General features: G+C 42.2%; 1 protein-coding gene across 1 annotated transcript; it reads left to right on the plus strand.

The window, feature by feature from the left end:
- The first annotated feature begins 3,755 nt into the window (after positions 1-3,755).
- On the plus strand, positions 3,756-102,355 carry MYL10 (myosin light chain 10). Its single transcript, XM_073618033.1, has 7 exons — positions 3,756-3,824; positions 49,308-49,394; positions 53,101-53,176; positions 62,432-62,536; positions 98,766-98,844; positions 100,405-100,453; positions 102,120-102,355. Exons 1-7 carry the CDS (start codon positions 3,822-3,824, stop codon positions 102,222-102,224), a joined length of 504 nt encoding a protein of 167 aa, XP_073474134.1. The 5' UTR covers positions 3,756-3,821; the 3' UTR covers positions 102,225-102,355.
- Positions 102,356-144,179: the final 41,824 nt, after the last annotated feature.

Below are 144,179 nucleotides of genomic sequence, written 5' to 3' on the forward strand. Positions count from 1 at the left end.
GGGGTTAATGTGTGTCCTAGGGAGGTGATTCTAACATTGGGGGAGGGGACTGACTGGGGGAGGTGACCGATCGGTGTCCCTTGTACATTGTACACACCATCGGTCTTCTCTCCTCTCTGACAGGACGTGGATCTGTGTTTACATACACAGATCCATGGTCCTGCTCTGTTACCCGGCAATCGCGGGTGACCGGCGGACATCGCGGCCGCCAAGCACGTGCACCGGGTCCCGGGTGACGCAGCGGGCATGCGCACGCGCCCCCGGCGGCCCCCCCCTAGTGACTCGGGAGAGCGATTATGTCATATGACGTCCGCCCAGAACAAGAGCTGCCTCGTCCCGCCGTCATATGACGGTGGGCGGTAGCTTAGTGGTTAAAACGATCAGCTTTTATTTATGCAAAACCCATGTTCCGAAAGGAAAAAAACAGGTTTCAGTAACTGATTATAAAATGTAAGTTGGAGATAGGTTTCAATTTGTTATTGTATCTAAATCTGCCACAGTTACCATTCTCCCCCTCTAAACTGACAATGCTGCTGTGCCTCCTATTCTCATTCCTCCAGAGCTGTGTCTCACTAATACAGGAGATGTGTTACTGGCCAGATTGTTAGGTGAAAACAGAGGCAAAAAAAGCCAAAGAAAACAAATCTAATGATTGGTAAGCTGCAATATAATATATTTATGTTTTTTTAATACTGTTTTAAAGTACTTGCAGATCAATGCACTGTACACACGATAGGATTTTCTGATGGAAAATGTGTGATAGGACCTTGTTGTCGGAAATTCCGACCGTGTGTAGGCTCCATCACATATTTTCCATAGGAATTTCCGACACACAAAGTTTGAGAGCAGGCTATAAAATCTTCCAACAACAAAATCCGTTGTCGCAAATTCCGATGATCGTGTGTACACAAATCCGACGCACAAAGTGCCACGCATGCTCAGAATAAATTAACAGACGAAAGCTATTGGCTACTGCCCCGTTTATAGTCCCGACGTACATGTTTTACGTCACCGCGTTCAGAACGATCAGATTTTCCGACAACTTTCTGTGACCGCGTGTATGCAAGACAAGTTTGAGCCAACATCCGTCAGAAAAAATCCATGGATTTTGTTGTCGGAATGTCTGATCAATGTCCGACCGTGTGTACAGGGTAATACAGTGGGGACGGAAAAAATTCAGACCCCCTTTTTTTCACTCTGTTATATATATATATGCAGCAATAACTCTCGGTGGAGCTGCTGGTTTAAGCGGGCTTGCTACCTTCACTCTCGACACCCCTGCTTCACCGGCACCGGGTCTAGGGTTCCGTTGAGTTTACCTCTGGACGATAAAAGTACCAACACTTGAATACGTTTTCAGTGCTTTATTGAACCAAGTAACGAAGAAGTAGCAGGAAAGAGGCAGGAGAGAAGCTACAGGGAAGCTCAGATACCTTTCTTTAGGATTCTTGAGAATGTCCTTTAAAGTTGAATATTGTAATCGGATGCAATCCCCTTGTCAATCTTTGCTCCCCTGGATAGGCCTCTCTCACTTGCCTAGCAGCCAGTACGTAGCACAAACAAAAGTCACTGCCACAGACTTGCTTGAAATAAATCCATACGATCCTCTGCCACAGGATGTATTAAACTTTGTGGTGAATGTCAGACACAGTACTTGGACCTCTAAGCCAACCCGGCAGTACTATGCTGTAGAACTACTTTAGGATACGTCCTCCAACCGAGTCACCAGGCCCCTCTCCAGACCAGCACTCTGCGTGATCCTTCCATGACGGGTCCTCCCCTGAGATCTTCTCTGTTGTCCAGCTTCTTCACTCTGGATAGGCAGCTCAGGATCATTCCTCGACTGCTGTGGTAGGCCCCAGACATGCTTCTGGGCCCACCCATACGCCGCAGCGGCATGGGCCTCTGGAACGGAGGACCACGAGGTAGCACTCTAACGCTTACCTGTCGGCCAGAAGGGCCAGCAGGTGGCTGAAAACGAACCCCAAAACATGGCGTCTGTCCCATAAATATGCTGTCCCAGTATGCAACTCGGAGGACTACCTCCACCGAGTTGTCTCCGGGACAGAGGAGCACCCATATGCTTCGACACGTTGCCTTTCCAACACTAGCCAATGGTAACAGCGACACCCACCGGCTCAGTGTGGAACCACACGCAACGTCAGCCAAGCTGGAACAGAGGCAAATCTAACTCCCCTAACGAGCAATTTACTAAATTTACCTATCAGTTGGTAGATCATAAATCTACCAGTGCTACATATATATATATATATATATATATATATATATATATATATATATACATAATATAAGTACCTGAAATAATATAATGAAATGTGTTTTGTTAGTAGCATTGTATGCAGTATTTTCGTTAGTTAGTTTTGTTAGTATCACAATGAATTATGTTGCGTCAGCAATATTACTAATTATTACTTTTTTTTGTGTTTTATTGGGTGGACAACCCTGTTACTAAAGGAAAGCTTAAGCTATGGAGCTCTGTATGATGGTTATGAATATAGCATACATTTTTGGCATGCTTGCACATTATAAAGTTTTGTTCTTATTTAGTTGGTGTATTATATATATGAGATACTAAATATATCATGGTTTAAGCAGTAAAGCATGTACTCATTCATAATTGTGAAATTTTAGACAAAGACAATCTGTTCTCTGCAATGTAAAGACATGCCAGTGCCACCTAGGGAAAAAAAAGTGTTTGCAGGACATCTTTCTTTCTGGAACACACTTTACATAAATATACTCTCCTCATACGATTTTCCACTATCATAAATTGTTGCCCTGTATTGGCACAATTGTCAATTTGTTGTCCAGATATAGTCATGACTGCCAGTGTTAACAAGTATTGCCATGGTTAACAGCATGTTGCCCACTTTTGTTGTACATATATTGTCACAATTGCCAGTGTGTTGCCTGTGTATTTTGGCATATGTTTATTACCATAGTTTATTTCTTTGGTGCCGCCATGTGCGTAGTTGACCAAGTTAACATACCTTGTAATGGAAACTATATTACCACCTTTCCAGGCATCAAAAGACTTGTCACTATAAAACCATACCCCTAAAAACACCTAGCATATTTTTAAAGCAGTGAATGTGAGAATTACCAAATTGGTGGTAACTATTCCCTACATATAACAAATACATTCACCCTCTAATTCTTTTAAGCATGCACCACAGTGCTTTGTCACCCCCTGGCCATTGCTCAGGTTCCTAAGTTTCAAGATGTCCTATTTATATAAATTTTTATTAGCATGCACCAGCCATGATAGTGGGATAGAAAGAGAATCCTCTGCCAGTAAACATGAATTACCTTCTCATTCTTCATTACCTGTTATTCTGTTCTCTATTTCCCCCAATCTAAAGGGGTATTTCCCCTCTAAACACAGTAGTTTTGTCCGGTGGACCCTGCATGCCTTAATATGGCCCTGGATAGGCCAGTGATAGAATCACTTTCCTCTTTTATAGCTTTTCTTCAAGAGCTTTTTGGCTATGAAATCCTTAGAAACTTTGATTCTCAGACTGCATTTTGTGAACATGTTTGCAGATCCATGAACATTTCCAGTACATTTTTAAAGGGCTTTTTGCAACCAACTAATATTCCTGTACAAAAACACAATGGCTTTGAGGGACAGATGCCTGAGATAATTCTGAGATCCGATTACAGGACATTTCCAACCTTACATCTATTGTCTAAACTTGGAACAAACAGAGTTAATCCAGAGTGACACTATAAAAAGATGATTACTATGGCTTCAGCTGGCCTGATAGTTGGCACTCTGGGCACGAGTGAGCAGCAAGACTATGGTAATGTGATTCCTATCTTTATCATGATATTGTGTAGTTTACAACTACATTTTAACTATTATAAATATTTGTAATAGTGTTTAACATATCACATATTTACATTTTGTACATTTTATATATTTTTCAATTTTAATAGTAACAAATGAACAATATTACTGCAGATCTTGATGGAAGAAGGGTAAATTTGGACCACAATGGGTTGTATGAGTGACAGCTAGCACATATTTTCTATAGCATTATTTAACTTTTGATAAATTTGATATGGAGGATGCTGGCTTTACAGAAAAAAAATCTTCTCTGTTTGTTCTGATATGCTTGTTCAGGGCCGTAAAGTGTCAGTTTGGAGGAGTGGGGGAAGTGTACACTCTATGACTGCAATAGAGACAATTATTTAGAAATATAGGCAACTGTAGAATGGTGTCTAACTATGGCAGAAATGTACCCATTTCCAGCTGGATACAACAAATTTAATGAACTAGATATAAAACACTGATCTCAAAAATGTATTTTTGTTGTTCTGCTTTTCATAAATTTTTTTTTCAAGTGGTTTAGAATAGGAGATTAGAGATTTAAGAGCATAAAGTATAATAGGGTATTATAAAAACTACAGAAATGGAAAGCGGAAGCATTGCTCATAGGCGCTAATCTGATTCCAGCTGGTATTTGTTTCAGTGCAGGTTTGAAAATAAAAGCTATGAGCTGATTGTTTAATGGGCAAAATGTCAGTTTTTAATCATTTGTTATATTTCTATTAGAACAGGGCAATTGTCAGTAAGGGGTTCGGTGGACAATCATGGCTGTGCTGCCAATGATACCCTATCAGTTGGCAGCAATTATATAAATGTCATCATAGATATTTTTGGAAATACTTTTTCTCTCATGTAACACTGTAGCAAAATCATTGAAATAATTTATGTGCCAGCAGCATCAAGTAAATTGCTATGGTACTTATGTGTTTGTGTTTTATAAACTATTAGTGAAAGAGGCCTTGTCAATCTCCCACTGGGAAAATCAAAAGCGAGAGGTCATAGCTATTAGGATGGTCATATGCAGGGATATTGTTCAACTTCTAAAATACACATTTTCTTTCTTTCATTTTTAAGCACACACAAGCTCCAGTAATCATTACACAAAATGTGTAAGCATTCATGTACAAAGTAGTCCATGGACACAAAGTCAGAGGCAGATCCTAAAATTCCAAACCATGAGGAGTCCCAAAAAATATATAAATGTGTCTGCGCTAAATTACAAACAATCAAAACTGACAATTAGTGCTTTACACAAATAAACTACAAAAAGTGCAACGTGCAAAAATATTTCAAAATCAAAGTGTTTAAAACAGAAAATGAAAATGCAATCGCTCCTCAAATAAAGTGAAAAAAGAAGTCCTTAAAGTTCATAAAGATTTAAATATAAAGTGCATAAAAAGAAGTGTCCATAATCAGTGATGTCCACCCATCCTGCTCATCCAAAAGGTGTATAACCATATAGCATGCCTTAGTGTTCTCCAGTGACCCCCAAAAGCATATGCACTCACCTTGAAGTGTGTGACACAGTAATTAAACTCTGTCAAAACACGCTTTGGAGCCACTCCTGGGCTCTATGGGATATAACGGTGTAGGTCTCCAATGTTCTCAAATAACGTCATAAATCATATGCAAAAGAAAAGAGACTCCATAGTGCAACATTGCAACATAGCAAATGTTTTTTATGTTATAAATAAACACTCCCCACGTAGGGGTACTCACATGGTGTGGGTGCGTGAGTGCACCATCCTATTCAGGTATTAGCATAAAAAAGCCGATCGATTGGTATGGCGTGTGGTGTACTCATCCAACTCTTTCCCCTTGCTGACAGCTCCGTCCTGGCCCCTCCCCTATGCGTGTTCGGCACAGGGATCACGTGCCTTCATCAGGGGGATCTGATTGGACAGACGCTCTATGCTCAAGATATAGTAACGACGGCCATTTTCCCTTAGACCACAGACAAATCTAGCAAAAGGCTACAGCCATACTTATCCCTTATTAGTAATCTAACCCCTATGATCAACAGTCCGCTTCATATCTGACCATCAAGGGAACAAAAACACCCAGCTAAAAAGCTGAATAAATAGCATACTCAAAATCTATGGGAGGACATACCATATATACTATAATATACCCCGGAGCGGAGCTGCCAATTCCAGAGAACACCGCAACGCACCTCATACATGAATATAGCAACAAATACCAATGATCCAACATAATTGCTTACTACATATGTTGAGACAAACAACTAAAAAAATATACATGTATATATACATTAATCTTTCATAATTAAAACTAAGATAATCAATCCTGCCTTATAATTAAATATGTTATCCCGTTAGGGAACCTACTCTATATATTTAAATAATTATAGCAAGTTCACGTTTATTTAATATTATTAGTTTAATTAAGCTCACACATAGTGGCCAGATTCTATAAAACCATAATATGTGCCTAAAAATCTGAATAAAAAATATTTAAAAAAATATAAAAATAAAAAATATGTAAAAAATATATAAAAAAATATGTAAGAAATCCCAAACCTACTAATAAAATATATTACATCTAAAATTACTGTGGGGGAGTAACAACAGTAAAATGGATAAAAACGAGAAGACGTCATACTGCAACAGAAAAATATATGGGGACATATATTTTATATTAATGAGGCACCTATATAATGCATATCCACCTAATACTAGTCTGAAAACATATAGCCAAATACATCCCAAAGTAGAAACAGACCCTGCCAAAATCAATAAGAGTAAAAGAGCGTGAGTGGGACTCCATGGCGAATTAAAAATATTAAAAATTACTAAGAAAGCATTTTAGATCAGATTCTCTATTTAGTCCACCAGGCAACAGAGAGCCAAGCTGGTGTATCCACCAGGATTCTCGTTCACTAATTTCTCTAACGAAATTAGAGCCTCTCCAATGGCGTTTGGGTGCTTCTATTCCCCAAAATTTCATACCAGCTGTGCTTTGGTTATGCATTTTTTTAAAATGTACATATAGATGGTGTTTATCTGACCCCTTACGTATGTTTCTCACATGTTCTTCTTAACGGTCTTTCAGAGCCCTAGTAGTACGCCCTACATAAATCAAATTGCATGGGCATTTCAACGCATAGACAACCCCAATTGTATCGCAGGATATAAAGTCTCTAATAATATAAGATTGATTAGTTCTTGGATCAGAAAAATCTTTTACCCTTTTATTATTGTCCGGAACCCTAATACAGCTGTAGCATCTACCACAGCCATAGAAACCTTTAAGATCCCAAAACATTTTTGGTTTTGGGAGGGGTGGTTCAACTACGTTGTGTACTAGCTTATCTCGTAAATTAGGTGCTCTTTTGAAAACAATTTTAGGTTTTTCTGGAAGTATATCCTTAAGATGAATATCTTGCTTGAGTATGTTCCAATATCTGCATATAATCCTTCTTACTTCGTTGCTCTGTAAGGAGTAATCCAGAACAACACTCATGCCATCATTCCCATCACTTCCCATGGTCCTGGTCTTATCCCTTAATAAATCATCCCTGTTTAGACATCCAACTTCAATCTTTTCTCTCACCAAAAATTCCTTATGGTACCCCTTATCCAAAAACATATTACTTAACCTGCCGGATTGAAGCTCATAATCCTCAGTCCTCGTGCAATTTCTCTGCATCCTTGTGAATTGTCCTCTAGGTATGTTGTTCAGCTAAGGTTTGTAATGACAACTAGTGGTCGGAATATAAGAATTGCGGTCTGTGGTCTTAAAAAAGGATTTGGTAATAATGCCCTCATTTTATATTAAAAATTTCCAGATCCAAAAAGTGTATGCATTTTCTACTAACTTCCCAGGTAAGAGAGATGTTGCGATCATTAACATTCATGGAGTCCAATAACTCCATCAATGTTTCAATATTGCCTTTCCAATTCCAAACCATGAGGAGTCCCACCCATCAGGCTGCCAACCCTATATCCTCCGCAGACAAAGATAGAAAATCCTTGTCACATGAGGAAACCGAGTTCATGTGAACTGTGGACAACCAGCAGTTCCACACCTTATTATACTTTGTTGGTCAGGTCCAATCTTCATAGGTAGACTTATAAAATTGCAGAGAAGAATTGTTAGTTCTTTCCAGAATGCAACATTAGGAGCATCCAGTTCTTTCCAGTTCAGGTTTAAAACCCTTGTAGGGGTAATGTAATTTTCTCCACCAATCCTAGCAGGCAGAGATTGACATAGTAATGTTTAATATGTTAATCTCATTCATAACCTGGGTGACTATTGTCATGAAATTGTCTATCATTTAACAATTTTAAAAAATAATGATGGCATTTGCAGGGGAGTGTGAGCATTGCCAACATTCACATGAAACTGATGGAGAGATATCCACACATTTTGGTAGAGGTATGGTACAATCTATGAAAAAGTTTGCTATGTATGAGACTAAAAGGAAAGCCCCACTGCAAGTCTGGGACATCGCTACGCCACTTCTCTCTACACTTCACCATTGTAGGAGATGGAGCAGGATAAAGTTTTTTGCAGATTCTGGACAGGGTTTCTCCAGGAAGGCATCTCCAAGCAGCAATTCAAGTTGAGAGGACTGAGTCTCCAGACTAAGCAGACCAAAATGAGTTACAAAGGCATGAATGAGCTGCAAACATTTAAATAGGTAAGAATTTGGAAATTTGAAGCCCCCCCGTGATTTATCAAAGGTCAATAAATTGTTAGTCTGCACTATGCCCCCCAGAGTTTTTATTCTTCTAGTAGCCCAAATTGTCCTATATGGGATGTTGAAGTATTCTGAATGGGGTTTGAGCCATGGATAAGTGTAAAGTAAGGGGAATGTGTAACCCATGATAGACATGCATGAAATGCGCCACTCATGGAGTTTCCCCTATAGAGCAGGAAATGCAGGGCCTCATACAACCCCAGATGTGCTCCCTCCAGTACCATAGCTACATAGCCATCCTCCTGCTAAGCTAAAAAAACATCTGGCCTGCTAAATATTATTTATGAGGGTCTGGACAGACCAAACACCCCCCCCCCTGCAACCAGTAGGGTGCACAAATGTATTCTTTGGTGGAAGGAGCAAAGAGCTAAGCAACTGTTAAATTTTTTAGGAATTACTTCAGTATTCTCCCAGGGCCATTCCTAGGAAAGTAGAAAAACCCTGGCAGGACTTGAGGAGATTTTTCTTGACAATCAAGGGTAGCGGCAAGTGTTTCCAAACTGTAATTTTTTGCTTAAGCAGAGTGAGAAGTGATTGAGAAGGGTAAAATCAGAAACATTACCTGAAATTGTGATACTGGACTTGTGTGATAGACTCTGGAGGGAGATCAGGGTCCATTATGTTATCCCTGGATCTAAAGAAAGATTATGTAATTTGCCCAACTTTACTTTCAAGCTCAAGGTTGTATACTCATTTATTATCTGAAGGATTGCTTGCTGGGAGGGACCTGGATATAAAAGAAGAGCGCTAGGGATTTGTAATTGTAAGGGCAGCCCTAAGTGTTCTGTAAAAGCATGGGCCAGACCCCAACTGTGCAAGGACTCTCCCCATATACCTTCAGTCAACTGAGTCAAAAGCTTTTTCTATATACAATGATACAATTTTTCGGCTTGAGATGGGTATTCTGGAAGTGAGAGAAAAGCCTGTATAGATTGGTATCAGCAGATTCCTGTGGTTTAAACAACCACAAGAGAGGATAGACAGCATCATAGCTAAGACGTTAATCTGGATATTTAGGTCTATATATTTAGGAGGGCTATGGGTCTATATGAGGAGTAATGCTGAAGGTTTTTGCCAGTTTTGGGAAGTAATACAACTTGCGTCTCAAACATAAAGTCTGGTAAACTGTACCTGCACTGCAATTTTGAGCGCAGCAGATCAGAATATAATTTGTACTATTGTGCTATTACCCATCTGGCAAAATTAATTTTTATTTGGGAAAGAGTGAATGGCATGTTCAATTTCCTGGATTTTGAGGTTCCCCTCCATAGAGGCCCGATCTGCTGCACACAAGCTGGGTATAGGGAGGATCAGAAGTGGGTCAATGTCGCCTCATCATGTGGAGGGGATTGGGGCATATAAATTACAATAAAATTCTCAGAAGGTACTCAATATTACATCTGGGTTTGTATATTCATCCCAAGTCCTGATATTGGATTGAACTCTGCGACTAACAAAGCTAAGAGCTTCCTATTCTCATAAGGTGCAGGCTGCCAGTGGCCCCTTTGAGCTGCTCAACAGAATCTTACTCTAAGGCTGTACAGAACATTCCTCACTTTCTGTATGATATTGACAAGGTAAATTGAGGTAGACTGGACTAAAAATCATGATTGGCTGCCATTGCAGCCGCCAAAGAGGAATGCCTACACCTAGCAACAGGGCAGGGATGAAACTGGATTGGCAAGCTGGGCCAGAGGGACTGGCCATTTCTTGGCCAACTGGGTTAAGCCAGCCCACCTCACACAAAGACTAGGTGGGATTTCTCATCACCCCCCGGCAGACCAATGACCCAAATACTAAAGGGTTACCAGTTTTCTGCATTGCCTGACTTAGTGGCAAGCAGCTTTACTGTGAGCAGATCTGAGTGTGGGGCAGAGGTAATCTACAATTCTGAACTGGGGTATTCCACACTGAGGAGTTGGCCAGGTGGTCTATCTTTACCAACAATGTAGCGTTTCAGGCCTCAATAGCCTCTAGTATGGGCTTAGTGTAAGTTGCAGGACCCAGGGCAGCTGCATGGCCCTGTATAGTTGCTAGCTCCAGAAATAAGGAATTGCCTAGACCTGTCTGCATCATGGCATTTGACATTGTGGTGGTGTGCCCACTGGTAACTTGATTAGGTGTAGGCAAGATGGTGGAAATAGAGATCAGGACCCATTCCTTTAGAGGCCACTGAGGTTTTTGAATCTTCTCCGCAGACTTTCCTCCCCGAAGATGACAGATGTTATGCAGGCGAGCTATTGAGAAAAGATAATAGATCAATGAACAATTAAACAGGGTAGCAGGAGCTCTCAGAAGGCACATTCATACTAGTTTACTTCCAACTGTAGCCATACCCCCAAAATACATTTTTAAAAAAATAGATTCTTGCTTAAACATACAGTATATGCTAAGTGTCAGTGAGGGGTAGAGATGAAGCAGTCAGACACCCACATTGCCAACTTAATCACTTAAAAGGGCACCCATACCTGCTTCAATGGCATTGCTCCCAAGTTGGTCAACTTGCTGCAAAATCTAGCTTGTTAGCAGGGAGCAACAACAACACTTCACTGGCTTGGCCAGCGAGGGAGTGATTGCATTGGGGCACTCTGATAGCAATCACTAGTGTACCTGTCGTTTCCCAAAGAATGATTGGCCTTGGATGTTTTCAGCATTTTTAGTAGTCTTCTGCTAATGAAAGACACAATAATGGTTACCTGATCTGCCTGAAATCATTTGGGTCAGGTGACCCTCATCTCATATCTAGGGTGACCTTTAATTTAATGCTATTGATTGATTGATTGATTAAAATATCCCACATGTAACAAATCCCACAAAGCCCTTAATCTGCATGAATAAATTAATTAAGGCAAGTGGCACAGAGAGGTTTATCGAGGCATATAAATGTGAAGTATGCTAGTAATCAATTAGAATTGTCTGAAAAAAATTACTCTATTATGTTTTTGTATGACTGCGTGCCTCTATATAGGAAAACAACTGTATTAAACAATAGCATTTAGGTTTCATGCCAAGGTGCTTCAAGCTCACCGAGCCTGACTCCTGTCCAGGTCTGTCTGTATACCAGACATTAGTGAGTTTAGGATTTCTTCTGTTAAACTCTATCATAATCAGTGGGCAAAAGAATGTAAATGCCTGTAGTTTGTATACACTGATTATAACACAGACTTGCACTGTATACAGTATAGGAAAATAAACCCCATTTCCTATAAAGGTGAATGAACTGGGGATGAGCAAATCTGCCTGGGTTTGATTCGCAGGGGATTTTGTGGAATCCTGCCTAAATATGCAAAATTTAAATGTAGCAGCAAATTGCATTGGAGTCTATAGGGGGCAAATCTTAAATTGTGATAATTTTTAAAGTTAGTGGACACACTATTGTAAAAAAGCACTGGAAGTTGAGCACTGATACTGGGGACATTTACCAAAACATAAAATAATATTTTTTAAAATATTGTACAGCAGGGAGAGGGTCCATTTAATGCATTCTTAAGGGCAAAATAGAATGTCTTTAAATTATATGCTTGAAAAGCTGCCTTTTAAATTAGTTGCAAACCTCACACATGAAAAATGAACAATGCATATCCCACTATAGTTTGTACTAGCCTGAATCCAAAGCACCTTGTGTGGCTCCTTTCTGATCTCTCCTCTCTCTGCTAGCTGGATGAGTCACTTCCAAAACTTATTCCTAATACAACAGCCTAGAGAGCAGGGTTTCCAACTCCCCAAAGTGAAATTTACTGACACAGCACAAAAAAATTACTGACAGAGCCAATTTTTTTTTACTGTCAGGACACACAAAATGAACTGACACAATCATTTTTTTTTTACTGACAGAAAGCCAAAATGACAATTTTCAGGGCAAATATCAATATTTAATATTTTAATATTTATATGAAGGTCAGGTTAATATAACTCAGCACAGAGTTCCCCCTTACATCAGAGTCTACAGGGTTCCCATTTACAGTGTAAGGGGGAACTCTACGGACCCTGATGTTAAAGGGAACACTGTGCTGAGTTATATTCTGAGGAATCTGAGGACACTGAGGAAAGGGGGAATGATGTAGGGGGAAAGATGTAAGGGGAATGCTGCAGACTCTGGTGTAAAGGTAAACTCTGATGTAAAGGGTAATGCTACATACCATGGTCTAAAAGGGGGAATGCTGTGGACTCTGGTGTAAAGGGGAACTCTGATGTAAGGTGGTCTCTAGTCACCAGAGCCCCCTCTTACAGTCCACAGTGTTCCTCTTTACATTAAAGTCTGCAGGATTCCCCCTTACAGCGCAAGGGGGGACTCTGTGGACCCTGATGTAAAGGGGAACTCTGATGTAAAGGGGAATTCTCCATGATGTAAGGAGGAATGCTTTAAACTCTGGTGTAAAGGGAAACTCTGATGTAAGGTGGTCTTTAGTCACCAGAACCTCCCCCGAATATCAGAGTCCATAGTGTTCCCCTTTACATCAGAGTTCTCACTCGCATCAGGGTCCACAGAGTTCCCCCTTTCCCTTGCGCTGTAATTGGGAATCCTTTAGACTACTATGTACAGGGGAATGCTGAGGATGCTTATTTAGGGGGGAACGTGCAGAGGGAAGTCTGATGTGGGGGGGGGGGAGGGGACACTGGTGACCACAGATTGCCTTCCGCAGAGTGAATACACTAAGGTAAGGGGCGGTTACTGATTTTGTGTTTTCACTCTGACTAAGTGCCCCATTAAATCAGTAACCACCCCTCACCGCGATTGTGTGGACTGGCTGGAGCTGTCACTGAACTGCCTCCTGTGTAAGACTGCTCAGGTGCAGGGCAGTTGGGGCACTGAGGGCAGGCTCAGTCAGGCCACAGTCCTCCTCTGCTTCTTGATCCTCCATCTGAACTCTTCCCCACAGATTTGAGCTGCACATGAGGAGAGGAAGCTTTGCAGCACAGCAGCGGGCAGGAGGGGAAACTGCTAGCAGAAAGTTCTTTACCCCAATGCAGAGAATTCATTAAGTTAAAAAACCTACAGCCTTTGAAACCACGTTCAGTAGTATAGTTTTTGAGCTTCCTTTTCACAGTACCACACTGTACTGTCTTAATAGTTTAACAAAATGTCAAAACAGAGTGCACAAAAAAACTACTACTCCAAATTCCTTGAACCCCCTCCCATCCTTGTATCTCCAAGTCCGTTGGTTTGAGCCCTGCTTTGCCCAAGCTTTTTGAGCTGCAACCCCTCCCCTATATAATCTAGTGGAAATTTCCTGGGTTGCCCCAGTGTAGAAGATTCCCAGATGCAATTTCTTTTTTTACTTATGTTATTTTTAATGTTATCAGTGTTCACATTTTTTTAAATTTCATTTTTGTCTGTATAATTTGGTAGTTGTGCTGCACACAGCAGTGGCCAGGCACATCTGCAATTCTACTTTGCAAGCATAGTCTCTTTTCTCCCAGCCTCTCAGCAACCAGCTATATTTGTTTGTAAAGAGGCGAGCCTTTGTAATGTGACCTCTTTCTCCTCCTCCCTCTCATTTACTACCTCCTTCCCTTCCTCCTTGACCTCTTCCTCTTTCTCTCCCTCTTCTTCCTTCTACTCCTCCACACCTTTCTTCTTCACCTCTTCCTCCTCCAATGTGATTATGGTAAGGGCAGAGGCTCAGATAAGCTGTTATTTTTCCCATCCCACAAGCAGCTCATCATGCAGGAAGTAGTGATGTGACTCACAAAGCTTTTCCCTTCCTACTGCTCCTAGGCACACAGCAGCCAGTTCTCTGCAAGCATTACCAATGTGCTATTTTCTCCTCCTACTTCACTAATCCAATCATAGCCAAAAACTAGCTTTTAAATTGACATTAAACCTTCAGTTTTTTTTTCCTTTAAAATAACAAACATGTTATACTTACCTACTCTGTGTAATGGTATTGCATGTAGTAGCCCTGATCCTCCTCTTATGTTGTCCCTGGCGGCACTCCTGGCTCCTCCTCTTTGGCCAGTGCCCCTATGGAAAGCCACTTCCCATGGGGGCACTCGTGCAGGCTCGCTTTTGTGCTGCCTTGTCTGCGTTCATTGACACAGGCAGGGAGGCTCGGCCCTACCCCCGCTCACTCATCACAGAAATTGATTGATATGAGCGGGTGCCAATGGCGTCTGCTGTTATCAATCTGTGCAGTGAGGCGGGACAGAGCCAGGACGTGCACATTGCTGGATCAGGATCGGGCTCAGGTAAGCATAAGGGGGGGGGAGCCTAGGGAAACACATGCCGCAGAGAAGGTTTTTTATCTTAATACATATAATGCATTAAGGTAAAAGACCCTAAGCCTTTACAACCACTTTAAGTGCTGGCGACAGGTGACTGTAATTCCCAGGGCTGGTCCATAGAGCTCTGCAGTGTGGGCCTTTTTGGCCTGCTCAAGCAAAATCAATAAATGTCCTGACATGCCCATCTTACTCCCAGTTCAGGCAAACTGCTGGGTTTGCAGCAGGTTCTGTTTGAGCTTGTGGAATCACCCTTTGTGATTCCACCCTTGTGGCAGTGGTGAGTCACTGTGCCTCACCATTGCCTCCTGGGATAGCTGGGTGTTTTAAATCCTGCAAAAAGCATTGCAGTCCTTTGCACGGTATTATCTTGCAGGTTTTTGTGCACTCAACTATGTCAGGAGGCAGCGATGAAGCACAGTCATGTCTTCCATGACTCTCTGAAGTATTTGAAGGCCGGGAAATATTTTTTCCTTTTATTTAGCAAAAGCTTTATTTTTAAATCACTTTTGCAGTTGATTTGACTTTAAGGGGTGGGTGCTTTCAACAGAGAGGACCCTCCATTTTCATTAGACAGTCCAATAAAAAAAAAAAACCTGAAAAAAAAAAAACTCTTGCAGTCTACAATGATTAGGAAATATGCCCTGTGAAAAAGACACATGCAGCTTGTTGTTTCTGTAGTGTATGTGGCAAATGAGGCACGGTGATGTCTTCCATGCCTCCCTGAAGTATTGAAAGCCAGAGATGTATGTTTTTCTTTATTTAGCAAAAGCTTTACTTTTAAATCATCTTTGCAGGTGATTTGACTTTAAGGGGTGGCTTTCAATAAAGAGGACCTTCCATTTTCATTAGAAGGTCCGAAAAAAAAAAAAACGGAGAAAAAAACAATTGCAGTCAACAATGATTAGGAAACATGCCCTGTGAATAAACACATGCAGTGTGTTATTACTATAGTGCATGTGCTCAGTGACAGGCTGTAAAGAGGCTGCAGGACATTAGCACCATTAACGTAATACTATAGTCTAAACATTTTTTTACCTCAATGCATTCTCTGCATTAAGGAAAAAAAGTCTCAATATCTGTCTTACCCATCCACCCTGTCTCTAAACACTTGCCTGGCTCCATGTCGCCACTGCTGTTTCCAGAATCACTCCCCTGACCTCCAGCTTTTACAGGGGAAAATGAGAGCAGTGAAGCCATAGGCTCCTGCTACTGTCAGCCAAACTCCTGTGAGCCAGTGAGGACGTGTCTTTTTGGTGCTGTGTGTGTCTATGAACACACAGCTCAACACAGGACCCGACAGTAGTGCTCATGCACATGTGTACTCTTAGCACCTGACTTGCTACAGGGGGTACCCAAAGGTGGGGAGGATCCTAAAGGGCCAGCAAGGACACCCGGGACATAACTGAAATTTCTGTACAATATCATTGGACAGAGCAGGTAAATCTCTTTTTTAATTAGAAAATAAATAAATAATGTTAACGTTACTTTAAAATGTAACAAAGGATGAAACAAGGTAAAAAGCCCCCCCCCTCCTCCCACAAATTCTCCAAGATACACACTACTTACATGACATTAAGTAAGGATTTACATTCATTTTAAAAGACCTGCCAGTGCCTACGAGCCCTACCCCTATCTCTCCCTCTGGACTGCATTTGCAACATTCCCCAAGCTTTTCCTGTTAAAGCAAATTCTCAATATGGCTTCTGGGAACTCTAACTTGTGTAGTGAGGAGGCTGACTTATCCAAAACTCCATTATTGTCCTTCTAATCTAGCTGACTTAAGTTCAAAGACTAGGCAGTGTAGTATAGTTACTATGGCAAATTTCCTTGATTTGCTGGGTCAATGAACCACAAACATGCAGGCTGCATATCCAAGCCATGGTAACTGCATACCCAAACCTCATCCCCATTTAACACCTGCTAGGGGGTTAACAAGGCTTTTTATTATTTTCTGAGAAAAAAATGAAAATGTTGCTCTGTTCTTATAAAAATTTTTGGGCTGGCTTTGGAAACATTGATATTTTGGTTCAATTTGGTTTATTATTACCTAGTTTGTTTTAATGCTTAGGAGGAAAGTTATAAACTACGTCAATGTGTATAATTAACTTTTTTTTACTAATGAAATATGCACATTTTAATTTGATCACTGCCCTAAAACTGTTTCCTAAATTTATGAGTAATCACTTAATCAAGCTATCTTTTGCTGAGATGAAGTCTGGTGGTTAGTGGGATTTATTATGGATCACAAATATAAAAAATTACATACATTGTGCTTGGTACAGTTCTGTGTCAACAGGTTTTATTGAGCCCTAAGGGAAATAACCTTGACATGCTGAGCATATGCTTTTATACTGCCCCAAAACGCAATTGGTGATATGCTTTTTTCAATTAAAACTCCTTATTGCTTAGAACGAACTGATCTCGTATTTTGATCATCAGCAACTATCAATTAGATGCCTAATAATATGATTTGCTGATTTTATCTACCACATCACATAGACCCCTGCTTTTTACTGGATTTATTCACATTGTGTTGGATGTAGAATACACTTCCAGACTGGAACAGAACAACTGTACTATAATGTGCATGAACACGCACTTAGAAAGTACCCATGGTTCAGTGTCACTCAAACAGGAACTGACTTATGACTTTATGTACATTTTGTTGCAACTGCCCTTGAAAATACTATTATTGGTTGCCTCTGTGCTTGGTGTATAGCTGAAAAATTATGTTCTGCCATTAACCATTGTTAAAAATTGTCTTTCAAACTGGCTTGCTTTTATTCTTGGAGTTACTTAAAATCAATGGCTTTAATCAATAAATAATTGTAATTCTTAAATTATATCTAAAACCTAAACTTTTTTTCACATTTTTGGATAGATAAGGGGATGGATAAAACCCCAGTTTTTTGGGGGGGACATTTTCCTTCATTTACTGATCTGTAGACATAGCAGGAAGTTAAGGTAATTTCTCCAAAGTGAGGGAAATGCCCTTTTAGGCAATAAAAAAAAAAAGTGTGCTCATTGGAAGATATCCCCCTAGACGAACTAAGAGGGTTAACCTCCCCAAAAGAAACAAAAACACTGATTAAAAAACTGACAAGGCCTCCAAACCTTGCCTTACTCAACTTAAAAATGACTGGATTTCAATATACTTTAGGTGGTAAAATAGTAATACCTGTAACTAATTTCAATCAGAATTCACCCTGCTGAAGTCAAACCAGTGTAAGATAGATTATGATTAGTTTCTACGGGTTATTGAAATGAGGAGGTCTTAATCACTTTTAATATTACCTAAAATCACCTAAAAAGGGAAGTTTCAGTTTGCCTCCTCCTCCTTCTCCTCAACCCCCTCTACCACCATTTGCAAAAATTGTTTTTTTCAGGAAGCGAATATCTAGTTTTGACAGGTATTTGCTCCAACAGCCGCTCAGATCACCTAGGTGATCAGCCCTCTTCCTTGCTCGCAACCTCATGGGACACGTCATAGGTCCCAGGAGGCTGTAGGGCAAATTGCCTTGTGTCATGATGTCAGTTCACACCACTGGGTTTTGTTGTGCACTGAACTGTACTACATGCAATACTTTTTTCAGCTCAGCAGACTGCAGCAGAAACCATCCCAACACCGCTATGTGACTAGAACGTAATGAAATGTCACTTGTTGGGAATGAGTGATAGTCTGGAGACAGAGGGCTCATCTGCGCAGTGTCTGAGTACATTCCCCACGCACACTCACAATGTACCTGGGCTTTCACTCTGTAAGGATGGAACCTGCTGAGAAACTGGATCTGGAACTACCGGAGAAATCAAGACCTTGAAAATATATAGTGTAGAAGTGTTTCTCCCAATCAGGCCTTCTCACCGAGGGACTTCTATTATTATTATTATTATTATACAGGATTTATATAGCGGCAACAGTTTGCGCAGGGCTTTATAACATGAGGGCAGACAGTACACTTACAATACAAATCAATACAGGAAGGATCAGAGAGCCCTGCTCGTTAAAGCTTACAATCTAGAAGGGAGGATCAAGTGGAAACAAAAGGTAATAACTGTGGGGGGATGAGCTGATGGAGAAAATGAAAATACAGTTGTTAGGTGTTAGGTAGGGTAGGCTTCTCTGAAGAGGAGGGTTTTCAGGGATCGTCTAAAAGCTAACAGAGTAGTAACAGAGCGGGCAGATTGGGGTAGGGCGTTCCATAGGATTGGAGAGGCTTTGGAAAAGTCCTGGAGGCGAGCATGGGAGGAGGTGACGAGGGAGCTAGAGAGCAGGAGGTCTTGAGAGGAACAAAGAGAACGAGTAGGTTGGTATTTAGAGACTAGGCTAGTGATGTAGCTTGGGGCGAAATTGTGGATGGCTTTGTACATAGTTGTTAGTATTTTGAATTCAATTCTTTGGCCAAGCGGTAGCCAGTGAAGGGATTGACAGAGAGGAGTAGCAGACACAGAGCGATTGGTAAGGTGGATGAGTCTGGCAGCAGCATTCATGATGGATTGAAGAGGTGATAGACTATGTAGAGGTAAGCCAATGAGAAGGGAGTTGCAGTAGTCGAGGCGAGAGATGACCAGCGAGTGAATTAAGAGCTTTGTTGTGTCATTGGTTAGAAAGGGGCGTATTTAGGAGATGTTGCGGAGGTTGAGGCGGTGGGATTTGGACAGTGATTGGACATGTTGCTTAAAGGAGAGTTCAGAGTCCAGGACTACACCTAGAACCTTGGCATGTGGGGATGGGCTTATAGTTGTGCCATCGATTTTGACAGAGAGATCAGGGGAAGGGGCATATGGGGGAGGAAAAATTATAAGTTCGGTTTTGGATAGATTGATTTTGAGGAAGTGGTGTGACATCCAGACTGATATATCTGATATTAAATTAGTGATACATGAGGAGACAGCGGGAGTGAGCTGAGGGGTAGAGAAATAGATTTGGGTGTCGTCAGCATAGAGGTGGTATTGGAAGCCACGGGAGGCTATCAGTTGACCCAGGGAGGAGGTGTAGATTGAAAATAGGAGAGCTCCAAGAACAAAACCTTGGGGGACCCCAACAGAGAAAGGAAGAGGAGAGGAGGAAGTAGAGTTGTAAGAAATGCTAAAGTTGCGGTTGAATAAGTAGGAAGAGAACCAGCGAAGAGTACAGTCATGGAGACCAAAGGCGTGGAGTTTTTTGAGGAGGAGGGGGTGGTCAACCGTATCAAAGGCAGCACGAGGTCCAGGAGTAGGAGTACAGAATAGTGTCGATTGGTTTTGGCCATTAGTAGATCGGATTTAGAACCTGTTCTAATAGAACAGGTTCTAGTAGATCTAGAACCTGTTCACTTGTGTAGAGTTGGTGGGGTTTGGACTATAGCTCTCCATCCCTGTAAAGTTTCTGGTGGCCTGTCCTTCAGTGAGACCTTATTTTTCTCTGCTGCAATTAAGTAACACTTACAGGTGTTGTCCCTCCCCTATACTTTGACTGGACAGTAAAAGGAGAAGCAGCAGACTGATCGGTTCATTTCTCTGTAACTCTGCTCACATTTCCTATCAGTATCCTAGTTAGCACATAAGCACTGAAGCACTACTGACTTACTCCTTGCGCTGCTTCTGAATTTCATAATCTGAGCTCTGCTGTACAGGAACTCCAAGAGACAGATACCAAGTCAATTTCAGGTACTTACATTTTTTGTATTTAAAAAAAAAAAAATCACATGATTTGTTACTGATTTAAAAAAAAAACAATATTAATTTGTGTTTTTTTTTATCTTTATAGAGTTCATATTTAAAGAGAATTTGTCATGTAAGAATAATGGAGGTTGCCATTATTAAACTCACCCTATGAGAATACAAGTTCCCTGTGCTTTATGCTGATGCTTTGGCTTCAAAGCTTTCTAATTCGCAGTCCCAGAAAAGGTATAGAAAAAATGAATTCGGACACTTTTCTGACACTTTTTAACAGCATACTTGTTCTGGGTCTGTGACTTAAAAATACTTGTCAAACATAGCAAAACAATTAGCATTTTCTTCAGAAGGCCAGCAATGGCAGCCTCTGTAATGCCCCTGCAACAGTGTCAAGTTAAGTATGTAAAGAAAACTTAGCCTTGACCTGGACTGGCTTCTTTGATTGCTGCAAATGCTAGCTATATTTTCTTTCTTAGGTCAAAATTAATAAAGTGATTTTTGTTACTTCTTTTTTATATTTCCAGTCTGAGCCCAGATGGATGGAAATGGCTAAAACCTGAAGTATGAAATAAGTGTATTTGTATTAGCATTAGAAGGATGTGGAAAAAAAGCTGATAATTGTTTTTTAATCCTCTAGAAATGTTCAAGTAGTAATTATGTCAAATGATCTCTGCTGGGAATTTGTTCTTTCTGATGTCTGAAGGCATTCTTCAATATTACTGAAATGTTGAAGGCATCATAATATTTCAAATGCTTGGTAAATCTACTTTCAAAGGATTAGTCCACACAAAGGCAGCAGAGTGAAAATAATTACACGTTTAGCTTGAGCTGTTGGATACTGACAAACAGTAATGACGTGCGCAATGATAGACCACACAAATTTACTGAGCAGAGGCTGTGTTATTTTAACTAGAACACTGGAATGTAACTGAGGGTGACATAAAAGTATTCCTCTATTTTTATATTCCAGTGAGTCCGGGGAGGGTTTATTGGGCTTGGCGACACTCTGTAGTGAGCTGTGTATGCAGGAGAATTTTGGGGGCAGTGATTCATGTGTCTGAAAATAGATGAGCTTCTGATAAACTGTCTGGAATGTACCACCTGAACCGAGAAATCAACATGTCCCTGTAAAAATACTTCATAAGACTTAGCAGAAATTTTTGAAGAACTACTTGATTGTTTCATCTGGGTTACAGGCAGTCAGCAACGTCTTTTGGCTTTAGAAAATTTGCAGACAGGTTGTCAGGAGGGCAAGGAGCTTTTGGTTTAACAAAATGTGTATATCTACAGTTTCTCACTGACACTTGCTCCATCACAACGATGCCATGTTAACATAAAAGATCCCAGAACAAATACAAAATGATTTTTTAGCTTCCAGAACAAATGCCACTAATATTTGTGATCCCAGAACCATAATACACTGGCTATGGAAAGTTACACTACCCTAACAAACATAGAACAATCATTATATAAAACAGTGCAGCATTACTCCCTATATTATCCAACCACAAAAAGTGTTAATAACTTATCAAAATGTCAAAAAGGTATAACTTACAAAATGGTTAACAGAGTTCTAAAAGTTAAAAAACAGTCCCAAAAAGAACCAACATAAAAGTATTCAAAGTGCTAGTGCAATGTGCTTGTTTCTCAATTTAATCAACAGCAAACGAAAAATATAAAAAAAGAGTCTAGCAAAAAACAAATATTCTAGAAGTCTTGCAGTACACTACAAGTCTTCTGGCCGTGACCCAGTGTGTAAAACCGATTTCAATCCACCAGTGGAAAAGTATAGGAGAAATCAGCAGCTTACCAGATGGCTTTGACCATCACTGTTACAGCGAAGGGTCAAACAGCGGTTTTAGGGTTCATCTGGTCAACCCCCAGCCAATAGATCATCTGAGCTCTGGATATAACAGCCATGATGTCTCTTAGAGATAAAAGGCAAGAAACCATCCCATAGCGTAAAACCGTATAGAAGAGTTTATTGAGCATAAAAGATGTACTCTTACACCATCTGCAGGCTGAACTGGCTACACAGCGCATAAATGACAAACATATAGCGTTCCTATGGGCTGCCCTAGGTCCATTCTGTTCATCCAATTACTCGCGGTGCGTGATTATGTCACTCTTGCAGGCCCACCTTACAGATGACATCATCAGGGGATGATCCACCTGAACACAGAACTATGACAAACTGAACTAAGAATCATAGAACAATCAGAAGTTGGCCTTGTAAACTCAGAACGATATCACACTAACTTCAAAATCACAAAAGAATGTTACATTGAGCTACGAATCACACCAAAATGATACATTAACGTTGTGATAATGGGACAATGGCGTGTTGACCTGGAACTGCAGAACAATATCACACTGACCTTCAAATCACAAAACAACATTGCACTGACCTTGGAATCACACACCAATGGCACAATGACCTTGGAATTATACACCAATGTCACACTGAGCTTGGAATCACAGAAGAATGCCATGCTAATCTTGGAATCACAGAAACATGTCACAATGACCTTGGAATGATACACCAATGTCACACTAATCTTGGAATCACAGAACAATGGCACAATGACCTTGGAATCACACAACTGATGTCACACTCACCTTGGAATCACACACCAATGTCACTGACCTTGGAATCACAGAACAATGCCACACTAATGTTGGACTCACAGAACAATGTCAAAATGACTTTGGAATCACAAAGCAATGCCAGTTTGACTTTGAAATCACAGAACAATGTCACAATGACTTTGGAATCACAGGACAATGCCACACTGACCTTGGAATTACACATCGATGCCACACTGACCTTGGAATCACACATCAATGTCACAATGATCTTGCAATTACACACCAATATCACACTGACATTGGAATCACAGAACAATGTCACACTGATCTTGGAATCACACACCAATGTCACACTGAATCACAGAACAATGTCACACTAATCTTTAAATTACAAAAGAATGTCACATTGACCTTGGAATCACAAAAATCACAGAACAATGGCACACTGATCTTGAAAGCTTAAAACAATTTCCTGCTGATCTTGAAATCACAGAGCAATGGCTCGATGAGCTTGGATATACGCAGAATAGGACAGCATTGCTTCATATTTGCAAATGTTTGGTGAATTTTAGATTTTTTTAGGGATTTCCCTGCCCATGTAGTCGTGCTGTGCTGATTCTAAATTGATCTGAGTGGTTGGCATTTTTCCTTTGATAGTTACCTACTTGGCCTTTATATACTTCAAAGAACCTGAGATATGGAAGCCCAAAAAAATTCTCTTTTTTTGTAAAGTAACCAATGTCTTGCCGCAGAATACAGATTTTTATTTTTCCTATTAGCTTCATCATTTTATCGTATTTGCTTCCAGTCACTGACAAACGCTCATCATGGTGTAACTTTTGTGCATCGTTAATTGATAATTTAGGAAAGAATAATGTAAAAAAAGAAAAAACAATTATGTTTTAATGTGATTGCTATTAGGCGGGACTGTGGTAGCACATTACTATTTTCAGCAAAAGGCACAACTATTCTAATCTTAAAGCAGGGCTCAAAATTTCAAGTCCTGAGCTACTAGCCAGGCCTTAAGAGTTACTCGCCACCAGCTGCCCCCCCCCAACCCCTACCCTGGCAGCCCCACCCCTAATTTCACCCCTAAACACGCCCTTGTAAATTATTGAATGAAATGACACAGTACAGAGGGGTTAAAGGACAAAATACAGGTCAGGCAGGAGGGCACAGCACAGGGCAGGCCGGAGAACACAGTTAAAGGGTAGCAAGGAGAGTACAGTGGGGCAGGAGGGCACAGTACAGGGGGGCAGGAGGGCACAGTACAGGGTGGGCAGGGGGGCACAATATAGGGAGGCAGGAAGGCACAGTACAGGGTAGGCAGAAGGGCACAGCACAGGGAGCAGGAGGGCACAGCACAGGGTGGGAAGGATCGCACAGTATAGGGGGGCAGGAAGGCACAGTACAGGGTGGGCAGAAGGGCACAGTACAGGGTGGGCAGATGAGCACAGTACAGGCTGGGAAGGAGGGCACAGTAAAGGGTAGAAAGGAGGGCACAGTACAAGGTGGACAGGAGGGCACAGTACATGGTGGAAAGGAAGGCACAGTATATGGTGGATCAGAAGGGCACAGTACAGAATGGGAAGGAGGGCAGAGTATAGGGGTGACTAGGAGGGCACAGTACAGAGGGGTTAAAGGACAAAGTACAGGGTGGGCAGGAGGGTGCAGCACAGGGTGGACAGGACGGCACAGTACAGGGTGGCAGTGGTGGGGAACAGTGCATGGTGGGCAGGAGGGCACAGCACAGGGGGCAGGAGGGCACAGTACAGGATGAGAAGGAGGGCACAGTAATGGGGGGGTCAGGAGGGCACAGTACAGAGTGGGAAGGAGGGCACAGTATAGGGGGATCCGTGGGGCACAGTACAGAGGGGTTAATGGAAAAAGTACAGAGTGGGCAGAAGGGCAAAGCACAGGGCAGGCAGGATAGTACAGTACAGGGGGCAGGAGGGCATAGTACATCGTGGGAAGGAGAGCACAGTGTAGGGGGTCAAGAGGGCACAGTACAGGGTGGGAAGCAGGGCATAGTACAGAGGGGTTAAAGGATGAACTACAGGGTGGGCAAGAGGGCACAGCACAGGGCGAGCAGGACAATACAGTACAGGGGGCAGGAGGGCACAGTACAGTGTGGGAAGGAGGGCACAGTACGGGGGGCCAGGAGGGCACGGTACAGAGGGGTAAAGGACAAAGAAAACGACGAGAAGGAAGGCACAGTACAGGGTGGGAAGGAGGGTGCAGTACAGGGTGAGAAGGAGGGCACAGTATAGGGGGGGTCAGGAGGGCACAGTACAGAGGGGTTACAGGACAAAGTAGAGGGAGGGCAGGAGGGCACAGTAGAGGGGTCACTGCTCACAGTGCACTAGGCAGAGCCCTGTCCATCCTGAACACAGGCACTAAGATCTCCATCTCCCCACACAGCACACACTGGAGCTGAAATCCGATTCCCTTACACAGACAGGATGCACACATTGTATATCTGGCTACTGTGTTACATTTCTGACCTGTGAAATTCTATAGTCGGACTCGGAACAGCAGCTCAATTTGCAGTATCCTGCTCTACACTGTGAATATCCAAACTATGAATGAGTCATAAGGAAAAATGTGTTGACCACCCTCATCCACCTCTGCGCCACAGAAATATAAATCAGGTGAGAAGTATGTGCAAAATTAAACAGTGATTAGTAATGTGGGGGTTTGAGACCCTCATAGGTAATAGCTGCTACTTTCAAATTACAAACATATACATACAAATCACCTAACCCAAAAATATAATTCATATATAGGTGAACAGCGGCGCTCTATGAACATTAATAAGCATAGTGTAAATAATGAATTAACAGTGTTAACTAAAATATTGCCTAAATATTGGTTATAATATACTATATAACAGCGCTCAAAATTTCCACTCATCTGCTCGCATTAGGCGAGTGGAAATAAGCTGAGGGCAAGTGTGGGAACCCCCCAAGGCGTAGCATCTCGCTGCTGCTGTTTGTGTGGATGGGATCTGTGTACTGCTCCGATTTATGGGATGAATAGGAGCGTGGGGCCAGCGGGGATCGGAGCAAAACGCATACCTGCCCACACAAGCAGCAGTGGTAAGATCATGATCAGATCTAGGGGGCTGCTGGGGAGGCTGGACCCCCCCAGATGTCAGTTGCACCTCCCAAAGCTCTCCACCACCAGTGACACTGCGCTGACAGTCCCCCATCCCTGCATGGTTCACAGCTGAGCTTAAGCACAGGCACTGAGAGCTCCTCCTCCCCATCCGACAGCTACGATATTCACTGTGTACATACAAATCACCTAAACCAAAAATATAATTCAAATATAAATGAACAGTGGAGCTCTATGAACATTAATAAGCATAGTGTGAATAATGAATTAACAGTGTTAACTGTAATGTAGAACATACGTAAATACACAGTGATAACCAAAAACACTAGTGATACTGATTGAAATAACGCAAGTGAAAAAAGAAAAAAGGAAAAAACAAATGATTTAAAAAAAGAGTCCATATATAAATGAATGTGCTATAATACATAGATAGAGTCCTTCATAGAAGTAGAGATCTTCACACCACACCTTTAGTGCTCCATATAACTCTCCCCATAAGAATTAAACTCACCAGAGCTAAATGCCTCACATTCTTGTGTTTGACAGATAAACAGTATGGCCCAACAGGGTGGTGAAATCCAACAAAGCGATCCCAGCCTCTGCAGTGGCGAATTAATGGACTCATATATGGGGAGAAAGATGGAAAATTCCACTAGTAAAATATGTCTCGAAAAATCGTGCAAAATTTCTTAAAACCTCAATCGTTGTGCTTACATCAGATAATAAAAAACAAACATGTGATAAAATTTCCAACGAACGACCAGCGATGGGTCAAGCATCAGTAGGTAACGTCTCACCGCACTGTAGACCTCGCCAGAACGTAACTTCCGGTATTCCAAACACGTCACTTCCAGTTGCCATACAGCCATGTCCCACGGCTTGTTTTTTATTATCTGATGTAAGCGCAATGATTGAGGTTTTAATAAATTTTGCATGATTTTTCGGGAGATACTTCACTAGTGGAGTTTTTCTTCTTTCTCCCCATATATGAGTTCATTAATTCGCCACTGCAGAGGCTGGGATCACTTTGTTGGATTTCACGACCCTGTTGGGCAATACTGCTTGTCTGCCAAAGATGAGAGTGTGAGGCATTTAGCTCTCGTGAGTTTAATTCTTATGGGGACAGGTATATGGAGCACTAACGGTGTGGTGTGAAGATCTATACTTCTATGAGGGACTCAGTTGTTTTTCTTTTTTCACTTGGGTGATTTCAATGATTATCACTAGTGTTTTTGGTTGTCACTGTGTATTTACTTATGTTCTACATTACAGTTAACTAGGGATGAGCTTTCTGTTCGGGTTGAACATGAGTTCAACGCGAACATTGGCTGTTCGCCCGTTCGTTGAAAACCAAACATTATGAGCCGTTCGGGCCAAATTCGAGCAGTGCGTAATGGCCCATAATGCACTGCGGGAGCGCAGTGCATTGCTGTATGATGATTGGCCAGAGCATGCACCATGACCTGCATGCTTTGGCCAATCACAGCGCCCTCAGCTAAAAGAGCCATAATTGGCCAAAGGCAGGGTGCCTTTGGCCAATCATGGCTCAGGGGGACTAAGTCCACGCTCCACACTATATAAGGCCGACTCCTCGTGTATTGTATCGTTGGCGTGGACGGAGAGAGAGTGTCATTTAGATTGAGCAGGCAGGCAGATTATTCAGTTAGCTGCAGTGTATTTAATATATATATATATACAATCAGTCTCATATATATATATATATATATATACATATATATATATCCACTGTATCCAGCTTAGCTAGATCTGACTGCAGTCTGTTCCTGGTGTAATGTTTCTAATATACCTCAGGCAGGCAGGTGATAAAGTTAGCTGCAGTGTATTAAATATATATAAATATATATATATATATATATATATATATATATATATATATATACACACATACAGATAGTCTCGTATATATATATATATATATATATATATATATATATATATATTTTTTTTTAAATATATATATATATATATATATATAAAACCACTGCATACAGTTTAGCTATATCTCACTGCAGGCCATTCCTGGTGTACTGTTTCTAATATACTTCAGGCGGTGTACACAGTATACAGTGCTGTGCACCCATGGTGCAGTTGCTCATACTTTCCTGGTGGTGTACACAATACATACAGTGCACCCATAGTTGTTATTAAACTTCTGTTGGTGTATACAGCGCTGTGCACCCATAGTGCAGTTGCTCATACTTTCCTGGTGGTGTACACAATACATACAGTGTACCCATAGTTGTTATTATACTTCTGTTGGTATACACAGTACCGTGCACCTATAGTGCAGTTGCTACTACTTTCCTGGTGGTGTACACAATACATACAGTGCACCCATAGTTGTTATTAAACTTCTGTTGGTGTACACAGTACTGTGCACCCCTAGTGCAGTTGCTACTACTTTCCTGGTGGTGTACACAATACATACAGTGCACCCATAGTTGTTATTACACTTCTGTTGGTGTACACAGTACCGTGCACCCCTAGTGCAGTTGCTACTAGTTTCCTGGTGGTGTACACAATACATACAGTGCACCCATAGTTGTTATTAAACTTGTCATAAACCGGATGTGACCAGAACTGTGTGACTGCGACAGAGTAAACAAAACATTAGTAGGTGAAAGTAAGTGATTTTATTAAGATAAATGCATATAATGTGAATACACCGCCAATACCAAACAGAGTGAGAAAAACAAATATATAACAAAGGGGATACCAGAATCATCGTCAAGCCAGGACAGGGTCATAAACAGGAGGTCAGCAGATAGGGGGAACAAGGAGAAAGGGATCAGGTTGCAGGACGAGGTTCCAGGGATGCAGGAATAGACAGGATCAGGTACAACAGGTTCAGGATCAGGATAACAGGTGACAGGATGCAGGTCAGGGCTCAAGGACAAAACCAAGGCAAACATGTGAGTGCTTGCCGGGTATTTATAGGCCTGTGATTGGCCTCAAGTGACACCTGATTGCAGGAGGTGCTGTCTGCTCCACACTGCCAGGATCCATCAGCTGGTGGACACCAGTGCTGCGGCCCAAAGATGACATAACATTAGCAGGGAAAAGCTCTCCTGACAGTTTCAAACTGCCAGGAGACACCTGCTGGTGGACCTCAGTACTGCATGCCAAAAGACAGATATTACCAGCGGATGGAACATTTCCTGAAAGTACCCCCCCTCAAAGGAGCGGCCCCCGGACGCTCCAACTGGTTGTAATTGTCCATAGTCTATGGCATCAAGCAGAACAACGGATAGGGGTACATCAGGCTGGGCAACAGGCACTTCAGGCTGGGCATCAGGCACTTCAAGCTGGGCATCAGGCACTTCAGGGCAGACAGCGGGCTCCGGGTCATGGAGCTGGGTAGCAGGCCCTGGGTCATCCAGCTGAGTGGCAGGCTCCTTGAACTGGGCAACAGGCACATCAGGCTGGGCAGCCGGCACAGGCACATGAAGCGTGGCGGCAGGCACTTCAAGCTGGGCAGCAGGCACGGGCACTTCAAGCTGGGCAGCAGGCACAGGCACATCAAGCAGGGCAGCAGGCGCATCAAACAGGGCAGTAGGTACATCAAGCTGGGCAGCAGGCACTTCAAGCTGAGCAGTGGGCATGGGCACTTCAAGCTGGGCAGCAGGCACGAGCACTTTAAGCTGGGCAGCGGATAGAGGCTCATCAGGCTGGGCAGCAGACAGAGGCACATCAGGCTGGGCAGTGGACAGAGGCACATCAGGCTGGGCAGCAGACAGTGGCACATCAGGAAGGGCAGCAGACAGGAACACATCATGTAGGGCAGCAGATAGGAACACATCAGGCTGGGCAGCGGACAGTGGCACATCAGGCTGGGCAGCGGACAGAGGCACATCAGGCTGGGCAGCGGACAGGAACACATCATGTAGGGCAGCAGATAGGAACACATCAGGCTGGGCAGCGGACAGTGGCACATCAGGCTTGGCAGCGGACAGAGGCACATCAGGCTGGGCAGCGGACAGTGGCACATCAGGCTTAGCAGCGGACAGAGGCACATCAGGCTGGGCAGCGGACAGAGGCACATCAGGCTGGGCAGCGGACAGAGGCACATCATGCAGGGCAGTGGACAGGAACACATCAGGCTGGGCAGCAGACAGTGGCACATCAGGCTGGGCAGCAGACAGTGACACATCAGGCTGAGCAGCGGACAGAGGCACATCAGGCTAGGCAGTGGACAGTGGCACATCAGGCTGGGCAGCAGACAGGAACACATCAGGCTGGGCAGCAGACAGTGGCACCTCAGGCTGGGCAGCAGGCAGAGGCTCAGCAGGCTGGGCAGCAGGCAGAGGCTCAGCAGGCTGGGCAGCAGGCAGAGGCTCATCAGGCTGGGCAGCAGGCTCCAGCTCATCGAGCTGGGCAGCAGACAGCGAAACATCAGACCGGAAAGTGGGCACATCAGACTGGAAAGCGAGCACATCAGACTGGAAAGTAGGCACTGGCTCTTCAGGCTGGAATGCTGGCTCTGGCTCTTCCGGCTGGAACACTGGCACCTCAGGCTGGGACTCTGGCACCTCAGGCTGGGACTCTGGCACCTCAGGTTGGGACAGATTGGTGGGTGTGGAGGCAGGTTGGGTTAATGGCAGGATCGTTTTGGTTGGGAAAAACATTCGTTTTTTTCTTTGGCTTAGTCACTGAAGCTCTGTAGGTGGGGGGTGCAGCAGACTGGAAAGAAGGATTGGGATATGGCAGAGAGGAGGTAACAGCAGCTGGGGGAAGTTCTTGTGGATTAGGAGGCAGCTGAGAAGAGGCAGGTGGGTTGAATGCATGATAGGTACAGGGAGCAGAGACCGGATATGAGTAATTGGTTGGGAGCAACGTATATTGGGCTGCAGCTGAGTTTGGCATGGGTGATTGGGAAACAGACTTTTGGGCAGGCAGGTGTCTGATGGCAGAGGTGGTTTGTTGTGGGTTGGTTAGGGCTGGTTGTAACATATCAGACCATGCTGAGAGTATTGGTTGGACAAAGAAGAGATCACATGCTGCCTGCCTAACAAGGGTCTGTACTGAGTGAATACATTCCATAAGCTTCTGCTGAGGACAAACGGAATAGTGCTCAAAAAAGCATGCGGAATTATCCTCTAACAGCCACACCAGAGACTCCACCTGATCAGCATTGAAAGGGGGGAGAAAAATCATCACCGGTCTTTGGAACACAGGACAGGGCTAGCTCAGCACATATTTGGATCAAAGGCTGCACATCCCCAAACAACATACAGCCCTGGTCAACCAGGGAGTGGGCCAAACAGATGATCTCAAGCAACTGGTCATTGGTCCACTCTTTCAGTGTCTGGCGGAGATACTCTCCACTCTCTGACGCCAGCAGAGCATAATAAGAAATCACATTAGGATTCATTCCAGCAAAGCCAACAGAACCGAGATGGTTCCTCTGTGCAGCCACTTCCAGTCAGGGATGGCCTTGGTTTCTGTCATAAACCGGATGTGACCAGAATTGTGACTGTGATAGAGTAAACAAAACATTAGTAGGTGAAAGTAAGTGATTTTATTAAGATAAATGCATATAATGTGAATACACCGCCAATACCAAACAGAGCGAAAAAAAACAAATAACAGTGACAACAAACCAACCAGTATATATAACAAAGGGGATACCAGAATCATAGTCAAGTCAGGCCAGGGTCATAAACAGGAGGTCAGCAGATAGGGGGAACAAGAAGAAAGGGATCAGGTTACAGGACAAGGTTCCAGGGATACAGGAATAGACAGGATCAGGTACAGCAAGTTCAGGATCAGTATAACAGGTGACAGGATGCAGATCAGGGCTCAAGGACAAAACCAAGGCAAACATATGAGTGCTTGCCAGGTATTTATAGGCCTGTGACTGGCCTCAAGTGACACCTGATTGCAGGAGGTGCTGTCTGCTCCACACTGCCAGAATCCATCCCCTGGTGGACGCCAGTACTGCGGCCCAAAGATGACATAACATCAGCAGGGAAAAGCTCTCCTGACAGTTCCAAACTGCCAGGAGACACCTGCTGGTGGACCTCTTGTACTGCATGCCAAAAGACAGATATTACCAGGGGTTGGAAGATTTCCTGACAAAACTTCTGTTGCTGTACACAGTACCGTGCACACCTAGTGCAGTTGCAACTACTTTCCTGGTGGTGTACACAATAAATACAGTGCGCCCATAGTTGTTATTATACTTCTGCTGGTGTACACAGTACCGTGCACCCCTAGTGCAGTTGCTACTACTTTCCTGGTAGTGTACACAATACATACAGTGCACCCATAGTTGTTATTAAACTTCTGTTGGTGTACACAGTACCGTGCACACCTAGTGCAGTTGCTACTACTTTCCTGGTGGTGTACACAATAAATACAGTGCACCCATAGTTGTTATTATACTTCTGCTGGTGTACACAGTACCGTGCACCCCTATTGCAGTTGCTACTACTTTCCTGGTAGTGTACACAATACATACAGTGTACCCATAGTTGTTATTAAACTTCTGTTGGTGTACACAGTACCGTGCACCCCTAGTGCAGTTGCTACTACTTTCTTGGTGGTGTACACAATACACACAGTGCACCCATAGTTGTTCTTACACTTATATTGGTGTATAAAGTACCGTGCACCCCTAGTGCAGTTGCTACTACTTTCCTGGTGGTGTACACAATACATACAGTACACCCATAGTTGTTATTACACTTCTGTTGGTGTAGACAGTACCATGCACCCCTAGTGCAGTTGCTACTACTTTCCTGGTGGTGTACACAATACAGTGTAGTTTTTTTTGCTAAACAAAATTTACAGCATGTCTGGAAGGCCACCAAGGAGAGGCAGACGCTCACAGGCCACTAAAAGAGGGCAAGCAGGCTCTGTGTCTACAGTCGACAGTGCTGGTCATGGACATGGTGCATCCTCAGCACATGGCAGTGGGGTGCACTTGTAATTTTTTCCTGCAGTTGGCCGTGTTTTTGAGCCAAAACATGCAGAAGAGTTGGTGAATGGATAACAAAGCTGTCCTCATCCTCCTCATCCTCTGTCACCCAGGCTCAGAGTAGTTTGCCTGCCAATGCAGCTGCCAAAGTGACCTATTCCATCGGCTCCATGTCAACAGTGACTCCTTCCTTAGCCCCACCATCATGCACGGAGGAGTCCCCGAACTATTCAACCACAGTGTCGGGTACATGCTGCAGAAGGATGCGCAGCGATTTGAAGGCTCCGATGATGGTACCCAGGTTGAGGAAGGGAGTAACGACAGCCTAAAGAGAGGGGGTGCCCAAGAACGTCAAAAAGCTGGCAGTCATGTCCCCCAGCTGCAGCATACTGCCAAGTTTGCTCCAGTGAAGAGAAGTAAGGGGATGATGAGGTCACTGACCTAATGTGCCTGATAGAAGAGAGGAGGAGGAGAAAGAGGAGGCACATCTCCAACGAGGTAGGATGCCCTCCAGGGGGCAGCTTAAGGGCAGCCACCCTATTGCATCACACCGCAGAGCTAAGCAGGTGCAGGGCGCTGCTGACTCCCCGTATATTTTGAAAAGTTCTTTGGTGTGGGCCTTTTTTGACACGTGTGCGGCAGATCGCACCGTTGCTGTTTGCAACAAATGTCTGAAGCGTATCAAGCGTGGCCAAAACAGCAGCTGCTTGGGCTCCACATGCTTGACCTGACATATGACGACCTCCCATGCAGTCCATTGGCAACAGCACTTAAAAGACCCACATCAAAGAACAAGGCGGACCTCTCCTTGCTCCTTATCAGCTGGGATCTCCAACCCCACTATACCTCCAGTCCTCTCAGAAACCTGCACTGAGAGGAATGAAGGTATAGAAATAGGTGTCCCAAGTACTTGCTGCCAATCTGCTAGCGGTACACCAACATCGGATTTTGGCAGGCAAATTTTTCTACCCCAGTTACTAAACCATCAAAAGAAATTCGGTCCCAGCCATCCACATGCTTAGCGTCTGAATGCTAACTTGGCCAAATTGCTAGCACTGCAACTGCTGCCTTTTCAGTTGGTAGACTCTGCCCCCTTTCGTAAATTTGTGGAATGTGCTGTACCTCAGTGGCAGGTTCCAAAATGCCATTTCTTTTCATGGAAGGCCAGTCCGGCTTTACCAGCATGTGGAAGGCAATGTCTTTGCCTCGTTGGACAGGGCGATCAGCAGTAAGGTGCATATTGCTGCTGACTCATTGTCCAGCAGGCATGGACAGGGACGTTACTTTTCTTTCATGGCGCACTGGGTAACTCTGCTGGCAGTTGGAAGGATGCAGGACAGGGTTCAGTATTGTTGGAGTTTGTTCCGCCACCATGCCTCCAAAATGCTAGTGGTGATTCTGCCACAGCTCTGTCCTCCACCCCCTCCTCTTCTTCTTCCTCTATGGCCTCTTCCTCTCCAGATTTCTCCTCTGAACCAGCAGTGCTCTGTAGATGTTCAAGGGGCTATGCAAGCACTCAGGCAAAAAGATGCCACGCGGTACTTGAGTTGGTCTGCTTAGGGGACAGGAGCCACACTGGGGCAGAGATTCTGTCAGCTCTGCAGGGGCAGGCTCAGAGGTGGTTGACGCCATGCCAGCTTCAGCCAGGAATGGTTGTATGTGACAATGGCACCAACCTCTTCTCCGCCCTCCGACAGGAACTCTTGACCCATGTTCCCTGTTTGGCTCACATCCTGAATTTGGTGGTGCAGCGGTTCTTGAGCAGGTACCTGGGCTTACAGGATCTCCTGAGGCAGGCCAGGAAAGTCTGTGGTCATTTCCGCCGGTCATATAATGCCAGTGCTCAGCTGGCAGACATTCAAAGAGAATGCAACCTGTCCAAGAACTGCCTCATTTGTGACATGTCCACCAGGTGGAACTCAACGTTGACAATGCTGCAGCAGCTGCACATGCAGCAGAGGGCCATCTATGAGTACCTGTGTGAGTATGGCACCAGGACAGAGTCAGGGGAGCTTGGATTTTTTTGCTATGCCAGTGGCTACTGATCAAGGATGCATGCACTGTCCTTTCACCATTTGTGGAGGCCACGAGGATAGTGAGCAGTGACAGTGCATGCATAAGTGATACTGTCCCTCTTGTCTTCCTGTTGGAGCACAAGCTTCATGGAATAATGGACAGGGCACTTGAGGCAGAACAGCGGGAGGAAGAGGAGGACTTCCTTACCCCTCAAGGCCCCCTTCACCTAGATACTAGTATTCCTGCAGGCCCGCCGATCACACAGGAAGAAGAAGAGGAGGAGGAGGATTGTGTCAGCATGGAGGTGGAGGATAACACTCAGCATCAGCAGCAGTCTTCAAGGGATCGTTTGCAGTCCCCAGAAACCCATGGAGTTGTAGGAGCTGGGAGGAGGTGGTCAAGGATCATGTTATCCTTAGTGACTCAGGATCGAATGCCTCTGAAAACCTACGCTGCATGGCCTCCCTGATCCTGCAAAGCCTGCGAAAGGATCCTAGGATTCGTGGTATCAAGGAGAGGGAACATTACTGACTGGCAACCCTTCTTGATCCATGTTACAAGGGTAAGGTTGCAGAACTTATCCAGCCTTCGCAGAGGGAGCAGAGGATGAAACATCTTCGGGAGGCCTTGCAGAAAGGTTTGTGCAATGCGTTTCCAGAGCCTGGGAGGTTACAATTTCCTGGTGCTGGACAACGTGTTGCTTAGACTTCGAACAGTCACAGAAAGAGCGGTGGAGAAGGTGGCCAGCTGACTGATGCCTTCAGGCAATTCTTCAGTCCTCAGTGCCCAGGTCTGATCGGTTCCAGCAACCATCGCCAGCGTCTGAATTACATGCAAGAATATCTAGGGGCAATATCAGACTTGGAGACTTTTCCACCAGAACATCCACTGGGTTACTGGGTCTTGAGGATGGACCACTGGCCAGAGCTTGCTCAGTATGCAATTGAGCTAATGGCCTGTCCTGCATCCAGTGTTCTTTCTGAATGCACATTCAGTGCTGCTGGAGGCTTTGTAACCGATCACAGAGTGTGCCTGTCCACAGACTCTGTTGATCGGCTCACATTCATAAAAATGAATCAGTCTTGGATCACCAGCTACCAAGCACCTGATGCTGATGTAACCAAATGATTTTTCTATGGATGTGGGATCTCTTGAAGACTGCATATGCTGAGTGACTATCCTATTATGCTGAGTGACTATCCTATTCCTCCTCAATTTTCATAATGATAGTTTCTAAGAATATTTTCTGTTCAGGGCACCACCACCACTACTTAAGGCCCAATTTTTCTGCCCCTGTTTAACAGGGGTGCGTAATTACAATTTTTGATCTAATATTTAACAGCAGGGCTCGTTCCTGCGCTCATCAAGAGTATCTGTGAGGGGCTGCAGTGTTGTGGCACCACCACCACTGCCTAAGGCCTAATTTTTCTGCCCCTGTTTAACGGGGCGCATAATTACAATTTTTGATCCAATATTTCACAGCAGGGCCTGTTCCTGCGCGCAACAAAAGTATCTGTGAGGCTTTACAGTGTTGTGCCACCACCACCACCGCCTAAGGCCCAATTTTTCTGCCCCTGTTGAACAGGGGCACGTAATTACAATTTTTGATCTAATATTTAACAGCAGGGCTCATTCCTGCACTCAACAAGAGTATCTGTGAGGGGCTGCAGTGTTGTGGCACCACCACCACTGCCTAAGGCCAAATTTTTCTGCCCCTGTTCAACAGGGACATGTAATTAGAATTCTTGATCTAATATTTCACAGCAGGGCCTGTTCCTGCGCTCAACAAAAGTATCTGTGAAGCTTTACAGTGTTGTGCCACCACCACCACCACTACCGCCTAAGGCCCAATTTTTATGCCCCTGTTTAACAGGGGCATGTAATTACAATTTTTGATCTAATATTTCACAGCAGGGCCTGTTCCTGCGCTCAACAAAAGTATCTGTGAGGCTTTACAGTGTTGTGCCACCACCATCACCACTACCACCGCCTAAGGCCCAATTTTTCTGATCCTGTTTAACAGGGGCATGTAGTTACAATTTTTGATCTAATATTTCATAGCAGGGCTTGTTCCTGTGCTCAACAAAAGTATCTGTGAGACTTTACAGTGTTGTGCCACCACCACCACCTCCTAAGGCCCAATTTTTATGCCCCTGTTTAACAGGGGCGCGTATTTACAATTTTTGATCTAATATTTCACAGCAGGGCCTGTTCCTGGGCCTGTTCCTACGCTCAGCAAAAGTATCTGTGAGGCTTTACAGTGTTGTGCCACCACCATCACCACCACCACCGCCTAAGACCCAATTTTTCTGCTCCTGTTTAACAGGGGCGCGTAATTACAATTTTTGATCTAATATTTCATAGCAGGGCTTGTTCCTGCGCACAACAAAAGTATCTGTGAGACTTTACAGTGTTGTGCCACCACCACCACCACCGCCTAAGGCCCAATTTTTATGCCCCTGTTTAACAGGGGCGCGTAATTACAATTTTTGATCTAATATTTCACAGCAGGGCCTGTTCCTGGGCATGTTCCTACGCTCAGCAAAAGTATCTGTGAGGCTTTACAGTATTGTACCACCACCATCACCACCACCACCGCCTAAGGCCCAATTTTTCTGCTCCTGTTTAACAGGGGCGCGTAATTACAATTTTTGATCTAATATTTCACAGCAGGGCCTGTTCCTGCACTCAACAAAAGTATCTGTGAGGCTTTACAGTGCTGTGCCACCACCACCAGCATCTGCCTAAGGCCCAATTTTTATGCCCCTGTTTAACAGGGGCACGTAATTACAATTTTTGATCTACTATTTCACAGCAGGGCCTGTTCCTGCGCTCAACAAAAGTATCTGTGAGGCTTTACAGTGTTGTGCCACCACCACCGAACAAACCTATGGTCCCTATCTTGTTTGTAACCTGGGGACTGCCTGTATACTGCTGCTGTTCAGAGAATATAGGGCCTGGGGGCCCCACACCTTTTTTTTTTTAATTTGGGTGCGGGGTTCAACTTAATATCCATACCAGACCCAAAGGGGGGGCAACATTACATTACAGCCGCAAGCAATTTTAAATGACTTTTTTCATTTAGAAATGTCATTTTGTGCAGGGACTGTTCTAAACATGGGAAAATGCGCCACTTTACAGGCATACTATAGACACCCCCCAGGCACAATATTTAAAGTAATATTACTGCGCCTGAAAAAAACTTTTTTTTGCATTGATACATGTCCTCTGGGGCAGGACCCGGGTCCCAAAACACTTTTTATGACAATAACTTGCATATTAGCCTGTAGCCTCCCTGGCGGTATTCCCGAGTGTGGCTCGGGGTTAAAATTCAGTACCATTAGCGGTAACCCCGAGCCACACTCGGGATCGCATTGCAGGATCCTGGGGCGGCTTTACTTACCTTGTCCCCGGGATCCTGCGATGTCCCCCGCAGTGTCCGAGGGCTCCGTCCTCCTTGGAAGCCTCTCCGTGCCAGGCTCCGTTCCCTGCGAGCGGCGCAACGCACGGGGGCGGAGCCTGGCGGCAAATTCAAAAAAATGTCAAAATCATAATACATACAGTACTGTAATCTTACAGATTACAGTACTGTATGACATTATTTCACATCCCTTTTGTCCCCAGTGCTCGGCCCATGCCCTGCATGCAGTTTTACATGATATACACTGTTCTTTCTGCCTGGAAACTGGAGATTGTCCATAGCAACCAAAAAGTGTCCCTTTACGTCAAAAGTGGCTTTAGATCAGCTAGAAAACAGCGATAGTAAATTAGAACACTTGCAGAATTGAGCGATAGTGAATTGTGGGGAAATTTATTTTATTACTATTTTTTTTTATTTTTTTTAATTATTTATTTTTATTTATTATATTATAATTTATGTTTTTGTGTTTCAAATTTTATCATACCCGGGATATCTACTAGACTCTGGTTTGGACAGATTTAAGTGTGTTATTGTTAAGATTTACAGACCTACAATATAAAACGCCAAATTTCCATGCAAAATAATTGTACCGCTTTCAGCACCTAAAATCCGAAAGAATCATACCGCCAGGGAGGTTAAAATTAGCACTTTAGATTTTTCACGTTCGAGTCCCATAGACTTTAATGGTGTTTGCGTGTTCGCACAAATTTTTGGTCTGTTTGCATGTTTTGCCGCGAACCAAACCGGGGGTGTTCGGCTCATCCCTACAGTTAACACTGTTAATTCATTATTTACACTATGCTTATTAATGTTCATAGAGCTCCGCTGTTCATCTATATTTGAATTAGATTTATGGTTTAGGTGATTTGTAGTGAATATTGTAGCGGAGCTCTATGAACCTTAATAAGCATAGTGTAAATAATGAATTAACAGTGTTAACTGTAATGTAGAACATAAGTAAATACACAGTGATAACCAAAAACAGTGATCCTACCGCTGCTGCTTGTGTGGGCGGGTACGCGTTTTGCTCCAATCCCCTCTCGCCCCACGCTCCTATTCATCCCATAAATCGGAGCAGTACACAGATCCCATCCGCACAAACAGCAGTAGTGACATGCTACACCTTGGGGGGTTCCCACACTCGCCCTCAGCTTATTTCCACTCCCCTAATGCGAGCAGATGAGTGGAAATTTTGAGGGCTGTTATATAGTATATTCTAACCAAAATTTAGGCAGCACAGAACAAAATATTTTTCCTGTAGTTTCTTAAATTTAAATTCAAAGCAAACTTCTCTGCTAACAGGTTTGGAAATAATATAAAGAAATAACAGCCCTACTATCTTACTGCTTCTAAGACAGAAATAACAGCCTAGTTTTTGTTCAATACTGTGTCTGGCAACAGTATTTCAAACACATTCACATAAATTCAAACACAGTTCACACTTCTGCACTGTCAGTAAAAGAAAGCAAAAGAATAAAGCAAAAACATTTACTGAAGTGTTGTTATTGGCAATGCCCATGGTGTTTTGAGCAATGGTGTACATAGCACATTTGACACCCAGAGTGGATTATTTCTCACATCCCCCAATGCTCATCTTTATGTAAAAATATTTATAGTAACAAAATGAGTATTAATAATTGGTATACACAATTAGAGGCAGTAAAGCTATTCTTTATGTGAACTCTGTATATACAGTAATCATATTGGTAAAAAAATAAAATTCTTACTTTTATTAGTGGTGCACATAGGGGTTGATTTACTAAAACTGGAGCGTGCAAAATCTGGTGCAGCTCTGAATAGAAACCAATTAGCTTCCAGGTTTTTGTTTGTCAACGTTTAATTGAACAAGCTGAAATTAGAAGCTGATTGGCTACCATGCACAGCTGCACCATATTGTGCACTCTCCAGTTTTAGTAAAACAACCCCATAGTGCTCTATGGCATTGACATGGGCTACAGATAGGAAGTCATGCACAATACACAAAAGGCAATCATGACAATATGATTTGTAGGTAACACATGGGCAATTGAGGAAAGTATGTGGAAAACAAATGGGCAAACTAATAATGACATTTAATGGGTCTTCAAAACAAAAATCCCCCTCTCTCTCAAAATGAGCTACAAATGCAATTGTGGCAATATGCAGGTAACAAACAGGCAATCATGGCAATATGTGGGCAGACAAAAAATGGGCAATCCAGTTTGTGATGAATTCCCCTTTTTGCAGCAAACCTCCCCACCAGCAGATACCCCTCTCTCCTACTAAGCCCTCTTCCTAGTAAAAAATCTCCCCCACTTCCACTCAAATACCCACCAGATCCTACATAGAGCAGTGCCAGGAACAGAATGAGGGGAAGTATTCCCAGGCCTCCCCTCGACTGTGTCATATGACACTTTAGTGCAGAATAACTAGGACTAGAAATTCCTAGAAGAACTTCTCCCAGCTCATTTAGCATAGTTCTATCTGAGGTCTTGCTGACAGCATGTCAAAAACCTCTATGCAAGCATTCTTGCAAAGCTGTGGGCCAAGCAGACAACCCCCCAAGGTACTCCTCTGTTTGTGAGTTATGCTGGCCATACACTATACGAAAAATCGGCAAAAACATTTTCGAAAAACAAACATTCGGCCGTGAGCGCAAACGATAGTGCCATCATGTAATGACCGATAAAACATTCAGTGGACATAAATGAATGCATTTTTTGTTCATTTTTTTAAATATACCTAGTGCAAACAGTTTGGATGGGAAACACATTAACATTTTAATTTATCGTTCTTTCAGCAGAAAATTTCCAAACTTGTCATTCGTTTTTTTGGCTCAAAACTGTTCCAACGATTATCGATGTTGTGCCCATGAACTGGCCGAAAAACGAACAAACTGTCTAAATGACCGAATTTCAGCCGATTTTTCGTATAGTATATGGCCAGCATAACAGTGTTTGCTAACTAATTAAAGACTCTTATTCCAACACATGGTGCTCCACACTAACATTTTTCACATACATTTGATACACAAAATGATGTTCTATTCCACTGCATATATAATGGAGTGTCTTAATTAAATATGCAAATTAAAATGTATTGTAATTTGTGACTTTTGGGAAGAAAAATATCCAGTGCTACCTCATCGTAAAATACACATGAAAAACAAATGTATCTCCTGTAGCAGCAAACAGATAGACAGCAAGAAGATACCACAATTCCTAGACTTGACACAACAAATTTTTGGCAGGCTGATTCATGCCAGCTAAGCAGCTGACATCAACTGGATGATTTATTTGTCTTTGCAGTCACAGTAGGATGGTGATTCTAAAATTGTGATTTTCTGTCAGGTTAGTACTCAATCCTTCTTATTCCTTTCAAACATTCTTTCTTGAAGTACAAGTTTATCCTGTCCTCAGCCTCGAGGACTACTCTGGTTCATGCTGCTTCAGTTGTAAGGAAAGGCAGCACTGGTGTTGGTTGCAGGAGGCTGTATTCCAGATCTAAGGAGCTATTCATGTTTCTCTAGCCTTGGGTTTTAGAGTGCCATATCTATAACAAGCTACAGCTAAAGTTGGGGAGCAGTGGTCATATTTCAAAGATCTTTCCTATGTGGAATTTTTTTCCACATCACTGAATGCTATATCTACAGTCACATGTAGAGAAGGGCTATGTTGTGGTCGTGCAAAATCATATTTGGCAATTTCAATTCTCATATAGCATATGAAACACAACATCACATATATGCAGATGTAAGACTTGATTCTAAAACCTTCCTCCTCGTCCTTCCCCTTCCACTTTTGTCGAACTAGATGGTTCTTGCAGGGCCACCTATGGCTCCTTAAATTTTAGTCTTAGACTATGGACCACCAAAGTTTGATTTAAAAATTGACTGGCGGAAAATGATCAGCCGAACAATGACTGCATCCTGTATTCAGGAAACCCACGGATACCACGTCTGCTGAATACAATATTTTACAAACCCCAAGGAAAGTGTGGATGTGGGCTCAACCCTGCTCCTAATGTTACTCTTTCAAGAATCACATGAAAATCTAAACAAGGCATCTCCTGAATACTGCTGAATACAATAGTGGAGCCTGAAAATTGAGATGTGCACTCTAAATGCTGCTTCTGCTGTAGTATCAGACCTTTTTGAAACAAGAGTCCCCTGTCATCTGATTCAGTGATGACAATGGACGACCACTTAAAAGAAGTTTGAAAGTTTAAAAGAAATCTGGTATACCTCAGTTCATTTGCTATGTATGGTCAGGCCGATGCTTACCAAGCATTGCTAGTTATGTGGCATGTCCAAGTAGATGCTACTACACATGAAGCAACAGCTATGGCAAGGAGCAGTTCTTTTTTAAATAAAATTTATTTAACTAGATCAATTTATCAAATTAAAAATAAGAAAAAAACACCACAGCAATGATGGTAGGAACCAGTACAAGTGGTTACAATGGATGTGCAGTGTAAGTTCACAGAGTAGATTATTTTCTGTCTCTTCCAAGTCATCCTGAAGGAATATCTGCCATGTTCAGCAGAAACATTACATACAACAGCTTCTCTGTCCCTTTTCTCTCATGTGTTCCAAATAAGCCTGGGAGAGAAAAGCAACATATCGAGAGAGTTACTGACTTTCAAAAAGAGCGTGATTAAAAATTCTAAAAGTATTTTTTAAACTCTGCGATTATTTAACCTTTCTGGGTTTAACATATCCCTAAAGCTCACCAGTCTTATGGAGTCTGGATCATCTTGTCCCCATGACTATGAAGACTCTGAGCAGCAAGGGCAGATCTTTCTATTACCAGATCAGTCTGAAAATGAAGCAAGTTTAAAACAACTCTTCTTGGCTTGCCAGTACATGGTACCCTACAGTAAAGGCAATGGGAGACAGGAGGACATACAATGCGCAATGAAGAAGCAAACAGAACACCACTAGAAGACAGAAATGATGCAAGGATTGTTGCTGCAAGTATCCACCTTGAGGAAATTGCCTGAATCTGGTCATCTCTGCTTGGTATCTCATAAGTCTCTGACACAAGCACTCGTAGGCTCACAAAACAATGACAAGCTGATAGTCAGGATCCTTGAAGCATGGCATACTGACACTTGAAGCAAAAGGTTAGAGAGACACAGGCACCTAAGCTCCTAGAAGAAAGGCACACTGAAACATAAGCATGAATACGAGGTGTGCCAGATATGCCTGGGCACACCCTAATCACCGTATGCACATAACGTTCAGTGTGCCAGCGGCCGGGCACTTCCCTAACTGTAACTACCTCCGGGGCTGGCCCTGTGCTTGCTGCACTCTACTGTTATTTGTAAACATAGAAGCAAGGAATTTTGTGTCAACAGGTGACAGCTCTTCTCTCGCGACTTCCTGCACTGAACTCTCCCTGCCCCGGTACATGCCAGTGAGAGCAGAGGAGGGAGCAGGGGATGTGCACAGCCATGCTAGTTCAGCACCAGCACCTCCTGAAGTCTGTGCTCTCCCTGCAGCCTGCACTCTCCACTCTCCTATGGAGGCAAGCTGTAGCTGCTCTTCTATCAGTTACAGCCAAGGAGGGGGATTTGGGATGGGAGAAGAACTCGGTACAGGGGGGAGGGGGTTATTTTTATTGGGGAAAACGATATCATTTTGGTTTAAAGTGGACCAGTCCCATGCAGTCTTGAACTCTGCACTCTGTGTGCAAGCTCCACGTGAACTCTGCATTCTATACACAGTGCACACCTGAACTTTGCACTCTATACACAGTGCACACCTGAACTTTGCACTCTATGCACAGTGCACACCTGAACTATGTACTCTATATGCAGTGCACACCTGAACTCTGCACTTGTATGTGTGTTTGAGCTTTGGGGTGCACACCCTAATGCAATAGGCTGCCAACACATATGTGCTGAGATATGTGCTCTCAAAGCTGTGGCACGTACTAAGTTCCTTGGACAATAATGAGGTGATACCTTGGCTACAAGCACATGATATAATCAGATTTGATCCCCATACTGAAAAATGTGCCATTGTGATAATCAGGGTACCAGAAAAATGTACACTATTAAACAGGGTCTAACAACAATTAAATACTGACATTTGGGCTTCCAGAACAAATGGGGCAGTGTTATTTTTTTCCCTGGACAATGACACTGCCATCTGGCACCTAGAACAATGGTGCACTAACACTGAAGCCCAGCACTGGTCTGGGCTCAACAAACCATTAAAAAAAGACAAGAAAAGGTTTTTGAACTGTTAATACCAGAGTATGCCCCATTGAAATTTTAAGGTATATTTTTTCAGTGAACATTTATTTCTAGTATGAGGAGTGGAAACGATAACAGACCTCCCTCATACTGAATCTTTTATAATGATTTTACTCATAAACAGATTTCAGGCCAAAACTCCTCCTGCACATGTTGAGCAATTATAAGACAGTAGACTTTGGAAGAACAATATCCAATAAACTGAAACCACCCTCAATGATTCTCCTCGTTTAGAGATTAGGAGTATCATGGGGAGACTTTGAGGCTCTTGGATTCATGAGAATGTAAAGACACACCCTGATCTATTGCTCTTTTTATGTGTTATCTTAATTTATGTTGTTTAATAAGCATATATAATTTATCAGACGTATCCTGTGAATGCAATTACACATGGTGCTTGCCCTGCATTAGTGATGAAAGATATCAATATTTAAGTATATATTATAAATATATTTAATTTAGAATTCTTTAAAATTAAGGAGTGCATCCAGAGTTAGTAGTAGTTGAACTTCGCACTGCTGTGTAAGTGGTTCATTATTAAAAGAAAAGTTGTTGATACAAAGTCTTCACAAAGACAGCTGAAATCACAGAGCGTGTGTGTTCTACCCATAATTTGGGATATGGGCTGGTGTCATTATCTGAGCATATATAGCGGATAAAGTACAGGGGTGTGACAAAGGTTGCTTTAGGAATTTTAATAGTACCGCTGTGATCTTAAAAATATACAATCGCTCTTCCCAACAATTTAATACTGTCAATCATATTTTCCTTTCTGGATAAAGTCTTACTTATTGATAAGTAAGGATGAGCTCCGGCGTGTTCGCACAGCCCACGTGCAGAACCCGCCAGGAGGTCAGCACTCCACTGCGCTAATCACAGGCAGTGAGACATTGTCCCAATGCGTGTCTGCAGATATCGGGAAATGTCTCACTCCCTGTGATTAGCGCAGCACAGTGCCGACTTCCTGGCGGGCTCTGCACGTGGGCTGTGCGAACACGCCGGAGCTCATCCTTATTGATAAGTAGTCAGAATATAAACAGGGAACATCGGCAGGTCTTGGTAACAATGAGATTTGCCTATCCCCATACTAATCACCAATTACTGCTATGAGCCACAACCTTCCTGATGACTTTTTGTATCAGACACAGATAGATGGTCTAAAGCATGGGTGCTCAACCCATGGCCCTCCTGTTGTTGCAGAACTGCAAATCCCATCATTCCTCTGCCTTTGGGAGTCATGTTTGTAACTTCCAATGCCTCATGGAACTTGTAGTTCTGCAACAGCTAGAGGGCCACAGGTTAAGCACCCATGGTCTAAAGCCTAGTACACACTAGTAGTTTTTGTTCGTTCAACAGAGCAGGGCTGAATGAAAAAAACAAAACTGAACGCTCAGGTGGAGTCACTGTACTACTTATTCAACTTTAGTACAGCGATCTGTCCTGCTGTTCTATTGTGTTCTGACAGGAAAAACCCCCCTCCACCAAAACACTCTGGTCAGCGCTCTCAGCCACTGCTTAAAGCCCAATTTTTCTGCCCCTGTTTAACAAGGGTGCGTAATTACAATTTGTGATCTAATATTTTACAGCAGGGCCTGTTCCTGCGCTCAACAAAAGTATCTGTGAGCCTTTACAGTGCTGTGCCACCACCACCACCACCGCCTAAGGCCCAATTTTTATGCCCCTGTTTAACAGGGGTGCATAATTACAATTTTTGATCTAATATTTCACAGCAGGGCCTGTTTCTGGGCTCAACAAAAGTATCTGTGAGGCTTTACAGTGTTGTGCCACCACCACCACCGCCTATGGCCCAATTTTTATGCCCTTGTTTAACAGGGGCACATAATTACAATTCTTGATATAATATTTCACAGCAGGGCCTGTCCCAGCGCCCACCAAGGGTAACTGTGAGGGCTTATAGTGTTCTGGTACCACCAACACCTAAGGCCCAATTTTCTGCAGAGTGTATAGGGTAGGTCGTACAGTATATACAGGCGGTCCCCTATATTGAAACATCCGACTTACAAACGACTCCTACTTAGAAGTGGAGGGAGACAACAGGGAGTGAGAGGAAATCTACCCCTAGGCAGGGAAATTCTCTCTTGTAAGAGTTAATATGGGAAGAAGGTGTCTCCACTGATGCTTTATCACCAATCCTTGTTTCCCTAATAACCCACCCAAAATTTTCTAAATCCAATTGTCATTGGGACAGAAAGTGAAGTGAAATCTTCTGTACAGGGGCACAGGCAGCAAAACAAATGTTACAGGGGTGATGATAACCCTTCCCTATGTTATCCAAAAAGCTTAAAAATAGATTTTTTTGGCTGGAGCTACACTTACAAAATGTACCTGTTCCAAATTACAAACAGATTCAACTTAAGAACAAACCTACAGTCCCTATCTTGTTTGTAACCCCGGGACCGCCTGTATATTGCTGCTGTTCAGAGTATATAGGGCCTGGGGGCCCCTCGCCTTTTTTTTTTTTAATTTGGTTGCAGGGTTCCCCTTAATATCCATACCAGACCCAAAGGGCCTGGTAATGGGCTGGGGGGGGGGGCAACATTACATTACAGCCGCAAGCAGTTTTAAATGACTTTTTTTCCTTTAGAAATGTCATTTTGTGAAGGGACTGTTCTAAACACGGGAAAAATGCACCACTTTACAGGCATACTATAGTCACACCCCCCAGGCACAATATTTAAAGGAATATTTCACTTTTATTGTTTCACTTTAAGCATTATTAAAATCACTGCTCCCGAAAAAACGGCCATTTTTAAAACTTTTTTTGCATTGATACATGGGGCAGGATCCGGGCTCCCAAACTCTTTTTATGACAATAACTTGCATATCAGCCTTTAAAATTAGCACTTTTGATTTTTCACGTTTGAGTCCCATAGACTTTAACGGTGTTCGAGTGTTCGCACAAATTTTTTGCCTGCCACGAACCGAACCGGGGAGTGTTCGGCTCATCCCTAATGTCTTCCATAAGACTATACAGTATGTGCATTGATTGTGTCTTAGGTATGTTATTATCTGTAAAAGCCTCCCTTGTGTATGTAGCGCACCCCCTAAGGAGCCGCAAGTAGAAAGTTTTTATGTTTTATTGAGGGGAATAAACTTAGATAGGGATTAGGGTATTATGGGATGACCACTTGACTTTCAGCAAAGAACTCTTCAGGGACACAACTATTTACAGTCCATGTGTACACTTCTCATCTTCCTCCTGCACAAATTTTGATTGCAGAACTACAACTCCCAGGACCAGCTGGCACTGTTGGATGATCTGACAAAAAGACTCAGATTGGTAGCAGAAGCCCATTACAGGCAGGGACCAATGGCCCGCTGTTTGTGTAGCAAAGTCCTAGTGCCCACTTGTCCTTCTATGGCTACTGATCCCAGCAGCACCTCATCAGGCACTCCCAGGCCACCTGGCTGTAGCTGCCCTTTTGTCCAGCCCTCTTGTCTAAACTTCCACAGTTCTCCCAGACTGACTCTGCATCCATCTCAGACTGCTCTCTTCCAGTCCTCTCAAGCATGTCTCTCAGTGCTCTCCCATTTGTAACATTCCCCAGCCCACCCGGCTGTCTTCCTCCATGGAGATTTGCCGAGCAGTGTCCTCCTGCTGTCCTTCTCCTGCTTCTGGTCAGGACACCCCCTGTGTCATGAACGAGGGTCCCTTCCGTACCTGAGCCCAGGCCTGAGGTCACCCCCCAAGACTATGGGGCTATCCTCAAGGGCCCCCGACAGCCTAACAATCCATCTCCATCTTCCACCCGAACTCCACTGCCCCAGCTGGGCTGACCCAAAGTAGGCCTGCCCCCTGCCATCCCATGTGTTGGGGATTGGTCAGAACCCTCAGAATACTCCAGACAGCTCATCCTCACCTCCATGCCCATTCTTCTGGAATTTTACAGCAAGTTCCATAAGGAAGGGGAGATCACAGAGATGCTGCCTGTGAGTCATCCAACCCTCCCTGAGTCACTCACTTGACCCAGATAAAAAATACAGGCTTGGCTCCCAGCCAAGCCTAACAATTTACCTACACTACTGAAAAATCTATTCTAACACACTAGAGGGTGCTACATGTAAACCTCCAAATGTCCTAAAATTGCCACTGCATGTGATGTCAGCAGCCCCAGCAGAATCAGAGTTGTGACTCAAGTGACACTCTGTAGTATTCCCCTTTGCTCCTTCTCCAGCAACTACATAAAATATTTTGCAGGGAGTTGAGGGGAGGTCTAGAGATGCTGAGTCATCACAGAGATTAGTTAGACACTTCCAGAAGAGGAGAGGGCTTTGATGTGCAAGGAGGGAGGGGCTGTACTACAAATTTGACTCTTCCGGGACAAGTCAAATAGCAGGCTTATATTGTATATGAATACAAAGTGTTTATGGAAAGAAAAACACTGTACACAAACCTTTTTTTTAAGTTTGTCTTTTATAGGTTCCTTCTTACAACAAGAATTCTGAATCATTGCACACTACTGAAGTACAGATATTAATTCTACACTTTTTTTTTAATCTTTTCTAGTCTCCCAAGAAAGCAAAAAAGAAGGCAGATGGAGGTTCAAATGTTTTCTCCATGTTCGATCAAAGCCAAATACAGGAGTTTAAGGAGGTAGAGTATTTGCCCATTTGGCATAACATGTGGTCTGCTTTCTACAGTATATAAAACCTTTAGGGTTCGTTTACACCATAATGCATTTTTAAATGCAGTACAAATGTATATGCAAGAAAAATGAATGTATTTCAATAAGCCTAGTATACACATATGTTTAAACATATGTTTAAAAAATGAGCATGTTGCATGTAAATGCAACTGAACAAACTAAAAAAAGTAAAAAAAAAATGCACTGCATACAAGTAAATGTGGTGGCAAATTGCACACTGAACATAGGAATTGTGGAGTAAATGAGCCCTTAAAACATTCCAGACAAACATAAATTGTAAACTTTGAAATGCATGAGTTTACTCTACTCTTTCTATCCTGAAAAAACATCTACTTGGGTGAACATACACTGCAGATTACTTGCTGCCTCTAGCAGTCTAGCAGTGATTGGGTATGCAGGAGGCAGAGATTCAGTTGGTTACATACAACAGACCCCAGAAGGCACAGTCTGAATATCCTCCTCCTGACTCCTTTTAGAGCAATATGTACTAATGTCTTTTAAGTAATTTTTTCTGGTTTTTGGACAACTGAAGCACTTGCTCAATATCATTAGCTGCTCCATGATTGGTTGTTGCCTGGAATTGCTCTTTAATTTCACATTTGTTTGCTGAACTGAATCTACAGTCTGATTTTCCTCCCAATAACAAAACTACAGGGGGTCCCCGACTTACGAACATCCGACTTACGAACGACCCCTACTTACGAACGGGGCCCGAATGACGTCACTGCTGGCCGAATCTTCCTCTCCTGAGCCTTTCCTCCGTTCCTGTCTTGGCTGCGGGTCCCCTTCGTCCTCCTGCCTGCCCATCCACAGGCCTGGTATGGTCCGGTGGCCTGCCAGGCCGCTGAAACTGCCCGTCGTGGCCGAGGCCTTGTGCGGCCTACGAAGCCTCCACGATCCCCGGTCTTTCCTACGCCGCTGCCCCGCGATGGTGCACCGCGGCCGGCCGCCCGGCCTGCCTGGCCTCTGATGGCTGCTTTCACCATCCATCTCCCTGCTGTGCCATACAGTGTACCTCTCTGCAGTCTCCTGTTGCTGCTGCCATGAAAATAGTGAGAGGGGAGAGCTGTGCTCAGCTGCGATCCTGGACTCCTGTTTTGGAAGTGACAGGGTCAATAAAGAGAACCTGTCACCTCCAATTGCTATCACACAGGGAATTGTTTCCTCCTGTGTGATAGCAATAAAGTTAAGTGAAAAAAAAATTGATAAAAAAAATAAAAATAAGAAATACAGTAATAATTAAATTAATAAAATAAAAAAAAAATTAAAAAATGTAAAGAATAAGAAAAATAATATTAAAAATAAGAAAATTATACAAAAATAAAAAAAAGTAAACGACAAGCTACAAATAAATACAAATAAAAAAAAGTGATTAAAAAGTAAAAAAATAAAAGAAACAAAACATATTTGAACTAACCATGCCACCCCAGCCATCCGGTTGCCTTTCTCTGTTGATTTGGGTTTACATCCTGTCTCTGAGACTAGATTTGCACTTAAAAAAGGTACTGTTCCGACTTACAAACAAATTCGACTTAAGAACAAACCTACAGTCCCTATCCTGTTCGTAACCCGGGGACCCCCTGTACTAGAGTAAAAGGCACACTGTTACCCTTGTTGTGATTAACAAATTGTTAAAAAAAAATTAAATCACAAAAACAGCAATATTGGTAAAACTACTGTTCACTGCATTATATAATATATTTAGCTTATTAATATTATTATTTACATTAAATAACAGGATTTATATAGTGTCAACAGTTTCCACAGCACTTTATAATGTAAAGGGAGACAATACAGTTAGTATACAATTCAATACACGGGGAATAGTATTAGAAATAGGATGGTTTAAAATGTATTTCTACTTTTACAGCCCAATTTGAGAAACTCTTTCTATATGTTTGTTATCTGTTCACATTCACAAAGCATACACAGCTCGTGTGTGTGTGTGACGATGACAATCTCCAATCCCACCACTGTCATCAATATGTTATGATAGCAGCTACATTTTCCTGCTTTAGTCACCAATATGTGATGACGCCACTTTCAGCCCTGCACAGAGATTTTCCAGCTCATAGGACAACAATTTAACTGCCAGTAGACTGAGAGGGATCATCACTGTGAAAAATGTCTTTGACACCCAATGACACTCCAGCCATGGATGAAGTAGAGTTCAGTTCAGTGTACAGTAGCTTCTTCAAGAGACAAAAGATCTGGTTTAGAGCATTTAGAGTTGAAGCTTAATGATTTTTAGCTATTATGAAATGAAAAGACAAGGAAAGCCACGCAAGAAACAAATCTACAAAAAAGATATTACAAAAGCAGACAATAGCAACAGCAAAATAAATGTAATTAAATTAAAGTACTTCACAAGGTTTGTCTGGTCTTTGGTCCAGGCAGATTCCAATTCAGTGCAGAGTACATCTGATCTGATGTATCAAATTTACTGGCCTTAGATAGTAATCTTAGCATTTATGCAAAGTTGAGAGCCCCAGCTGCCAATTCCAGCAGTTTTTTATGAACACTCAGGGGGGTTTTAGTGAGCCCACACCATCCAAACAAAAGGGTTGAGGGATGTGAGGTAGGAGAATAGATTTCCCTACTGAATTCTCCCATGAGATCAGGTTGAAGTCCAGGATTTTTTTTACATATGGCTACTGCCATTGGCTATAGCCTTTAGCAGTAGCCATTATATTCTGTCGGCCCACAATGTTCCCTGCACCCCTGCTGGCAGAATACAATGGTGCAGTGGGAGGCATTCCCCCACCAACACTGACTGTGTTAATGGGGGAATCAAGTGATTTTCTTTCCTGCCACCCGTGGTGGAAGAGAAGAAAATCTTATCATCTATAGCCAGCCTTAGTCATCTTTTACTGCAACCATCACCTATGATCAGGGATGTTTGTGTCAACATGATTTTTACACATCAAAAAAAGAAATGTGTATTTTTCATGTTATGAATGATATGTCATCTTTCAGCCCCCCAAATTTCTCCCTCCTAGGCAGAGCAGAGTGTGACTTTACCTCAATATCAAGGTGTGGGATCTTCTAAAAGCTTTATATAACCACATTAGGTTACCAGTTCTGTAGTTACAACTCAGTCACAAAGTCACAGACTATGATACTCAATGCAGCCATCTCTGGTGTAAATGCTGGATTGATTTTTTAAAGAGAGAAACCATTCATTCCTTTCAGATCAGGCCTCATGTTATACATTCACATAAGACTCTACATTTTGTTGATCTGATGCAGCTTACGGCCAAGAACATTTGTACAATCTCTTTTCTCATATTCTGCAAAAATGAGACAACTTTTCCTTTACAATCTCATATTTATAGTATTGTATTTTTGTCTTTTTTTCCCAAACTCTCATATAGAGTTAACATTGGCTGTATCTAATCATGTATTGGAAGCCATCCAGCATCATATTGTGCCTAGTATTAATTTAGTTCACAGAACTAGGGGTGGGTTAATTGTATTTTAATTAAACCCCTTGTCAGGATTCATTAGCATACTAAACGTGTGTAATTCACAGAGGCTTTGTTTGTTGCTTATTTTTAACTGAAAGTGAAATGTGTCACAGGCTGTAAGCGAAGATCAGAGAGGATGGGAGATCCTGCGGATCTAACTAATGCTGTGCTGTTTCCTTGTCACCAGGCCTTCACCATTATGGACCAGAACAGAGATGGCTTCATTGATAAAGGAGACCTGAGAGACACATTCGCTGCTCTGGGTAAAGAAAAAGAAACGTGATATCTAAATCAAATTCACATGCTCAAGTATGTAGGAAATGATTATACTTAAACCGAAGCTGCGTGAGTCAAAGGAGATATGTCAAGTGCAGCGAGCCAAAAGGGAAGTCTGCCAAACTGATTTAATGTGATCCTCTTGTTTATGGGTTTGGAACCATTAGGAATTTAGTGAAGAGCAATCGCTTTGAATATATATGATTGCATGTGTTCAGGAATGGTAACCTTTGTAAACACACGCTCACCTTTCTCTCTATACTGTGTATATATATAAAACATGTATTTAAATATATACAGTATGTGCTGCACATTGACCTGGAATAGGTATGGAGTCCAATAGGTCTGACTTCACTTTATGTTTATTTATCAGGATTTTAAAATTCAGTGAAAGTCATCTTGACAGCCAGGCAGTTAGCATTGTTCTTTCGGGAGGTCAACAACTGCAACCCACATAATTTTCTCAATATCGGTGTCATATCAAATACTGCTAAGTGCTGAAAAAACATTTTGTCTGGTTGCCTATCGATTTGCAGTGACAGCAATAGGCATACACGCACAGATTTCTCTTATTCAACTCACCAGTAGATTCATCCATCCACACTGCAAGCTATTAAATTCAAACAGTTGTGACAACTGCAGTTGTTTGTCAGAACGTGAACGCATTTGCTTTTTTGATTTTCCATTCAAAAATTTTCAAGCCAGGTGGTGCTAACGGGGTCAGCCACAGCTTGAACTTCAACTGTTTTAGCAGGAAACTGTTGAAATTTGAGCCATGTATGATGGCCAGCTTTAATTTTGAATTATTATTATACAGGATTTATATAGCGCCAACAGAATAAATCAAATATAAAGTTTTTGCACCTATCCAGTGGTGAAGCTAGACTTTCTTTCACCCGGGAGAAAAGACTGGCATCCCCACTTGAGAGAGAAGTTTTCTTCCACACACCCCCCCAGCTCCTGCCCAGAGAGAAAAGTTCAAGTATTATTAATTATTTCAAAGTTCTGGTAATAGTGACTCGCTGCACATGTAGCGTGGAGGCCTACCCAATCACTGCGTAGGTGAGGTTTGAATGAGGCGATTTTAACCCTCACTTCCATAGTGGATTAGGAGGGGAGGCATCGGGAAGAAGCGGGCTAAGAAGCGGCTCTTTAATAAGGCCTGCTTCTGTGGACTCCTCTTCCTTCCTGGCGGTGCCCCTCCCTATCCAGCATGGATATAGCTTGAAATTACCTCATTCTACAGTTATGGCTGGCTTATTAAAGGCCCGCCACACTGGGCTGATTTTTTTTGTTGTTGCAGCAGCACCCCTTCTAATTTACTACAGAGGTGAAGATTGAAAAAAGCTATTTCAAGCCTTACCTCCGATGCGGATTAGGAGGGGCTCCACTAGGTGAGAGGAAGTGAATTATTAAGGTACCACTTCAAGTCTTTCATCTTTTGTAGCAGCGGTGCCTCTCCTAATCTGCCACAGAAGTGGATCAAAATCAACGTATAAAGTGCTGCTGCTTTGTTCTGGTGCAGCAGCTAGGACTGCCACCTTTTCGTCAAGCCAAACCCGACCAGTTTACACAATACAGCTATTTTTTTGTAGTATACACTAAAGGACTGTAAAATACCTTTGGGTGCCCCAAGAAAGTAGTAATGCAGTGTTGTAAACTTGCCATAGTGAACAATGGGTGTGGACAAATTGGTTTAACAGTTGCAGGGGCTTAAAAGAGCGTTAAATGAAACAAAAGCATTCTTGTACACAAAAGATATGCTTAGATTAATAAAACAAATGTCACTGTAAAATTATGAACTTGGCCTACCTTAAAAGTAGACAGTGTCAGTCAGTAGAGCAGTGGACAGTGTCAGTAGGGCAGTGGATGGTGTCAGTAGGGCGGAGGATGGTATCAGTAGGGCAGTGGTTGGTGTCAGTAGGGCAGAGGATGGTATCAGTAGAGCAGTGGACAGTGTCAGTGGATCAGTGGACGGTGTCAATAGAGCAGTTGATGGTGTCAGTAGGGCAATGAATGGTGTCAGTGACCAGTGGATGTGTCAATAGGGCAGAGGTTGGTGCCAGTAGGGCAGTAGATGGTGTCAGTCAGTAGAGCAGTGCTCAGTGTCAGTAGGGCAATAGACTTTGTCAGCAGGGCAGAGGACGGTGTCAATACAGCAGACGTTAATGTCATCAGGGCAGGGCTTGGTGTCAGTAAGTTAGTGGACAGTGTAAGTAGTTTTTTATTTTTAATATTTTATTAATTTTTACAATTTAATTTTTTTAAAAGTATTTTTTCATTTTATTTTTTTAATTTTTTTTAGAAGCCCCATTGGGAGGTTTGGTGAAATATCAGGGTTCTAAACTGACCCCTGATTTCTCACTTTTGTGACATAGAAAGGAACCGAGGACAGAGATTCCACAGTCCCTTTCTCTGCAGCCTCAGCTGCTCTGGACAGTGAATGAATGGGAAGTGCTCTGTGCTGAGTGGCTTCCTGTTCACTCACAAACAGAAGCATAGTAAACACAGTTTACTATGCTTCAGTTATGAATGAACACAGTGAGTGATCGGTAACAATCACTCACTGTGTTCATTCAAAATAGGCAGGGCCCAGTAAATTATATATTTACTGGTCCCTTCACCTGCTCTCCATGATCCCCCACAGCAGCCAGCGAAAGAGGAGAGGAGGGAAGCTGGGAGCGCTGCAGGGGGGGGCAGCCCAAGCAGCAGAAAGAAGTGGAGCCTGGACAGGAGGGGAAGCATTTACTAGAACTGATCCGCTGTATTTTCCTCCTGCAGCCGCTGAATGCCTGTGGGCGGGTCAGGAGGAGAAGCTGGCTTTCATCTGCTGCAGGCGAAAGATACAGCCATGGTACCATGTCCATTCTAGTTATGTCCCCTGTTCTAATACAAGTCAGTTTTAGTAGTATCCATTGACAATACTGTATAAGGTCTCTTCAGCTGGATTAAGGTTTAATGGAGCTGTATTGTCCATGTCAACCAAAACATTTAGGGTCTTAAAGGAGACAGTTAGCACCTTCAAAAATTTGGGTAACTGGAGAGAAGGGAATCCTAAAGATTCAACTAAGACTAATTGTATAAAACTAGCTAAAATATTGTTGGAACAAAAAAATAATACAAAACTATCAGTTAAATTACTGTCTAAAAAAAATGCACAAAAACTATTTTTATTGAAATCCAAATTAATGGTAGTGATTAAATTTGCCAGCAACAGTGGGAAATACCTGATCACGTAAGCCATAGACAAAGTGAATTTCGGCCAGTTCCAGATGAACCAAATGAAATTCGAGCTGTGGGTGAGGTAAGTCTCTCAAGGGGCCTGAGCTGATTTTGCTGCAGTACTCATTGTCATTTTTAGCTATGGCCCTGATCTAATACATGTCATTTTTTTTCAGTCAGGTAGTACCCAGACTACCTTTGAAAACATAAAGGTTCCTCAGCTGGATTAGGCTTTAATGGGGCTGAATTATCCATGTCAACCAAACATCAGAGGTCTTAAAGAAGACAACCAATAATTAAGTGGGTAACCATCAAAAGTCAGCACCTGACCGGATTATAAAACTGCGGCACCGTAAGGCTACAGACACAATTACAGCTTTGTTGGGGTTGCGCGGGCACTGCCAAGGGGGCCATCACGGAGAATCCTGACTCTTCACCCTCTCTCCAGGACCATCAGCTGCCGCAATTAATTGCGCCAGCTGATCGGAGAGAGAGGGGTATTTAACGGCTATCAGCACGCCCTGTATCCTGGATGTCAGGACGTGCGGTCATTTGTTTTTCAACACTCTGGTAGAAGGTATTACGTTTGTTTAGGCTCTATTCCTTTTGAATCTTACTGCAATCCTACAATCTTGGAAGTCAATAGAGCAGCATACTATAGTCGCAATCTGCTTTTTTTCTTTCAAAATAAATTTTGGCTGTTTCATATAACCATTACTTAATTATGGGTTAAGGATATGTAACACCCATTACCTATAATCAATCCATGCAACTAGTTATAGTTACTTGTAGCTGTATTATAGTATACCAATGTTTGGAACATAGTAATTTAGTGAAATATGAGCTACTCTGGATATTACAATAAATTATAAAATATTAAATGCATTATCCTGTATTTATATGACACTTCTCAATTTTTTCACTGCTGTAAAAAAAACTGTACTCCAAAACGCGTTGGGTGCAAGAAGACTTTATATATGTCTTGTCAAAATATGGTGACAATGTTATGAACTGTTTATGCATTCTATATTTTCAATTTTCTATAAACTCAGTGTGCCTTTAAACTCCACCTCAGGGGATTTTCTCTTTTCGTTTGATATTGGATGTGGCACCACATTGGCATAATAGTACTGTTCTATCTTCTTTTTTTTTTTTAAGCACGTGATTAGAGCCAGAGGGTCTAATAGGCTTCAAAAAAGTGGGGGCTCAGGGCACAGAGCACTTCTCTCCGAGCCCACCCAGTTGTGTGACAATAGCGAAATAATATCTCACCCAACCAACAGCGGGGGGGTGGTTGTTTGCCGCCCGCCCAAATGTGGAAAAAAAACACCAGCCTCCATTGGTACTTGGTGATAAGTACTGTCAGTTTTTATTGTGGGACTGTGATATTTCAGTGCCTGCTGCTTTGGATAGCAGAGGATAAGTTACGATTACTGTAGATGAGGTTACCATTATCGATTAGTTTATGGATTAGTGCTAGAGTTAAGGGTTTAGGTGTTTAGTTTAACATGAGAAAAAGGGATATGGTTTAGAGGGTTAACTTTTAGGTTAAGTGAAATGCCGTGTACACACGAGCGGAATGTCCGACAGAAAAAGTCAGACGGGAGCTTTTCATCATATATTTCGATCGTGTGTATGCCCCATCGGACTTTTTACGTCGAAAATTCTGACGGACCTAGAAAGAGAACATGTTCTTAATTTTTCCGACGAAACCAATTTCTATCGGGAAAATCGCTCGTCTGTATGCTGTTCCGACATACCAAAAACGACGCGAGCTCTGAAGCAAGTACGAGACGGAAGGTATTGGCTACTGGCTATTGAACTTTTGTTTTCTAGTCCCGTTGTACGTGTTGTACGTCACCACGTTCTGGACGGTCGGAATTTGGTGTGACCGTGTGCATGCAAGACAGCTTGAGCGGAATTCCGTCGGAACTCCGTCGGAAAAACCTTCAGAGTTTATTCCGACGGGAAAACTGGTTGTGTGTACAGGGCATTAGAAGAATTTATGTGTTAAAGCCTGATTTAGGAAATTAGATTAAGTGTTAGGGATAGGATGGGGTTTAGATGTTAGGTTTAAGTTAAAGTGGTTGTAAACCCACTAAGTAAAATTTACACCATCCTCTCTGTTTATTCATGTAATATGCCCCTGTGTCTGTGTCTTAAAAATGCAGCTATATACCTGTTTTCAGAGTGCAAATCGGTGTTTATGGGACCTGCCACCTCTGTCGGCCTGACAGCTGCAGCGGGCTGGGCCGAGGATCCCCCGCTGACATCAGTCAGGAGTGGAGGAGGAGAGAGGCAGCGGGTCACGTGAGCTGCAATCCGCACACTGAAAACAAGTATATACCTGCACACAGGAGCAGATTACATGAATAAACAGAGAGGATACTGTAAACATGTAACAGTAATTTCAGCAGCAGGAGGGGAGGGGGGTGGGCACAGAGACGGAGCTGACAGGCAGGGAGGGGAGGGAGGAGGAGAGCACAGAGGAGGACAGAGGAGAGAGTGAATGACGGAGGCAGGTAAACTGACCAAGGAGTCAGGGCTCAGCAGCCATAATTAAACATGGTTAGTTTACAAAGGGGTGGGCAGAACCAGGCAGGATCAGCCAGGTATTTCAGATGTTACAGGGGACCAAATGACACAGCACAAGCACTGTGCTGTATAATATGCTTCAAAGAAACACAGTCTTTTTTTTTTTTTTTTTTTTAGGTTAACAAACACTTTAAGTGTTAGGTTTAGTGAAGGTTAAATATTAAGTATCATGGAAGTATCATTAAGAGTAAAGTACTAATGTAATAGCTTAAAATGGACCTTTCACTCTATGCAAAGTCCACTAATTTAGTGTAGCCCCTTCCCCCATCTTAAACCGCTGCAAAAAAAGAAGAAAATACGTGGTGGAAAAACATGTTAGCTAATACACTTGCCTTTCTTCTGGCTTCTGAACTGCAGGGGGTAACTTCTCTATACTTCCACTGAGAGCCTGGGCATGCCAAGTAACCCAGATCATGCAAGATGATGCTATAGCAAAGTGAGATTTGGGCTGCTCGGCATTCCCTGGAGAAGAACCTAACCTAATCATGGGAATCAAGAGTGTAATGGAATCCTCATCGCATTCCACTTGAGTGCTTCCGTCAGTACACTGCTTTCTCCCATCTAGACCTTCAGATATTAGATTTTACAGCTGAATATTGTAACCAAGAACCAGACGAGACTAGCTCAGTTACAAAGCTGGAACATGAACTGTTTATTGAAACACAGGTACATAGAGATACACTCAGGGGAGAAGCCCCCCCTCCTTTGCATAATGAAGCAGGGCGGGGTAGACTTTACCTCCACCAGTAGCATGACACAGGTGGATTTAAACCTCTCATCAGTAGACTGTCTTTGGGAGGGGATGCTGGAGAAATCCCCCCCCCTCACAGCTAATCCACAGAGACATATACATCCCATAATAGGTTTCTCCCAAGGCAGACACAAACAATAGAACAATGGAATACATACAGGCACTTAACAAACATATAACAAACCCCACCCCACCTCAAACTATCTAGCATTGGTCTGTGAAATACTCTTACAAGAGTCTAGCAGTCTTAAAGGTGAAGGATATTGCTCACAAACATTAATGTCCCAAGTGAAAAGAGCCCCTTCACTTCTTCAGCACAAACCACATACACAGAATCCAGGACAACAGTGTCAAAAGGAAATGCTGAGTCCGGTGTGAGTACGGTGAATTGGGTTAGGCAAACCCAATTGGAGTTCTCAGTCACCCTGTGCCCCTAATAGACACAGGGTAACTTACACATAGGAGCGTCCAGTGAAGCTGGACAAGGAGTCTCCAGTGCTCTCCAAGGTACGCTGGGTTCCACAAGCCCCTGCCCAAAGTGACTTCCATCACAAAGAGTAATGTTGGGTACACACTATAAGAAAATCGGGCAAACAATCATCTGATTTTCCTCGTTGTTTCACAGCAAATGGGAACCGATGAGCGAAAATTCGAAAGGAAATTCTCATATGACAAAGGCTTTTTTTTTGTTGTTTATTGTTTCTGATCATGCACCATCTTTTTTTTCTGACTTTTCTCGTATGAAAACGGTACACATTAAATGAAAATCGTTCGTTCTATTCCTGTTTGACAAAAATTTTGGAGTTTGTCTCTTCGGAAATTTTCATACGAAGAGTCAGAATGCACTGTCGAAAGTTGTGTACACACTATACAAAAATGTACGAAAATGTTCACCTGATTTTCTTATCGTGTGATATTCAGACGACAGATCGTCCAACTTTTTTCGCTTACTAGTCGCAAGTAGAAATTGAATAGATTACTAAAGTCACGAAAAAATTCTCGTACAACAGAAAAAAAATTCAGAAGTGATGTCATGTGTTGTGGTGTATTTGTATTGTATTTTCGGACACAAACTGACTAAACGAAAATCGTACAATCTGGTATTGTATGAGGAAAATTTTCACACTTGTCCGATCGGATAATATCAGATGAACTATCGTGATTGGCTATCGAAAGCTCTGTACTAACCATCAGATTATCATACGATCGCTTTGAAAGCGGTATTTTTCATACGATTTTCGGATCGTGTGTACAGGCCATTAGGTACGTTTATTGATTTGTTTTTTCTCCCCCACAGGTGTTTTTTTACTTTTTGTTTTTAGCAGTGTTTCAAATTGAACAAAGACACTATATAAGTGGACCTTGTATTTTTAGTGCAAGGTATGCAGCACAATAACCTTATACAGTATACCACATAGTTTCTCACACAAAGTTATGTGTACCTTCAAAGGTATTTATGCTTTCCACTTGAACCTGCATGTACACAACCTTTGGTGCCCAAAGCAACAGAAACACCTTTTTCAAAAAAACAAACATATTTTTAAACATAGGCTGGAGTTCTTACCATGAAGACATAACAGTACTTAGGACTCAAATCTAAAATTAGGAGCACTGTCTCTGGGGTTCAAAATTGTACTTATCCTAGAAAATGGTTTAAATTGGTGAGCACTGTTTTAGGCTAAAAGAAAATTATTGGCCTGTGTGGCCCAAAGCTAAGGCAAAATAGACGTTAAAGCCATATGTAGCACTGTTCTGAATGGTCTGCAGTAAATACTGATCTTCAGCTAACAAATAGCTTTATTGCAAATGTTTACTTGGTAATAAGGTCTTAGGCACATTTGTCTCAGGGAGTGATTCTCATCTTAGGATGGAAGAAAGATGGATGCCATTCACTTCAGAATTGAACTTGACCAGGTTTAGTGCACTAGTATATAGAATATAGGAAGGAGGGTGGAGGGAGCACAGGATACCCGAAGGTTTCTACATGGAACAAAATCTCCGTCCTTTTGCACATCTTTCTAAAATTTCTAGGTCCCCCTCTCACATGGCTTTGCTGACTGGACACCTAAATGTAGAATGTAGCAATTGAGATTCAAGAGGTAGCTCCACCTTTCTGTTCCAATGCAGGATAGGAAAGGTTCCTGTATTTACTTTCCACTCAGCCAGTCACTAATATCAGTTTGCTTGCACTAGACCAAAAACCTCTAGACCTGGCAGCCAGCATCTTCAAGGGCTCATACTCGGAGGGGAGATTCTTACAGCACACCAATCCCTAGGCCCTAAGTCCTGGGAGAAAGATAGTTGTTACAGTAGTGACCTCACCAAGCTAAAGTCCAGGAAAATAGACCACATGCCAAGAAGTGTCTCAAATATTAAATGTCTTCCCAGCCAGCAAACCAGGCCTCCCCAAGTCTTTCTGATTGGTCATCAAATATCCATAACACAGAATGTCAATTCTAGCACTCCCTTCTGGATCCAGCTCAAATAGCAAGTGACCGTGATACTATACTCCATGCTGAGAGAACACTAACAGACACATACAGTCAGGCTGAGCAAAGCTGTTAGCTTCCTACAACATGGGAAAAAGGGAATTTAGAAACATACTGCATCCATACATAAATAACATATAGTTTGGTTGGTTAATGTATACATGTCCTATGTCTTTCTGTCACAGGGAGGATCAATGTGAAATCTGAAGAGCTTGATGACATGGTTAAGGAAGCACCAGGGCCTATCAACTTCACTATCTTTCTTACAATGTTTGGAGAAAAACTGAAAGGTATGGACTGATGTACTTTCATATAGTCCACCTAACTAAAGGACAAGGTTAATACTAAAAATGAAAGACTTTTGGTGATTATATTGATAGATGCTATGGGTCTGTTTACTATATCCACCTGTCTGTTCCACAGATGTACTGACTATTATATATTTATTGCAAGGATCTAAAAATATGTCAGCAACCAATACTTTGGTAGCTCCTACCCTCATTTCAACTATTTTGTTATCTTCAATGTATGTTATAAATAATAGAAATCTGCCATTTACTGTGATTAGATAAGACTGGTCACTTAAAGTGGTTGTAAACCTAAGTCATGGAATTTGAACTAAGTACATATATATTTAGTGTTTTCTTATCTCTGGTGCTTTGTTCCTCTGTTACAGCATGAGTCACTTCATGAGAAGTTTTCCTGACACACGAGATCAATTTGTGTCGGTAGGCAGGGGGAGGAAGAGCTCAGAATGGTGCTTTTCTATTTAGAACACAGTTCTTCTTCTGTGTGGAGGGGGTGTGTGCCTGTCCTCCAATCAGCTCTCACACAAAGAAACTGAAGTCTCTCCACCCTCTCCTCTGTGCTAATGACAGATGAAGAAAAATTTTCAACATGATCTTCACTTTTGAAAGGGTGTAGAGAATAGAAGACTGCAGATACTTTATATCCATGTATCATCTGAGGCTGTTCACTTCACTGGGTATATGAGAGAGTTTACAACCACTTTAAGTACAAAGGGAAATGGCTGAATCATGACATAAATCAAGAATGTACCAAAGTATACAGTATATTGATGTATTTTTTCTTTTTTAAAACATATACAGCACCCTCTTAAATAGGTGTTTGGTTTAGTTAGTTACATTTAGTATGTTTTTTTGGTCAAATTATTTGCCACCTTGTAGCCAGTGTGTCTGTGATTGTTTGTTAGGTAACAGCATAGTTTGCTCACTTTATTCAATGCAGCTGCATTCTGCTAGTCAGGTTTGGTTAGTGTGTTCACCTGCTGCCAGTCTAATAACTCCCTCTGCATCCAGAGAACTTGAAAGTTTCTAGAAGATAGGTGTGGAGCTATGCAGATGGCAGCCTGAATATTGATACAGCCCTGGCCTATCCCAGAAAGGCAAGCTCTGAAGGCATGCTGGGAGACTATATACAGTATATTATGTATGCACACTTACCTTGGGGTCTTTTCCTGTAGAGCACATGTGTCAAACACAAGTGGCCCTCGCACCTCTCCCACACCACCTCCACTTGTCTCAGCAGTCGGCAGCAGAGAGGAGGACAGAACTCCTCCTACAGATACTGCACCTCTCTGTGCAGCCGCAGCACCCCCCTCATCTCCACCTCCCCTGGTCTCAGCAAAGTGTCGCAACTGACTCCAGCCCTTCGCTGGTCCTCCTCCAGACCCTGCACTTTCTGCTTCCCAGCTCCATCCCCAGCTTCTTCCCAGCAGCATTACACAGTAAAGGGGTGCAATGTGATGTAAGGGAGGGTGGGGGACTCTTGACATCTAATGTAAGGGGGGAGGTGTTCTGGACATTTGTTTATAACTATGAGAATAATAACATTCAATGCCAGTTGAAAAGGAGGGCCACACACCGCTGGTATTATCCAAAATAAACTTTAATGGAGACTGCACAGACAGAACACCATGGCAGATACAACTGGCCCTTTGAGGGAAAGCATAATGCTGATGTGGCCCACGATGAAATTGAATTTGACACCCCTGAGAAATAGTCTGGCCCAGAGGACACACTGCCCTTCCAGGCTACGCTGCTATGTCTGTTGTCATAAGGCCCCAGGTGGGTGACCTGAGGGCCTGGATGCTGAGACCCTGGAATTAAAGAGAGCTGACTGAGGAGGACTGTCCGCTGAAGATTTGGTGTGGTATCACTGGAGTAAGGTATCGCCTGGAAGTTGGAAGGAGGCAACCAGCTGGCCTTGAGCCTTGTGTGAGTACAGATGCTTCTAAGAAATCTTGGGGACCTTTGTGCTGTTTCTACCTCTCTGGTGCTAGAGAGTCAGCTGTAGGTTTAGTTAAAGGGGACATAGGCTGGTGTCCTGAAGAGCTTTGTCCATCTAATCTTCTACTTAAAGTGACTCTGCTCTTATGGCTCTAAGAAAGGGAGTTCCAGTTAACTACTATTACTACTAATTTCTTAAAGCTGAAGATTACTGTGTGCTACAAGCAGAGACTTGTTTTTGGAGTATCCTACCTAATTCCCTCAACCCTATCCAAGTTCTCAAAAAATAGAAACAACAAAAACAACACCCCTAGACTGGTCATTGAAGAAACATGTGAATGACCTGTGTGCCTGGCTGCAGGGTAACATTTATGGAGAAGATCTGGACAGTATTCCTGCCGCTTCTACGGGAGAAACGCTACACATATACGTTTAAGTTAATGGAGGTTAAAAGAAACAAGTGACAGAGAAATTGAGAGTGTTTTAGTTAAAATGATATTTGGCCAGGACACTATCTGCATGGAATTTGTATGTTCTCTCTGTGGTGGTGTGGGTTTTCTCTGGGTACCCTGACTTCCTCCCACACTCCAAAGACATGCATAATTAGCTCCTGTCCAAATTGGCTCTAGTACAGTATGTGTGTGCATGTATGTATGCATATGAAAAAGATTTTAAACTCTTTGAGGGCAGGAACGTATTTAAATGTACTGTATGTAAAGCACTGTGTAAATTGTTGACTACATTTGAAGCAGGTCGTACTTGCTATTAATGCTAATAATGGAATTGGGTGCTATCAGAGTTGAGCAAACTATAGCACTACAGTACTCACATGATATACAGTACACAGGAAAGTCTTTCACTAAGCATGTCAGGTTCTGAGAGACCTGCCCTTTTTATTTTGATTGGAGTAGTTCCAGATCCCATAGTTACATTTTCCCTTACCATACTGGTGCAGCACGTGCACTGCAATTGGAGAAACCTCTTTTTCTATGACTAAAGAGAAACAGCAGCGACTTAAGAACATGACAGCAGATCACTAAATGCAATACTTTCAGTGATCACTATGTTCATATAGCTTGAAAATATTGAGATTTGTATGGTAATGGGACCAGATTTTCAATAAAATCATTGTTATTGGTTTTCAGAAGAGAATTACAACAAATATACCCACGCAGGGGTTAAAATATCTGTTAAAAGTAACAGACAGTGAGGGTACATATTCAAATTTAAGCAACATTAAACTTTCAGGACCTAAGGTAATACATAACATAAGGGCCTAAGATTGCAGGTCAGTGGTTTAGACCATTATTTGGTCCCATAGGAGGTGACCAGATTTTCAAAATGAAATCCGGAGACACCTTACCGACCACCCCGCCTTTTAAATACACCCACAAAATCAAGCTCCACTTTATCAATATTTAATAAATAAACAATATGTAAACCTTAACAAAACCCATAAGGGTAATCTGGGCAATCTGCCTAGCTTTAAGTTATAAAGTAGAAAAAATGTGACAACAAGTGAGAACCACTAAAAATAGGGTACACCTGGGGCATCCTGGGATTGATTCCAGAAACTAGTTCTGTGGTGCACTAAGTGCACTGTGATAAATGGTGGGTATGACAGGATTGTATCTGATGGTGGGAGTGACCTAAAGGGGGATGATAAAATAGAACCTGTGCCTGTTTGTTGTATACACTGCACCCATATGCCACAGTCCTTGCACTCACAAAATACTGATAACAGTGGGGAAGGAAGAAATGCCACTGTGGGATCCAGATTCGCAGCCACTATGCCTGGATTGAGAGGTGCCCAAACCTTAAAGAGGTTGCCTGCCAAAGCTACAACAGGGGACACACATGGAACCACAATATCCTCCTTAAAATCAGGGACAGTCCCCAGAAACCAGGAATGTCAGGTCACCTTACTGTATGGCTGGAATTACTTAATTTATATTTATATATCCACACTTGGATGATGCTTGTAAAATCATTTTTTATTTACATTTATTAATTAACAGGATACTGGGACTGACTCCTATCCTGATGATTATATAAAACCCCTACCTGTGTCGCTCATGGGTACATTTGTGTTGCTCATTGACTATGGTGTGAAATGAGGACTATCTGGGAGCATCACGGCAAAACAAAACTACAGATTAATATGCAGTCTGGCATCACCTGTCCTGTTATGCAGTCCTGTCTTGGCCTTGCACCATAGACTTTTGTCTCAACGTAAGGTTTCAGACTGAGGCCTAGACTGTCCCACAGAGTGACTATCATCAGGGCAAGACCAGTTGCCGATACTGGATGTCTGGGACCACTTTTTCTTAGTGATATGCCTCTATTATGTGCATAAGATAAATGGATCGTGAAGGAACTTTGCTTCTATTTAAACAAATAAGTTACATTTACCAGTATGGGAGTGACTCCAAGACAGGTGTTTTTGGTTTGATCCAGCTTTGTTTTGTCATTTCTGCATCTAATGTAAGAAGCTTGTTATGTAATCTTCTTACATGATTTAACACAGATCATTAACTTCCCACAGATTTGGCAGAGATCTTTTTAAAGCAGAGAGAAGATGATATAATGCATAAATGATCATAATTCTTATTTATTTAATTTCATATAGCTAGATTTGTGTGTCTGTGTATATATATATATATATATATATATATATATATATATACACAGTACTGTGCAAAAGTCTTAGGCAGGTGTGAAAAAATGTTGTGAATTAACAATGCTTTCAGAAATAGACATGCTAATTGTTTATTTCTATCAATTAAGTGGAAAGTAAATGAACAGAAGCGAAATCCAAATAAATGCAATATTTAGTGTAAAATATATGTAGCGCTACCCCCAAAGGGGGTAGCGCTACATATAATGATTGTTTGATTCTGCACCCTGCGTCTCAACCCCAAGAACGGCCTCAACCCCTCTGGCACACCTGAAAATATTAGTATGGGACCCGGCAATAGAGAGAAACAGTAATGATAAACCATAAAGTATATCTACCATAGCCCTGGATCCCGTCACTTCACCAGCTGTAGTAGTAAATAGATACTCACACAGAATATCAATTAAACACTCAGAAAGTTTACTAAAGTGGATATTAAACACAATGAACAATGTGATAAATCAGAAACAATAAATGACAGTAGATAACAGTCAGTGTATATATATGTGAAATGGTGGGTTCAAAAATCACAGTAGGGAGTATATGCAGATGGGTGTGCAATGAGACAGGCGTTCAGTATGCTCCAAAACCAATCTTAAACACCTTCCCACTGAAGCCCCAATACACACACACCAAACCGTCATAATATAATGTTACTTACATTCAACAGTACAATGCAATATTTAACCTGTACTCAAAGGCTCCCCCTAGGTTGTAAATTCAGTGTTCAAACTTCAAAGATAGAACCGTGATGCTTTGCAGAAAATGATAAGAGTTCCTTGTCTCCCGATATCTTCAGCTAGCCTGGAGTTTAACTGCAGTATTTGTAATCCAACAGGTTAAAGAGAGAAAGCAAACTGTAGAATAAATGGTATGTGGATAACTGTGTAACTGAAGAAATATGGCACTTGTGGCTTTCAGCCTCATGTATGAGTGTAATACAGTACTGACTTTACAGCATGGGGAATAACAGTCCCCAGGGTTCAGCTGTATGCGGCCTGTAAATAGATAGAATCACTTCTGTGGGACTACAAGTCTCACCAGCAGTTTGTGAATAACTCACTCAGCAAATAGTGCACTTTACTGAAATGGGCAGGTGCCCTCTCACCACAATAGACCCAGAGGCTGTGAGGCTCCGTCCAGTCTCCCCTCTTGATGTCTCAGTCTGATGAAAGATGGCGCCGCCGTGCTGTACTGCTCCTCCGGATGGCTGGGATGCAGGAAAACTTCCAGATGTCCTGGCACTACACAGCGATCCGCTTGCTAAGCTGATAGGACTGTATTCTGAAGTCCTTCAGAGGCTGGCGATCCCGCTCCGCACCGTGTAGGCCACAGTCTTTTGGTCACACACACAGACCTCCCTGCTGGTTGTTGAATGGCGGCCCGAGAGGCCTAAAGATGGCCACGCTGTTTCTTTTATCTGTTTACCCAGCAGGCTGTTCTGTGACTTGGCATTGTGGGTCTGTGACTTGGCATTGTGGGTCCAGTAGTTTCCAGAATGAGTTAACAACATGAGTCACTTCCTCATCAAACCACATATCTCACAATGCATAACTGTTTGCCTCTTAAATGAAAGAAAGATCCTGATAAAGTTTCAGCTGTCACTAGAGGGAGCCAAACCCTTACTTAAGAAACAATACATTACTTAAAGTGGATGTAAACCCAATGTCATCCTTTCTAAACTACTGCCATAGGGGTTATCTATAAGGATATACATGCCTCCTGCATGTATCTTTACCTGTCAAATGTCTCCCCTCTGTTATGAGAACCGAAAAACTGGATATTCTGTGGGTGGGTCTGTTGTCTGGAGCTCGGTGGGTGGAGTCGTGATGTCAGTAGACTCCCCGCCCACCCCTACACTCCTCTTGTCAATAAGCATTTTCTCCTGTGTATTTCTTACACTGAACTTCTGCAATGATCTCTAATATCCAGTGAAAAGACAGGAAGGTAACCACATGACTTCAGCATGCCAAATCATGGTGAGGTGTGGAACAGCCAATCCTTGCAGAGCTGCTGAAGAAAGGAGTGGGGGTGGGAATTAGAACATATTGCATGTCTTAGGCTAGTGCAGAGATATGTAAATCACCTGTCACTCACAGCAAGGGGGAGGATTTGGCAAAGTTTTTCTCTGTTTGTCAAGTTTTATCTCACTGAACAATAAAAGAGGATTGCTCAGAGCTGGATTAACTCTTTGTGGCAAGACTGGGCTCAAATGATAGGAAATCTTATACTCTACATTATGACATCAAAATTTTTTTTTTTAAAATTCGAGTTTGCATCCGCTTTAACATGATAACTTTGGTAGCAAATCCAGGTGCTGCACATAGAAACATAGAAAAGTGGAAAAGTGATGGCAGAAAAAGACAGAGTAGTCTATCGAGTCTACCCGTTTTTATTTCTTTTGTTTTTTTATTTTTGTTTTTATTTTACTCTTTGCCTTCAAAACAGCATCAATTCTTCTAGGCACACTTTTGTACACAGTTTTTGAAGGAACACAGCAGGTAGGTTGTTCCAAACATCTTGGAGATTGTCTGCGTGTATTTATACTGTATATATGTTTATATACATTTATATATCTACAGGGATCATAGCACCACTCCAATAGCTTCAAACGTAGTATAGGAATCAATACAAGGGAATGTACAACACGTGTGACAGTTTAAGGCTAGTAGCCTAGCTCTTCTTCAAGCCCTCTAGTAAAAAACATGTTTGTGTGTCAGCAGTATAATACAGGAAGCACACCTTATCCAATAACCAAAGAAACCTACCAACAGTCTATGAAAGAATAATAAATTAAAGTAAACACCATCCCACGATGGTATATTTTTGATTATGCTGAAGAACTTTAAAAATAAAAACTCATACACTATGTTTTTTTTGCCAGTGGGCAAGGTTACCGACCTAAAACTGTTGCCTGTGTTGTACACATGTTCTATTGATTCCTATATGTCATTATAAAAGAGTGGTGCCATGATCCCTGAGGGACACTCCATCAATTACAGCCGATACTTGTGCTGTTCACTTCAGGGTTAATCCATATATACCCTGTATATACAGTATATTAAAAAATCTGCACATGCATGTGCATATACTTTTCTTTATTCCCCCTTTTGCCTTGTTGCTACTTGGTATGCCTGCATTATCTAGCACCTATTAAGACTGTTTGTGTCTGGAAGGAGCTAAGGCCAATCAGCAGTGGCTGTGGCACAAGCCTTTGGACCCTTTCATACCGGTTCATTTAAAAATGCATATCATGCCTTTAACCACTTGCCCCTGGAAGATTTTACCCCCTTCGTGACCATGCCATTTTTTGCATTAGCACTGCGTTACATTAAAGTGGATGTAAACCCAATGTTATCCTTTCTAAACTACTGCCATAGGGGTTATCTATAAGGATATACATTCCTCCTGCATGTATCTTTACCTGTCAAATGTCTCCCCTCCCCTATCTCTCCTCATATCAGTCCACGATATGGCTGACAACAAGTCATATTCCTGGGTGGATGTCTCAGTCATCCTGAAGACGAAGGACCCTAGGCTTAACTGCAAGCACACTGTCACGGAGTTTGTGCTAGCCTTTAGGATGGTCAGAGACGTTCTTTGCATGGCCAGTCCCAATAGGAGGGTAGAACTGGACCTGTATCTGCATGCGGTAGTGGATTTGGGTCACAAGTATGGGGGTTTTAATTCTACGACTACCACCGGTCATTCTCAGCCAAGGCAGAAGCTAGACTAACTCAGTTCCAGACTACTACCAACTGGAGCACCATCGACACAGAGCTATTCTGCCGCCACTTCGCCGGCTTACGCTCTCCACTCTGCGCTAACTGACAGTCTTCCACCCATACGCAAACTGGTGCTCCGAGCTAGGTAGCAGACACCTTCTCAGCTATCCCTCCACCTCTAGTGCCGCTCAAAACTCACTGACTTTCACACAGCCACCCCAGGCAGACAGGTTAGGACGACCAATCTACGCACTGGGGGGTTCAGCTATCTGTAATAATTTCAATTTTGCAACTTGCAGCTACTCTCACTGCAAGGTCCTTCATATTTGCCTCATATGCCATTCAGCGCATCCCAAAGTCATGTGCGGCATCAAGCAGCTTAATACTTCATGACTAGTCTGCGTGCACATAGGGTGGCTGGGGTTTTACCTATCCTCACACCCGACTCCCTCCCTGGCCGTCTTCCTCGTGCAGGGCTTCACTGCAGGATTCCACACCGGACTCATCACGCTTCCCCACATGACCCATGAGTGCAAGAACCTACTCTCAGCCACCACAGATGAGTCAGCCATCAGCACCCTGTTCCAGACCGAACTAGACCGGGGGTATATGATCGACCCCTTTTCACTGTATGTAAAGTCAGCCCTATTGGGCTTGTTAAGGGCAAGTTTTCCAATAAACTTAGTTTAGTGTATGATTTGTCTACGTCTCATTGCTCTCACATCTCAAGTTTGAACTCCCTCATAAGGAGTTTTCCCTTATATACTCGTCAGTCGACCTAGCTATACAAGCTATCATTTGCATAGGAGCATTTTGCTGTGCTGTCCAAAATGGACATCTCGGACGCCTTCAAGTAACTCCCAATCGAGCCATACCTCTGGTGGTGGCACGGAATCAAGTGGAAAGGCTTGTACTATTTCGCCACCAAATTGATGTTTGGCTCTAAAAGCAGCCCGTGGCTCTTCAATACATTTGCCCAGTCCCTTTGCTGGATCCTGTCGCATCACGCACGTTGTCAGAAAGTGATCCATTATCTCGATAACTTCCTACTCATCGAAAAACCCAGCGAGCCCCCAAAGAAAGTGGAAGGCCCGGCACAGTCCATCACCTTCTTGGGTGTCACGCTCGACACATGCTCCATGCAGGCCAGCCTGCCTCCCGACAAATTGACCCGCATCAGGTTGGTCGTTCATACCTTTACCCTTACTCAAGGCTGCACCAAGAGGCAGCTACAATCTTTGCTTGGCATGCTTAACTTCGCCATGAGGATCATCCCTCAGGGGCGATCCTTCATCTCACGCCTCTTACTTTTCCTCTCGCAGATGCAAGATCCCGACCAAATTCTTCAACTAGACACAGCAGCAATAGCAGATTTGTCAATGTGGGACAAATTTATCATGAACTGGAATGGCATATAAATGTTCATTACATCAGAATCCTCTTCTTCACCTCAGGTAGTCACGGACACCACAGCCTCTACAGGTTTTGTGGCAATTTTTGGCCATCACTGGTTTGCAGGACCATGGCCTCCAGAAATCCTTCTGCTTCCCGGGTTCAGCCAGTCCTCCTCGTTATTCGAATTCTACCCCATTGTGGCAGCAGCTCAAGTCTGGGGCAGCACCTGGGCAGGGCAAACAGTCACATTTGCCACAGACAATCAGGCCACGGCCAATATCATAAATAAAGGCAGGTCCAAATCTCTGGCCATCATGTCCTTCCTGCGCAGGCTGGTGCAACTATCCCTACAGCACCAATTCAATGTGTACTGCATCTATATCCTGGCCAAGTATAATAACTCGGCCGACGCACTATCCCTGTTTTTTTTCGCAGGATCCTGGAGCCGACCCAGCCACGTCGCTTATCGCACCTTGGTCGCAGCTAACATTGGATTAAAGCAACACCTTCATGACACGACCCGCCTTATTAATCAATCACTTTAACTTTGCTTCATTCTTTTCACAGGATCCTGGAGCCGACCCGGCCACATCGCTTATCCCGCTTTGGTCACAGCTAACATTGGATTAAAGCAACACCTTCACGATGCAACCCGCTTTATTAATCAATCACTATCTTGCAACACCCTGAAGGCCTACCATACTGCTAGGAAGTCCTACAACAGGTTCCTAGCCTTAAACCCCGGGGCAGTATCAGGAGATCTCAAGCACATCTTGGCTTTCATATCGTATTGCCACACACAGTTGGCGTTGTCACACAATACCTTTAGACTCTACTTAGCTGGCATCCAGCATTTCATTTCATTACAGGATCCCACCAAACCATCTTTGTTCGCTGCCCATGCAGTCAAAACCATCCTACGCGGTATTCACAGGTAACAACCCCAAACCAGTAGCAAGCGCCTACCTGCCACCAGCGCCATATTCTTTTTTTTTCCACATTTCCTATTGGCAACAGCTCCTGTAAATTCTTATTGTTCCAGAGGGGGGTGTTTTCCAGTATCCCTGAGTATCCCTCAATTTCTTTGTTGTTTTCCACACTTTTATTATCATTTTTATTGTAGCATTGTTATAACAAAAAGATTCTGCCTCCAGCGCTTCCACTAAAGTGTTATGCAATGCTCCTGATAGAATTATTTCCCCATTTTTTCCTCCTCTTCCCATGTTATCTCCTCCCATTAGCTGTTGTATCTGTGCAGCCAGGTAATAGCTCTCTGGATTTGGTATCGCCAAGCCCCCCTCCCCGGTCGGGAGCTGCAACCTGATTCGAGCTTGCCCTTCTTTCCAGATCAATTCTCTGAAAAGGGACTCAATTTTTTTAAACCATTTTTTACATATCCAGACCAGGGAGTTATGTAACACATACCTTAGTTGTGAAATCCATATCATTTTTAATCAAACTACATCTACCTGCTACTGACAAGGGGAGCCGCTTCCAAAATTTAATTTTTTGTTTAAATTTGGTCAATAATGGAATTACCGTATTTATCGGCATATAACACGCACAGGCGTATAACATGCACATTCATTTTAAGGGGGAAGTTTCAGGAAAAAAAATTAAATTTTAAATAAGGAACTTTGAAGTAAAATAAGGGTCAGTGCCCATCTGCAGCCACACCATTGCCATCAATGCAGCCTGATCAATGCCCATCTGCAGCCTCACAAGTGCCATCAATGCAGCCTCATCAGTCCACATCAATGCAGCCTCACCATTGCCATCAGTGCAGCCTGATCGATGCCCATCTGCAGCCCAGAGGGGACAGGGAGGGGGGCGGGACGAGCGCCGACAGATTACATAGAGTGAGAATCTCCTATGATAGACAGAACAGTGGTCCAATGGCGGCCCAGGAGACAGGAGTTCCTATTACAGAGGCCGCCAAGTAAACAGGAGATTCTCACTGTATGTAATCTGACGGTGCTCGTCCTGCCCCCCCTCCCTGTCCCCTCCGAGGCAGCTAAAACTGAAGTATTGGCGTATAACACGCAAGCACTATTTGCACCCAATTTTCATGGTGAAAAAGTGAGTGTTATACGCCAATAAATACAGTATATTATTACTAATATACTGCTTAGGATCTCTAGTCAGCAGAATCCCCAGATATTTCAGTGTGTCAACCACCACTAATTGGGGCATTCCAGAGATATTTACGTTACTCATAGGGTCCACTGGTAGAAGCTCCGACTTCTCCCAGTTTATCACCATTTATCATAGCTTTACTCAAAGACTGTCCAGTATCTCCCAAGAAAAGAAGAACATCGTCCGCATACAATGCTATTCTTTCCTCCCCTATAAAATCCTTTTATCTCAGGGCTTGCTCTTATTGCTATCGCCAATGGTTCCATTGCGAGGGCAAAAATCAAGGGTGACAGAGGGCAGCCCTGTGTAGTCCCTCTCTTTAATGGTATCTTTTCCGAGTATTCGTTATTAATCCTAATTTTAGCACTCAGATTATTATAAAGCATTTTTATCCAACCTATGAAGGAAGGCCCAAATCCAAATTCCTCCAGAACCCGCCAGACATATGCCCATTCCAGGCTGTCGAAAGCTTTGGTCACATCCAATGACAGTACTGCTCTAGCTCCCTCGTTATCTGCCGGGGTCTGCAGGTTCAGAAATGTCCTTCTAATATTCATACTAGTGGATCTATTTGCAACAAATCTCGTTTGGTCTGGGTGAACAACTTTTGGAACTATCCTGTTCAACCTGGCCGCCAAAACCTTAGCAATTATTTTAGCGTCAGAACACAGCAGCGAGATTGGTCTATATGAGGCTGCATCCAGCGGGTCCTTCCCCTTCTTTATGTATCACTATAATGATCGCTTTCGACCATTGAAGGCAGGAGCCTCCCCTCCTCCGCCACCCCCCTCAGTGCTCCAAGCAATTCTGGAAGAACCACTTCTCCGTAGTATTTTTATATCTCCGTTGGGAGCCAATCCGGCCCAGGGGATATCTGATTTGCCATTCCGGCTACTACCTGCTGAAGTTCTTCAAGAATTATTGGAGCCTCCAGGTCCTCTCTATCTTCTTGTGAGATGGATGGTATCTCCAGATTCCTCAGAAATGTATCCATCTCTCCCTCCTGCCCCCTCCTCTGTGAGGTATACAATTCTCTATAATAGTCACTAAATATATCTATAATCTCTGAGGTAAGTGACGTTGTCTTTCCTCCTATCATCTTAATTGTAGGTATAGTAGAGGGGGGAGAATTAGATTTCACCAATTGTGCCAGCATTCAGCCCACCCGTTTTCCCTTCACCAAAAGTGCTTTGTTTCTGGAAGAGTCTCCTATTCTCAGCTTTCCTAATAGTAGCTAATTTATAATCCTGTTGTCTATTTATCCATATTTCCTTTTTCCCCGGATCACTTACATAGTTATTTTCAGCCTCCGTTGCATCTCTTCTGATGTTTTCCTCCCATTCCCTTGATTCCCTATTGGCTTTTGCCTATAGGGACATCCCTAAGGAATGCCTTTAAAGTGTCCCATAGGATAACGGTTGAAGTTGTACCCTTGTTATACTTCACAAACTCTCTCAGTTTAGGGAGGACCTCATCTGATTTCTTGATAATTTCCAGCCAATGTGGACTTTCAGCTCAAATAAATAATTACCTCCCTACCCAAGTCTTTTGGCCCCTTCGCTTGGCATACCATCCTGCAGACCAGGGTACACTTCAGTTCTACTTTATGTTGTTAGTCTTGTGACGTGTTTATGTGGTTCACATCTCTCCTGGACATAGGGCTCCGACCATAAATCTGAGTTATACAGTGGGCAAGGGGTTAACACATTTTTAGTGTGTTGCGCAAAATTTTAAACTTAACACATATTACATTTTCAATGCATTTTTGATGTATTTTCGGGGCAATATATTACATCATTTTCCAGCATGCACCTGTGAAGCCTGGACAGGTGATCCCAAAAATGCAACATGGTGCGTTTTGAATGCATTTTGTTTGTATTTACCTTGATTTCTATGGAAGGTGCATTTTTGGAGTGCTTTTTACTCAGCAGGACAAGATGCAGCATGTAGGACTTTTTAAAATGCAGAACAAATGATGTGAACAGGTACAGTACATAGGATTTAAAGGGGAATCATTTTCATATACTTTTTTTTGTACAAAAGGTTTTTATTGAAAATATATAGCAACAGAAAAGTACAACAGTGATGGATACATCATGAATTAACAGGTATAAGGCTGCCGGTATCCGGCGGGTGGAGCTATTGTTCAAAGATTTAAGCCTGGACTCAGGCGGTTCAAAGCCGAGGCCAGGCGACATACCAAGGCATATCCTCATCCCGTGTGTACTGGCGTAGCGGTATGGTATCAGCACGTATTAATATAAATGCAAACATACATGAATAACTAAAGAATACAAAGCGAGATGTTGTTGCAATACATGTTACATGAAAAAAAATAAAATAAATAAATAAAAATATAAAATAAAGGGAAACAAAAAGAACCAGTAATACAATCAGATTAAATTGAATAACCTCAAAGAGGATAACATACCTCTGAATGTAATAAATTTGTGTGTTATCTTAAATTTCCGGTCGTTGTAGAATTAAGCCCGAGGGCCTGAATAAGGAGAAGGAGAGAGAAATTGAAAGTGGGAAAGGAGGGAGGTAGAAAGGAGGGAGAGGAGGGAAGGACCCTGGGGTGGGGGGAACGGAGGCTTGTTATAGGGAAAGGAGCGTTAGATCAAATCTTGATGGGCGATTGTAGGTCACCCAGGGTTGCCATATCCTAAGGAACTTATCATGTGTGTCCAGCAATATGGCCGTAAGTTTCTCATTTACCATGATATCATTCACAGTATTTTTAACTGCTTCAAAACTAAGGTTTCGGGGTTTTCCAGCTCTTGCTATGGTGAGTTTAGTTGCAGTGAAAATCTGTGCTGCTAACTGACGTTCAGGACGAAGAAGTTCTGGAATTGGTTTCCATAAAAGGGCTTCAAAAGGATCCCGCTTTATGTTGGTATTTAAAAGATTGTGTAATAGTGCATATACTCTAACCCATAGTCTGCAGACCCTGGGGCAGGTCCACCAAATATGTGCCATCGTGCCCTCCTGTGAGCACCCGTGAAAACAGAGGGGGGAGTATGATGGGATGAAACTTGCTAATCTTGCCGGGGTATAATACCATCTATAGAAGACTTTATATGCGTTCTCTAAAAAGAGAACATTCTTAGAGCATTTAACGCAATAGTCATACTATGCCAGTCTTCCGGGTCTAATTGTTTCCCTAGCTCGGCCTCCCATTGGAGATGGTAGGGTCTCAATGGTGTTGTCTTGGAATTAATTATGGCGATATATTTTAGGGAAATCAAACCTGAGGATTGGGGGCGTGATCTACAAAGGTTTTCAAATGGGGTCATGATAAAGCGGGCAGAATGGGATGTTGTAAGCTGTCGGAGAAAATGTCTAATTTGCAGGTAACTGTAATGCTCCCTAAGGGGGATATCGTGTGAGGAACGTAAGGCCGCGAAAGAGATGATCTTGGTTGGGGTGAAAAACGAATGGATATCTATGAAGCCATTATCGGACCACCACTTAAATTGCAGTGGATTATCACAACCTGGTTGAAATAAAGGGCAGTGGAGGAGATGAAGTAGTGGGAGATGAGGAGAAATTAGGCCTGCTGAGTACTTAACCGCATCCCACAATTTGAGGGAATGAGCTAGACAGGGACCTATGGTAGGGGGGCGATGTGCTTTAGGAAGCCAAGGAAGAGAAGCTAGAGGTGTTGGGTGTGCGTCGACTAAATCAATGGTGGCCCATAGTGGCATTTGTTGCTTTACATGAAGGTGAGATAATGGGGCGATACCCGCAGCTATATAATATGCTTGCAGATTAGGAACTGAAAGGCCACCATTGACTTTGCGCGCATAAAGCACTTGTCTCTTGATCCTGGGCCTCTTGTGGCCCCATATAAATTGCATAATTTTACGTTGATGTATTCGAATGATATGGGGAGGCACTTGAACTGGCAAAACTCTAAAATAATAGAGCAATTTAGGGAGGTACGTCATGCGTACCGTCGCTATTCTGCCGAACCACGAAATCGGAAGTGTGGACCAAGAGGCCAGCATAGCCTCCAGCTTTCGGAAAAGCGGAGGAAAGTTAGCTTGATATAATCCCGAGTACTTCGGGGTAAGTTTAATACCCAAATAGGGTAAAGAGGTTAACCACTGAAACGAAAATGCCGACTGCAGGGCCTCTAATTCCGGGGGCCGAAGGTTGATAGACATCGCTTTAGATTTTGCTGGATTAACTGAAAGGCCCGAAAACGAGGCGAAGGAGTCTAAGAGAGAGAATAAATTGGGGAGGGAGATTCTGGGTTTAGTAATGGTTAATAAAATGTCATCTGCAAACAGGGACAATTTGTGCGCGGTGCCTGCTATTTCTACTCCTGAAATATCTGAGTGAGAGCGTATGGCCTCCACCAGGGGTTCAAGTGCTAGTATAAATAGAAGGGGGGAGAGCGGGCACCCCTGACGTCTTCCCCTCTTAATAGGGAAAGTAGGCGATTCATAGCCATAATAACGCACTTTAGCCTGAGGGGAGTGATATATGGCTGAGACATTTTCATATACTTTTGTTACACTAGAAAGATGCATTTTAGCATGGCAAAAGCTCACCAGCATGAAAGAGACCTAAGAGACCTAAGTTTCCTGAAATGGAAGCCCTGTGGGAGGAGTCACTGGATGAGTTCAGGCTGGTGCTCAGAGCTGCACTCCATGGGTTTTCATAAGGTTCTCCTGAGTGAAGTTTAAACCATAATAGTGGCAACATAGCCTGACATATGTTTTGTGGGCCAAAGCAGAACCATCTTAGTGGAACTAAAACCATGTTGCAACAGCAAAAACCTAAATCTTGTCTTCAGAGTCATGTGAAAAGCAACAGAGTGCTATAACCCCTTGTAGTTAGGTGCAGTCTATATTCTCCACTGCAGGTAGTGTTCAACCTCAGTGACAATGCAGATGGGGGAGGAAGTTGTGAGGAACTCGGTTCCTCTATGATTTCCTTAGTCACAGAGAGACAGCTATCTGATTAGATGCTGACACCCCATGTGGCTTCGGCAGCCATCTTGGGTAGGGCAGAGCCTATTTAAGGCCCTGGCTCCCAGGCTTGGTCTGCTTTATGTAAGTGGCTAGCGTAGGGAAAGGAACCCTGTCTGTCAGGAACAGTACTAGATATAGGGACAGGTTCCAGGGGAGAAGTAACAGTGCAGAGACTATGCCTACCTTCGAGGAAGCCTTCTCGTTTGGGTGTGGACTGGCCAGGCTGCATTCCATTCCTCCATGGCAGGCTCTGTTGGCATCTTCCATTCTGCATACCTTGGGTGGGTGTGGTTGGGTTGGTTGGGTGTGCTCCCCATTGGCCCTGTTGTTTTGCTGAACTGTTCTACATTACACCGTTACTGCCAAAATCAGACTCCTGTGTTTCCTGCCTTCCGCACAACACTGCACCCAACCCTCACTTTAAGGCAGTTGGCAGGATATGCCCCTCTTTGCAGCCAATGCGGAAGGGGAAATGGAGATCGTTATGGTGTTAGGAGTAGCCCTTGCCCTGGTGCCTAAATTTAATGGGTGAAAAACATCTCTGTCAGAATGGGAGGAGAAACTGAAGAGTGTCACGCGTCTGTTTTAGGTCCCTGCCCATCTGATCGTGTAGCTGGCTCATCAAGCAGTGATGGTGTTACCGGAGGTTGACTGGGGGGAGGGGGTTGATCAGGGAGTGTACTGCTGGAGAAAAGGGCTTGTCTCGTCACCCTGTGTAGGTGAAACCAGTAGGAGAGGGGTTCTTAAAGTGTCACTCACCACCAATGATTGTGGGGTTTTATTCTTTTTATAGGTGGGGGGATTTCAAGTTTCTTAAAACACTTCTATAGTCTATAGTGAATATATTCCCTCAGTCACTGACGTATGCGAGCTGATCACTGGTGTATTGCCTCTACCCTGCTCTGTACAATCACAATGCTATATCCTGTAGACTGGGTGATACAGCCACAGGAGCACACATAGAGTAGGACGGACAACTGCGATCTCAGATCAGCCTCAATTCCTGTACCTTCACACCTCACATCAGCCCAATTCCTGCACCTTCAAACCTCAGATCAGACCAATTCTTGGACCTTCACAGAATTTTAGGCATCATCCCAAATTCTGCACCTTCACACCTCAGATCCTCCATTTCCTGCACCTTCACACCTCAGATCCCCCAATTCCTGCACCTTCACACCTCAGATCAGTCCCAATTCCTGCACCTGTAACATAGTAGTTGCCAATAGCTGGTTAATTGGCAAAAGGCCAAGTATTTCTAAGCAGACACAAAGACTTGGCAGACGACGCCATCATAGACAAACTTCCACTGCGCCTGGGGGACCGGGTGTTGGTGAAGATTCTGAAATGTGAGAGAGGCAGCAAACTGGAGCTCAAATGGGAACACACTGGAGAGGTGACCGTTCCCACCAACCCCTGTGTATAACATGGTTTCAGAGGGCCCCTAACCCATCAAAATATGGTTCCACCACAATCTGCTGAGGCCCTGCGTACTGAGTGGGGATTGTTCCACCAAACCTACTGCAGACAGAAGGGACATTGACCCTGTGGATATTCTGCCAGTTTGAATGGTACCTGCCTCCCATTGAACTCGAGCCTTTGACTTCTGATGATCCTGAAGAGGAAAGCAGCAATTACTCACCTAGGGACAGTCCTGAGGCACCACTCCTGGAGACTGCTAGTCCTGCTAGTCTTGCTAGTCCTGCTGGCTTCCTGGACTCTTCCAAGGACTCAACCTCCAGCTCTGGTGAAGGAACTTGGTTCCTCATTGATTTCCTCAGTCAAAGGGAGACAGCTATCCGATTAGATGCTGACACCCCATGTGACTTGGTGGCCATCTTGGGTAGGACAGAGCCTATTTAAGGCCCTGAGTGCCTAGCTTAGGGAAAGAAACCCTATCTGTATAGAGATAGGGACAGGTCCCAGAGGAGAAGGGACAGTGTAGGGACTGCGCCTACTCTCCAGGAAGCCTTCCTGTCCTGGTGTGGACCAGCCAGGCTGCATTCCGTTCCTCTCAGGCAGACGCAGATGGCATCTTCCATTCTGCATATTGTGGGTCCACCGCTGTCTCAGTTGTAAGTGGCTTTGGTTGGGTGTGCTCCCCGCTGGGCCTGTTGTTTTGCAGAACTGTTCTACAATATACTGTTACTGCCGAAATCGGACTGTGTGTTTCCTGACTGCTGCTCAACGCTGCGCCTAACCCACACCTTCACTTCCTTATATACAAGAATTGTACTCTCCCATTTCCCTTCTCTAGATAAACACATCAAGAAATAATGTTAATGGTTACAGATTGGACACTAAAGGCAATGAACATTCTAGATTCTCTTCCATATGTGGATGACAATAAATCACACTAAATCAAAATAGTTGAATTTGCTTTTAACTGCTTGCCGACCAGCGCATGATGTACGTCGGCACGATGGCACGGCTGCACAAATGGGCGTACCTGTACATCCCCTTTAAGACATGGCTTAGTGGGCATACTCCGTGAGCAAGCCCGCGGGTCCCACGCACTCGATGTCCATCGGGAGCCCAGCGATCATGACACGGAGTGAAACGGGGATATGCTTATGTAAACAAGGCATTTCCCTGTTCTGCCTAGCAACATGACAGGGATCTACTGCTCCCTGTCATCAGGAGCAGTAATCTCTGTCATGTTGTAGTGAGCCCATCCCTCCACAAGTAGAATCACTCCCTAGGATACATTTAACCCCTTGATCGCCTCCTAGTGTTTAACCCCTTCCCTGCCAGTGTCAATTACACAGTAATCAGTGCATTTTTATAGCACTGAATGCTGTATAAATGTCACTGGTCCCAAAATAGTGTCAAAAGTGTCCAATGTGTCCGCCACAATGTCGCAGTCACGATAAAAATCGCAGATCGACGCCATTACTAATAAAAAATGCATAAAAATGCCATAAATCTATCCCCTATTTTGTAGACGCTATGACTTTTGCACAAACTAAGCAATATATGCTTATTTTGTTTTACCAAAAATATGCAGAAGAATACATATCGGCCTAAACTGAGAAAGACATTTGTTTTTTTTATAAATTATTTGGGGATATTTATTATAGCAAATAGTAAAAAATATAGCTTTTTTTTCAAAATTGTCCCTATTTTTTTATAGCGCAAAAAATAAAAACCGCAGAGGTGATTAAATACCACCAAAAGAAAGAACTCTTTTCTGGGAAAAAAAGGACGTCAATTTTGTTTGGGTGCAACATCGCACGACCGCGCAATTGTCAGTTAAAGTGACGCAGTGCCGTATTGCAAAAAGTGCTCTGGTCCGAAGGGGGTAAATTCTTCCGGGGCTGAAGTGGTTAAAGTGAGACGCCAGTCATTTATATTTTGTATTGAATAAATCTTTTGTATTGAATAGATTCTAAAAATGTAAATCTCTAGACTATTATTGCTGTATTCATCTTGAGGAGTTTTCGCTCCACTTCCTATTCTGGTTTTCATACAGGAAAGGGGGAAATCTTATTAACATTAACACAGACAGCAATAAAAATTGAAAAATAAAAACAAAAAGAATAAGGTATGGCTTTAAGCACTTAATGTGTAAGAAAAGTCTAACTATAACTATTCCTAGAAATGAGAGAAATTTTTTAAGAATAGTTATAGTTAGGCTTTTCTTCCACTAAAAGACTATTATAAATGTCTGTGATATTGGGAAACTATGAAATTTGTACACATTTTTTGCAGATTTTGGCATTACAAATTCTAGAGCAAACATCAGTAGTATAATGTCCAGTATTTAAATAGACTGTAGCAATTGTCATAATCTTCTAACTGTTATAGAACCAAACATTCTAAAAATGGAGACTGTTGGATTTTTATTGTAAGCAGTAACTAAAGTAGCGAAGATGTAGAAGCTTGCAAGAGGATTTGTTATGCCAAAACTCATATCAGAAACTCTATTTATGTAATATTAACCGCATGGTGTTCTTCTATTGAGTGCTAGAAAAATGCATTTGCAGCTTGTGGAGAAAATACCTTTGATACACATCAAAAGGACCACTTTATTTACCAGCTAATCAATAAAGGATGAGTTATATATGACATTGTTTCAGAAAAAGCCTGGAGAAATAGCGAGAGACAAATGTAGAACACTGTATGAAATGGTGGGAACCCGAGCTTTGTGAACTGCCTTGTGTTTGCCACCGGCAGTATGATTGACAATAGGGAACTGAGCGTAAAGAGATATTGATTGAAAAGGAAAGACGCTCAGTGATCCCTTGAAGGCACACAGAACACAATCTTCAAACTACAATAATGCATCTTTCTGCCCTTAAGTATATTTCAGGAGATTTTTATTTCCTTTATCGACAGTCTGCTCAAGTGAAACTTAAGTGATGCACTTGGCTACTGACCAAGTAAATCCCAGGGAAAAAAACATTTGCTTTATCAACTTGGCATGAAAAAAAAAAAAGAGCATATATAAGATAAACTTAAATAGACACCTAATTCACATTTTATCATGTAAGTTTTAATAAATTGGTTGTTCTTATTATAATTATTATAGACATAGCAAAGCATTTGGCAATGAATACAGTATTTTACGCTATTTACTATTACCCTTACCCCACCTATTTACTATTATGGCCTTTCACTATTAACAGGTTGCCTGCATGAAGTGTGAGGTCTTCTAGTTATAGCTATGTAATGCTGTTTAACAGTGGACACAAGAAGAATGATGGCTAAGTTGTTATTACCAATGCCTTTTAATGTTAATGTATTGGGTTGAGTATAAAAGTTTAAATGTGAATGCATGTTATATTCTTTCTGTGTTTGTATGGTTTTCCTATAATTCATTTGATTTTCTTCCAAAATCATAAAACATATGAAGGCACTTGCAGGTTTCCTTCTGTCCTACAGGTTACAGATTACACAGATTACACTCTCTGCACTCCAGACAATATTTCTTCAATACACTTCATAATTCCTCTTTCACTTTAGTTGTGCAGCATTTGTAAGCCGGTACCGCTGAGCCTGTACCAGATTCCACCAGCCCAGTAAGCTGTCACCTCACTCCCAGTTTTCATGTTTCTCATAAAAACTAGGAATCTGAACTCTTGTACTACATTTGTGCTTATTCTTTTTCCGAGGCTTCACTCAAACTCCCAGGCTGGGGAGACTTGGAACTAAACCTTCAGCTGTCTTACTATTTATGGCACCCCCAAAAGGTGGTTCCCTATCCATTTTTTTATGTTTGCTCAGGTAGAGGGTGGTACTTCCCCCAAAAGAACAACCCTTAGCTCCCAGGGAGTACAACCTCAGCCAGACAATGCAACTATACTCACGTTAGAATAGTCAGTTGCACACAGAAATGTAAACAAGCAACCAAATCTACGATTAAAACATCTGGAATAAACACACAACACAGAGTAACCCCTTGGAAGCACCTGCTTACATGTAGGTGGAGTGGAGTCTGTTAGGGGAATTGTCCCTGCATGGACTCCATCAGGCTCTCAGAGAGACCAGTTGTCCAAATGGAAGCTGTTATCTCGCAAGATTGAAGGCGGCCATCTTGGTGTGGGACCCCATATAGTAATGTACTTATGTTATTCAGGCATGTCTGGAGCAAGTGGTAGGTCAGGGGCAGAAGTTGCTTACCGGTGAGGGAAAGTGTTTAGAGCAGGCAGAGGTTCTTGGCGAGTAGGGACAGAATAAGGACATCGCCTGCCTGGAGGAAATATCCTGATTGCTGGAATAGTAATGTGAGGCTCTTCCTAGCAGTATTACAGTGCTGTCCTGGTACACTGCAAACTGCCACCCCTCCAGCAGAATACAGGCCCAAACCTGATAATACTGTGTGAATATCATTTGTTATATTGCCTTATCTTAATTCCTACAAGATCTGGTATTATCCATGATTCATTACCACTATTTACAAGATACAAGATAATTACTACAAAAGGATTTTGTGTGGTCACTTACAGATTGGATGCCTTGGGCCTAAGCCCCGCCTACATTTATGGGTAGATTTATTGGCGTTTAGATTTTGTATGTATATTTCTTGGGTGACTAAGCTAGGCACAGTAGATTGTTAGCTTCTTCCATTTGTAAGATTTCACCCTACTTTTTGTCCCAAAAACACAACAGGAAACGAGAGGATATCTTTACAAAGTGAAACGAAATCTCTAGACTCTTTACAGTTCCAGGCCATTCTTTTTGTGAAACCTTGTAAATTTTAATATAGTTTAGTATAATATAGACACTTTTTTTAAAAGTGATATTAAAGGCACTTTTTTCAAATAAAGAGAAATGTTATACCTACCTGCTCTGTGCAATGGTATTGCACGGAGTGGTCCCTAACCTTCTCTTCTGGAGTTTCCCGACTTCGCCCTCCACCCCTTCTTTTCATGAGTGCACCCTCAAAGGGCACCCATATGGGCATGCTCCCAAGCCAGGCTGTGAGTTTCCATAGACACACACAGCGTAGCTTGGCCATGCCCCCTGCTCCCTCCCCCCTCCTCCAAAGATTTGACTGACAGCAACGGGAGTCAATGTCTCCCTCTTCTCTCAAAGTCTCCTGCGAGACCAGGAAGAGAGGGCAGTGCTGCTGCAGACGAGACAGCACTAGCCTCCCTGGCGGTTTTCCCGAGTGTGGCTCGGGGTTAAAATTCAGGACCATTAGCGGTAACCCCGAGCCACACTCGAGATTGCATCGCAGGATCCTGGTGCCTCTTTACTTACCTTGTCCCCGGGATCCTGCGATGTCCCCCGCAGTGTCCGCGGGCTGTGTCCTGTTCCGAAGCCTCTCTGTGCCAGGCTCCGTTCCCCGCAAGCGGCGCGACGCACGGGGGCAGAGCCTGGCGGCAAATGTAAAAAGCATAACACATACAGTACTGTAATCTTACAGATTACAGTACTGTATGAAATCATTTCACATCCCATTTGTCCCCAGTGCTCTGGCCCATGCCCTGCATGCAGTTTTATATTGCATATACTGTTCTTTCTGCCTGGAAACTGGAGATTGTCCATAGCAACCAAAAAGTGTCCCTTTACGTCAAAAATGGCTTTAGACCATCTAAAAAACAGCGATAGTAAATTAGAACACTTGCAGAATTGAGCGATAGTGAATCGTGTGGAAATTTATTTTATTACTATTTATTTTTATTTTTTTTAATTATTATTTTTTTTTTAGTATATTATAATTTATGTTTTTGTGTTTCAAACTTTATCATACCCGGGATATCTACTAGACTCTTGTTTGGACAGATTTAAGTGTGTTATTGTTAAGAATTACAGACCTACAATATAAAACGCCAAATTTCCATGCAAAATAATTGTACCGCTTTCAGCACCTAAAATCCGAAATAATCATACCGCCAGGGAGGTTAAAGCAAGCAGAGGAATCATGTAAGTGTTTATGGATGGGAAGGGGGGGGGGTGGACAGGATATAGGGCATTTATTACATAGAATGCCTTAAAGGAAAAATTGCTTATGCTTTGAAACCACTTTAAGCTTAAAAGTGTAGTCCAGGCAAAACAGCTAAGTACACAGATGAAATACGTATATGAGAGCTGTTTAATCAGCCCCAGTAATTTGTATTTCACTCTCTGCTGTTTCACACTTACACATCTCCTCTCCAACCCCCACTCTGTGAATGGACAGTGAAAGGAAAAGCAGCACACTGATGAGCTTATCTCTAAGCAGCACACTGATGAGCTTATCTCTCTGTTCACTCCTTCTACAAGCATGCTTTTTGCACTGGAAGACACCTGATTGGATACTTGTACTTCTTCTTCCTCACACTCTCTGAGCTCTGCTGTGCAGTAGACTGTAAGAGGGTGATGCCAAGTCAAATTCAGGTGCATACACTGCTTGTAGTGTGGGGAAGGATTATAACTTTTTTTGCCTCTTTTATGTACAATGGCCTGGTCTTGCTTAAGATGAGGAGGAAATAATTCCTGACAAATGTCAAGTCCTGTGGTGATCACAGTTAAGTTGAGAGTGTTCCTGAGAGTTATCAAGTCCTGTGGTAATCTGAACTGAGGGAAACAAGCGCTTTTTGACCCCTCATGCAAGGGTCATAATTTCTCTGGTAAGCCTCAGAGTGGTTGGAGCACACGTGGTGTTTGTCTTGCACATACTTTTGGAATTTTAGGAGAAATAAAAAGCTGATAGTGTTTATGACCTCCTCCAAATTTACTACTTATTTCTGTCTGTGTTGCTGTTGGAGATTTACCCTTACTCCCTGTCTGGTGAAACCATTATCAGTAGAACAAGAAGTGAGAGACAAATCTCTCTAATGGAGCCTCACAAAGCAGTAAAACGCAACAGGATTAACCTTTCCCACTCTGCTAAAAAAAAAACCCCCAAAAAAAACAATTCGGCTAGACTTATGCCGCGTACACATGATCGGACTTCACATCGGAAAAAGATATGACGGCTTTTCCGACGGGATTCCGCTCAAGTTTGCCTTGCATACACCGGGTCATACAAAAGTTCTCTGAACTTACGATCGTCAAGAACGCGGTGACATACAACACTACGACGAGCCGAGAAAATTAAGTTATATGCTTCCTAGCATATGTCGAATTGTTTCCGAGCATGCGTAGGAATTTTGTGCGTTGGAATTGCCACAGACAATCGCATTTTCGGATAGGAACTTTTCCCGACCGAAAAATTGAGAATATGCTCTCAATCTTTTGCTGGCTGGAATTCAGCCAGCAAAAGTCTAATGGAGCATACACACGGTCGCATTTTCTGATGCAAAACTCTCATCGGTCTTTTGCGGGCCCAAATTCCGATCGTGTGTACGAGGCAATACACTTTAATTTGTGTGTTTTATATCTTCCTGCAGTTCGGCTCTAATCATTTGCTGTCTGGCCATTTTATAAAAATGGGCAGATGGCTGCTTCCTGGAGTCAGGAGGGTGTATTTAAATCTCCTCTCCCTCCCACCACTAGTGTAGGCCCTCTAAAGAGATTGCTGTGTTCTTTGGATTGGGGTATAGGCAAAATAACATTTGTGCAGCTATCAACAGTTTCCCTGATCACCACCAAATCAGTACAATGTCAAGGCAGCCAGTGCAGCCAGCAATAGCATTCCTGATCACTGCCACACCAGTGCAGTGTTGCTTCCACCTGCCACCTGTACCTAACCTTGCCTGCTTATTAACTATGTTTCTGCCTACTGCCTGGACTGATCCTTTGTCTGTTTGTTAACCCCATTTCTGCCTGCCACCTGAACTGACCCATCTGCACATCCCACTGACTACGTTCTGGCGAGACACCAGCCCCAGCCATCCCCTGTGGACAACTGCACTCCTGGAACCACAGGACCTCTTTTGTTCATTTTTTGTTCAGCTTATTGTACCTCCTGGTCAGTAAACATGGCATTCCTGTGGGCAGCCATGTACCAGTAGGCTAGGCTTGCTTAGCTTATGGGAATGCAGACTGCTATAAGTAATGCTACACTAAGCTATATTCCTTGACCACTAGTACAAAGACGAGCATAGCAGTACACTCTTTTGTTGGTTGATTTTTATGGTACACAGGATGCAATATCTGTTACATGATCAATCCAAAGATTAAAAAAGTCTCACACATGTGGTGTCCCCATAATCAGGAGTAGAAGAATGTGTTTTGGGGTGAAAATCTAAGTATACTTATGCTGTGTGTGAGAAATAGCCTATTAAATTGACAAATTTGTTTAAAAAATATATTTTCATTTTCTTTCCACATTTTCCAAAAACTTGTCAGAAAAAAATGTAATCTTCAAAAGACTCATTATGCCTCCGCAAAAATACTTTGGGGTGTTTGCTTTCCAAAATCATTTTGGTCATTTTGTTGGTGTTTTTTTTTTTTTTGTCCTGCCCTCAGGACCTCAAAAAAGTGATAGGATATCAGGAAATTAGATGAATAATTTATGCCTCTTGAAAGCTTGAAGGTACTCCTTGGATTTTGGGTCCCATTTTGTAGCTAGGCTCTGAAAAAGTCTCACACATGTGGTATTCCCATACTTGGTAAAAGTAGCAGAATGTGTTTTTGGGTGAAAATCGAAGTACTAAGTAACTATGTTATGTGTGAAGAATATCTTAACTGATGCTATCTCAGGCTACCTTTATCAGTTTGACATCTATACTTGATGAAAAACAGACACAGAACATGGTCTTGGAGAGAGTGTCATTGTTATGCTGACAAAACAACTAGAACAGCTATGCTGTCAGGTTTTCATTGACAATTTTTTTAATTCTCCACTGTTGCAATACGAGATGTTGCAGAAGAAGATCTACCTTTGTGGCACAGTTCGTGTGGACAGAAATATGCCCAAAAATGTGAAAGCTGACAAAGAAATTAAATGAGCAGATGTGGATACTATGGATGCAAATGGCGTCACATGTGTAAAATGGATGGACAATAGATAAGTGACACTGTTGTCAAATTTCCTTACATGCAAAACGGATGATATGATGCATGTGCTGAGAAGGCAGGCAGGATGTGCAGAAAAGCTGCATATTCCATGTCCAACCATTGTTACTATTTACAAGTACATGGGGGGTGTGGACCTGATGGATCAGAAGAAAGTGTCCTATGAGACAGACCGGAAGTCAAAAATAAAGTTTTATTTGAGGATTTTCTTTGACCTCCTAGATATTGCTGTAAACAACAGTCACTGCATTTATATACAAACAAATGAAGAGAGGCACCCAGAGTACAAAGCGATTACACCACTGGAATATCGGCAGATGATAGCAAGGAGTCTGGTGGGTGGATACTCCAACAGACAAAGAAAAGCTCCATCAGCGCCAGTCAGAAGTTCACGAAGTGTCCTTCCAGCACCAAAGCCAAAACATTCCATGATTAGAAGCGATAGACGCAAACGATGTGCTCAATGCGCCAAACATGGGAATGAAAATCGCACGGACAGCCTCTGCGACACATGTGACGTGCACCTTTGTTACACAAAGACATGCAACTGCTTTGCTGACTATCATAGCCTGAACTGTTAGGCTATCACATATTGAGATTTTTGCATTTTGAGACAGTGATAGTACCTTGATGCATACGTTTTTGGTTTTGGCCTACCATGAGGCTGTTAGCATATGTACATAAATACATGTTATTGGTGAAATTGTTTCGAGCAAGTATCTGAATAAATGTCAAAATAGTTTAAGAGTAGCAGAATTTGACTCAATTTATTATGACCTTCTTTAGAATTCATTGTAAAATAAATTTAAAGTTCCAGAAACAGACAATGCTTGCAACCTTGTCTCCCTTAAGGACCATAGGGACACATTTGTCCCGTGTCATAATTCCTCCCCCAAAAATGGCACAAGTGTGGAAATGGTTTTATTTATTGTTCAAATACATTCTTAAAGGGAAAAAAATATAATTATTTTTATATTGATGACGTTAATCTTATGTTCCTCAAAGGGTTAATTGACAACTTTATATTTAAAAAATCACATTTTGTTTAAGTATTTTCCAAATACTTATGTCAACAAATGTAATCTTCAAATAACTCCATGTCTCTTAGAAACTACAGTGGAGGGTCTGCTTTGAAAAATTCGGTCATTTTGTGGGTGTTTTTCCTGTCCTGGCGTTTCTGGGCCTCAAGAAATGAGATAAGTAGTCAGGAAATTTTTGCACCTTGAAAGCCCAAAGGTGCTACTTGGATTTTTAGCCCCTATGCATCTCCTACTCAGTAGGAGTAGAAAAATGTGTGTAAGTGGGAGTAATTATAAGTATTTCTATGCTGTGTGTCAGAAATTACTTCTGACAAATTTGTGAAAAATGTATTTACCAAGAAAAGTGGCAAAAAGCTACAACTTCAGACAACTCACCACGCTCCCTGAGGGGAGTACATATAGTACACACGATTATTTAAATCTTTCCCTTCTAACTTACCAGGCGTAAATACCCCCCCCCCCCCCCCCCGCCTTTTTCACAATTTTCCTATATTTCACTTTCTAAAGCTCTAAATCAGACTGTGTCAAGGGAGACATCATTCAATTTAACTTTTTCTTTTTGTTTCTGGTCACACTACTTAGCAAATATACCAAATGTGTGAGAATATTATAAACTGGCTTTAAAACGTGGACTGTATTGGTACGTATTGCCTAGCTGTGTTGTATTTTGATTTGTTAGACTGGGTGTCTGCATTGTTTTGTTTTGTTTTTTTTTTTTTGGTGTCAATTAAGAATAAAAAAAAAAAAAAAATCACAATGCATTTTACTAAATGCTGTGGACTGTCTACTTTCCAGGGTTTTTGTAATAACCTGGCTTTTTAGAGCTTCAAGAAATGAGATAGGCAGTAAACAAGGGCCAAAAATGTAGGCCTTTTGAAAATATAACAGAAACTAAGAAAAACATTTTTTTTCAACATTTTAAAAGTTTTTTTCAAATGAGAAAGTTATGCCGCGTACACACGAGCGGACTTTACGGCAGACTTTGCCCGGCGGACGGGATTTCGTCGGACAATTCGATCGTGTGTGGGCTCCAGCGGACTTTGTTTTCGCAAAAGTTGGACGGACTTAGATTTGAAACATGTTTTAAATCAATTCGTCGAAATCGAGTCCGGTCGAAAAGTCCGCTCGTCTGTATGCTAGTTCGACGGACAAAAAGCCACGCTAGGGCAGCTATTGGCTACTGGCTATGAACTTCCTTGTTTTAGTCCGGTCGTACGTCATCACGTACGAATTCAACGGACTTTGGTGGACTGTGTGTAGGCAAGTCCGTTCATTCAGAAAGTCTGTCGTAAAGTCCGTCAAAAAGTCCGCCGGGCAAAGTCTGCCGTAAAGTCCGACCGTGTGTACGCGGCATAAGATTTAGATAATGCTCTGACACCTGTAGCATTAGTAGATAAGAATTCAGGTTATTAGAAGTATGCATGCACAGGCAGGTGCTAATTATCTTTTTAACCACTTGCTGCCCTTCCTATTACAAAATGACGGCGGCAAAGTGGTTTGAAAACCCTGACTGGGTGTCATATGACGTCCGCAGGATTCACCGCTATTGCGCGCCCTCAGGGGCGCCCACCATGGCGATCGGGGATGACGCTTGTCCCTCAGACACAGCGTATCCCCGATCAGGGTAAACAGCCAATTTCATTGGTTGTTTACCATGTGATCGGCTGTGTCCAATAACAGCCGGTCACATGTCAAAACAAATCGGGCGCGCGCAATGCGCGCCGATCAGGGATGCCGAGTGTCCCTTGGACACAGTCCCATCCCGATCAGGGTAAACAGCCAATGAAATGGCTGTTTACCCACGTGATCGTCTGTGTCCAATCACAGCCGGCCACACGTATAAACATAGTAGCGGTTTCCAGGGATCTCTCCTTCTCTCTGCTCACACACCGATCGTGTGAGGAGAGAGAAGGAGAGATCTGATCAGTGAGTGAAACACTTTTTATTACACTACTGTCTACTGTCTGCACAACACGCACCCCCCCACCAATAAAGAGAACCTGTCACAGCCCATCAGGATCTGTCACAGCTCATCAGGATCTGTCACAGCCCATCAGAACCTGTCACAGCCCGCCATCAGCACCGCCATCGGTACCGCCATTAGCACAGCCACTGCCATCAGCACAGCCACCGCCATCAGCACAGCCATCAGCACCGCCATCGGTACCATCTGGATCTGACAGCCCATCTGTCACACAGGCCGCCATCAGTACCACTAACGGTACCACTATTAGTACCGCTATCAGTACCGCCATCGGTACCATCTAGATCTGACAGCCCATCTGTCATAGCCCATCTGTCACACAGGCCCGCCATCACTACCGCCGCACAGTCCCGCCATAAGTACTGTCACACAGGCCATCAGTAATCTGTCAGTACCATCACACAGGCCCACCATCAGTGAGCTGTCAGTAGCACCACCAGTTCCGTCACACAGGCCCACCAAAAGTACCACCATCTTGTCCCAAAGAGTTTACACAGCTGAGGAGGCATATAACATCCTTACTATGTCGGATGATGAGAGCAGCGGGGAGCTCTCATTATCCGATTCTGGATTGGAATACAAGCCAGTGGAGGGTAGTGGATCGGAGTCCGAGTCAGCGGAGGAAACCGCCCCTCCTAAAAGAGTAAGGAGATCAGGACCAAGATCAGAACACCTGCCTACCACCAACAGCGCCAGACCCCAGGAAGAGGAGCCCAATACAAGTACTGGAATTGCACATCCACCCCAGTCCTACCTTCCTGATGCCCTGGCAAACCCCTTATGGTTGCCCGTCAACTCAGGATCCGCTACAATCCCCCCTTTCACTGAACAGCCAGGTGTGCAGCCCAACACTTCGAATTTTTCATATTTGGACTATTTCTATTTGTTTTTCCCGGAAGATTTGTTGCAGTACATGGTGGACCAAACAAATCTCTATGCAGAGCAACTTATTGCTGCCAACCCCAGTTCGTCCTACGCCCATATGTTCCATTGGCGACGTCTCACACTAGACAAATTCAAATTGTTCTTGGGCCTTACTTTTAATATGGGGCTTACAAATAAAAACAAACTGCATGCCTACTGGTCCACCCACCCCATCCACCACATGCCCATGTATTCTTATGTTATGTCCAGGACACGGTATGATATGATTATGCGTTTCCTACATTTCAATGATAATTCGCAGTGCTCTCCCCAAGATCATCCCAACCACGACAAATTATATAAGCTTCGCCCCCTAATAAATTCTTTTACCAAACGATTTTCTGAAGTCTTAATCCCTGACCAAAATATTTGTGTAGACAAATCCCTTATCCACTTTACTGGCCAGCTGAATATCAAGCAGTATATCCCAAGTAAGAGAGCCAGGTACGGGGTGAAAATGAACAAATTATGTGACTGAGCCACTGGATACGTGTACTCATTTCGTATTTATGAGGGCAAAGACTCCCAGCTCCAACCCTGTGAGTGCCCCACATACATAGGAACCAGTGGTAAAATTGTGTGGGACCTTGCATACCCCCTGTTTAAAAAAGGATACCACTTATATGTAGATAATTACTACAGCAGCTTGCCCCTTTTCCGTCTCCTGTATCGTAAAAAAACCCTGGCCTGCGAAACCTTCAGAAAAAATAGGAAGGGCTTCCCACAGAATTTACTTTCAAAACGGCTACAAAAGGGGGAAGCCGCATTCATGAGGAATGAGGAGGTGTTGGCCATGAAGTGGCGGGACAAGAAGGATGTTCACATGATGACTACCATTCACAATGACACCTTGGTGGAAGTTCAGAGAAGACGTGGCCCCGTAGTAAAGCCTGAATGTGTCCATGACTACAATCTGTATATGGGGGGGTGGATTTAAATGATCACATGCTGCAACCATATTTGTCAACCCGCAAGTCCAATTATTGGTATAAAAAAGTTGCATTTCATCTGTTTCATATGGCCATGTTCAATTCATTTGTCTGCTATCAAAAAATCACACGAAAACCAACCCATCGCCTACCTCAAATATATTGAAAATATTGTTACTGCCCTTATTTACCAGCAAGGACCCGCCCCAGGAAGCATTCGCTCTGATAGCGTGAGTCGACTTCATGAGCAACATTTTCCCTATAACAGTCCCCCTGCAGAATCTGGAAGAAGACGCCAAAAGAAATGTCGTGTATGCTCAAGTAGAGGAGCCAGAAGAGATACAAGTTATTATTGTCCCCAATGTCCCTCCCAACCTGGCCTGTGTATCGGTGATTGCTTCAAAAATGATCACACATCCATCCATTAGTTCCCCTTATTAGTAACAGAATGCCATTTCCCCATTTCAATTACCTGTTTGCATCATTTGCCTGCCACCATGTTTCTACCTTCCATGTTAACTGACCCTGGCCTGTTTACTGACAATGTCTTTGCCTGCCGTTTTAACCACGTTTCTGACTTCCACATGCACCGACCACAGCCTGTTTACCGATGATGCCTTTGCCTGCTGTTTTAACCATGTTTCTGACTTCCACGTGCACCAACCTCAGCCTGTTTACCGACGATGCCTTTGCCTGCCGTTTTAACCACGTTTCTGACTTCCACGTGCACCGACCCCGGCCTGTTAAATCGACCATGTTTTTGCCTGCCACTTGGACTGATCTTTTGCCCTTCTACTTCAGTACATAGGGGTCCCACATATGTGAGGGGCTTCAGAATAGCGTTCTGAGTAGAGAAAATCAGTTTTTCGTTTTCTGTGTTCCCAGAACAGGGTCTGGTTGCCCGGAGGCTTCAAAGAGATTTGGGTGGGAGAAGCCTCCACCCCTGTCCCCCTGGCTCTAAGCTTGATGGTCCTTCCTTCTGCCTGGACCAATACTTTGGCTGTGTTGACCATATCGCTGCCTGTAATGACCCAGGACTTTATGGACTGTGTTTATTTCTGCTGCCTGGACCAATACTTTGGCTGTGTTGACCATATCTCGGCCTGCTGCCTCTACTGACTATAGACAGTATTTCTGCCTGGACATCTCTGCCTGCTACCTGGACCAATGCTTTGGCTGTGCTGACAGTATCTCTGCCTGAACTAACTATGGACAGTATTGCTGCCTGGACGATTGCTTTTGCTGTCGCTGACCACATCCCTGCCTGCTGCCTGGACCTATGCTCTCCTCTGTGGACCACTACACTACTAAAATCACAGGTAATCTTTTGTTATTTGGTATTTACATGCTATGTGTTAGAAATATGAAGGGCCTTCAAAAATATGATCGGTAGTCATGAAATTATATGTGTAATTTATGCTCCTAGAACGACTGGAGGTGCTATTTGGATGTTGGGCTTCTGTATGTGGCCAGGCTGTGTAAAAGTGTCACACATGTGGTATCATTAAACTCAGGAGGAGTAGCAGAATGTATTTTGGGGTGTCATTTTTGCTATGTACATGCTATGTGTTAAAAATATCTTATAAATGGACAACTTTGTGTAAAAAAAATGCGTTTTCATTTTTTTCCCATGTTTTCTGAAAACTTCTGGAAAAAAATGAACCATTCAAAAGACTCATCATGCCTCATAGATTATACGTTGGGGTGTTTGCTTTCCAAAATGGGGTCATTTTGTGGGCGTTTCCATTGTCCTGGTGCTCCAGGGCCTTCAAAAAGGAGATAGGTCGTCATGAAATTATATGTGTAATTTTGCTCCTAGAATGCCTGGAGGGGCTACTTGGATGTTAGGCCTCTGTATGTGGCCAGGCTGTGTAACAGTCTCACACATGTGGTATTGCCATACTCAGAAGGAGTAGTATAATGTATTTTGGGGTGCCATTTTTGCTATGTACATGCTATGTGTTGGAAATATCTTAAAAATTGACAACTTTGTGTAAAAAAAATGCGTTTTCATTTTTTTCCAACTTTTCCGAAAACTTCTGGAAAAAAATGAGTCATTCAAAAGACTCATTATGCTTCATAGATTATACGTTGGGGTGTTTGCTTTCCAAAATGGGGTCATTTTGTGGGCGTTTCCATTGTCCTGGTGCTCCAGGGCCTTCAAAAGTGAGATAGGTTGTCATGAAATTACATGTGTAATTTTTCTCCTAGAATTGCCTGGGAGGTGCTCCCTGCATGTTGGGCCTCTGTATGTAGCCAGGCTGTGTAAAAGTCTCACACATGAGGTATCGCCATACTCAGGAGGAGTAGCAGAATGTATTTTTGGGTGTGGTTGCAAGTATGCGCATGCTGTGTTCAAGAAATAACTTGTCAATACAATAAGTTTGTGTAAAAAAAAAAAAAAGTCTTCATTTTCCCAAGAATTGTGGGAAAAAATTACAACTTCAAAAAACTCACCATGCCTCTTACTAAATACCTTGGACTGTCTACTTTCCAAAAAGGGGTCATTTGTGGGGTATTTGTACTTTCCTTGATTGTTAGTGTCTCAGGAAATGAGATAGGCCTTTAGTACATCAGGTGTGATCAGATGTGATCAATTTTCAGTGATTTGCACCCTAACTTGTAGACTCTATAACTTTCACACAGACTAAATAATATCCACTAATTTGGGTTATTTTTACCAAAGATATGTAGCAGTATAAATTTTGGCCAAAATTTATGAAGAAAAATGACTTATTTGCAAATTTTACAATAGAAAATAAAAAAAAAATGTTTTTTTCCAAAATTTTCGCACTTTTTTGCTTATAACGCAAAAAAGAAAAATCCCAGCAGTGATTAAATACCACCAAAAGAAAGCTCTAATTGTGAGAAAAAAATGATAAAAATTTTGTTTGGATACAGTGTAGCATGACAGAGTAATTGTCATTCAAAGTGTGAGAGTACCGAAAGCTGAAAATTGGTATGGGTGGGAAGGTGTTTAAGTGCCCTGTATTGAAGTGGTTAAAGACACTCGGAAGGTGCAGGAATTGGACCTAATCTGAGGTCTGAAGGCACAAGAATTGGGCATGATCTGAATCTTAACCTGCAGGAATCAGATCTGATCATAGGCCTGAAGGTGCATGAACTGGGTCTGATCTTGGGATTAAAATTTCAGGAATTGGGTCTGATCTGAGGTCTGGAGGAGCATGTATTGGGTCTGATCTGAGGTCTGGGGTGCATGTTTTGCGTCTGATCTGAGGTCTGGAGGTGCAAGATTTGATGCTGATCTGAGGTCTCAGGATGCTATTTTTCACTGACATGCCAATTTCCAAATGCTTGTAAATTAACACTTCTGGAAAAGGTTCCTGACCTCTGAGGTATATGACCAAGCTGTGATGTGTGTTGAACACTAGATCTCAGAAGCCACAATCAATGGTTAAATCACCAGGTTCCACTTTCAAAGTTCCTTCCAAAATCAGCTTGCAGCTGACGTTCTCTTTTAAATGAACTACTTTTTTTTATCAAAGAAAAATAAACAAACCTTAACCATTGTTGATCACAAAAAATGGTATATAACTGATAACCTCAATTTAATGGAAGATTGCCCATTTTTATTATATATTGTAACATAATAGATATATCATAGAGACCAGCTAAAAATTATAGCCATTCTTGTACATTATTAGTTTTCTAAGAAAAGGAATCTCAGTAGAACATTTGACTCCTTGACCCCTCCAGTACATTTATCTGTGTCCAGCAAAGAAAATGTAATAACGATATTAGCCTCCAGGTAACAAACAGTAATGTACTTTGTTGCAAATATTGAGTGAGACATCAATGATGGCACTGTCTAATAGGCTCTTATCACTCAGCAGAGCTTGACAGCTCTCCCCCAGGCCCTGTCACTCTCTTAGTAATTTAAACTTTGCAAGGTGCTAAAGGAGTTTCTGGTAGTGGACTCTTCAGTATAGCAGGGAATGAGTAGAATGTTAAAGATAACTCATCATTTATTAAGACATCTAGGGAGATAGTTAAATATGGAACTGACTTGCCTCGCATTAAAAATGATGTGAATGAAGACAGATGTTTTATGAATTATGTCTGTTCTAGGCACAGACCCAGAAGAAACTATTCTAAATGCTTTCAAGATTTTTGATCCTGATGCAAAAGGCCATATAAAAGCAGATTAGTAAGTATATCATTTTTATAACATTATTTTAATAAATGAATAGTAACCAATCCATTTTTATGCATTAAGGGTTATGTTCAATGTGCATTTATGTACAGTTTTAGGTTAAAGGTAGCATATCAATATTGGCTGTTGCATAGTTATGTATGCATCTCATGATTTAGGAACGTACTTTTACAAAAATATAGTTATAATGAAGAAACTCAATCCACCTCATGAAACTCATTAAAACGCAATCCACCTTGTGAATTTTGCCCAATTGCTGTTTTTTAGCTTGTCTCTGGGAAGAGAGAACACAACTGTGGGGGAACTCCTGACACAATATAAATCCAATTTAGCCTTCTATAGCTCTAATTTAGCAATCAGTTTAACCTTCTAATTTGCAAAGGGGCAGTGTCTCTTTAAAAGGCTAACATCTTATAACACAATATAAATGCAATTTAGCCTTCTATAACTCTAATTTAGCAGTCAGTTTAACCTTCTAATTTGCAAAGGGGCAGTGTCTCTTTAAAAGGCTAACATCTTTAGGCCTTGTATACATGGGTGGCGGGGGGTACAAACCATGATTTTTCCAAACAAGTTCGCCCCACCCGACCACCCACTTAAACGTAAACATGCAGCCACCCAGGGCAGTATACACTGTCACTTTTTCCGGCCTAGGAAAGGCAGCAGTGTCTCTTCAAAGGTTTAGGCTACCCAAAACTGAATACTAAGGTTCTGGTAGATGCTGAAAAGTTGAGACTATTAACAATATCTTATATTTCTTGAGGATTCTATTGATGAGATATTTGCGCTTGGGTTCCTGGATTTGTACACCTTCTATGGCCATTATGGCGGGTTTCTCACTCTCCCTGTGGAATGTTTCAATCATTTCATATTATGGAGAATGCAACAGGAGGTTTCAAAAGATAGTGAGATCTTACTATTGGAAAAGCCAGGGGATGAGAGAAAGTATTAGCTGCTGAGATACCATGGATAAAAGAAACAAATTATTATTTTTTAATCTAAGTAGTCTAAGATTGATCTTCAAAGAACATTTAGATGTGCAGGTATGTCTATGAATAAGGGCGCAGTAAAAAGGCACTGATCAAGGTTCCTAAGACTGCCAGCAACCTCTCTATGGGTGCGATGCTTTCACAAGTGTCCTATCCATCATGCAAAACTATTAGAAAGATACGAAACTGTAGGTCACACTTCATCCTCTATATCTAAAAACCTCATCTCTAGTTCAGGTTAACATGAATGCATTATGATGTAAAGGTCTAGGTGCTTTTGTCATTTTTAATTGTATGTATGCAGTTAGTGGATTATTATATTATTATGTTTCCTATTTTTTTTTACTTTGCACCTCCATTATTGTGTAATTACTTTCTGAAATGCAAACTACAAAAAAAACATTTAAAGACATTTTCCTTTCAGTACTGAAATATAATAGTCTCAAAGACCTGAGTCAGTGATCTTTATAACTTTGGGCCATAAGTATTGCATTATTGATTGATATATCTGATGTATATATATACTATAACAGCAGATCTAATTTTTGATTCATTTATGTGACAGCATTAGGGAAATGCTAACAACTCAAGCGGACAGATTCAGTCAAGAAGAGGTATGAATGCTTAATTATCTTGTAATTTGCAAAAAGTTAACCATGATTAAACCAGTACAGACTTATTTATTTTATGGTGCAGGACAAATGAGTTGCATTGCTTTTGTCTAGGTAGGTCTAATTAGCAAATAAGAACTCCTGCTGCCCAGGTTTGTTCACAATATCCATGAGAAATGCCACGGGTAAAATTTTGTATTTGGACACAAAGCTGATTTGAACTGTTTGGATAGATTTTATTTATTTGCCCATCCTAAAGCCAGATTTTTCACTATTGAAGGCAATTAAATAATAGTAGGTTCCTGTAGGAACTGTCCACTGCTGGGCACCACCAGAAAAATCCCTTCTGACTTATGCTTTCTTTGCCGTTCAAGCTTGTTGCAATTGTACTCTCTTATAAACAAAAGAACATTTTTTGCAAGAAATGTTCCCACATTAGGAAATCTTTTCAATCAATCCCGCATACACAGTCTTCTCCAAGTCCACTGCTCTTTAGGGTCCAGGTATCATTGTAACAGCTAGCAAAAGTCAATTAATACATGGATAACCAAACAGTTCAAAAAATACAAAGTCAGCCTGGTTATATATGATATATCTAAACAACACACTCTATATTTCTCTTAGCCCACCCACTCATCTATTTAACTTAGGCTAATGTTGAACATTAGGAACCCTCCAATAGATGACCATTTGAGCAATGATGTTGATGTAATTAAGTAGCCATGTTTGCTCCTACCCCATTGCATAAATACAGAAACAAAATGTTTTTCTTCTGATAGTGGTAACTTTAAAGCTTCATTAAAAGAAGTCTCAGTGCACCTTTGAAAAGTGTCCGAGGTGTTTCACATATACTCATGTCATTGCCATGGTGCCATCTGTTCAGAGTCTATACTCAGCAAAAACTAGTATCCCATGCCTGCAACAGTAGCTGCTCACTATGTCTCTATTACAATCACCTGTCACCATTTACTGCTTCAGCACCATTATTGACATTACCAGTACCACTAGCTTTATTTTTTTGTGATTGCCATCATCTGTGGATCCAGTCCAATGCCACAACTCGACAAATTAATTTAATTTACATCTTTCAAAATTTGTATTAATTCATTTTAAAAAAGCACCTGACTGTCATCATCTAAACATGCACAAGCAAAAATATATTTTTATATTTTCACCACATTCACAAAGCAAATTTTCACTACATTTACTAAACTAAGGGAAATTTTCTTGCAAAGTAAACATTACCTTGCACATTGAACAGTCTATTTGCCTTTAGTAAATCCACTCCATAGTGTCTGCTGACTGTAATTTGCTCCAAAAATATCAGATTTAGCACCTTAGAGGCCTAAGGAATTATTTTAAAAACAAACTAGCTTTCGCATCACATTTCCCTGGATGTTCTAGTGTTTGATGATCATGATAATTCTGAGGATTTTTTCTTTTTTATGCTCTCTCAGCAAGATGGTAAAATCTGATTTTTTGGTTATTAAGGCTGGTGCCAGACAAATATCCCTTTGAACAAAGCAACACAAACAATTCTTGCCAACGTCACATGTGTGTACCATATTGCCACATGTTGCACAAGAGAAAATGCTGAACTCATGAAAAAAAGATATTACTGGGATTTTATTGAGATCTGATGTAACCTTATATTGTGTTCATGTCATAGATCAGCCAGATGTTCCATGCCTTCCCCCCAGATGTTGCTGGGAACTTGGATTACAAGAATCTATGTTATGTTATCACCCATGGTGAGGAGAAGGACCAGGAGTAAGATGACACAATTAAAGACAGAGCTTCTACAAGGGGAACAACATTTCAACATGTTGCCTAATTTACTGTGATGATCAAAGTGCCTAAGTTGTTTTTAACTGTCTCAGTAATAAAAACAAGTATTCACTGCCAGTGTTTGCATTGTCATTGCGTGTGTGTTCAGAGTTTAACATGTTCTAACTGATGTATTCGGCAGTTGACATGTTTAAGGCACAACAATTGTTCATACCAATAGAATTTACACATTTAGAGGCATCTCCTTTAGAGCATAAAATAATCAAAACTCAAACAAAATTATTTAGGGGCAGTGTCATCTGAAGCTTATAACTTTACAATATTAAGGGGTTACAAATACAAATTAAAGGGAATTAAAGAAAAAAATCCAAGTACAGCATTTTTTTACATAGTTACATTGGTCCAGGTTAAACTAATTTTTACTATGCATATGCCATACCTGTGAGATCCCTGTAGACACTGTAGTAGACACTGGTATTGTTTAGTAAAACTGGATAGTGCAAAATTGGGTGCAGCTATGCATAGAAACCCACCAGCTTCTGTTTTTTTTTTTAATTGAACAAGCAGAAGTTAGAAGCTGATTGGCTACCATGCACAGCTGCACCAGTATTTGCTCTAGTTTTAGTAAATCAACCCCACTGTCACTATAGCAATCTCCACTAACTTCCAGGTCCTGTGTCAAGTGGCTGCCCTGCTGCATTCTGATCACAGGCAGTCAGTCGTTTGCCACAGGTTCCATTCAGAAAATACTTTGCATTTTCTCAATGAATGCAAAGAATTCCCTGATTGGATGAGGTTGGGAGGCGGGGCAGTGACATTATGCTCTCCACTTTATCCAATCAGAAAATGCTTGGAATTAATTGAGGAAATGCAAAGCTTTCTCCCTATGGCACCCTTGCTGATTTGCTGTCCTCCTGTGATCAGAATGCAGCAGTGCAACCGCTGGAGTAATGGTGTCTGCTACAGTAATATCCCTCTTTTAGAGGGATCCCACAGATATGGTATATGCATAGTTACATTAGCCCAAGCTGGACTAGTGTAATTTTGTAAAAGGTGCCATACCTAGAATTCCTCTTTAATGGAAAACTCTGCTTTTGTTAAAAAAAAAATCATTATATCAACATATAGTGTTTACTCATTTTGTAATTTAATGTTATTAAAACGTACCTTTCCATTTTAGTCTGCTGGTGCTATGATTTTCCAAAACTAACTGCAAATTAAAATGTGTCTTGTTTGTAGCCATGACACCTGATCATAGTCAGTACATTTTACATGTGCAAAACTTCCCAAGATGTGTAATTTTCTGTCTATAAGGCTGACTTACCAATGCATTTTTGTTTTTCCTATTACAACACTGGGAGTGATCAGGTGATTATAATCAGACCCATCCCATTCACTATTCAAGAATCATGAAGTGATGAGAATGCATGTATTGTTGTCCACAGAACAGGAACAGGCAAAAGCTTGTGATTATGTTTACAATGGCCATAATGTGTGATTTAGGATGTGTTAAGACACCTTTAGAATGGAATAATTATTTATTCCAACAAGAAACTAAAATGTGAAATGTAGCGAGGTCTCTGGCCTTGTCCAGTTTAATGAAAACTTTCCAGGCCAAAGATAGCGGACATCCTTCTGTATGTGGTGGGTTGTGAGGCATAGTGGGTGCAAGGTGGACAAAGTTATTGGACGCCAGACACTTCTTGGATGTAAAAGAGGTTTTATTTCTCTTAACAGTCCTTTTTGTATTTTTGGGGGAAAGAGGGTCAGGGCTAGGAGTAGTAAATTCAATTGGCAGACTCCGAGACTTCAATAGGAGGACAGCTGTACAGGGAAAGGCCCCAGAAAGGTGCCACATTTGCACATGCAGGAATGCTGTCTCCTATGGCAACAGTCTTTAACAGTTCCTAACTCAAACGTAACAGTTCCTTCAGCTTTGCTACAACTACCTCTTGTAGTTCTTTAACACTGAGCTCCCGGTATCTCACTAGACCCTCTGATTCACTGACTCTGAATCCCTTGAGCTCCTCCAAATCTTTGCGGTGGTATCTCCCTCAAGCATCACCCATGCTTCCCTACTGGGTCCCTAACTTGGCACTCCAGATACTTCTCAAGCTTCACCCCTGCTGACTCTGTCACCTCCGCCGCTGGTTGGGTCCCTGACTTGATCACCGCCTGAAGTTTCCCGATTCTCCACTGTGCCCATTCGGTGAGAATGCTGCTCCGGTACTTGCTTCCGTTACTCATTGTGGTCTCTGGTAATAAGGTGGTTGGTCTCTTTGTGGTGACAGCTTCCCTTCTACCTCCGACCACTGACAGGTTCTCCGGCCGCAGAACCGTTACTTCTGGTTGGACTGCAAACCGCAATCCCAACCCTGCGTTGCTCTCTTACTTCCAGATAGGCCCTCACACACTAGCAGCCAGATGCCCCCGGGATAGGCCCAGTCTCCAGCCTAGCAGCCTGAGGCACACAACACATGTCCGCCCAGACAGCTGTCCAGGTGGCACAGAACATAGATCACCTGACTCCACCCGAATATATAGGCTCTCCCAGCAGGCCAAGGGATTCAAGAAAACCCCTGCCCATTGGCCGAGATACTCCATATACCCATAACCTGACCTTGTGTTGTCCTTCTCATATCTAATACCACCAAATGCCTGGCCACCTAGTGGTAGAAGAGAAAAGTACAACCAAGCCAAGCTTAGGGAGAAATCAATGGATCTCTAACAATTGACCAGGGTAACTACTCCGGCAAGTAAATTTGTGAGGAGCATCCCTGACTAAACCCCTGGGTGCTTCATGTAAGAAATGATAAAACCTGTATATTGGACATAAAATGTATGTCACAAAACCTGATTTTGAATAATTAACCAGAGCATTTAAGGCATACAATAATATGACAAAATATGTGATTCGATAAAGGTAAATTTAAGACCTGACAAAGGCTAAAACATACTAATACTGTACGTAGGCAGCGAATCCTCCTGCCTTCTGCACTTTATCTCATTAATATAGCAGGAGGGTTGACCCCTCAACCAAGAGATGCTGGTACAATGTGCATACGTACAACCCTTATTTTCACAACTGCTCATTTTTAAATCTCATGATAGATCAATGTCCTGTCGTAGTTGCAGATCCATTCACTTGCCATCAATATAAGTATATACAGTGCCTTGAAAAAGTATTCATTTTCCGCATTTTGTCATGTTACAATCAAAAACATAAATATATTTTATTGGGATTTTATGTGATAGACCAACACAAAGTGGCACATAATTGTGAAGTGAAAGGAAAATGATAAATGATTTTCAATTTTTCTTACAAATAAATATGTGAAAGGTATGACGTGCATTTGTATTTAGCCCCGAGTCAATACTTTGTAGAACCACCTTTTGCTGCAATTACAGCTGCAAGTCTTTTTGAGTATGTCTCTACCAGCTTTGAACATCTAGAGAGTGACATTTTTGCCCATTCTTCTTTGCAAAAGAGCTCAAGGTCCTTCAGATTGGATGGAGAGCATCTGTGAACAGCAACTTTTAAGTCTCAATTGGATTGAGGTCTGAACTTTGACTGGGCCATTCTAATACATGAATATGCTTTGATCTAAACCATTCCATTTTAGCTCTGGCTGTATGTTTAGGGTCGTTGTCCTGCTGGAAGGTGAACTTCCACCCCAGTCTCAAGTCTTTTGCAGACTATAACAGGTTTTCTTCTAAGATTGCCCCATATTTGGCTCCATCCATCTTCCCATCATCTCTGATCAGCTTCCCTGTTCCTGCTGAAGAAAAGCATCCACACAACATGATGCTGCCCCCACCATGTTTCACTGTGGGGATGGGGTGTAGAGGGTGATGCGCAGTGTTAGTTTTTTGCCACACACAGCGTTTTTGCTATTTTGGTCTCATCTAACCAGAGCTCCTTCTTCCATTTGTTTGCTGTGTCCCCCACATGACTTCTTGTAAACTGCAAACGGGACTCCTTAATGGCTTTCTTTCAACAATGGCTTTCTTCTTGCCACTCTTCCATAAAGGCCAGATTTGTGGAGAGCACGACTAATAGTTGTCCTGTGGACAGATTCTCCCACCTGAGCTGTGGATCTCTGCAACTCCTTCAGAGTTACCATGGGCCTCTTGGCTGCTTCGCTGATTAATACTTTCCTTACCTGGCCTGTCAGTTTAGGTGGACGGCCATGTCTTGGTAGGTTTGCAGTTGTGCCATACTCTTTCAATTTTTGGATGATGGATTGAACAGTGCTCCCTGAGATGTTCAAAGCTCATAATATTTTTTTATAACCTAACCCTCATTTAAACTTGTCCACAACTTTATCGCTGACCTCTCTGGTGTGTTCCTTGGCCTTCATAATACTGTTTGTTCATTAAGGTTCTCTAACAAACATCTGAGGGCTTTACAGAACAGCTGTATTTATAGTGAGATTACATTACACACAGGTGGAATCTATTTACTAATTTGGTGACTTCTGAAGGCAATTGGTTCCACTAGATTTTATTTAGGTGTATCAGAGTAAAGGGGGCTGAATACAAATGCACGCCACACTTTTCAGATATTTATTTTTATCATTTTCCTTTCGCTTCACAATTATGTGCCGCTTTGTGTTGGACTATCACATAAGATCTCAATAAAATACATTTATGTTTTTGGTTGTAACATGATAAAATGTTGAAAATTTAAAGGGGTATGAATACTTTCTCAAGGCACTGTATCTACTAAGAGGGCAACGTGTAAAGTGCTTATTCCTATTAACAGCAACTAATCAGAATGTACTTTGCTGAAGCCATACCATTAGAAGATACATTTGAATTGGTCAAATATGGGTGTGTTACTGTGCTTTTGTGCTATTGTGACAAATATTGTATTTTCATAACTGTATGCGCTTAACAAATGCAATGATAGCTTATGTCTGTGCTAAGCATACAATATAAATACCGTATTTACTTGAGTATAGGTCGATCTGAATATAAGCCAAGGCCCCTAATTTACCACAAAAAACTGGGAAAACTTATTGACCCGAGTATAAGCCGAGGGTGAGAAATGCAACAGCTACTGTAAGTGAAAAAGAGGGTCAACAATGCCCATCTGCAGCTGCATGCCTCCCTGTATCCTGTGCATGCCTCCCTGTATCCTGTGCATGCCTCCCTGTGTCCTGTGTATGCCTCCCTGTGTCCTGTATATACCTCCCTGTGTCTTGTGCATGCTTCCCTGTATCCTGTGCATACCTCACTGTGTCCTGTGCATGCCTCACTGTGTCCTGTGTATGCCTCCCTGTGTCCTGTGTATACCTCCCTGTGTCCTGTGTATGCCCCCCTGTGTCCTGTGTATACCTCCCTGTGTCCTGTGTATACCTCCCTGTGTCCTGTGTATACCTCCCTGTGTCCTGTGTATGCCCCCCTGTGTCCTGCGTATGCCTCCCTGTGTCCTGTGTATACCTCCCTGTGTCCTGTGTATGCCCCCTGTGTCCTGCGTATGCCTCCCTGTGTCCTGTGTATACCTCCCTGTGTCCTGTGTATGCCCCCCTGTGTCCTGTGTATGCCTCCCTGTGTCCTGTGTATGCCTCCCTGTGTCCTGTGCAGCCTCCCTGTGTCAGTCTGCATCCTCTCTGTGTCCTGTGCATGCCTCCGTGTGGCGATCTGCAGGCACTGCGTGCCGCTCTGTATCATTCATTGCACTGATCAGCGTGTCATAAAAACACACGGCGGCCATTCCAGTGTTCAAAAGCCGCGCCTCCTCCTCGTCTGTGATAGGCAGAACACTCAATTTCCCAGCAGTCAGTGTTCAGGCTATCACGGACGTCCGCTCATCCTCATACCACAGGCGAGGATAAGAGGATGTCCGTGATTCATATAGCCAGCACTAGCATTACATATATTTATAGCATATAGTTTTAAGAATGCACTATTTTCTGCAATAGTGGTGGTGCAATCGTTTAACAACGAGCATTTTACTAATTTTTTAAAATAACGTCAATTGTAATTTTATTTAGGGGTTTTGGATATACAGGCAGAAAAAAACATTAGCACCTACCCAAACTCACACCTCCGATTATACAACCCCTGGCAAAAATGATGGAATCACCAGTCCCTGAGGATGTTCCTTCAGTTGTTTATTGTTGTAGAAAAAAAGCAGATCACAGACATGGCCAAAAACTAAAGGCATTTCAAATGGCAACTTTCTGGCTTTAAGAAACACTAAAAGAAATCAAGAAAAATAATTGTGGTGGCCAGTAACAGTCAGATTTATAGAACAAGCACAGGGAATAAATTATTGAATCACTCAACTCTGAGGAAAAAATTATGGAATCATGAAAAACAAACAAACAAAATAACACTCCAACACATCACTAGTACTTTGTTGCACCACCTCTGGCTTTTATAACTGCTTGCAGTCTCTGAGGCATTGACTTAATGAGTGATAAACAGTACTCTTCATCAATCTGGCTCCAGCCTTCTCTGATTGCTGTTGCCAAATCATCTTTTCAGGTTGGAGCCTTGTCATGGACCATTTTCTTTAACTTCCACCACAGATTTTCAATTGGATTGAGATCCGGACTGTTTGCAGGCCATGACATTGACCTTATGTGTCTTTCTTCAAGGAATTTTTTCACAGTTTTTGCTCTATGGCAAGATGCATTATCATCTTGATAAATGATTTCATCATCCCCAAACATCCTTTCAATAGATGGGATAAGAAAAGTGTCCAAAATTTCAATGTAAACCTGTGCATTTATTGAAGATTTAATGACAGCCATCTCCCCAGTGCCTTTATCTGACATGCAGCCCCATATCATAATTGACTGTGGAAATTTGCATGTTTTCTTCAGACAGTCATCTGCATAAATCTCATCGGAACGGCACCAAACAAAAGTTCCAGCATCATCACCTTGCCCAATGCAGATTCGAGATTCATCACTGAATATGACTTTCATCCAATCCTCCACATTCCACGATTGCCTTTCCTTAGCCCATTGTAACCTTGTTTTTTTGTGTTTAGGTGTTAGAGATGGCTTTCTTTTAGCTTTTCTGTATGTAAATCCCATTTCCTTTAGGTGGTTTCTTACAGTTTGGTCACAGATGTTGACTCCAGTTTCCTCCCATTTGTTCCTCATTTGTTTTGTTGTACATTTTCTGTTTTCAAGGCATATTGCTTTAAGTTTTCTGTCTTGACGCTTTGATGTCTTCCTTGGTCTACCAGTATGCTTGCCTTTAACCACCTTCCCATGTTGTTTGTATTTGGTCCATGTTTTAGACACAGCCGACTGTGAACAAATAACATCTTGTGCAACACTGCGTGATGATTTACCCTCTTTAAGGAGTTTGATAATCCTCTCCTTTTTTTCAATTGACATCTCTGGTGTTGGAGCCATGCTTCATGTCAGTCCACTTGTTGCAACAGTTCTCCAAGGTGTGATCACTCCTTTTTACCTACATACATATGCCCCGTACACACGGTCGGATTTTCCGACGGAAAATGTGTGATAGGACCTTGTTGTCGGAAATTCTGACCGTGTGTGGGCTCCATCACACATTTTCCATCGGAATTTCCGACACACAAAGTTTGAGAGCAGGCTATAAAATTTTCCGACAACAAAATCCGTTGTCGGAAATTCCGATCGTGTGTACACAAATCCGACACACAAAGTGCCACGCATGCTCAGAATAAATTAAGAGATGAAAGCTATTGGCTACTGCCCGTTTATAGTCCCGCCGTACGTGTTTTACGTCACCGCGTTCAGAACAATCGGATTTTCCGACAACTTTGTGTGACCGTGTGTATGCAAGACAAGTTTGAGCCAACATCCGTCGGAAAAAATCCATGGATTTTGTTCTCGGAGTGTCCAATCAATGTCCGATCGCGTGTACGGGGCATAACAAGCAGATTTAATCTGATGCAGGTGTTAGTGTTTGTAATGAAAATTTACAGGGCGATTCCATAATTTTTTCCTTAGAATTGAGTGATTCCATAATTTATTACCTGTGCTTGTTCTATAAATCTAACTGTTACTGGCCACCACAATTATTTTTCTTGATTTCTTTTAGTGTTTCTTAAAGCCAGAAAGTTGCCATTTGAAATGCCTTTAGTTTTTGGCCATGTCTGTGATCTGCTTTTTTTCTACAACAATAAACAACTGAAGGAACATCCTCAGGGACTGGTGATTCCATCATTTTTGCCAGGGGTTGTATGAGTTACCATATCTGAGCAGAAATTGACCAGAGAAGTTATAAAAGATGTTTTTGCCATGGCTTGAGAGTACCAAAGGTTATAAGAAAGGTGACTGTGAATATGACCTTTAAGATCGTCTGAAAATTATTCCATGAAAATCCTTATACAGTATGTATCATGCTTAGGTTTTAAGCTTCAACTATTTTCTAGTAAATACAGAGCATTGAATAGGAGTAGAAGATATATCTTATACCTCTGAATACCAATGAAGTTGATGTGGATGGTGTATGGCACCAGACTCACTGCATTACAAGATTTCAATAAAGAGAATCTGTTAAATATTATACTGTAGCTTAGCTGGTGTTTGACTGAATTTGCCCTATATGTGTGTATATGAACATGGCAGGGACATTAGAGTGCAAGCTCTTTTAGGGGAATGGAGTGACATGAATTGTTTCCTTGTATAGTATGTCCTCTGTTGGTGCATTATTAATGAATTCATTTTTGTTATCATATGCCGTAAAAATTAAGCCTCAAGTGAAATGGTCCATATTATAATTTCTTTACTACACTGAGATGCAAGGAAATCTGTACCAATCTTTTCTGAAAATATTAAATCTGATGTGAGAAAAATTCTGGATTATTTGTTTACTTTCTGAGAAGCCACATTTTTCTCATATCGTTCAGTACATATCAGGGGACCAGAAAGCCAGTCCCAGAAGTAACATTAGTCAGCACGCACCGCTGGCATGATTTGTGAATGTCTTACTTACAAATGTTTAACCTTATTAATGAACAGGACAGAACGTGCTGTCACAGCAAGAAAAAAAGACACAAATGTAGAGCAAAAATAGAAGAAAGTTCAGAGGTGAGGCCCAGTATTTAAAAGACAAGTTTAGACTTAGAAAAAATAAAGATTTATACTCACCTAGATGGATTCAGCATTGATCCAATGCTTAATCTGTCCCCCGCTGACTCTGTAGTGAGAACTGAGTGATTAAATACAACTGATCGCTCAGTTCTCCCCCTCTGCTCTGAGCAGAGAGCTGGGACTATCAGTCAATGGCTCTCTCCCCTCCAGCGGTCACTGGAGAGCTGAGCTGTGGAGGGAATGGGAGAGGCTGTCTCAGGCTCTCGCGAATCACCAAATAAGCTGAGCCAGGTGCTGATCCAGGGTTCTGGGTAGATCCTGATCATATGGCTGGGATCTTTTCAGAGCCTGGACCAACTGAGTAACGTCATCCGACAGTGGACTTTAGCAGAACAAACTGCACTCCTATGACCTAAAGTAGAAATATAGCCAAATGAGTTTTGGCTATACTTCTCCTTTAATACCAAAGCATCAATATAGTGATAAATAGATACACATTTGATCTGTGCACCACATTATGACATGATCTAGAATGGTGCTTTCTATTCAACAGTAACTAAATTTACATTGAAGGTGAACAGTATTTTCAGTTAGCACATATTTTCAGCTATTATTGCAGTGTCTACATTAAAATTGAACTTCATGCTTCATGTATGTCCTGTTCACACATAAATGCGCATTAAAATGCATAAAAATTCTTGAAAACTGGATGTACATTGCCTTCCATTGATGTGCGTTGACACTCATTTTTATGCATGTTAACTTGCTATGCAATTTTCAGGTTATTTCCTCTGACTTCACATCCTTTTCCTATTTGTGGGTCGAGAGAAGGAGTGAGGGAGATAAATGAAGACAGAGACTAACATTGCTTTGGAGAGGCATTGGTAAATGAGATAGTTACCATAACAGCTCTAAACATTGAGATTGTGCTAGCTATATTGAGGAGGCAGATGAGGAGATTGGGGCAAGCCAAACAGTGCTATTGAGTGAATCCATTGCTCACACAACATGGGAGTAAAGAGCAGTTTTAGAGAAGGATTACCAATGTCACTCATCTATTTCATAAAGCCTGCCATTGAGATACCTCTGTAGCCAGTTTTCCACTGCACACTTTCTATTTCCCTCTATGGTGGCTGTCATATGGGTAAGGGACAAAATAATAAAAAAACTTTTGTTTGCAGTGCCTTGATGTGCATTTATATGTATATGTATTGTATGATGTTAAAATGCATAGATGTAGCAATTTAATGCAAAATGACACGCGTTGCGGTATGAACAGGACACATAGAACACAATTGTTTTCTATATGTCCTGGCAGTGACCAGCATTCTTGCAGTGCGGTAAAATGCAGGTCACTGCAATATGCATGAACAGGGCCTAACAGTTCAAATGCAGACATGGGAGCCAATGGCGTCCCTAGGGTGGGGGGCAGAGGGGGCCCTGACCCCCCCAACATTATGCTGTGCCCCACCATGTGCCCCCCCAATAATTTTTTTTTTCCAAAAGGCAATGTCTAAGAGAATGTCTAAGAGGGAGAGCGCCCCAAGTCAGCTCCTGCGGGTGATTCCCCCCCCTCTGCTCGCTGACACTGCATAATGCGAGCGCTCACAGAACCAAGGCCACCCGATCTGCTCCTTCCCCTGCATCCTCATTGGCAGGGAGATGAGCGAGTTGCAGGAAGGACTCCACCAGGACTCTCAGTTACTGAAAAAACAAACTGAATTCTCCCGTCCTTAGGACAGGAGAACCAGCCTGTAAATTCCAAGATATGCCAGACCAGCGCTGTCAACAGCAGGGGCAGGACAGCAAGAGGAGGCTGGGGAACCCCACAGTGGCAGAACCGTTGCAACCCTGATAATTCTCCCACTGCTTTGGACCCTTATATTTTCTTGGTATGCTGGTGACATATATCTCTTGTTTTCTGCCACCCTGGGGGGGGCCCAATACAGTAGGAAGGGAGCTCACTGCAGAGCATGTGAAAGGGCCGTTGTGAGATCGTAGTAAAGGGCCCCAGGATATATATATATATATATATATATATATATATATATATATATATATATATATATATATATATATATATATATATGCATTTTATAGTTGCCCCCCTACTTTTGTCCCTGTCCCCCCATGTGCCCCCCTAAATATGAAAGCTGGAGACGCCACTGATGGGAGCTGTTTTATCTGTCAAAAGATTATTCCTGCCTATCGAGTCCTAAAATACACAGTTTTAAAAGACAGCAAGATGGTGATCTGAATTTTCTCTATTGAAGTTAAGCATTACAGCATGGTCACCTCAAAGTCTACAACAGTGATTGGACAATGATGAGTCTTTCCTCTGCTACTCTGCTCTATCCCCCTGTCAGAATGTTACTTGGCAGCCCATATGCATTGAAGACCACCTGATTGGCTGCTTGTGTTGCCCCACCTTTTCTTGGTCTGGGAGCCACTCTACAGGGGATAGTAATAAGCTCATACCAAGTCAAATTCAGGTATCTGCTTTGAAAAAAAAAAACATTTATTCTTTTAATGAATACATAACTGTTAATTGCTGTTTTTTTTTTTTTCTGTATCTGCCCGATGTTCAACTTTAAATATAGCTTGATATGACTTTTACATTTTTACATGCTTCCACTTACGTTTTTTTAATTGTGTTAAAAGCTTTGTAGATTAAGCAATAAGGGGAACACTGTCTTGATTAAATAAGTGTTGAGATAAAATATCAACAAACACAAGCATTGCTTGCAAAGGTTCAAGCAACTCATAGGGTCTAATTTCATACTTACCAACTGTCACGTATTTCCCGGGACATTCCCGGGATTTAGACCCTTTTCCCGGATTTAGCCATTCCCGGGAAATGTCCCGGGAAATTCTTATTTTACTGATTTTTTCATTTAATTTTTTTTGCCGCAGCCACCACTGCTACCGCCGCTACCGCTGCTACCGCCGCTAAAGATCTGTGGCCGACAGAGACAATGTCTCCACTGGGCGCCATTTTCACGAAAATTACTGTTTAGCAATGGCAGGGTGGCTGCCAAAAGAATTTGAGCTGTGGCACCGCCCACCTCCCGCCCCGCTGCCGTCTGTCTGTGACCTGATGTGGGAAGGGGCGGGGGGTGGGCGGCGCCGCAGCTCAATTGCTATTGGCAGCCACCCGGCTATTTTGTCTCATTCTATTTAGTAATGGTGGCGGAGAGAGTCTCTACTGCTGGGAATGCCTGATGTAAGGAAAGGGGGGGCTCCATTGGGGGATGCCTGATGTAAGGGGGGACTCCGCTGGCAATGTCTGATGTAAGGGGGGACTCCGCTGGCAATGTCTGATGTCAGGGGGGACTCCGCTGGCAATGTCTGATGTAAGGGGGACTCCGCTGGCAATGTCTGATGTCAGGGGGGACTCCGCTGGCAATGTCTGATGTAAGGGGGACTCCGTTGGCAATGTCTGATGTAAGGGGGGACTCTGCTGGCAATGCCTGATGTAAGGGAGGACTCTGCTGGCAATGCCTGATGTAAGGGAGGACTCTGCTGGCAATGCCTGATGTAAGGGGGGACTCCGCTGGCAATGCCTGATGTAAGGGAGGACTCTGCTGGCAATGCCTGATGTAAGGGGGGACTCAGCTGGCAATGCCTGATGTAAGGGAGGAGTCAGCTGGAAATGCCTGATGTAAGGGAGGACTCCGCTGGGGACACCTGATGGCATCTGGTGGCAGGCGATGTGGCAGGTGACACGCTCAGGGCTTCCACTGATTCTGCATTATGGTGAGTTAAATCATTTCATTCTATATTACAATGTAATAATAGAAATAATGCACTTCAATCATCCTGACACCATAACAACCTTGGTGCCGGGATGATTGAAGCGCCAACACCAGGTGTTTGGAGTATCTTTATCTGCTGATTTGTTAAACTTTCTGGAATACACATATATCTACTGTTGTGTAGGATCTGGGCCTGCTGTCACTCCATCCCTCTTTCTTTCTTTCTTTTACTTTCTCTCCCTCTTTCTTTCTTTCTTTCTTTCTTTCTTTCTTTCTTTCTTTCTTTCTTTCTCTCCCTCTTTCTTTCTTTCTCCCTCCATCCTTCATTCATCTCATACCACACCCCTTCCGAGCCACGTCCATTTACGACACGCCCGCTATTCCGCTCAAACCACGCCCATTTTTCACCACGCGCCGCATTTTTCTGTTACGGTATTCCCCGCCTACAAAAGAATGCCACGCTCCCTAATTATAGCAAGGCTCCGCCTACATGCAAAAAAGTATCCCGATTTTTTTTTTTGCAATGTTGGCAACTATGTAATTTACTAAAGGAATTTGCTTGTATGTTTTTGCATTGATAAGTCAGTGAACCAGACTGAAAAACAATCATATTGTCATAGTATTTACAAGGCTTGATAATGCTTGTTGTAATCATGAATACACATACTTACACTGCCTTATGTATTGTCGTGAGTATGGGGTAGTGGTTTTTCGGATCTGCTTCTTTGTTTGGCCCATGTGCCTTGTCATAACTTAAAGCCTAAATTTAGTCAAGCATTTTTTTTTGAATCAGCATAAGTAAGGGTATTTATGTTAAATTCCTACTCTTTACATCCCACTCCTCCATTCATAGAAGCTGTACTATAGCTTTCATAAATGAAACAGCACTAGGAATGGAGGAGGAGGACCTTTCATTCATCCGCTTGTTCTTTATTCTTTATGGAAAGCTAAAATGAGTACGCATGGTGCATGTCACATTATCATTTGTTTTTATAGGGTAAAAACCTTTAACACACACATTACTTAATTCAACTTATCAGCATATAAAGCACTGTTTTAATATTCAATGCGCATTGCAAAATGGAGACCACAACATACGTACTGATGAGTCTAAGCTATTGTTTGTAAACCCCAAAACGTGGTCCCTTTCATTATTTTACATATATCATAGCAAGATTTTTTTATGTGTGAGTAATTAGTACCTTGAAATATCAGTTGATCTTGCCAGTATCTTCTGCTTGCAGGTGACAATGCTAATTACAGGGTCCAATTTATTTTGGTCGCATTGTTAGCCTGCCAAGCGCACTCCTTCATCTCACTACAGGAAGCCGCGCTGATGCACAACATTCCTGTAGTCAGCCAGTGACTTTAAAGGTACCAATAATAATCTCTGACCACAACCCTTGTAGCTCGGAGCTGAGTAGAGAAGACATTGCTGCTAATAAAAATGGGAAATAAGTATTTGCACGTTTTATTTGAAATCTTTTTAAATGAAGGAACAAAAAAAAACTGGTAAGCATGTTACTGATTATTTTTTTGGGAATATGATTTACATCTGCTTTAAGCAATTGTATTCTCCCGATACACACACACTAATGAGAATTTGCCACACAAATATGAAATAACAATTTCTCCCTGCTTTCCTGCATTTCCTTTTAGTAAATCAGTCCAATAGGCTTATATTATGGGAAGAAGCTGTAAAGTGGAAACAGTGAATAGCACTGTAAAGCAGTGGCGTCTCCAGCTTTCATATTTAGGGGGGGCACATGGGGGGACAGGGACAAAAGTAGGGGGGCAACTATAAAATGCAATTATATATATATATATATATATATATATATATATATATATATATATATATATATCCTGGGGCCCTTTACTACGACCCCACAATGGCCCTTTCACATGTTCTGCAGTGAGCTCCCTTCCTACTGTATTGGGGCCCCCCCCAGGGTGACAGAAAACAAGAGATATATGTCACCAGCATACCAAGAAAATATAAGGATCCAAAGCAGTGGGAGAACTATCAGGGTTGCAAAGGTTGTCTTGCCTCCGGGCCCTGGTGTTCTGCCACTGTGGGGTTCCACTGGCATCTCTTGGAATTTACAGGCTGGTTCTCCTGTCCTAAGGATGGGAGAAATCAGTCTGTTTTTCCAGTAACTGAGAGTCCTGGTGGAGTCCTTCCTGCAACTCGCTCTTCTCCCTGCCAATGAGGATGCAGGGGAAGGAGCAGATCGGGCGGCCGTGGTTGTGTGAGCGCTTGCATTATGCAGTGTCAGCAAGCAGAGGGAGGGGGGAGGAATCACCTGCAGGAGCTGACTGGGGACTCTCTCCCTCTTAGACATTGATTTTTTGTAAAAAAAAAAACAATTTTTTTTTATTGGGGGGGGGGGGCACATGGTGGGGCACAGCATAATGTTGGGGGGGTCAGGGCCCCCTCTGCCCCCCCTAGGGACGCCATTGCTGTAAAGTAGGAAGCAGAATCTGCCTATGTAATAAAACACACAAACTAGGCTTTTTGAAATAGTAACTTTTTATTTAACCACTTGCCTACCAGGCACTTACACCCCCTTCCTGCCCAAGCCATTTTTCAGCTTTCAGCGCTGTCGCACTTTGAATGACAATTGCGCGGTCATGCAACACTGTACCCAAACAAATTTTTTATCATTTTCTTCACACAAATAGAGCAAATAGACCAAATATTTTGAAAAAAAAAAAGTTTTTTACTTTTTTTCTGTCAGTAAATTTTGTAACTCATATCAAAGAATGAGAGATAAAAAACTATGTTCAGTATCCCTCCCTCAGCGCACACAGAGAAAATATTGATAAAACAATAGTCAGCAGCTGCTATACTAAAACGAAATGCATCAAATATATGTCTAAGAAAAATTTCTAAAACATTAGCAGTGCTAGTGCAAAAATAGCAAATATTTAAAAATATCAATGAAATTGCTTAAGAGTCCATAAAGTATCAAATGGTGATCCACTCAGTGAAAGTTCATTAAGAAAAGGCAGGTGAGTATAAACTAGACGATCGTGGAAGAAGATATTAGCAGCGATCCAAAGTCTCCATCACCACACCACTTGTGCCACAGCTCTGTAGGTAACCCACTTACCAGACCCTGCTGATTAACACGCTTATCAATAAAAGGAATAATCGCTGTTCACTGGACACTTTTCATCTGTATTTTGCTCATTGCAAGCAATAGATACAAAAAAAACCACCATTCCAGTGACCAACGTACGCTTCCCTGAAGACGTTCACTACGAAACGTACGTCGGAGCGGTACGTGGTCACATGTCCTATCACCCAATAACATCCGGATCCTTTGGCTGCCCCCCTGTGTAAGCTGGAACGCACGCCAGCGTGGAGGAGACATGAAAGGCTTTTTCTGACTGCGAAGTCACCCTGACATGCAAGCAGCCCCAGTGCCGAGTAGGCACCCATCAATGTAAGCGGCCATTTGGCTTTTTAATTTGTTTACTTTTTTAATAAATGGTTTTACGCTATGGAGACTGTTTTTGTTTCCTATGTATCCTTATCCTATCTTGAATGAGCTTGACGGGAACGATCCATGCCTATAATACCAACCACAGTCCGGCCATCCATGTGAGCAGGCACAACCCTGCACAAGCGCTAGTGACTCTCTTTCTAACTAAAGGAGTCATTGGTATCTGGTAAGCAGATATCTACTACTTCGAGGTGTTTTCCTTTTCTTATTTTCCTTTGGTGATGGAAAACCTTTTGTTTACAGCAACAAGATTGGGATAATATTGAAAGATATCACTTCAACCACTTCAAATCACTTTTTTATGTGGACAATCAATCACTATATATTTTTTTCACTATTGTGGGCACTTCAATGTGTAATCTAATTATGATTTGTCATTATTATGTTTTTCATTTTTTTGGTAATGCAGGAGATTTATTTACTTTAAGCACTTGATTAGTATGGTATCTAGCGCCCCCTAGCTTTCTTACATTTCCATTTTTTTGGTAATGCAGGAGATTTTTTTATTTAGAGCACTTGAATAATATGGTATCTAGCGCCCCCTATCTTCCTTACATTTAGAGTTAGTTTTGCCTGGACTTACACTTTAAGACACCAATGAAATAAAAATAATATAATTTAATTCACATAGTCTAATAGTCATCTTTGCACAATAATGTCACCTATATAGCTACATATACCACATCTGATTGGATAAACAACAAAATTTCCACTTTGAGATACCTTTAACCTTTACATACCTGGAGAAATAAACAAGAGAAAATAACTATAGTAAACAATATGATCGAAAACAGGCCTATATTTCAGACTGGCAAATTCCAACTTTCTGTCTTTATGGAAATATTTATTCCATTGCTTTGGAAAGCAAATAACTTTCAGAAGTCAGTCCTTCTAAAACAAACATAACAGGAAGGTTTTGATTTTTCAATTAAACAACAGAATCGCCACATCAATTGATGTGTTCTCTGCTGTGAAAATCTTGCCGTGTAATAAGTGCCATGCTGAAAAGGAATGTTCAATAGCTGCACATGTGACTCATTGAAGACAAGAACAAAGGGCAATAAAGTATAAACAGAAACAAAAAAACAATTGTCCTATTAATGCTTTGATTTTTCCATTACATGACATATCGTTCCTCAGCACTAGGATAACAAAACGTGAAACTCTACAATATGTTTAAAGGCCTTTTCATCAGCATTGCAACGCATGAGTGTGAATTCCCATGCTGGTTATCAACTTACCCTCATGAGTTCTTTTAGCGAGTGCACAGGGATGTTTTTTTGGCTGAAAGCTATTTGGAAATGCTTGACTAATGTTTCACATGAAATCATTTTGAGGTTAAATATATGTGATATATTTTATATAAAGAACCCCTGTTGCCCAATGTAACCTTCGTTCGATACATGAGAACTGTAGAAGCATAAAAGATTCTCCATGCCATTTATACTAGCACAGGATGCATTTTTTTTTTTTTAGCAAGGCAAGCAGTAAATAATCTTGTATGATAGGCTTTACATGTGTCATCATTACAGTCAAGAATACCTACATCAATAAAACATTGTCAGCAAATTGCTAGCATATTGGACATTTCCCATTTTAAAGTGGTATTAAAAACAATAAATGTACTATATTGCAGTTTACCAATTCTCGAATGTGGTGCTTGAATTACTTTTCTTTTTTCCTTTATTTCACCTGGTGATTCTGCCAGTAACACACTTGCTTTCTTAGCTTTGGTTGGGGACACAAGTAAATAGGACAATTAGCAATCCTGGAGTTCCAGAAATGTAACAATTTTTTGAAACCGTTAAATCGACTTGTTTAGTTACGCTTTATGACTTGCTGCTGTTCAGGGGCTCTGGGCTTCAGCAAAATGGCAGCCTCCAGCAGGAAGAAACAGGAGCAATGCTGGAGGCAATGTACAGCACACAGTAATGTTGGTAGTTTTTAAAGAACATTCATATTTCTCAAGTTGTTATGGGTAAGGTTTCATTTTAAGTGAGTAGATCTCTGCTACACAAGGTATTTAAAAGAAAAAAAAGACACAGTGGAATAAAGGCGGCTAGGAGGGAGAGATGAGGGAATCTAATTTTTGTGCTTAAAAGCGACCCTTTCCATTGCCATTGCCATTGTTTACAGAAAGCTCATCCAGGTATGGCTTATTAGGCATATAAAAACACACCTTTGCCTAGCCAAAGAACAAAAACTCTGTTTCAGTTTTTCCCTAGAGACCAAGTTATTCCTCAACGGAAAGTCAGCATCTTGCTTCTTGTTCAGCATAAAGAATTTGAGGCCAGGTTGTCAATCAGGATGAACGCAACAAAAACACATTGGGGTTGATTTACTAAAACATGGAGAATACAACATCTGGTGCAGCTCTGCATAGAAGCCAATAAGCTTTCAGATTTTTTTTTGTCAACGCTTAATTGGACAAGCTGAAATTAGAAGCTGATTGGTTTCTATACAGAGTTGCACCAGATTTTGCACTTTCTAGTTTTAGTAAATTAACCCCATTGGCTTTTTTCCTGTGTCACTTCTCTCTGCAAATGTCAGGGAAGTGGTTCAAATTTAAGCTTCTGTTGATTTATAAAAACTTTACATTTAAACAGCTGGTGGAGTAAATTACCATTATGTTTATATGTTTGGAGATTGGAAAATTCCCTTTCACTCACTAGTAGCACCTCTCCTGTTCCCCAGTGCTGCCTCACAAAGAGCCTGTGCAGAAATACATCTTACCTGAAAAACTGAAATCTGCACCAAAGTATGTTTTCAGGAATCCAAAGGGCCCCATCTGGGTTTTTCTTCCACATGTTATATTTTTGTTGCCGGTGTGCCTTGTACTCTGGACCATATTGCAGCATTCAAAAGTCAAACCAATAATAAGCAATAATAAAAACAATGTGATATAACGTATTGTGTGATGGACAGGCAACCACTCTTTTCACCTGTGTCCCCTCCGACACACTGATATGTACAGTTCCCCTAGGCCTGGGAGTTATTTAACAATCACAGGGTGGCTCCTACAGTATACTTCCTGTCATTAGAGGATATGTAGAGTATGCATCTGTACTGAGAGTGTGGGGTGGATTTACTAAAACTGAAAAGTGCAAAATCTTTTGTAGCTCTGAATAGAAACCAATCAGCTTCCATGTTTCTTTGTCAAAGCTTAATTGAACAAGCTGAAATTAGAAACCTAATTGGCTACCATGCACAGCTGTAGCTTTGCACTCTCCAGTTTTAGTAAATTAACCCCTGTGTGTGTGTGTTCAATGAACCCTTACAATAATTGGCTACCAAGTGCTGAAGTATATTTGTTTAGGCCGTGTTCACATATGTGTAGCCCTGTGTTCGTGACTGAGGTCGAGTGCGTGTATGTTGAACGGTTCAGGTTCAATTCAGGTTTGAATTTTTGCTTGAATTTGCATCTGAACCGGTCCCAAACACACACAGGACCCTTTTGCAATCCGCTCCGCGGCCGCCCTGGACCTGTGTGAACCGACTCCATTGAGAGCCAGTCACACTCGAATGTCATCTAATTTGGAAGCAGGAAAAGCCGCATCCGATTCGCACATATATATAAACCCAGCATTAAAAAGAACCAGTCATCATTTTTTATCAATCAAAAACCCAACAGCGGTGCAACCTAATGTCCCAGGAAATGTTTTATGTCCAGAATTCTCTCTTTCGCTTAGCAGAAGTGTCCACTCTGCATAGCCTAAAGAAAGTCTGTTCTCTTTCTCTAGTCCCGGAGAGCAAGGGGATCCACTTAATTTTTACCTGTTACTGAGGGACATGGCCAAAGGAGATTGGAAGATTTGGAGCCACTTGCTAAACATGGTTTATCAGCATTAGATCCGTGGCCTCTCGCTCATGCATTTCTGCTTTAACACAATAAGTTGATAGAGAAAGTTGTTCCTCTATAGGCCAGGACTAATAAAGGGCATTCTTTCCCATTCCCCCCCCATTTTCTTTTTTTGTTGTTGGTTGTTTGTTCTGGAGTTCTTCTTTCCCTCTCCTAGGGTATGTACATCTAAACATAGTTACCCCATCTGAGAATTGGCTTACTGTTTAGAGATGTTTAGACATGTTATATTTCTGTTCTGTGGATATCTACCTATGTAACTATTTTGGGCTCATAAAATCATTCATGTCTATGTTCTATTCAAATGTATTCAATAAAATGTTTATGTAAAAAAAAAAAAGAAAGTCTCTTTTCAGTACAGCTCAGTCAGGAAAAAATTACATCCTTTATAGAGACATACACATCCCACAAGGAGAGTACCAGTGTCAGCCAGTCAAAAAGGGGTGCTGGGGTGTCGCCCCCCCCCCAAAAAAAAAATTTTTAACATGTTAAAAAACTGTTAGTCATATACAGTAGTTCAAAAAGTGAGTACATCCAACAACATTTTTGTAAACATTTTATTATAGCTTTCATGTGACAACACTGAAGAAATGACACTCTGCTACAATGAAAAGTAGTGAGTGTACAGCTTGTATAACAGTGTAAATTTGCTGTCCCCTCAATATAGCTCAACACACAGCCTTTAATGTCTAAAGCACTGGCAACAAAAGTGAGTACACCCCTAAGTGAAAAAGTCCAAATTGGGCCCTATTAGCCATTTTCCCTCCCCCCGATGTCACGTGACTCATTAGTGTTACAAGGTCTCCGGTGAGAATGGGGAGCAGGTGTGTTAAATTTGGTGTTATCGCTCTCACTCTTTCATACTGGTCACTGGAAGTTCAACATGGCACCTCATGGCAAAGAGCTCTCTGAGGATCTGAAAAAAGAATTGTTGCTCTACATAAAGATGGCCTAGGCTAGAAGAAGATTGCCAAGACCCTGAAACTGAGCTGCAGCATGGTGGTCAAGATCATACAGCATTTTAACAGGACAGGTTCCACTCAGAACAGGCCTCGCTATGGTCGAACCAAAGAGGTTGAGTGCACGTGCTCAGCATCATATCCAGAGATTGTCTTTGGGAAATAGACATATGAGTGCTGCCAGCATTGCTGCAGAGGTTGAAGAGGTGGGGGGTCAGCCTGTCAGTGCTCATACCATACGCCGCACACTGCATCAAATTGGTCTGCATGGCTGTCCTCCCAAAAGGAAGCCTCTTCTAAAGATGATGCAAAAGAAAGCCACAAACAGTTTGCTGAAGACAAGCAGACTAAGGACATGGATTACTGGAACCATGTCCTGTGGTCTGATGAGACCAAGATAAACGTATTTGGTTCAGATGGTGTCAAGCGTGTGTGGCGGCAACCAGGTGAGGAGTACAAAGACAAGTGTGTCTTGTCTACAGTCAAGCATTGTGGTGGGAGTGTCATGGTCTGGGGCTGTATGAGTGCTGCTGGCACTGGAGAGCTACAGTTCATTGAGGGAACCATGAATGCTAACATGTACTGAGACATACTGAAGCAGAGCATGATCCCCTCCCTTCGGAGACTGGGCTGCAGGGCAGTATTTTAACATGATAACGACCCCAAACACACCTCTAAGATGACCACTGCCTTGCTAAAGAAGCTGAGGGTAAAGGTGATGGACTTTCCAAGTATGTCTCCAGACCTAAACCTTATTGAGCATCTGTATAGCATACTCAAATGGAAGGTGGAGGAGCACAAGGTCTCTAACATTCACCAGCTCCCTGATGTTGTCATGGAGGAGTGGAAGAGGACTCCAGTGGCAATCTGTGAAGCTCTGATGAACTCCATGCCCAAAAGGGTTAAGGCAGTGCTGGAAAATAATGGTGGCCACACAAAATATTGACACTTTGGGCCCAATTTGGACATTTTCACTTATGGGTGTACTAACTTTTGTTGCCAGCAGTTTAGGCATTAATGGCTGTGTTGAGTTATTTTGAGGGGACAGCAAATTTACACTGTTATACAAGCTGTACACTCATTGTAGCAAAGTGTAATTTATTCAGTGTTTTCACATGAAAAGATATAATAAAATATTTACAAAAATGTGAGGGGTGTAATCACTTTTGTAAAATACTGTATATTATCATTTATTAAAAAAAAAAAAAAAAAAAAAAAACTGTATTTCATTCATGAAGTGTGTGCAGGGTGGCGGACTAATGGGTGTCTATTAGGTCCTTAAAGTTTTGAAAAGCATGTGATTGAGGCTGAGAGCTCTAGTTGGCTTGTTTTAGATTGTCCTCGGGGTGCAGTGTCCCCTCCCACTTTTGATTTTAGCGAATCTATATATTTTTTTTATTTTTGGTCACATGTGATTGGACGGTTCTCACCTCATAGGGCGGTGCTTTAAACGGCATCCCATCTGTCACTTACGGTATCTGGCCTCTCGTCCCGTGGAATGCAAGGCCTCCCAGGCAGTGGCACGCTGTGTATTGCATGCAATTGTTCTTCTACAGATAAAAGTGAGTTTTGGGCTTTTATGTTTGCGCCCCCCCACCAAAAATTGTTTTGGCATTAGCCGCCACTGGAGACTACACTACATTAAACTGAAGGGTAAATAATGTAAATGCATTACTAGAGACATGGGTAACTTTGAGATGTAAATTTAACTATTAAAATAATTTAAAGTGGAGATACAGATTATTACAAATACCCAAACATGACTGGAACCCCTTTGGCAGTACCATCCAACACTATTTTGGGCTGAGGGGAGAAGATTAGCTCAAGCTAGGGCTTCCAAGGACTTGCTAATTCTTCTTTGTAGAGCTTTCCTTGTCCACTTTTATGAAAAGAAAGTTTCACAAAGCATTAAAGAAAGTTACCCTCAGAGGAGTGTTTAGATTCAGCTTCCTTGCTGTCTCCGTCCACTCAGATCCTTCATCTGCAGTCACACAGGCACCTTGGGAAGGGAGGATCCCTGACCTATTGCATACACTCAATTCATAAGGAATGTGCACACGTACCTCTTTATGGTGCTGGGTACTAGCTAAACATAATTCAAGGGCTGTAGACCCAGGACATTAAACATCCACTTTCCTCCTTATCCCCTTAACCTGTTTAGATAAAAACCATGGCCTTGGTGACACTTACCCTTTCTCACAACAGCCAATAATCACTATGGCCAATGCTGCGTGGCTTGCAGCAGGAATGCACAACTTATAGATAGGTACAAAGCCTAAAATTGTTCTACAGGACATACATACTTGTAGTTCACAAAGCATTGGCACTTGCAAACATGAAAGGTTCTTATGGCTAACGAAACTCCATGACATTGCTATCATAAATTACTGTAGGCGTATAACTCGCTCATTCATTTTAAGAGGGAAGTTTCTGGAAAAAATTGAAATTTTAAATAAGGAACTTTAAAGCAAAATAAGGGTTAGCACCCATCTGCAGCCTCACCATTGCCATTAATGCAGCCTGATCAATGCCTATCTGCAGCCTCACAAGTGCCATCAATGCAGCCTCATCAGTCCACATCAATGCAGCCTCACTATTGCCATCAATGCAGCAGCCTCACTATTGCCTTCAATGCAGCAGCCTCAACATTGCCATCAGTGCAGCCTGATCAATGCCAATCTGCAGCCCAGAGGGGACAGGGAGGGGGGCGGTACGAGTGCCGACAGATTACATACAGTGAGAATATCCTATGATAGACAGAACAGTGGTCCAATGGCAGCCCAGGAGATGGGACTTCCTATTACAGTGGCCATCAAGTAAACAGGAGATTCTCACTGTATGTAATCTGACGGCACTCGTCCCGTTTCCCTCCCTGTCCCCTCTGAGGCAGCTAAAACTGAAGTATCGGCATATAACACGCACATGCTATTTGCACCCGATTTTCAGGATGAAAAAGTGCATGTTATACGCCAATAAATACAGTAAATGATAGGACAAGAGGGTGGCTTTACATAGTCTGGCGCAAAGTTTGGCTTCAGGGGGTCCTAGGCCTGGTAGCAGTTGATACCTCTATTATTCCCGTTACTGCGCCAAACTGAGTTCTCCTTTAGCAATTTCAGAAACAAGCTACATAGATTACATTTACATATTTACATAAATAGCATTTGAAATGCAACAAAGCTGAGTATGATTCGTTTTACTTAATTTATAATCTATGATAACACCTTGACCACAGTGTAAATTAATCCTAAATGCAGAAGGTATTCAAAAAAGAAATTACTTAAAAAAAATAAATAAAAAACTTGTCTAACTCTGCAAATATTTTAATTGTTTTTCCTCAACCAGTCAAAAGTCATGTGATAGATTGGAACATAAATCTAACAGAAAATACCTAACTTCTGGGAAATGTAAAAAGAAATGGCCTCAAATAGTCATCGTTGTTGCACAGATGTGGAAATAACTAAGGGTCTAAATCAGTGAAGCCATAAATCTGACTTCATGCTCTGTAAAATGTTTGGTCCAGAGTACTTGTATGACAAAGTCTGTAAAAGGATATGAAAGTAGATCCAGTGTATTCCATACATTATCATACTTGTATGTATCATAATATGACATAAAATTCATATCCAATGGGTTATGTGGTCACAATTTAGCTATTTCAGAGCAGAGAAAAACTGCTAATATTTAGTCAAATGAAACAGTGCCTATATATAGTACAGTGATACATTTAGTAGTAGCTATTTTCTCATAGTGTTCACAGCAGTTTAACCATTTACCTCCCAGGTGCCATTTTATTATTGTACTGCACTAGCATTCCTTCTATCCGAGTTGTGTTTCTAAAAAGGGATACTAGGCATAAGTGACAGTGGCAACTCTCGGTGGGAGTTATTTTCAGTCTAATGCCCCATACACACGGTCGGACTTTCCGACAACAAGCTCACATTCAACATTACCTGTCGGAAAATCCGACCGTGTGTACGCGGCATAAGCCTGGGTCCAGTGTTAAAGTGGTAATAAACTCAAAAAATAAAATGTATTATATTGCATTACCAATTTAATTAGATATGGTTGCTACATTAGTTCTCTTTTTTAGGCTTCTTTTTTACATTATTTGACCAATAAGTCTGTTATTTTTCAATTTCCAGACCAAGTTCACCAGCAAAAGTAGCAGATAGAGGGTTGAGACAAACCAATTACTGCTGACAGGGGTGCTTACAATGGTCAGTTTTTAGTGACTTATGCAAAATCTTTATCACAAAATAAAATAAACAGTTTCTGTAACTGCTTAACAGGCGTTAGGTGGAGTTCGGCTTTGTGTTCGGATTTGTTAGTTATATCTAAATCTGCTATTGCATGTAACATTACCCTCTCCCCAAATGAAAAATGAATCTTTACAATGGTGTTTTCATTGCACCTCAATCAAGAACAAAGACAGAATGTGTATTACTAGCCGGATCAAAAGGTGAAAAATAAAGGAAAAAACCCCTTAAAAAAGAAAACTGATGCAGCCAACGCATTTAAGGATTGGTAAACTGTAATATATTTGGTAATATATGTTGTTTTTGGGTTTACTATTGCTTTTTGCCCAACAACTGAATTGATCAGCTTCTTACTTGCTACAGAGCATTTCAAAAGAGCACTGGGGCTGATTTACTAAAACTAGAGAGTGTAAAAGAGAGGGTGCAGCCTTGCACGGAAATCAGTCGGCTTCCAGGTTTTATTTGTCAAAGCTTAATTGAAGAAACTGAAGTTAGAAGCTGATTGGCCACCATGCACAACTGCACCAGATGTTGCACTCTTCAGTTTTAGTAAATCAACCCCATTGTGTAAAAAAATTTAACCAACTAAACTAAAGGCAAACAGACTGTGCACTTTGCAAGTGCAGTTGCATCCTGCAAGGGCATTTGCTCCAGAGATTAGTAAATGAGGTAAAACTTCACTTTGCAAAGAATACTCAATCACACGAATGAAAAACTTAAATAACAGTATTTTTGCTTGCACATGGTTGGATAATGGAAGTCAGCAGAGCTTCTCCTCATTTACTAAGTTCTGCAGCAAATTCCCTTGCAGAATTCAACTCTCTATTTGCCTTTACTAAAAAAAAAACAGTGCTTCCACATTGTGGTTTAAAGGGAAATTCCCTTACGTTATCTATGACTTCAGTAGGATTCCCTCTTTGGGCCATTGCCATCTTGGGGGTATGGGTGTGGCTATTTCAGTGCATAAATAATAGGATCACACATACCCCCTATTAACCTTCTTGAAAAAGTCACTACTGCGCAAAACACGTTGAGGTGGGGTTAGATGGTGTTTGTATAAGTCAACTGACAGAGTGGCAGCCCGAGGAGTGTTCAGTGATACTGAATGGAGAAATGTCATCAGCACACCAAGGATTCCTCAAAAGGGTCCAAAGCTTTATTTACATGGTCACAAGGTACACATATGGCAACGTTTCAGAGCCACACAGTGCCCCTTCATCAGGCAAGTGCCCTGCGTGGCTCCGAAACGTGGCCATATGTGTACCTTGTGCTGATAACATTTCTCTATTGAGATTGTCGGTGGTTTCCAGCCTGTTGTCATTACAGCACCCAGCATTATTGCAGCCCTTTCCATGAACGTGTGCTTAGGGAATATTGCGATTGTTCAGTGATACTGACACAGAGCACAGCCAGCTATGTTTGCATCAATCCTAGGGCAAAGATTCTAGGGGGAGACCGCTCTGACCTTTTATGAATGAGTTTACCTATCATGGGAAAAATGTGAGCATATGGAGATGGTGTTTAATAAATGTTTTTAGACAAGAATTATTACACTATATGGGTCTCTTTTTGATTTGGGCGTGTGCATATGGATGAGGATTTCCTGTCTTGAGCTTGAGAGCAGTTTCTATTAATGAGAAAAGGATCATCAAGGGAAGCATTACGAAGTGTAGTTTGCCTGTCTTGAGAAAGATTGGCAAACAAATCTAGTAAGTGTATGTCCATCAGTGTGGTGGTGAGATGCACAAGGCAATTGCACAGAGAACTTTGGTTTAAGAAGAATTTTGTGAAGTGGAGATAATTGGATTTCACCTTTAACAGTGAGAGCCGGTTCACACAGGGGCAGCCAGACTTGCAGCGCAACTTTGCAAGGCGATCTGTACACGACTTCAGTGGTGGCTTGCAAAATGACTTCTGTATAAAAGTCAATGCAAGTCGCCTGAAGTCATCCTAAAGTAGTACAGGAACCTTTTTCTAATTCGGAGCAACTTGAGTCGTTCCTATTAGAATGGTTCCATAGTACAGAACGGAGTGCGACTTGTCAGGCGGCTAAGTCGCCTGACAAGTCACCCCTGTGTGAACCGACACTTAGGGTAGAAGATCACGGTGACTGTTTACTAATATTTTGACACTTATATTTCCATTCCTAAGGGGATGTATTTGGACACTTAATATTAGACTATTTTATACACAATAGGGTTGATTTACTAAAACTGGAGAGTGCAAACTGTGGTGCAGCTGTGCATGGTGGCCAATCAGCTTCTAACTTCAGCTTGTTCAGTTAAGCTTTGACAAAAAAAAAGCACAGCTGTACCATATTTTGCACTCTCCAATTTTAGTAAACCAACCCCATAGAGTGTTTATCATTATGTCTATAAAATGTGTATTTATTTGACTTATAATTTTTGCACTTTAATTTTTTGGGGGGATTTATAGCACTGTATTGTGCTTGAAGTGGTTTTGTTGACCCTCATAAAATAGCGTGTTTTTTTTTTTTTTTGTAAATAATTGCTCAGAGTTCTGCTTTTAGCTTTGAGACTAATCAAGGAAACACAGTACCCATGTATAGGGCCTGTGTATTCATTCAAGTATTACTATAATTTAAGTGTCTGTAAATGGTTTCGCATAAAGTTGGAAAGGATTTTAGAAAATGAGTTTACAGAAAAATGGTGGTCTTTCTAATTTATACGCACCTTTAGTATTCCCTGGCTGTCAGGAGCAAATCAATACAGAATTTTACTTGTTGCTGTTGCTTGTACCTGTTATTTCTTTTTAAATAAGTTAAGTGACCCTCGTGAATTAAATGTAAAACAAAAGTGTAACCAAAGCAACATACAGCACAACCAGCGTACAATAACCATAATGACATTCTCAGAATCATTGCATGTAATTGGGCCTGGATAAGCACTGCAAAACAATGGAATACTGTAAAATGAATTCAGTTCTACAAACATCCTCTTATGTTTACATGTATGTAAGCAAATACGCATCTGCAAAGAATAATGTAAGTATTTGCATCAAAATAGCAAGGGTTCACAGGAACAAAAATAAATTATCATAATTCATACCATGGAAATGTGTCTGGTCTGTAAATCCATTTAAAGTCTTTGTTTCTTAGCGTAAGTGTATTATTCCCAGCCAATAAGGAGAGAGAACATGATCAATTACGAAATATTGTAAGTGGTTCTCAGAATGTCCTAATTTTTCAAAATGGCTCAGAAATGGACATCTGATTGGAGTTAATAAAATGATAATTTCCTCAATTTATCCCTAACTTTTAGCATAAACTCATAAATTCAGTACGGTCTCCAGCGGTACCTGTTGTGTACAGAGAGAAAGCCTACAAGGGCTAGGAAATGAATAGGAAGTGACATCACCCATTGACTTACTATGGGGGCTTCTGTTGTCGGCTGCCTTTCCTGCACACACTGAAACCGCTGCTGACAGTTTAGCGTGGGACCAGACTGGAGCGGCTACAGAATAGGTAAGTATAGCGATCTCTTCTTTACAGGGCTAGATAGAGAAGGTTTATAAAGGACTGTTAGTAGGTTTAGCATTAGGTTTTGGCTGAACTTCCACTTAAAAATGTATTTCCATTTCTACAGCCAAATTGGGAAAACACCTTACTTACTTGTTCTCATTCACATAGCTTAACTTAAACAAAATGAAAATTGCTGCTTACATTTTACATAGTTACATAGTTACATAGTAGGTGACGTTGAAAAAAGACACAAGTCCATCAAGTCCAACCTATGTGTGTGATTATGTGTCAGTATTACATTACATATCCCTGTATATTGCGGTCATTCAGGTGATTATCTAATAGTTTCTTGAAGCTATCAATGCTCCCCGCTGAGACCACCGCCTGTGGAAGGGAATTCCACATCCTTGCCGCTCTTACAGTAAAGAACCCTCTACGTAGTTTAAGGTTAAACCTCTTTTCTTCTAATTGTAATGAGTGGCCATGAGTCTTATTAAACTCTCTTCTGCGAAAAAGTTTTATCCCTATTGTGGGGTCACCAGTACAGTATTTGTAAATTGAAATCATATCCCCTCTCAAGCGTCTCTTCTCCAGAGAGAATAAGTTCAGTGCTCGCAACCTTTCCTCATAACTAAGATCCTCCAGACCCTTTATTAGCTTTGTTGCCCTTCTTTGTACTCGCTCCATTTCCAGTACGTCCCTCCTGAGGACTGGTGCCCAGAACTGGACAGCATACTCCAGGTGCGGGCGGACCAGAGTCTTGTAGAGCGGGAGAATTATCGTTTTATCTCTGCAGTTGATCCCCCTTTTAATGAATGCCAATATTCTGTTTGCTTTATTAGCAGCAGCTTGGCATTGCATGCCATTGCTGAGCCTATCATCCACTAGGACCCCCAGGTCCTTTTCCATCCTAGATTCCCCCAGAGGTTCTCCCCCCAGTGTATAGATTGCATTCATATTTTTGCCACCCAAATGCATTATTTTACATTTTTCTACATTGAACCTCATTTGCTATGTAGTCGCCCACCCCATTAATTTGTTCAGGTCTTTTTGCAAGATTTCCACATCCTGCGGAGAAGTTATTGTCCTGCTTAGCTTAGTATCGTCTGCAAATACAGAGATTGAACTGTTTATCCCATCCTCCAGGTCGTTTATGAACAAATTAAATAGGATTGGTCCCAGCACAGAACCCTGGGGAACTCCACTACCCACCCCTGACCATTCTGAGTACTCCCCATTTATCACCACCCTCTGAACACGCCCTTGTAGCCAGTTTTCAATCCATGTACTCACCCTATGGTCCATGCCAACGCACCTTATTTTGTACAGTAAACGTTTATGGGGAACTGTGTCAAATGCTTTTGCAAAATCCAGATACACCATGTCTACGGGCCTTCCTTTATCTAGATGGCAACTCACCTCCTCATAGAAGGTTAATAGATTGGTTTGGCAAGAACGATTCTTCATGAATCCATGCTGATTACTGCTAATGATATCATTCTTATTACTAAAATCTTGTATATAGTCCCTTATCATCCCCTCCAAGAGTTTACATACTATTGATGTTAGGCTAACTGGTCTGTAATTCCCAGGGATGTTTTTTGGGCCCTTTTTAAATATTGGTGCTACATTGGCTTTTCTACAATCAGCTGGTACCATTCCAGTCAATAGACTGTCTGTAAAAATTAGGAACAACGGTCTGGCAATCACCTGACTGAGTTCCCTAAGTACCCTCGGATGCAAGCCATCTGGTCCCGGTGATTTATTAATGTTAAGTTTCTCAAGTCTAATTTTAATTCCGTCCTCTGTTAACCATGTAGGTGCTTCCTGTGTTGTGTCATGAGGATAAACACTGCAGTTTTGGTTACTGAAGCCCCCCAATTCACTCGTGAAGACTGAGGAGAAGAATAAATTCAATACCTTTGCCATCTCCCCATCCTTTGTAACCAGATGTCCTTCCTCATTCTTTATGGGGCCAATATGGTCTGTCCTCCCTTTTTTACTGTTTACATACTTAAAGAATTTCTTGGGATTTTTTTTGCTCTCCTCCGCTATGTGTCTTTCATGTTCTATCTTAGCCAACCTAATTGCACCCTTACATTTCTTATTGCATTCTTTATAAATTCTGAATGCTGTGGATGATCCCTCAACCTTGTATTTTTTGAAGGCCTTCTCCTTTGCTTTTATATGCATTTTTACATTGGAGTTAAGCCATCCAGGATGTTTGTTCGCTCTTTTAAATTTATTACCCAATGGGATACATTGGCTAATGCCCTTATTTAATATGCTCTTAAAGCAAACCCATCTCTCCTCCGTATTCTTTGTTCCTAATATTTTATCCCAATTTATGCCTTTTAGCAAGGTTTGTAGTCTAGGGAAGTTGGCTCTTTTGAAATTCAGTGTCTTTGTGTTCCCTTCATGTCTCCTATTTGTGTGATTTATACTGAAACTAATTGACCTGTGATCGCTGTTACCTAAATTGCCCCGTATTTCCACATCTGTTATCAGGTCTGTATTGTTGGTAATCAGTAGATCTAGTAATGTTTTATTTCTAGTTGGTGCGTCTACCATCTGACCCATAAAATTGTCCTGCAAGACACTATGGAACTGGCGAGCCTTAAATGAATGCGCGGTTCCCTCCGCCCAGTCTATGTCTGGATAATTAAAATCCCCCATTATGATAACACTTCCCATCCTTGCTGCTAATCCAATTTGTGATAGGAGATCCGTCTCCACTTCCTCCCTCAGGTTAGGGGGCCTATAGCATACTCCCAGTATTATTTTCCCCTTAGCTTCATCCCTTTGGAGCTCTACCCATAAAGATTCCACCTCCTCCCTAGCCCCCTCAGTGATGTCATCTCTCACATTCACTTGTACATTATTCTTGATATATAGGCATACCCCTCCCCCTTTTTTACCCACTCTGTCCTTGCGGTATAGGGTATACCCTTGAATGTTTGCCAGCCAATCATGAGAGCTGTTGAACCAGGTCTCTGAAATTCCCACAAAATCCAAATCCTCCTTGTACAACAGTATCTCTAGTTCACCCATCTTGTCCGCCAGGCTCCTGGCATTGGTGAACATGCCACATAGTTTAGACCGGTCGCATATTGTCCTCATATTGGGTGTTTCAAGATTGCAACTTGGACTTGCTACTATACTCACCTTGTGTTTTTGTGCTTTGGTTAACCTACCACTAATGCCCCCAATACTACCCTCTGGAATATCTTCCACGCTGGCTATCACTGTCTCTGGACCCTCCCCCCCATCGCCTAGTTTAAAAACCCCTCTAACTTTTTGGCCATCTTCATTCCCAGCAGATCTGCACCCTCCTCATTTAGGTGCAGTCCGTCCCTTCTATAGTACCGGTTACCGACTGAGAAGTCGGCCCAGTCCTCCAGGAACCCAAACCCCTCCTTACTACACCAGCTCTTCAGCCACTTGTTTACTTCCCTAATCTCCCTCTGCCTCTCTGGTGTGGCTCGATGTACCGGTAGTATTCCTGAGAACACTACCTTGGAGGTCCTTTTCCTCAATTTAGCTCCTAAGTCCCTAAAATCGTTCTTTAGGACACTCCATCTGCCTCTGACTTTGTCATTGGTGCCAACGTGCACCATGACAGCCGGGTCTTCCCCAGCCCCTCCCAGTAATCTGTCCACAAGATCCGTGATGTGCCGAACCCGAGCGCCTGGTAGACAACATACTGTTCGGCGTTTCAGGTCTTGGTTACAGATTGCCCTCTCTGTCCTTCTAAGAATTGAGTCCCCTACCACCAGAATCTGTCTTTCCTTTCCCTTTGCTGCCCCCCCACTCTCACTGGAGGAGTTCTTCCCCTGGCAGCTAGGAGAGTCCCTCATCTCCAGCAGTGCTGGTCCCTGACTGGTTACACCAATGTCACTCAATGGAGCGTACTTATTGGGATGCTCCAGTCCTGGATCGGCCTCCCTGGCACTTCCCCCTCTACCCCTCCTGACTGTCACCCATCTACTCTTTGCTAGTGCCTGCACCTCTTTGTCTCCACCCGCCTCTGTGCTGGCCCCTGCCGGCACCTGCCGTGTACGTTCCTGGCTCACCTTTAGTATGGAGGGACTTCTCAGTGCTGACAGTTGCTTCCCCAGATTCAGAACCTGGGCTTCCAGGGAAACAATGTGCTTACATTTTGCACAGCAGTATTCGCCCTCGATCGGATGATCAAGGAACGCATACATGCGGCAAGATGTACAAAGAGTCGCCTCTCCACACCCGCCGGGCATCGTACCTATTAAATTTGGTGAGGATTTGGGGATTTTACCCTGTCCAAATTACCTAACAACTAGCTTCCTGGCACTAATACTCAAGACATTACACAGGTACACGACAAGACAATACACAGGTACACAATACACAAGTACTAACGATCCACACACACTACTCAGACAACACTCAGATACTCACACTACACAGGTACTATGACCCCTGTTATAACCTCCTGTTTTAAACTCTTGTTTTTAACTCCCACTTAATCCAGCTCCACTTACACCAAGCTCCACAGCTTCAAACTGAGCACGCTCAGACTGAGTCCTACAACAAGTTTTACTATCTCTTTTCTGAAAACCCTAAAACTGAAGTATTCCTCTGCTATGCAGAGGGGGCTGGGAGGTTAATGTTGACCATAATTATACCTCTTTGTACTGTGGCGGCAGATCTCATTATCAGTTGTAAACTAGATTGAACATTGTCTGCCCTAACTAAGGGTTAATGATCTAGAAGCTGGGCTTCCAAATTCTGTATTAATGATGGGAAACTCAGTGTGTCCCTCCTTCAGTGAGGATTAAAGCAGAGTTCCACCCAAAGGTGAAACTTCTGCTTATCTGATTTCTCCCCCCTCCGGTGCCACATTTGGCACCTTTGGGGGGGAGTGGGTACCTGTTTTTGGCACCTTTGAGGGGAGGGGGGAGCGGGTACCTGTTTTTGACCCCACTTTTGTCTGACCTCTCCGCAGCGAGGTGCGTCAGAAGTTCGGCCCCCTCCTCCTCCTTTCTCCTTCCCCTGCTTCCAGGCCAGTGAGAGAGCGCAGCGTGCTTCGCGCATGCACAGTAAGGACCTGGCTGTGAAGCCGCAAGGCTTCACTGCCGGGTTCCCTTACCAGCAATGGCGGCAGCAGCACCCGACAGCTGATGGAAACATCAGCTGGGGTGCTGACATCGCTGGATTCCAGGACAGGTAAGTGCCCTAATATTAAAAGTCAGCAGCTACAGTATGTGTAGCTGATTACTTTTAAAGGGTAACTCCACTTTAGTGGGGAAAAAAGTAGCAAATAAAGAAAAAATAATATAGCTCATATAATTGCGACACTAATCATTTTGTAATTGAATGTTATTAAAAATTACCTTTCTTTTTCAATCTGCATGTAGTTTTCTGAGAATACAATGCAATATGGCTACCTGGAGTTTTCTGTACACAGAATGTGTACTGACCACTCCCCAGAAACATCATTTCCTGCTTGTGTGATTGTTTCACCAATTTTCCCAGAAGTCTGCCTAAGATACAAGTCAGATTTCAGGCATCCCTTGCAACAAAATGTCATTTTTTGAGAGATACTTTCAATAGGAACATGTCTAAAGGGATGCAGGCCCAGCAAGTGCCTTGCAGCTACCACAACTGACTGATAATTATTAAACCACTCCCATTAGATTCACTCAGAACAGAGGCACAGAGAAACACACATGTATTTCTTTAGAATAAAAAAAGGTAGGAATCTGCAACAATTTTTGTTACACTCCTTGCAATGTACATAGATCACCCAGAGGGGAATGTTTTTTTCTCAACAAAAGTGGAGTTACAGTTTAATTTTTGAAAAGGGAGGCCGGAACGCCGCTTTAAGTTTCCTCTCATTTAAAGTTGTTCAGCGTAGCTTGTCTGCCTGAAGTTTTTCAATTTAAAAAAAATTATTTTAGGTATGCTGTGGGACTGAGAACACATAACAAAATATAGTGGGGTTTTTTAAGTATCTAAATATCACAACGTACTGTATATGTGTCAACAAGGAAACAGGTATGTATTCATGGCTTCTGTTCTCCAAGTGAATCAAATGAATTAGTTCCACCTATACAACCACGATCCTCCACCTTTAATTGGACAAAAACTCATGCAACATATGCCTTCTCATTAAAAGAGCAGGTCACAAGCGCAAGTATATTTTGGACTTCCAGCAATTAATTATTCAGTCCCAGACTTATACAAACCATACACGGAGCAAATTTCTTTTGATTTTAAAGAAATTCATTTGATTCCCCCATCAACACAGATAGTGTTGACAGGGGAAACCTTCCCGCTGAGCCATTGTATTCTCATGGTGGGGTGGTGGAGGAAGCTGTCCCCGCCAGGAGAAGAAAGTGATTATTACTAGTGACTATACCAGCCGCTAGCGATAATCACATGTAAAATCCGGCAGGCTGGTTGTACCCAAGTTGATTGATCAATCAGCATGGTACATTCAGCCTGACCACACATGGTTTGAGATTCAAACCGTCTATGGCCAGTCTTTAGCGTTCAGATCCTCTTTTTTCCAAGTCATCAAACTGAATCCTAGGAGGGGCAATAGCATCTCCAATAATAATACAATGCCCAATACTCAAATCCCATTCATTCCCTGATAAAGTCTAATCATAAATAACACAGGGAGCAGGACGCAGTGATATAATGCTCGATGGTGTTACAGGCATTTAGAGTTTAGATTGTTGAGTAGTGAACAGTCTTTGCAGTTTTAGGCACCAATAATTGTGAGTGCTATTATCTGATGGTGCGCAAGCAATCGTGGGGCTGGACAAGGCAGTACTATACTGCAGAGAGCACAAAAAAGTTTTATTCCCACAAATAACCTGCATCATTGGGCTTTCAGGTTACTCGCGGAAACTATAGACTTGTTCTTCTTGTTTTTGCCAACAAGGGTGCATTTCATACATGGGGCAATATTTGGATGAGGGTTAGCAGGAAGTACTGTGAGGTCCAGAAAGGTAGACCTTAACCAGGGTAAGCATGGTAAACAGCAAGGTCAATCCAGAAAACATACAATCACATGCTGCAAATCAACGGACAACCAGAATGGGTAATTTAATGTCTTTAAAAAATAAGGCCAGACCAATCAGGACAAATGCAAATGCTTTTCTGACACAAGTGCAGGTGGGGTACAGTCAGCAGCACCAAGTGAAGAGGAATTAGAGGGGAACCATAAGGAGAATTTTTTTAGCCAGTAAGGACCAGTCTGAAGGGTTGCGTTACTAAAACTGGAGAGTGCAAAATCTGGGGCAGCTCTGCATGCTAGCCAATCAGCTTCTAACTTCAGCTTATTCAATTAGGCTTTGACAAAAAATAAATCTGGCAGCTGATTGGTTTCTTTGCACAGCTGCACCAGATTTTGCATACTCCAGTTTTAGTAAATCAACCCCAATGCGTCAATACTTAAAATATGTCCCAGACAGCTGCTGACCGTTTGCCAACTTTGTGGCTGGAGAATCCACCCACTAAAAGTAGAATAGATCCCAAAAACAAATACTACAGTTTAGGCTCTGACCTAGTAACACTGCTGTTGTACATTCAACTTGCCAATGAAAAACATGAAAAAACAAACTGTATGAAAAAATGTCACAATAGATTGTCAGCTGCAATGTGTCTCATTCAAAATAAAGTGGATGTAAACCCCATTCATGAAATCTGATCTGGGCACATATATCTGTAGTATGTATCTATCTCTCTCCAAAGCTCTAAGTCCCGTGTCTTTCTGCTGCTCAGTTTTTCTGTTATCAGCATAACTTCTGACAAGTCCTCCTACACAGGAGATAAAAGCAGGAGAAAATTTGTGTCGGGGAGGGAACTTAGAGACAGATAAGCACAGCTCTGCAAGTTTCTTCGTTCTTCTGCCTATGTGGAGGGGGGGGGGCTTTCCTCCAATCGCCTCTCCCATAGTGTTTGCCCAGACTCCCCTCCCACTGCTAAACCAGAAAGAAAAATTTCTAACACGATGTGCACTTTCTAAAGAGTCTAGCAAGCTGAAGATAGAAGATATACATGTAAACTTATGTAGGGAGATTTGTTTCATCTCTGTGTATTATCTGAGGCTGTTCACTTCACTGGGTATAGGAGAGGGTTTACATCCACTTTAAGGTTGGTTACCAGTTTTATTACTACTATGAACAACCTGTGTGCCAAGGAAAAGCATATGAACCTTGTGGTGATATAAGTTAATGTACTCATCAGCTGAATTCAGTTGACCATGGTATGATTACACAAAGACAATACATATTAGCAAGAGCCTGAGGGGTGAAAAAAGGGACAAACAATTCAGCGAAAGAGATTTCGGAAGACCTGCTCGCCTCTGCTAGCGAGTCTCAATAATTTGTTTAATTAAAGCAATTTCATCTGATTGTTTCCATTCATAAATCTGTTAAGGCATATTTATTTCATATTTCATTTGGAAAGCACAAGAAAAGAACAAAGCCGTTTTATTGATAGCCTTTATCCGGAAGAATTGTTTCCTAATTGCACACATACATCACAGCAGTACAAATCACCAGTAAACGTGTTCAGTGAAATATCTGTTGCTGCCTTAGCTGCATTAATTAGCAATTTCTGCAGAAAATGTTCCATTGAAGTTAACAAATTCCTCATATGAATATATTTGCCTGAAGAAAGACCTTAAAAGGCTGACCAAAAGCTTCTTACATACTTTGAATGTTTGCTCATTTGCATCTAATGTTATTTTGAAGCAGATAAAAACAAAGTGTTGTTTAAAATCCATTCTTCTGATTCCAATGTAATCTTTAAGGCTAAACTGAGATACTAGACACCTGTCATCATGGCAGACTATTCTGATCTGAGGGATAATATGTACAGCTGTCACTACAATAGAGCGCAAATCTATCTACATTGCATAGGTGTTTTATATTCACTTAGTGAATAACTTTGTTACTTCATAAATTTGATCTATACAGATATGATTTTAAAAAGAACTTTCAAAAAGCAATATACATATTTAAAAACCTCAGATGGAAGCTGCCCTTGACAGACTCACAAGCCACATTCTAGTCTTATTGCAGTAATGTTGAACCTGAACAGCTTCAATAAAAGTTAAAGTGATTGTAAACAATCACCTTGTAAAACAACCCATTCAGTTTATAATAAAAATGAAAGGCAGACATTTTTGTATAGACATAAAAAATCATTATAAATACCTCTTTCCCCCTTTTTTTTTATATAAGTGATCACATTCCCTCTGTTCTCGGCTGCATAAGAGCTGAGGGAGGAGAAGCAGCATCACACTGAGCTTCCCAGTGAATGGCTGTGCAGTGGGGCCGTGTCAGGACAAGTCTGATCATTGGAGGAGAGTGCAAAGAGTTCCCAGCATAGCTGGAGAATTGACCATGATGTGCTCTCCTGCTTAGTGTGGTCAGTTTTTATTGGTAAAGCAAGGGTACTAGCAGGAACACCAGGGATTTCATATAAAGGAAGCAATACAAAGTGAACAGGATACTTTCTCATGCAAGTGTATGGTACAGCAGGCACATATCATGAATATGAATTGTTGGGGTACCAAACGCTTTAGGTCAATGCCCTGGGGATCATTTTCAGTCTGTGAGACAGAGAATGGCTCCTTCCATAGCCTATGACCTGCTTTTGAAGAAACATACTGTATATAGCCTTGTTATACAGCTGCTGTGTAACACGCAGGGTGTTCCTGTGCACTTTCTGATGTGAACTAGCCCTTAAAGAAATAATATTCTGTTTTTACGTATTTAAATGTAAAATGTTGCATATAAATTGTTCCAACAGGTGGGGCTATAGGCTAATTTTGACATGTTTTCCAGGCCTGTTTACAGTACTGAATAGATCAGGCCAAAATTTTACGGTAGGTCAAAACTCCTATTTTCCTACATTAAGGAACACAAGATAAAGTCATTCAAGTACATTAGGATGTCCAGAAAAAATTCAACTGAGGGGTGGGCAACAGAGCAAACAAGGCTAACAGGCTTAAGAAAACTAACAGGTTAACAGAGGTGGCCCAGCCAAGTCCACAAAGTTGTCTCAGACCCTTATGACCAAAGTTGTAATCACCTGAGGCATGAATGTCCACATAGCAGAACTTAAAGAGAAGTTCCAGCCTGGGAAAAAAAACAAATACTGTAGCTGCTGACTTTAAATATAAGGACACTTATCTTGTCCAGGGAGCCTGTGATATCGGCACCCCAAGCTGATCCATCCATCGGCTCCAGCTGCAGGCGCCCACATCTTTGCTAAGGGAAACAAGAAGTGAAGACTTGCGGCTTCGCAGCCTGTTCCCTACCGAGCATACATGAGTCACACTGCGGTTTCTGAATGGTCCCACTATCTTCTGGGACCCATGTGTCTCCCAGAAGGCAGCGGGAGGGGGGGAACAAGGAGGGGCCGGAAGTGGGTGTGGGTACCTGGTTTTGACAGGTATCCACTCGCTCTTTCCCCCAAAAGGTGCCAAAGAGGGGGGGAGGAAGCAAACAAGCAGAGCTTCCCCTTTTGGGTGGAGCTCCGCTTTAAAGTGTATGTGAACGCAAACATCTATAGTGACATGCTAAACCAATTTGATAGTATACATTAGCCATACTCCTAAATACTTTGTATAAATATTCTTTATACATTTATGTTCATTTATTATGCAGTCAAGTGATCGCAAAACACAGGTCTTTTATTTTGTAGCCAAGTGATCACAATGCTTATTAAAGTGATTTTAAAGGTAAATTTTAAAAAAAAGTCATGAAAAAAGGTACTAATGCGCTACCACTAAAGTGTTAAACAGGCAAATAAAGTGCTCCTGTGCTAAAAAGTGCATAAATGGACAGTGCTTAATGAAGTAAAAAGCGGCCAAACTTCTAAAGTGTAGCCAACACCCTTAATTATGTGTATATAAAGTGAAGTAACGCTAATTACTATCAACAAACAGAACAATAAATAATGAAGTGAAAAACTCAATAGGTCTCATAAAGAGACATAAATAACCTGTGTTCGATAAAGTTCAACAAAGTTGTGTTCAAAATGAAATTGTGTCATAACATGATACCTTACAATAATCATTCAATATAAATAGTCCAACAATAAAGTGCAATGATAAAGTGCAGTCCAAAAGGAATCTAATGATTTGGGAAACACTAGACAAAAAATCACGAAAAAGCCTCACTAATCTGCAATCTAAAAACAGTGGTATAATAACAAGCAATGTATGACTAAATTATTATATAATAGAGACCATCTGGTCAAAAGGTATTGTGATCCCTAAAAAAAAAAAAAAATACCTGTAACACAAAATCTTCAATAATTGGAAATAAAACAATTCAAATCAAACTCGATGTTAAGACTAGGGATGGGCTTTATGTTTGGGTTGAACATGAGTTTGACTTGAACCGAATAGCGAACAATATGGGGTTTTCGCGGCAAATTCGAAAGCCGCGGAACACCCTTTAAAAGTCTATGGGAGAAATAAATAGTGCTAATTTTAAAGGTTAATTTGCAAGTTATTGTCATAAAAAGTGTTTGGGGACCTGGGTCCTGCCCCAGGGGGTGTCTATAGTATGCCTGTAAAGTGTTTCCCATGTTTAGAACAGTCAGACAGCAAAATAAAATTTCTAAAGGAAAAAAGTAATTTAAAATTACTCGCAGCTATAATGAATTGTCGGTCCGGCAATACACATAAAAGTTAATTGTTAAAAACGGCATGGGATTCCCCCACAGGGGAACCCCGAACCAAAATTTTTTAAAAAAATGCATGGGGGTCCCCCCAAATTCCATACCAGACCCTTCAGGTCTGGTATGGATATTAAGGGGAACCCCGCGCCAAAATAAAAAAATGGCGTGGGGGTCCCCCTCAACATCCATACCAGACCCTTATCTAAGAACGCAACCTGGCAGGCCACTGTAAAAGAGCGGGGGATGAGGGAGCGCCCCCCCTCCTGAACCGTACCAGGCCACATGCCCTCAACATTGGGACGGTTCTTTGGGATAGCCCCCCAAAGTACCTTGTCATCATGTTGATGGGGAGAAGGGCCTCATCCCCACAAATTTTGTCCGGTGGTTGTGGGGATCTGCGGGTGAGGGGCTTATCGGAATCTGGAAGCCCCCTTTAACAAGGGGACCCCCAGATCCCGGCCCCCCTGTGTGAATTGGTAATGGGGTACAGATGTACCCCTACCATTTCCCAAAAAAAGTGTCAAAAATGTTAAAAAAAGAAAATAGATGCTTTTTGACAATTCCTTTATTAATGTCTTCTTCTTTCCCCGCTTCTTCTTCCATTTTCTTCTGGTCTTCCTTCAGTGTTCTTCTTCTTCCTCCATCTTGTTCTTCCCCCGCTTCTTCCTCTATCTTCCTCCGCTTCTTCTGTCTTCTCGCCTGGCATCTTCTTCTCCGCTTCGTCCTCCGATCCACCTCAATGGGAGTCTCCCACTGTGTGATGCTTCTGTTCAGGTGACAGCTCTTATATAACGGAGGGCACCCGGTGACCCCGCTCCCTCTGACAACACGAGGAAAGCCATAGGGAAGTCCCCATGCGTCAGAGGGGGCGGGGTCACTGGGTTTTTAACATTTTTTAAAATTGACACTTTTTTTGTGAAATGGTAGGGGTACATTTTGTACCCTATTACCATTTCACACAGGGGGGGCCGGGATCTGGGGGTCCCCTTGTTAAAGGGGACTTCCAGATTCTGATGAGCCCCCCACCCGCAGACCCCCACAACCACCGGGCAAGGGTTGTGGAGATGAGGCCCTTCTCCCCATCAACATCGGTATATCCTCCCCATGTTGAGAGCATGTGGCCTGGTATGGTTCAGGAGGGGGGGGCGCTCTCTCGTCCCCCCTCTTTTCCTATGGCCTGCCAGGTTGCGTGTTCAGATAAGGGTCTGGTATGGATTTTGAGGGGGACCCCACGCCATTTTCTTTTAAATTTTGGCGCGGAGTTCCCCTTAATAACCATACCAGACCTGAAGGGGTGGCAATGGGGGCTAAGTATGCCCCAAGTGTTGTTAACCTCCATATGGCACAATGGGAGGATGACTTTATATATAAAAATAGACCT

Source organism: Aquarana catesbeiana, linkage group LG02, assembly GCF_042186555.1.
Source record: "Aquarana catesbeiana isolate 2022-GZ linkage group LG02, ASM4218655v1, whole genome shotgun sequence".
Lineage (NCBI taxonomy): Eukaryota > Metazoa > Chordata > Amphibia > Anura > Ranidae > Aquarana > Aquarana catesbeiana.

Coding starts and splice junctions, on each gene's coding strand:
- MYL10 (XM_073618033.1), top strand. Junction 53,177..62,431: donor AGACACATTCGCTGCTCTGG/GTAAAGAAAAAG, acceptor TTTCTGTCACAG/GGAGGATCAATGTGAAATCT. Junction 100,454..102,119: donor ACAGATTCAGTCAAGAAGAG/GTATGAATGCTT, acceptor TTCATGTCATAG/ATCAGCCAGATGTTCCATGC.